The sequence below is a fragment of the Chelmon rostratus genome, chromosome 3 (genome assembly GCF_017976325.1).
Source record: "Chelmon rostratus isolate fCheRos1 chromosome 3, fCheRos1.pri, whole genome shotgun sequence".
Taxonomy (NCBI): domain Eukaryota; kingdom Metazoa; phylum Chordata; class Actinopteri; order Chaetodontiformes; family Chaetodontidae; genus Chelmon; species Chelmon rostratus.
Genome location: NC_055660.1, coordinates 15,831,261 through 15,974,442, shown reverse-complemented (window position 1 = coordinate 15,974,442; position 143,182 = coordinate 15,831,261). Strand labels below are relative to the sequence as shown.

The 143,182-nt window shown below is 40.9% G+C and overlaps 10 protein-coding genes across 18 annotated transcripts; 1 reads left to right on the top strand and 9 right to left on the bottom strand.

Moving 5' to 3' along the window:
• Positions 1-68,207: 68,207 nt before the first annotated feature.
• Positions 68,208-72,590, bottom strand: LOC121604631 (CMRF35-like molecule 1). The gene is made up of 7 exons (XM_041934206.1): positions 72,313-72,590; positions 72,144-72,200; positions 70,195-70,518; positions 69,478-69,552; positions 69,198-69,290; positions 68,811-68,869; positions 68,208-68,730 (listed from the first exon to the last, which is right to left on the bottom strand). The coding sequence occupies exons 1-7, from the start codon at positions 72,350-72,352 to the stop codon at positions 68,425-68,427; spliced, it is 954 nt and encodes a 317-aa protein (XP_041790140.1). The 5' UTR covers positions 72,353-72,590; the 3' UTR covers positions 68,208-68,424.
• A 1,328-nt stretch (positions 72,591-73,918) lies between these two features.
• On the bottom strand, positions 73,919-77,277 carry LOC121604820 (CMRF35-like molecule 9). Of its 3 annotated transcripts, none has more exons than XM_041934437.1 (7): positions 76,556-77,277; positions 76,066-76,398; positions 75,865-75,957; positions 75,692-75,751; positions 74,986-75,099; positions 74,785-74,831; positions 73,919-74,696 (listed from the first exon to the last, which is right to left on the bottom strand). In XM_041934437.1, the coding sequence occupies exons 1-7, from the start codon at positions 76,593-76,595 to the stop codon at positions 74,373-74,375; spliced, it is 1,011 nt and encodes a 336-aa protein (XP_041790371.1). In that variant the 5' UTR covers positions 76,596-77,277; the 3' UTR covers positions 73,919-74,372. The 3 variants fall into 3 exon arrangements, with proteins under 3 accessions (XP_041790371.1, XP_041790373.1, XP_041790372.1); XM_041934439.1 differs by having other exon boundaries at positions 76,066-76,395; XM_041934438.1 differs by having other exon boundaries at positions 73,919-74,693; positions 76,556-77,274.
• Positions 77,278-77,439: 162 nt separating this feature from the next.
• On the bottom strand, positions 77,440-80,459 carry LOC121604822 (CMRF35-like molecule 8). 3 transcript variants are annotated; one of them, XM_041934440.1, is made up of 6 exons: positions 80,331-80,459; positions 79,895-80,224; positions 79,557-79,586; positions 79,418-79,459; positions 79,157-79,284; positions 77,440-78,540 (listed from the first exon to the last, which is right to left on the bottom strand). In XM_041934440.1, exons 1-6 carry the CDS (start codon positions 80,395-80,397, stop codon positions 78,217-78,219), a joined length of 921 nt encoding a protein of 306 aa, XP_041790374.1. In that variant the 5' UTR covers positions 80,398-80,459; the 3' UTR covers positions 77,440-78,216. The 3 variants fall into 3 exon arrangements, with proteins under 3 accessions (XP_041790374.1, XP_041790377.1, XP_041790375.1); XM_041934441.1 differs by lacking the exon at positions 79,557-79,586 and having other exon boundaries at positions 77,441-78,540; XM_041934443.1 differs by lacking the exons at positions 79,418-79,459; positions 79,557-79,586.
• Positions 80,460-81,245: 786 nt separating this feature from the next.
• Positions 81,246-85,415, bottom strand: LOC121604490 (CMRF35-like molecule 5). 4 transcript variants are annotated; one of them, XM_041934016.1, is made up of 6 exons: positions 85,296-85,415; positions 84,888-85,208; positions 83,296-83,382; positions 83,180-83,221; positions 82,919-83,067; positions 81,246-82,238 (listed from the first exon to the last, which is right to left on the bottom strand). In XM_041934016.1, the coding sequence occupies exons 1-6, from the start codon at positions 85,405-85,407 to the stop codon at positions 81,801-81,803; spliced, it is 1,149 nt and encodes a 382-aa protein (XP_041789950.1). In that variant the 5' UTR covers positions 85,408-85,415; the 3' UTR covers positions 81,246-81,800. The 4 variants fall into 4 exon arrangements, with proteins under 4 accessions (XP_041789950.1, XP_041789951.1, XP_041789952.1 ...); XM_041934017.1 differs by having other exon boundaries at positions 82,928-83,067; XM_041934018.1 differs by having other exon boundaries at positions 84,888-85,132; positions 85,296-85,408.
• Positions 85,416-88,532: 3,117 nt separating this feature from the next.
• Positions 88,533-91,688, bottom strand: LOC121604488 (CMRF35-like molecule 5). The gene is made up of 5 exons (XM_041934012.1): positions 91,370-91,688; positions 90,976-91,143; positions 88,942-89,037; positions 88,811-88,836; positions 88,533-88,688 (listed from the first exon to the last, which is right to left on the bottom strand). Exons 1-5 carry the CDS (start codon positions 91,686-91,688, stop codon positions 88,533-88,535), a joined length of 765 nt encoding a protein of 254 aa, XP_041789946.1.
• A 7,633-nt stretch (positions 91,689-99,321) lies between these two features.
• Positions 99,322-101,803, bottom strand: dnajb1b (DnaJ heat shock protein family (Hsp40) member B1b). The gene is made up of 3 exons (XM_041964409.1): positions 101,413-101,803; positions 100,013-100,611; positions 99,322-99,856 (listed from the first exon to the last, which is right to left on the bottom strand). The coding sequence occupies exons 1-3, from the start codon at positions 101,630-101,632 to the stop codon at positions 99,623-99,625; spliced, it is 1,053 nt and encodes a 350-aa protein (XP_041820343.1). The 5' UTR covers positions 101,633-101,803; the 3' UTR covers positions 99,322-99,622.
• A 4,409-nt stretch (positions 101,804-106,212) lies between these two features.
• On the top strand, positions 106,213-117,139 carry tecrb (trans-2,3-enoyl-CoA reductase b). Of its 2 annotated transcripts, XM_041964398.1 has the most exons (12): positions 106,213-106,273; positions 109,242-109,292; positions 113,271-113,322; positions 113,458-113,502; positions 113,612-113,715; positions 113,815-113,930; positions 114,702-114,807; positions 114,923-114,995; positions 115,083-115,126; positions 115,283-115,340; positions 115,590-115,678; positions 115,844-117,138. In XM_041964398.1, the coding sequence occupies exons 1-12, from the start codon at positions 106,259-106,261 to the stop codon at positions 116,015-116,017; spliced, it is 927 nt and encodes a 308-aa protein (XP_041820332.1). In that variant the 5' UTR covers positions 106,213-106,258; the 3' UTR covers positions 116,018-117,138. The 2 variants fall into 2 exon arrangements, with proteins under 2 accessions (XP_041820332.1, XP_041820323.1); XM_041964389.1 differs by lacking the exon at positions 106,213-106,273 and having other exon boundaries at positions 107,028-109,292; positions 115,844-117,139.
• A 376-nt stretch (positions 117,140-117,515) lies between these two features.
• Positions 117,516-121,116, bottom strand: ndufb7 (NADH:ubiquinone oxidoreductase subunit B7). The gene is made up of 4 exons (XM_041964420.1): positions 121,090-121,116; positions 120,867-120,999; positions 119,658-119,826; positions 117,516-117,702 (listed from the first exon to the last, which is right to left on the bottom strand). The coding sequence occupies exons 2-4, from the start codon at positions 120,976-120,978 to the stop codon at positions 117,615-117,617; spliced, it is 369 nt and encodes a 122-aa protein (XP_041820354.1). The 5' UTR covers positions 120,979-120,999; positions 121,090-121,116; the 3' UTR covers positions 117,516-117,614.
• A 730-nt stretch (positions 121,117-121,846) lies between these two features.
• On the bottom strand, positions 121,847-129,711 carry zgc:136908. Its single transcript, XM_041933064.1, has 18 exons — positions 129,403-129,711; positions 128,966-129,077; positions 128,702-128,874; positions 127,825-127,967; positions 127,470-127,600; positions 126,379-126,510; positions 126,159-126,261; positions 125,837-125,970; positions 125,588-125,723; positions 125,391-125,503; positions 124,472-124,636; positions 124,215-124,337; positions 123,910-124,122; positions 123,635-123,813; positions 123,410-123,539; positions 122,848-123,006; positions 122,399-122,550; positions 121,847-122,296 (listed from the first exon to the last, which is right to left on the bottom strand). Exons 1-18 carry the CDS (start codon positions 129,423-129,425, stop codon positions 122,191-122,193), a joined length of 2,427 nt encoding a protein of 808 aa, XP_041788998.1. The 5' UTR covers positions 129,426-129,711; the 3' UTR covers positions 121,847-122,190.
• A 540-nt stretch (positions 129,712-130,251) lies between these two features.
• On the bottom strand, positions 130,252-142,924 carry samd1b (sterile alpha motif domain containing 1b). The gene is made up of 7 exons (XM_041933361.1): positions 141,663-142,924; positions 140,285-140,525; positions 138,909-139,042; positions 135,484-135,532; positions 135,262-135,379; positions 132,963-133,077; positions 130,252-132,856 (listed from the first exon to the last, which is right to left on the bottom strand). The coding sequence occupies exons 1-7, from the start codon at positions 142,827-142,829 to the stop codon at positions 132,713-132,715; spliced, it is 1,968 nt and encodes a 655-aa protein (XP_041789295.1). The 5' UTR covers positions 142,830-142,924; the 3' UTR covers positions 130,252-132,712.
• Between the last annotated feature and the right edge of the window lie 258 nt (positions 142,925-143,182).

Here is a 143,182-nt window from a genome sequence, read left to right as displayed (position 1 = left end):
TACAAATAAAGAAAACATAAAAAGAAATGATACAAATTTTAAAACGATGAGAGAAAATAAAACTACAAAAGCAAAAACAAAAGGAACATTCATAAAAGATAAATGATACAATCATAAAAAGATGAGAGAAAATAAACTACAAAAGCAAAAACAAAAGGAACATTCATAAAATAAATGATACAAATCATAAAAACATGAGAGAAAAAAAAACTACAAAATCAACCATTGAAAATCCCATGTTCGCTAGTAAAGCTCCAGAAGACTGCTGCAACTGCATCCACACGCCAGACCCATCATATTGAATAGCATTAATAGCGGAAAATCTCATGTACGATGCACAGTGACTGGGATCTCATTCAGATTGCTGGTGACTGGGGAAGTCCACCCTGTCCAGGGTGTCAAATTGCAGAAGTCCTTGGGAAAGCATACACAATCCTGACCGTATTCCAAACCTTGCAGGTATATTAACATTAACAAATAAGAAACACAATGATCATTCACAAAACAATGACAGTAGAACAAGTCTGTACATAATTAAGAAAACATAAAAAAGAAATGATACAAATCATAAAATGATGAGTCTTCTGTGTGGATGCAGTTGCAGCAGTCTTCTGGAGCTTTTCTTCAACCCAGGTGCTTTACACACCGTAGAGGGTCATCCGTAGAGGATGCACAGTGACTGGGGATCTTAATCACACTGTAGGTGATTTGGGAGGTCCATTCTGTCAGGGTGTCACATTGCAGAATTCCATTGGAAATCTCATGTACGATGCACGTGACTGGGATCTCATTCAGATTGCCGGTGATTGGGGAAGTCCATCCTGTCCGGGTTGTCAAATTGCTGCATTCCTTGGGAAAATATTCCATGAGTACATGCTATTCAATATGATGGGTGTTGTGTGGAAGCAGTTGCAGCAGTCTTCTGGAGCTTTTCTTCAACCCAGGTGCTTTACACACCGTAGAGGGTCATCACTGTGGAGAGGTTACTAGCACATACGATGCACAGTGACTGGATCTTAATCAGACTGCAGGTGATTTGGGAGGTCCATTCTGTCGGGGTGTCACATTGCTGCATTCCTTCGAAAATATTCCATGAGTACATGCTATTCAAAATGATGGGTGTGTTGTGTGGATGCAGTTGCAGCAGTCTTCTGGAGCTTTTCTTTAACCCAGGTGCTTTACACACCGTAGAGGGTCATCACTGTGGAGAGTTACTAGCACATACTATGCACAGTGACTGGGATCTCATTCAGATTGCTGGTGACTGGGGAAGTCCACCCTGTCCGGGGTGTTAAATTCCAGAAGTCCTTGGGAAAGCATACACAATCCTGACCGTATTCCAAAGCTTGCAGGTATATTAACATTTACAATAAGAAACACAATGATCATTCACAAAACAATGACAGTTAACAAGTCTGTACATAATTAGGAAAACATAAAAAAGAAATGATAAAAATCTTCAAATGATGAGAGAAAAATAAAACTACAAAAGCAAAACAAAAGGAACATTCATAAAAGATAAATGATACAAACCATAAAAAGATGAGAGAAAATAAAACTACAAAAGCAAAAACAAAAGGAACATTCATAAAAGATAGATACAAATCATAAAAACATGAGAGAAAATAAAACTACAAATCAAAAACAAAAGGAACATTCAAAAAAGATAAATGATACAATCATAAAATGATGAGTCTTCTGTGTGGATGCAGTTGCAGCAGTCTTCTGGAGCTTTTCTTCAACCCAGGTGCTTTACACACCGTAGAGGGTCATCACTGTGAAGAGGTTACTAGCACATACGATGCACAGTGATGGGGATCTGAATCAGACTGCAGGTGATTTGGGAGGTCCATTCTGTCGGGGTGTCACATTGCAGAATGTACGATGCACGATGACTGCGATCTCATTCAGATTGCTGGTGATTGGAGAAGTCCATCCTGTCAGGGGTGTCACATTGCAGAAGTCCTTGGGAAAGCATACACAATCCTGACCGTATTCCAATGCTTGCAGGTATATGAACATTAACATTAACAAGAAGAAACACAATGATCATTCACAAAACAATGACAGTAGAGCAAGTCTGTACATAATTAAGAAAACATAAAAAAAAGAAATGATACAAATCATAAAATGATGAGTCTTCTGGAGCTTTTCTTCAACCCAGGTGCGTCACACACCGTAGAGGGTCATCACTGTGGCGAGGTACGAACACATGCGATGCACATTGACTGGGATCTTAACCAGATTGTAGGTAAATGGGGAGGTCCATTCTGTCGGGGTGTCACATTGCAGAATTCCATTGGAAAATCCCATGTTCGCTAGTAAAGCTCCAGAAGACTGCTGCAACTACATCCACACGCCAGACCCATCATATTGAATAGCATTAATAGCGGAACATCTCATGTACGATGCACAGTGACTGGGATCTCATTCAGATTGCTGGTGACTGGGAAGTCCACCCTGTCCGGGGTGTCAAATTGCAGAAGTCCTTGGGAAAGCATACACAATCCTGACCGTATTCCAAAGCTTGCAGGTATATTAACATTAACAATAAGAAACACAATGATCATTCAAAAACAATGACAGTAGAACAAGTCTGTACATAATTAAGAAAACATAAAAAAGAAATGATACAAATCATAAAATGATGAGTCTTCTGTGTGGATGCAGTTGCAGCAGTCTTCTGGAGCTTTTCTTCAACCAGGTGCTTTACACACCGTAGAGGGTCATCACTGTGGAGAGGTTACTAGCACATACGATGCACAGTGACTGGGATCTCATTCAGATTGCTGGTGATTGGGGAAGTCCATCCTGTCCGGGGTGTCAAATTGCTGCATTCCTTGGGAAAATATTCCATGAGTATATGCTATTCAATATGATGGGTGTGTTGTGTGGATGCAGTTGCAGCAGTCTTCTGGAGCTTTTCTTCAACCAGGTGCTTTACACACCGTAGGGTCATCACTGTGGAGAGGTTACTAGCACATACGATGCACAGTGATGGGATCTCATTCAGATTGCTGGTGACTGGGGAAGTCCACCCTGTCCGGGTGTCAAATTGCAGAAGTCCTTGGGAAAGCATACACAATCCTGACTGTATTCCAAAGCTTGCAGGTATATTAACATTAACAATAAGAAACACAATGATCATTCACAAAACAATGACAGTGGAACAAGTCTGTACATAATAAAGAAAACATAAAAAAGAAATGATGCAAATCTTAAAACGATGAGAAAAAAAAACTACAAAAGCAAAAACAAAAGGAACATTCATAAAAGATAAATGATACAAACCATAAAAAGATGAGAGAAAATAAAACTACAAAAGCAAAAACAAAAGGAACATTCATAAAAGATAAATGATACAAATCATAAAACATGAGAGAAAATAAAACTACAAATCAAAAAAAAAGGAACATTCAAAAAAGATAAATGATACAAATCATAAAATGATGAGTCTTCTGTGTGGATGCAGTTGCAGCAGTCTTCTGGAGCTTTTCTTCAACCCAGGTGCTTTACACACGTAGAGGGTCATCACTGTGAAGAGGTTACTAACATACGATGCACAGTGACGGGGATCTGAATCAGATGTAGGTGATTGGGGAGGTCCATTCTGTCGGGGTGTCACATTGCAGAATTCCATTGGAAAATCTCATGTACGATGCACGGTGACTGGGATCTCATTCAGATTGCCGGTGATTGGGGAAGTCAATCCTGTCCGGGTTGTCAAATTGCTGCATTCCTTGGAAAATATTCCATGAGTACATGCTATTCAATATGATGGGTGTTGTGTGGAAGCAGTTGCAGCAGTCTTCTGGAGCTTTTCTTCAACCCAGGTGCTTTACACCGTAGAGGGTCATCACTGTGGAGAGGTTACTAGCACATACGATGCACAGTGACTGGGATCTCATTCAGATTGCTGGTGATTGGGGAAGTCCACCCTGTCCGGGGTGTAAAATTGCAGAAGTCCTTGGGAAAGCATACACAATCCTGACCGTATTCCAATGCTTGCAGGTATATTAACATTAACAATAAGAAACACAATGATCATTCACAAAACAATGACAGTAGAACAAGTCTGTACATAATTAAGAAAACATAAAAAAGAAATGATACAAATCTTAAAATGATGAGAGAAAAATAAAAGTATAAAAGCAACAACAAAAGGAACATAAAAGATAAATGATACAAATCATAAAAAGATCAAATCAAATCAAATCAAAATCAAAAACAAAAGGAACATTCATAAAGATAAATGATACAAATCATAAAAGGATGAGAGAAAAAAAAACTACAAAAGCCAAAAGAAAAGGAACATTCATAAAAAATAATTGATACAAATCATAAAAAGATGAGAGAAAATAAAACTACAAAAGCAAAAGCAAAACAAAACAGAAAGTTTTGACACCTCTCTCAAGTGAGCAAAGAAAAGCTTCCAACAACTGTATCAGGAAAAGTTAGAAAGCTGCTTTGGGAAGATGAGCACAAGAGAGACCTTCTTCCAAGGCCTGCAGGTGTCTTCACAATCACAGGATCAAAAACAATGATGATTCAAAAAACACAGTCGACAGTAAACAGTGAAAAAGAAATTGTAGGTGGATTAAATTGCAGTATACCTTGGGATTGTGAAACACACGATGCACAGTTGCTGGGATCTCATTCGGATTGCCGGTGATTGGGGAAGTCCATCCTGTCTGGGGTGTCAAATTACAGAATTCCTGAGGAAAATATTCCATGAGTACATGCTATTCAATATGATGGGTCTGTTGTGTGGAAGCAGTTGCAGCAGTCTTCTGGAGCTTTTCTTCAACCCAGGTGCTTTACACAGCGTAGAGGGTCATCACTGTGGAGAGGTTACTAGCACATACGATGCACAGTGACTGGCATCTTAATCACACTGTAGGTGATTTGGGAGGTCCATTCTGTCGGGGTGTCACATTGCAGAATTCCATTGGAAAATCTCATGTACGATGCACGGTGACTGGGATCTCATTCAGATTGCCGGTGATTGGGGAAGTGCATCCTGTCCGGGGTGTCAAAATTGCAGAAGTCCTTGGGAAAGCATACACAATCCTGACCGTATTCCAAAGCTTGCAGGTATATTAACATTAGCAAGACGAAACACAATGATCATTCACAAAACAATGACAGTAGAACAAGTCTGTACATAATTAAGAAAACATAAAAAAGAAATGATACAAATCATAAAATGATGAGTCTTCTGTGTGGATGCAGTTGCAGCAGTCTTCTGGAGCTTTTCTTCAACCCAGGTGCTTTACACACCGTAGAGGGTCATCACTGTGGAGATGTTACTAGCACATACGATGCACAGTGACTGGGATCTCATTCAGATTGCTGGTGACTGGGAAGTCCACCCTGTCCGGGGTGTCAAATTGCAGAAGTCCTTGGGAAAGCATACACAATCCTGACCGTATTCCAAAGCTTGCAGGTATATTAACATTAACAATAAGAAACACAATGATCATTCACAAAACAATGACAGTAGAACAAGTCTGTACAAAATAAAGAAAACATAAAAAAGAAATGATACAAATTTTAAAACGATGAGAGAAAATAAAACTACAAAAGCAAAAACAAAAGGAACATTCATAAAAGATAAATGATACAAATCATAAAAAGATGAGAGAAAATAAAACTACAAAAGCAAAAACAAAAGGAACATTCATAAAAGATAAATGATACAAACCATAAAAAGATGAGAGAAAATAAAACTACAAAAGCAAAAACAAAAGGAACATTCATAAAAGATAAATGATACAAATCATAAAAACATGAGAGAAAATAAAACTACAAAATCAAAAACAAAAGGAACATTCAAAAAAGATAAATGATACAAATCATAAAATGATGAGTCTTCTGTGTGGATGCAGTTGCAGCAGTCTTCTGGAGCTTTTCTTCAACCCAGGTGCTTTACACACCGTAGAGGGTCATCACTGTGAAGAGGTTACTAGCACATACGATGCACAGTGATGGGGATCTGAATCAGACTGCAGGTGATTTGGGAGGTCCATTCTGTCGGGGTGTCACATTGCAGAATGTACGATGCACGATGACTTGGATCTCATTCAGATTGCTGGTGATTGGGGAAGTCCATCCTGTCAGGGGTGTCACATTGCAGAAGTCCTTGGGAAAGCATACACAATCCTGACCGTATTCCAATGCTTGCAGGTATATTAACATTAACATTAACAAGAAGAAACACAATGATCATTCACAAAACAATGACAGTAGAGCAAGTCTGTACATAATTAAGAAAACATAAAAAAGAAATGATACAAATCATAAAATGATCAGTCTTCTGGAGCTTTTCTTCAACCCAGGTGCGTCACACACCGTAGAGGGTCATCACTGTGGAGAGGTTACGAACACATACGATGCACATTGACTGGGATCTTAACCAGATTGTAGGTAAATGGGGAGGTCCATTCTGTCGGGGTGTCACATTGCAGAATTCCATTGGAAAATCCCATGTTCGCTAGTAAAGCTCCAGAAGACTGCTGCAACTGCATCCACACGCCAGACCCATCATACTGAATAGCATTAATCGCGGAAAATCTCATGTACGATGCACAGTGACTGGGATCTCATTCAGATTGCTGGTGACTGGGGAAGTCCACCCTGTCCGGGGTGTCAAATTGCAGAAGTCCTTGGGAAAGCATACACAATCCTGACCGTATTCCAAAGCTTGCAGGTATATTAACATTAACAATAAGAAACACAATGATCATTCACAAAACAATGACAGTAGAACAAGTCTGTACATAATTAAGAAAACATAAAAGATAAATGATACAAATCATAAAATGATGAGTCTTCTGTGTGGATGCAGTTGCAGCAGTCTTCTGGAGCTTTTCTTCAACCCAGGTGCTTTACACACCGTAGAGGGTCATCACTGTGGAGAGGTTACTAGCACATAAGATGCACAGTGACTGGTATCTTAATCAGACTGCAGGTGATTTGGGAGGTCCATTCTGTCGGGTGTCACATTGCAGAATTCCTTTGGAAAATCTCATGTACGATACACAGTTGCTGGGATCTCATTTGGATTGTGGTTGATTGGGGATCTCCATCCTGTCCTGGGTGTAAACCCGCAGGATTCCTTGGGAAAATATTCCATGAGTACATGCTATTCAATATGATGGGTGTGTTGTGTGGAAGAAGTTGCAGCAGTCTTCTGGAGCTTTTCTTCAACCCAGGTGCTTTACACACTGTAGAGGGTCATCACTCTGGAGAGGTTACTAGCACATACGATGCACAGTGACTGGGATCTTAATCACACTGTAGGTGATTTGGGAGGTCCATTCTGTCGGGGTGTCACATTGCAGAATTCCATGGGAAAATCTCATGTACGATACACGGTGACTGGGATCTCATTCAGATTGGGGAAGTCCGTCCTGTCCGGGGTGTCAAAATTGCAGAAGTCCTTGGGAAAGCATACACAATCCTGACCGTATTCCAAAGCTTGCAGGTATATTAACATTAACAAGACGAAACACAATGATCATTCACAAAACAATGACAGTAGAACAAGTCTGTACATAATTAAGAAAACATAAAAAAGAAATGATACAAATCATAAAATGATGAGTCTTCCGGAGATATTCTTCAACCCAGGTGCGTCACACACCGTAGAGGGTCATCACTGTGGAGAGGGTACGAACACATACGATGCACATTGACTGGGATCTTAATCAGATTGTAGGTAAATGGGGAGGTCCATTCTGTCGGGGTGTCACATTGCAGAATTCCATTGGAAAATCCCATGTTCGCTAGAAAAGCTCCAGAAGACTGTTGCAACTGCATCCACGGCCAGACCCATCATATTGAATAGCATTAATAGCGGAAAATCTCATGTACGATGCACAGTGACTGGGATCTCATTCAGATTGCTGGTGACTGGGGAAGTCCACCCTGTCCGGGGTGTTAAATTGCAGAAGTCCTTGGGAAAGCATACACAATCCTGACCGTATTCCAAAGCTTGCAGGTATATTAACATTAACAAATAAGAAACACAATGATCATTCACAAAACAATGACAGTAGAACAAGTCTGTACATAATTAAGAAAACATAAAAAAGAAATGATACAAGTCATAAAATGATGAGTCTTCTGGAGCTTCTCTTCACCCAGGTGCTTTACACACCGTAGAGGGTCATCACTGTGGAGAGGTTACTAGCACATACAACGCACAGTGACTGGGATCTTAATCAGACTGCAGGTGATTTGGGAGGTCCATTCTGTCGGGGTGTCACATTGCAGAATTCCTTTGGAAAATCTCATGTACGATACACAGTTGCTGGGATCTCACTTGGATTGTGGTTGATTGGGGAGCTCCATTCTGTCCTGGGTGTAAACCTGCAGGATTCCTTGGAAAAATATTCCATGAGTACATGCTATTCAGTGTGATGGGTCTGTTGTGTGGATGCAGTTGCAGCAGTCTTCTGGAGCTTTTCTTCAACTCAGGTGCTTTACACACCGTAGAGGGTCATCACTGTGGAGAGGTTACTAGCACATACGATGCACAGTGACTGGGATCTCATTCAGATTGCTGGTGATTGGGGAAGTCCACCCTGTCCGGGGTGTAAAATTGCAGAAGTCCTTGGGAAAGCATACACAATCCTGACCGTATTCCAATGCTTGCAGGTATATTAACATTAACAATAAGAAACACAATGATCATTCACAAAACAATGACAGTAGAACAAGTCTGTACATAATTAAGAAAACATAAAAAAGAAATGATACAAATCTTAAAATGATGAGAGAAAAATAAAAGTATAAAAGCAACAACAAAAGGAACATAAAAGATAAATGATACAAATCATAAAAAGATCAAATCAAATCAAATCAAAATCAAAAACAAAAGGAACATTCATAAAAGATAAATGATACAAATCATAAAAGGATGAGAGAAAATAAAACTACAAAAGCCAAAAGAAAAGGAACATTCATAAAAAATAATTGATACAAATCAAAAAGATGAGAGAAAATAAAACTACAAAAGCAAAAGCAAAACAAAACAGAAAGTTTTGACACCTCTCTCAAGTGAGCAAAGAAAAGCTTCCAACAACTGTATCAGGAAAAGTTAGAAAGCTGCTTTGGGAAGATGAGCACAAGAGAGACCTTCTTCCAAGGCCTGCAGGTGTCTTCACAATCACAGGATCAAAAACAATGATGATTCAAAAAACACAGTCGACAGTAAACAGTGAAAAAGAAATTGTAGGTGGATTAAATTGCAGTATACCTTGGGATTGTGAAACACACGATGCACAGTTGCTGGGATCTCATTCGGATTGCCGGTGATTGGGGAAGTCCATCCTGTCTGGGGTGTCAAATTACAGAATTCCTGAGGAAAATATTCCATGAGTACATGCTATTCAATATGATGGGTCTGTTGTGTGGAAGCAGTTGCAGCAGTCTTCTGGAGCTTTTCTTCAACCCAGGTGCTTTACACAGCGTAGAGGGTCATCACTGTGGAGAGGTTACTAGCACATACGATGCACAGTGACTGGCATCTTAATCACACTGTAGGTGATTTGGGAGGTCCATTCTGTCGGGGTGTCACATTGCAGAATTCCATTGGAAAATCTCATGTACGATGCACGGTGACTGGGATCTCATTCAGATTGCCGGTGATTGGGGAAGTGCATCCTGTCCGGGGTGTCAAAATTGCAGAAGTCCTTGGGAAAGCATACACAATCCTGACCGTATTCCAAAGCTTGCAGGTATATTAACATTAGCAAGACGAAACACAATGATCATTCACAAAACAATGACAGTAGAACAAGACTGTACATAAAAAAAAACATAAAAAAGAAATGATACAAATCATAAAATGATGAGTCTTCTGTGTGGATGCAGTTGCAGCAGTCTTCTGGAGCTTTTCTTCAACCCAGGTGCTTTACACACCGTAGAGGGTCATCACTGTGGAGAGGTTACTAGCACATACGATGCACAGTGACTGGGATCTCATTCAGATTGCTGGTGACTGGGGAAGTCCACCCTGTCCGGGGTGTCAAATTGCAGAAGTCCTTGGGAAAGCATACACAATCCTGACCGTATTCCAAAGCTTGCAGGTATATTAACATTAACAATAAGAAACACAATGATCATTCACAAAACAATGACAGTAGAACAAGTCTGTACAATAAAGAAAACATAAAAAGAAATGATGCAAATCTTAAAACGATGAGAAAAAAAAAATACAAAAGCAAAAACAAAAGGAACATTCATAAAAGATAAATGATACAAACCAAAAAGATGAGAGAAAATAAAACTACAAAAGCAAAAACAAAAGGAACATTCATAAAAGATAAATGATACAAATCATAAAAACATGAGAGAAATAAAACTACAAAATCAAAAACAAAAGGAACATTCAAAAAAGATAAATGATACAAATCATAAAATGATGAGTCTTCTGTGTGGATGCAGTTGCAGCAGTCTTCTGGAGCTTTTCTTCAACCCAGGTGCTTTACACACCGTAGAGGGTCATCACTGTGAAGAGGTTACTAGCACATACGATGCACAGTGATGGGGATCTGAATCAGACTGCAGGTGATTTGGGAGGTCCATTCTGTCGGGGTGTCACATTGCAGAATGTACGATGCACGATGACTTGGATCTCATTCAGATTGCTGGTGATTGGGGAAGTCCATCCTGTCAGGGGTGTCACATTGCAGAAGTCCTTGGGAAAGCATACACAATCCTGACCGTATTCCAATGCTTGCAGGTATATTAACATTAACATGAACAAATAAGAAACACAATGATCATTCACAAAACAATGACAGTAGAACAAGTCTGTACATAATTAAGAAAACATAAAAAGAAATGATACAAGTCAAAAAATGATGAGTCTTCTGGAGCTTCTCTTCACCCAGGTGCTTTACACACCGTAGAGGGTCATCACTGTGGAGAGGTTACTAGCACATACAACGCACAGTGACTGGGATCTTAATCAGACTGCAGGTGATTTGGGAGGTCCATTCTGTCGGGGTGTCACATTGCAGAATTCCATTGGAAAATCTCATGTACGATGCACGGTGACTGGGATCTCATTCAGATTGCCGGTGATTGGGGAAGTCCATCCTGTCCGGGTTGTCAAATTGCTGCATTCCTTGGGAAAATATTCCATGAGTACATGCTATTCAATATGATGGGTGTGTTGTGTGGAAGCAGTTGCAGCAGTCTTCTGGAGCTTTCTTCAACCCAGGTGCTTTACACACCGTAGAGGGTCATCACTGTGGAGAGGTTACTAGCACATACGATGCACAGTGACTGGGATCTCATTCAGATTGCTGGTGATTGGGGAAGTCCACCCTGTCCGGGGTGTAAAATTGCAGAAGTCCTTGGGAAGCATACACAATCCTGACCGTATTCCAATGCTTGCAGGTATATTAACATTAACAATAAGAAACACAATGATCATTCACAAAACAATGACAGTAGAACAAGTCTGTACATAATTAAGAAAACATAAAAAAGAAATGATACAAATCTTAAAATGATGAGAGAAAAATAAAAGTATAAAAGCAACAACAAAAGGAACATAAAGATAAATGATACAAATCATAAAAAGATCAAATCAAATCAAATCAAAATCAAAAACAAAAGGAACATTCATAAAAGATAAATGATACAAATCATAAAAGGATGAGAGAAAATAAAACTACAAAAGCCAAAAGAAAAGGAACATTCATAAAAAATAATTGATACAAATCATAAAAAGATGAGAGAAAATAAAACTACAAAAGCAAAAGCAAAACAAAACAGAAAGTTTTGACACCTCTCTCAAGTGAGCAAAGAAAAGCTTCCAACAACTGTATCAGGAAAAGTTAGAAAGCTGCTTTGGGAAGATGAGCACAAGAGAGACCTTCTTCCAAGGCCTGCAGGTGTCTTCACAATCACAGGATCAAAAACAATGATGATTCAAAAAACACAGTCGACAGTAAACAGTGAAAAGAAATTGTAGGTGGATTAAATTGCAGTATACCTTGGGATTGTGAAACACACGATGCACAGTTGCTGGGATCTCATTCGGATTGCCGGTGATTGGGGAAGTCCATCCTGTCTGGGGTGTCAAATTACAGAATTCCTGAGGAAAATATTCCATGAGTACATGCTATTCAATATGATGGGTGTGTTGTGTGGAAGCAGTTGCAGCAGTCTTCTGGAGCTTTTCTTCAACCCAGGTGCTTTACACAGCGTAGAGGGTCATCACTGTGGAGAGGTTACTAGCACATACGATGCACAGTGACTGGCATCTTAATCACACTGTAGGTGATTTGGGAGGTCCATTCTGTCGGGGTGTCACATTGCAGAATTCCATTGGAAAATCTCATGTACGATGCACGGTGACTGGGATCTCATTCAGATTGCCGGTGATTGGGGAAGTGCATCCTGTCCGGGGTGTCAAAATTGCAGAAGTCCTTGGGAAAGCATACACAATCCTGACCGTATTCCAAAGCTTGCAGGTATATTAACATTAGCAAGACGAAACACAATGATCATTCACAAAACAATGACAGTAGAACAAGTCTGTACATAATAAAGAAAACATAAAAAAGAAATGATACAAATCATAAAATGATGAGTCTTCTGTGTGGATGCAGTTGCAGCAGTCTTCTGGAGCTTTTCTTCAACCCAGGTGCTTTACACACCGTAGAGGGTCATCACTGTGGAGAGGTTACTAGCACATACGATGCACAGTGACTGGGATCTCATTCAGATTGCTGGTGACTGGGGAAGTCCACCCTGTCCGGGGTGTCAAATTGCAGAAGTCCTTGGGAAAGCATACACAATCCTGACCGTATTCCAAAGCTTGCAGGTATATTAACATTAACAATAAGAAACACAATGATCATTCACAAAACAATGACAGTAGAACAAGTCTGTACATAATAAAGAAAACATAAAAAGAAATGATGCAAATCTTAAAACGATGAGAAAAAAAAACTACAAAAGCAAAACAAAAGGAACATTCATAAAAGATAAATGATACAAACCATAAAAAGATGAGAGAAAATAAAACTACAAAAGCAAAAACAAAAGGAACATTCATAAAAGATAAATGATACAAATCATAAAAACATGAGAGAAAATAAAACTACAAAATCAAAAACAAAAGGAACATTCAAAAAGATAAATGATACAAATCATAAAATGATGAGTCTTCTGTGTGGATGCAGTTGCAGCAGTCTTCTGGAGCTTTTCTTCAACCCAGGTGCTTTACACACCGTAGAGGGTCATCACTGTGAAGAGGTTACTAGCACATACGATGCACAGTGATGGGGATCTGAATCAGACTGCAGGTGATTTGGGAGGTCCATTCTGTCGGGGTGTCACATTGCAGAATGTACGATGCACGATGACTTGGATCTCATTCAGATTGCTGGTGATTGGGGAAGTCCATCCTGTCAGGGGTGTCACATTGCAGAAGTCCTTGGGAAAGCATACACAATCCTGACCGTATTCCAATGCTTGCAGGTATATTAACATTAACATTAACAAGAAGAAACACAATGATCATTCACAAAACAATGACAGTAGAGCAAGTCTGTACATAATTAAGAAAACATAAAAAAGAAATGATACAAATCATAAAATGATCAGTCTTCTGGAGCTTTTCTTCAACCCAGGTGCGTCACACACCGTAGAGGGTCATCACTGTGGAGAGGTTACGAACACATACGATGCACATTGACTGGGATCTTAACCAGATTGTAGGTAAATGGGGAGGTCCATTCTGTCGGGGTGTCACATTGCAGAATTCCATTGGAAAATCCCATGTTCGCTAGTAAAGCTCCAGAAGACTGCTGCAACTGCATCCACACGCCAGACCCATCATACTGAATAGCATTAATCGCGGAAAATCTCATGTACGATGCACAGTGACTGGGATCTCATTCAGATTGCTGGTGACTGGGGAAGTCCACCCTGTCCGGGGTGTCAAATTGCAGAAGTCCTTGGGAAAGCATACACAATCCTGACCGTATTCCAAAGCTTGCAGGTATATTAACATTAACAATAAGAAACACAATGATCATTCACAAAACAATGACAGTAGAACAAGTCTGTACATAATTAAGAAAACATAAAAGATAAATGATACAAATCATAAAATGATGAGTCTTCTGTGTGGATGCAGTTGCAGCAGTCTTCTGGAGCTTTTCTTCAACCCAGGTGCTTTACACACCGTAGAGGGTCATCACTGTGGAGAGGTTACTAGCACATACAATGCACAGTGACTGGTATCTTAATCAGACTGCAGGTGATTTGGGAGGTCCATTCTGTCGGGGTGTCACATTGCAGAATTCCTTTGGAAAATCTCATGTACGATACACAGTTGCTGGGATCTCATTTGGATTGTGGTTGATTGGGGATCTCCATCCTGTCCTGGGTGTAAACCCGCAGGATTCCTTGGGAAAATATTCCATGAGTACATGCTATTCAATATGATGGGTGTGTTGTGTGGAAGCAGTTGCAGCAGTCTTCTGGAGCTTTTCTTCAACCCAGGTGCTTTACACACCGTAGAGGGTCATCACTCTGGAGAGGTTACTAGCACATACGATGCACAGTGACTGGGATCTTAATCACACTGTAGGTGATTTGGGAGGTCCATTCTGTCGGGGTGTCACATTGCAGAATTCCATGGGAAAATCTCATGTACGATACACGGTGACTGGGATCTCATTCAGATTGGGGAAGTCCGTCCTGTCCGGGGTGTCAAAATTGCAGAAGTCCTTGGGAAAGCATACACAATCCTGACCGTATTCCAATGCTTGCAGGTATATTAACATTAACAATAAGAAACACAATGATCATTCACAAAACAATGACAGTAGAACAAGTCTGTACATAATTAAGAAAACATAAAAAAGAAATGATACAAATCTTAAAATGATGAGAGAAAAATAAAAGTATAAAAGCAACAACAAAAGGAACATAAAAGATAAATGATACAAATCATAAAAAGATCAAATCAAATCAAATCAAAATCAAAAACAAAAGGAACATTCATAAAAGATAAATGATACAAATCATAAAAGGATGAGAGAAAATAAAACTACAAAAGCCAAAAGAAAAGGAACATTCATAAAAAATAATTGATACAAATCATAAAAAGATGAGAGAAAATAAAACTACAAAAGCAAAAGCAAAACAAAACAGAAAGTTTTGACACCTCTCTCAAGTGAGCAAAGAAAAGCTTCCAACAACTGTATCAGGAAAAGTTAGAAAGCTGCTTTGGGAAGATGAGCACAAGAGAGACCTTCTTCCAAGGCCTGCAGGTGTCTTCACAATCACAGGATCAAAAACAATGATGATTCAAAAAACACAGTCGACAGTAAACAGTGAAAAAGAAATTGTAGGTGGATTAAATTGCAGTATACCTTGGGATTGTGAAACACACGATGCACAGTTGCTGGGATCTCATTCGGATTGCCGGTGATTGGGGAAGTCCATCCTGTCTGGGGTGTCAAATTACAGAATTCCTGAGGAAAATATTCCATGAGTACATGCTATTCAATATGATGGGTCTGTTGTGTGGAAGCAGTTGCAGCAGTCTTCTGGAGCTTTTCTTCAACCCAGGTGCTTTACACAGCGTAGAGGGTCATCACTGTGGAGAGGTTACTAGCACATACGATGCACAGTGACTGGCATCTTAATCACACTGTAGGTGATTTGGGAGGTCCATTCTGTCGGGGTGTCACATTGCAGAATTCCATTGGAAAATCTCATGTACGATGCACGGTGACTGGGATCTCATTCAGATTGCCGGTGATTGGGGAAGTGCATCCTGTCCGGGGTGTCAAAATTGCAGAAGTCCTTGGGAAAGCATACACAATCCTGACCGTATTCCAAAGCTTGCAGGTATATTAACATTAGCAAGACGAAACACAATGATCATTCACAAAACAATGACAGTAGAACAAGTCTGTACATAATAAAGAAAACATAAAAAAGAAATGATACAAATCATAAAATGATGAGTCTTCTGTGTGGATGCAGTTGCAGCAGTCTTCTGGAGCTTTTCTTCAACCCAGGTGCTTTACACACCGTAGAGGGTCATCACTGTGGAGAGGTTACTAGCACATACGATGCACAGTGACTGGGATCTCATTCAGATTGCTGGTGACTGGGGAAGTCCACCCTGTCCGGGGTGTCAAATTGCAGAAGTCCTTGGGAAAGCATACACAATCCTGACCGTATTCCAAAGCTTGCAGGTATATTAACATTAACAATAAGAAACACAATGATCATTCACAAAACAATGACAGTAGAACAAGTCTGTACATAATAAAGAAAACATAAAAAAGAAATGATGCAAATCTTAAAACGATGAGAAAAAAAAAACTACAAAAGCAAAACAAAAGGAACATTCATAAAAGATAAATGATACAAACCATAAAAAGATGAGAGAAAATAAAACTACAAAAGCAAAAACAAAAGGAACATTCATAAAAGATAAATGATACAAATCATAAAAACATGAGAGAAAATAAAACTACAAAATCAAAAACAAAAGGAACATTCAAAAAAGATAAATGATACAAATCATAAAATGATGAGTCTTCTGTGTGGATGCAGTTGCAGCAGTCTTCTGGAGCTTTTCTTCAACCCAGGTGCTTTACACACCGTAGAGGGTCATCACTGTGAAGAGGTTACTAGCACATACGATGCACAGTGATGGGGATCTGAATCAGACTGCAGGTGATTTGGGAGGTCCATTCTGTCGGGGTGTCACATTGCAGAATGTACGATGCACGATGACTTGGATCTCATTCAGATTGCTGGTGATTGGGGAAGTCCATCCTGTCAGGGGTGTCACATTGCAGAAGTCCTTGGGAAAGCATACACAATCCTGACCGTATTCCAATGCTTGCAGGTATATTAACATTAACATTAACAAGAAGAAACACAATGATCATTCACAAAACAATGACAGTAGAGCAAGTCTGTACATAATTAAGAAAACATAAAAAAGAAATGATACAAATCATAAAATGATGAGTCTTCTGGAGCTTTTCTTCAACCCAGGTGCGTCACACACCGTAGAGGGTCATCACTGTGGAGAGGTTACGAACACATACGATGCACATTGACTGGGATCTTAACCAGATTGTAGGTAAATGGGGAGGTCCATTCTGTCGGGGTGTCACATTGCAGAATTCCATTGGAAAATCCCATGTTCGCTAGTAAAGCTCCAGAAGACTGCTGCAACTGCATCCACACGCCAGACCCATCATACTGAATAGCATTAATCGCGGAAAATCTCATGTACGATGCACAGTGACTGGGATCTCATTCAGATTGCTGGTGACTGGGGAAGTCCACCCTGTCCGGGGTGTCAAATTGCAGAAGTCCTTGGGAAAGCATACACAATCCTGACCGTATTCCAAAGCTTGCAGGTATATTAACATTAACAATAAGAAACACAATGATCATTCACAAAACAATGACAGTAGAACAAGTCTGTACATAATTAAGAAAACATAAAAGATAAATGATACAAATCATAAAATGATGAGTCTTCTGTGTGGATGCAGTTGCAGCAGTCTTCTGGAGCTTTTCTTCAACCCAGGTGCTTTACACACCGTAGAGGGTCATCACTGTGGAGAGGTTACTAGCACATACGATGCACAGTGACTGGTATCTTAATCAGACTGCAGGTGATTTGGGAGGTCCATTCTGTCGGGGTGTCACATTGCAGAATTCCTTTGGAAAATCTCATGTACGATACACAGTTGCTGGGATCTCATTTGGATTGTGGTTGATTGGGGATCTCCATCCTGTCCTGGGTGTAAACCCGCAGGATTCCTTGGGAAAATATTCCATGAGTACATGCTATTCAATATGATGGGTGTGTTGTGTGGAAGCAGTTGCAGCAGTCTTCTGGAGCTTTTCTTCAACCCAGGTGCTTTACACACTGTAGAGGGTCATCACTCTGGAGAGGTTACTAGCACATACGATGCACAGTGACTGGGATCTTAATCACACTGTAGGTGATTTGGGAGGTCCATTCTGTCGGGGTGTCACATTGCAGAATTCCATGGGAAAATCTCATGTACGATACACGGTGACTGGGATCTCATTCAGATTGGGGAAGTCCGTCCTGTCCGGGGTGTCAAAATTGCAGAAGTCCTTGGGAAAGCATACACAATCCTGACCGTATTCCAAAGCTTGCAGGTATATTAACATTAACAAGACGAAACACAATGATCATTCACAAAACAATGACAGTAGAACAAGTCTGTACATAATTAAGAAAACATAAAAAAGAAATGATACAAATCATAAAATGATGAGTCTTCCGGAGATATTCTTCAACCCAGGTGCGTCACACACCGTAGAGGGTCATCACTGTGGAGAGGGTACGAACACATACGATGCACATTGACTGGGATCTTAATCAGATTGTAGGTAAATGGGGAGGTCCATTCTGTCGGGGTGTCACATTGCAGAATTCCATTGGAAAATCCCATGTTCGCTAGAAAAGCTCCAGAAGACTGTTGCAACTGCATCCACGGCCAGACCCATCATATTGAATAGCATGAATAGCGGAAAATCTCATGTACGATGCACAGTGACTGGGATCTCATTCAGATTGCTGGTGACTGGGGAAGTCCACCCTGTCCGGGGTGTTAAATTGCAGAAGTCCTTGGGAAAGCATACACAATCCTGACCGTATTCCAAAGCTTGCAGGTATATTAACATTAACAAATAAGAAACACAATGATCATTCACAAAACAATGACAGTAGAACAAGTCTGTACATAATTAAGAAAACATAAAAAAGAAATGATACAAGTCATAAAATGATGAGTCTTCTGGAGCTTCTCTTCACCCAGGTGCTTTACACACCGTAGAGGGTCATCACTGTGGAGAGGTTACTAGCACATACAACGCACAGTGACTGGGATCTTAATCAGACTGCAGGTGATTTGGGAGGTCCATTCTGTCGGGGTGTCACATTGCAGAATTCCATGGGAAAATCTCATGTACGATACACAGTTGCTGGGATCTCACTTGGATTGTGGTTGATTGGGGAGCTCCATTCTGTCCTGGGTGTAAACCTGCAGGATTCCTTGGAAAAATATTCCATGAGTACATGCTATTCAGTGTGATGGGTCTGTTGTGTGGATGCAGTTGCAGCAGTCTTCTGGAGCTTTTCTTCAACCCAGGTGCTTTACACACCGTAGAGGGTCATCACTGTGGAGAGGTTACTAGCACATACGATGCACAGTGACGGGGATCTTAATCAGATTGTAGGTGATTGGGGAGGTCCATTCTGTCGGGGTGTCACATTGCAGAATTCCATTGGAAAATCTCATGTACGATGCACGGTGACTGGGATCTCATTCAGATTGCCGGTGATTGGGGAAGTCCATCCTTTCCGGGTTGTCAAATTGCTGCATTCCTTGGGAAAATATTCCATGAGTACATGCTATTCAATATGATGGGTGTGTTGTGTGGAAGCAGTTGCAGCAGTCTTCTGGAGCTTTTCTTCAACCCAGGTGCTTTACACACCGTAGAGGGTCATCACTGTGGAGAGGTTACTAGCACATACGATGCACAGTGACTGGGATCTCATTCAGATTGCTGGTGATTGGGGAAGTCCACCCTGTCCGGGGTGTCAAATTGCAGAAGTCCTTGGGAAAGCATACACAATCCTGACCGTATTCCAATGCTTGCAGGTATATTAACATTAACAATAAGAAACACAATGATCATTCACAAAACAATGACAGTAGAACAAGTCTGTACATAATTAAGAAAACATAAAAAGAAATGATACAAATCTTAAAATGATGAGAGAAAAATAAAAGTATAAAAGCAACAACAAAAGGAACATAAAAGATAAATGATACAAATCATAAAAAGATCAAATCAAATCAAATCAAAAACAAAAACAAAAGGAACATTCATAAAAGATAAATGATACAAATCATAAAAGGATGAGAGAAAATAAAACTACAAAAGCCAAAAGAAAAGGAACATTCATAAAAAATAATTGATACAAATCATAAAAAGATGAGAGAAAATAAAACTACAAAAGCAAAAGCAAAACAAAACAGAAAGTTTTGACACCTCTCTCAAGTGAGCAAAGAAAAGCTTCCAACAACTGTATCAGGAAAAGTTAGAAAGCTGCTTTGGGAAGATGAGCACAAGAGAGACCTTCTTCCAAGGCCTGCAGGTGTCTTCACAATCACAGGATCAAAAACAATGATGATTCAAAAAACACAGTCGACAGTAAACAGTGAAAAAGAAATTGTAGGTGGATTAAATTGCAGTATACCTTGGGATTGTGAAACACACGATGCACAGTTGCTGGGATCTCATTCGGATTGCCGGTGATTGGGGAAGTCCATCCTGTCTGGGGTGTCAAATTACAGAATTCCTGAGGAAAATATTCCATGAGTACATGCTATTCAATATGATGGGTCTGTTGTGTGGAAGCAGTTGCAGCAGTCTTCTGGAGCTTTTCTTCAACCCAGGTGCTTTACACACCGTAGAGGGTCATCACTGTGGAGATGTTACTAGCACATACGATGCACAGTGACTGGGATCTCATTCAGATTGCTGGTGACTGGGGAAGTCCACCCTGTCCGGGGTGTCAAATTCCAGAAGTCCTTGGGAAAGCATACACAATCCTGACCGTATTCCAAAGCTTGCAGGTATATTAACATTAACAATAAGAAACACAATGATCATTCACAAAACAATGACAGTAGAACAAGTCTGTACAAAATAAAGAAAACATAAAAAAGAAATGATACAAATTTTAAAACGATGAGAGAAAATAAAATTACAAAAGCAAAAACAAAAGGAACATTCATAAAAGATAAATGATACAAATCATAAAAAGATGAGAGAAAATAAAACTACAAAAGCAAAAACAAAAGGAACATTCATAAAAGATAAATGATACAAACCATAAAAAGATGAGAGAAAATAAAACTACAAAAGCAAAAACAAAAGGAACATTCATAAAAGATAAATGATACAAATCATAAAAACATGAGAGAAAATAAAACTACAAAATCAAAAACAAAAGGAACATTCAAAAAAGATAAATGATACAAATCATAAAATGATGAGTCTTCTGTGTGGATGCAGTTGCAGCAGTCTTCTGGAGCTTTTCTTCAACCCAGGTGCTTTACACACCGTAGAGAGTCATCACTGTGAAGAGGTTACTAGCACATACGATGCACAGTGATGGGGATCTGAATCAGACTGCAGGTGATTTGGGAGGTCCATTCTGTCGGGGTGTCACATTGCAGAATGTACGATGCACGATGACTTGGATCTCATTCAGATTGCTGGTGATTGGGGAAGTCCATCCTGTCAGGGGTGTCACATTGCAGAAGTCCTTGGGAAAGCATACACAATCCTGACCGTATTCCAATGCTTGCAGGTATATTAACATTAACATTAACAAGAAGAAACACAATGATCATTCACAAAACAATGACAGTAGAGCAAGTCTGTACATAATTAAGAAAACATAAAAAAGAAATGATACAAATCATAAAATGATGAGTCTTCTGGAGCTTTTCTTCAACCCAGGTGCGTCACACACCGTAGAGGGTCATCACTGTGGAGAGGTTACGAACACATACGATGCACATTGACTGGGATCTTAACCAGATTGTAGGTAAATGGGGAGGTCCATTCTGTCGGGGTGTCACATTGCAGAATTCCATTGGAAAATCCCATGTTCGCTAGTAAAGCTCCAGAAGACTGCTGCAACTGCATCCACACGCCAGACCCATCATACTGAATAGCATTAATCGCGGAAAATCTCATGTACGATGCACAGTGACTGGGATCTCATTCAGATTGCTGGTGACTGGGGAAGTCCACCCTGTCCGGGGTGTCAAATTGCAGAAGTCCTTGGGAAAGCATACACAATCCTGACCGTATTCCAAAGCTTGCAGGTATATTAACATTAACAATAAGAAACACAATGATCATTCACAAAACAATGACAGTAGAACAAGTCTGTACATAATTAAGAAAACATAAAAGATAAATGATACAAATCATAAAATGATGAGTCTTCTGTGTGGATGCAGTTGCAGCAGTCTTCTGGAGCTTTTATTCAACCCAGGTGCTTTACACACCGTAGAGGGTCATCACTGTGGAGAGGTTACTAGCACATACGATGCACAGTGACTGGTATCTTAATCAGACTGCAGGTGATTTGGGAGGTCCATTCTGTCGGGGTGTCACATTGCAGAATTCCTTTGGAAAATCTCATGTACGATACACAGTTGCTGGGATCTCATTTGGATTGTGGTTGATTGGGGATCTCCATCCTGTCCGGGGTGTAAACCCGCAGGATTCCTTGGGAAAATATTCCATGAGTACATGCTATTCAATATGATGGGTGTGTTGTGTGGAAGCAGTTGCAGCAGTCTTCTGGAGCTTTTCTTCAACCCAGGTGCTTTACACACCGTAGAGGGTCATCACTCTGGAGAGGTTACTAGCACATACGATGCACAGTGACTGGGATCTTAATCACACTGTAGGTGATTTGGGAGGTCCATTCTGTCGGGGTGTCACATTGCAGAATTCCATGGGAAAATCTCATGTACGATACACGGTGACTGGGATCTCATTCAGATTGGGGAAGTCCGTCCTGTCCGGGGTGTCAAAATTGCAGAAGTCCTTGGGAAAGCATACACAATCCTGACCGTATTCCAAAGCTTGCAGGTATATTAACATTAACAAGACGAAACACAATGATCATTCACAAAACAATGACAGTAGAACAAGTCTGTACATAATTAAGAAAACATAAAAAAGAAATGATACAAATCATAAAATGATGAGTCTTCTGGAGATATTCTTCAACCCAGGTGCGTCACACACCGTAGAGGGTCATCACTGTGGAGAGGGTACGAACACATACGATGCACATTGACTGGGATCTTAATCAGATTGTAGGTAAATGGGGAGGTCCATTCTGTCGGGGTGTCACATTGCAGAATTCCATTGGAAAATCCCATGTTCGCTAGAAAAGCTCCAGAAGACTGTTGCAACTGCATCCACGGCCAGACCCATCATATTGAATAGCATTAATAGCGGAAAATCTCATTTACGATGCACAGTGACTGGGATCTCATTCAGATTGCTGGTGACTGGGGAAGTCCACCCTGTCCGGGGTGTTAAGTTGCAGAAGTCCTTGGGAAAGCATACACAATCCTGACCGTATTCCAAAGCTTGCAGGTATATTAACATTAACAAATAAGAAACACAATGATCATTCACAAAACAATGACAGTAGAACAAGTCTGTACATAATTAAGAAAACATAAAAAAGAAATGATACAAGTCATAAAATGATGAGTCTTCTGGAGCTTCTCTTCACCCAGGTGCTTTACACACCGTAGAGGGTCATCACTGTGGAGAGGTTACTAGCACATACAACGCACAGTGACTGGGATCTTAATCAGACTGCAGGTGATGTGGGAGGTCCATTCTGTCGGGGTGTCACATTGCAGAATTCCTTTGGAAAATCTCATGTACGATACACAGTTGCTGGGATCTCACTTGGATTGTGGTTGATTGGGGAGCTCCATTCTGTCCTGGGTGTAAACCTGCAGGATTCCTTGGAAAAATATTCCATGAGTACATGCTATTCAGTGTGATGGGTCTGTTGTGTGGATGCAGTTGCAGCAGTCTTCTGGAGCTTTTCTTCAACCCAGGTGCTTTACACACCATAGAGGGTCATCACTGTGGAGAGGTTACTAGCACATACGATGCACAGTGACGGGGATCTTAATCAGATTGTAGGTGATTGGGGAGGTCCATTCTGTCGGGGTGTCACATTGCAGAATTCCATTGGAAAATCTCATGTACGATGCACGGTGACTGGGATCTCATTCAGATTGCCGGTGATTGGGGAAGTCCATCCTGTCCGGGTTGTCAAATTGCTGCATTCCTTGGGAAAATATTCCATGAGTACATGCTATTCAATATGATGGGTGTGTTGTGTGGAAGCAGTTGCAGCAGTCTTCTGGAGCTTTTCTTCAACCCAGGTGCTTTACACACCGTAGAGGGTCATCACTGTGGAGAGGTTACTAGCACATACGATGCACAGTGACTGGGATCTCATTCAGATTGCTGGTGATTGGGGAAGTCCACCCTGTCCGGGGTGTAAAATTGCAGAAGTCCTTGGGAAAGCATACACAATCCTGACCGTATTCCAATGCTTGCAGGTATATTAACATTAACAATAAGAAACACAATGATCATTCACAAAACAATGACAGTAGAACAAGTCTGTACATAATTAAGAAAACATAAAAAAGAAATGATACAAATCTTAAAATGATGAGAGAAAAATAAAAGTATAAAAGCAACAACAAAAGGAACATAAAAGATAAATGATACAAATCATAAAAAGATCAAATCAAATCAAATCAAAATCAAAAACAAAAGGAACATTCATAAAAGATAAGTGATACAAATCATAAAAGGATGAGAGAAAATAAAACTACAAAAGCCAAAAGAAAAGGAACATTCATAAAAAATAATTGATACAAATCATAAAAAGATGAGAGAAAATAAAACTACAAAAGCAAAAGCAAAACAAAACAGAAAGTTTTGACACCTCTCTCAAGTGAGCAAAGAAAAGCTTCCAACAACTGTATCAGGAAAAGTTAGAAAGCTGCTTTGGGAAGATGAGCACAAGAGAGACCTTCTTCCAAGGCCTGCAGGTGTCTTCACAATCACAGGATCAAAAACAATGATGATTCAAAAAACACAGTCGACAGTAAACAGTGAAAAAGAAATTGTAGGTGGATTAAATTGCAGTATACCTTGGGATTGTGAAACACACGATGCACAGTTGCTGGGATCTCATTCGGATTGCCGGTGATTGGGGAAGTCCATCCTGTCTGGGGTGTCAAATTACAGAATTCCTGAGGAAAATATTCCATGAGTACATGCTATTCAATATGATGGGTCTGTTGTGTGGAAGCAGTTGCAGCAGTCTTCTGGAGCTTTTCTTCAACCCAGGTGCTTTACACAGCGTAGAGGGTCATCACTGTGGAGAGGTTACTAGCACATACGATGCACAGTGACTGGCATCTTAATCACACTGTAGGTGATTTGGGAGGTCCATTCTGTCGGGGTGTCACATTGCAGAATTCCATTGGAAAATCTCATGTACGATGCACGGTGACTGGGATCTCATTCAGATTGCCGGTGATTGGGGAAGTGCATCCTGTCCGGGGTGTCAAAATTGCAGAAGTCCTTGGGAAAGCATACACAATCCTGACCGTATTCCAAAGCTTGCAGGTATATTAACATTAGCAAGACGAAACACAATGATCATTCACAAAACAATGACAGTAGAACAAGTCTGTACATAATTAAGAAAACATAAAAAAGAAATGATACAAATCATAAAATGATGAGTCTTCTGTGTGGATGCAGTTGCAGCAGTCTTCTGGAGCTTTTCTTCAACCCAGGTGCTTTACACACCGTAGAGGGTCATCACTGTGGAGATGTTACTAGCACATACGATGCACAGTGACTGGGATCTCATTCAGATTGCTGGTGACTGGGGAAGTCCACCCTGTCCGAGGTGTCAAATTGCAGAAGTCCTTGGGAAAGCATACACAATCCTGACCGTATTCCAAAGCTTGCAGGTATATTAACATTAACAATAAGAAACACAATGATCATTCACAAAACAATGACAGTAGAACAAGTCTGTACAAAATAAAGAAAACATAAAAAAGAAATGATACAAATTTTAAAACGATGAGAGAAAATAAAATTACAAAAGCAAAAACAAAAGGAACATTCATAAAAGATAAATGATACAAATCATAAAAAGATGAGAGAAAATAAAACTACAAAAGCAAAAACAAAAGGAACATTCATAAAAGATAAATGATACAAACCATAAAATGATGAGTCTTCTGTGTGGATGCAGTTGCAGCAGTCTTCTGGAGCTTTTCTTCAACCCAGGTGCTTTACACACCGTAGAGGGTCATCACTGTGAAGAGGTTACTAGCACATACAATGCACAGTGATGGGGATCTGAATCAGACTGCAGGTGATTTGGGAGGTCCATTCTGTCGGGGTGTCACATTGCAGAATGTACGATGCACGATGACTTGGATCTCATTCAGATTGCTGGTGATTGGGGAAGTCCATCCTGTCAGGGGTGTCACATTGCAGAAGTCCTTGGGAAAGCATACACAATCCTGACCGTATTCCAATGCTTGCAGGTATATTAACATTAACATTAACAAGAAGAAACACAATGATCATTCACAAAACAATGACAGTAGAGCAAGTCTGTACATAATTAAGAAAACATAAAAAAGAAATGATACAAATCATAAAATGATGAGTCTTCTGTGTGGATGCAGTTGCAGCAGTCTTCTGGAGCTTTTCTTCAACCCAGGTGCTTTACACACCGTAGAGGGTCATCACTGTGGAGATGTTACTAGCACATACGATGCACAGTGACTGGGATCTCATTCAGATTGCTGGTGACTGGGGAAGTCCACCCTGTCCGGGGTGTCAAATTGCAGAAGTCCTTGGGAAAGCATACACAATCCTGACCGTATTCCAATGCTTGTGGGTATATTAACATTAACAATAAGAAACACAATGATCATTCACAAAACAATGACAGTAGAACAAGTCTGTACAAAATAAAGAAAACATAAAAAAGAAATGATACAAATTTTAAAACGATGAGAGAAAATAAAATTACAAAAGCAAAAACAAAAGGAACATTCATAAAAGATAAATGATACAAATCATAAAAAGATGAGAGAAAATAAAACTACAAAAGCAAAAACAAAAGGAACATTCATAAAAGATAAATGATACAAACCATAAAAAGATGAGAGAAAATAAAACTACAAAAGCAAAAACAAAAGGAACATTCATAAAAGATAAATGATACAAATCATAAAAACATGAGAGAAAATAAAACTACAAAATCAAAAACAAAAGGAACATTCAAAAAAGATAAATGATACAAATCATAAAAAGATGAGAGAAAATAAAACTACAAAAGCAAAAACAAAAGGAACATTCATAAAAGATAAATGATACAAACCATAAAAAGATGAGAGAAAATAAAACTACAAAAGCAAAAACAAAAGGAACATTCATAAAAGATAAATGATACAAATCATAAAAACATGAGAGAAAATAAAACTACAAAATCAAAAACAAAAGGAACATTCAAAAAAGATAAATGATACAAATCATAAAATGATGAGTCTTCTGTGTGGATGCAGTTGCAGCAGTCTTCTGGAGCTTTTCTTCAACCCAGGTGCTTTACACACCGTAGAGAGTCATCACTGTGAAGAGGTTACTAGCACATACGATGCACAGTGATGGGGATCTGAATCAGACTGCAGGTGATTTGGGAGGTCCATTCTGTCGGGGTGTCACATTGCAGAATGTACGATGCACGATGACTTGGATCTCATTCAGATTGCTGGTGATTGGGGAAGTCCATCCTGTCAGGGGTGTCACATTGCAGAAGTCCTTGGGAAAGCATACACAATCCTGACCGTATTCCAATGCTTGCAGGTATATTAACATTAACATTAACAAGAAGAAACACAATGATCATTCACAAAACAATGACAGTAGAGCAAGTCTGTACATAATTAAGAAAACATAAAAAAGAAATGATACAAATCATAAAATGATCAGTCTTCTGGAGCTTTTCTTCAACCCAGGTGCGTCACACACCGTAGAGGGTCATCACTGTGGAGAGGTTACGAACACATACGATGCACATTGACTGGGATCTTAACCAGATTGTAGGTAAATGGGGAGGTCCATTCTGTCGGGGTGTCACATTGCAGAATTCCATTGGAAAATCCCATGTTCGCTAGTAAAGCTCCAGAAGACTGCTGCAACTGCATCCACACGCCAGACCCATCATACTGAATAGCATTAATCGCGGAAAATCTCATGTACGATGCACAGTGACTGGGATCTCATTCAGATTGCTGGTGACTGGGGAAGTCCACCCTGTCCGGGGTGTCAAATTGCAGAAGTCCTTGGGAAAGCATACACAATCCTGACCGTATTCCAAAGCTTGCAGGTATATTAACATTAACAATAAGAAACACAATGATCATTCACAAAACAATGACAGTAGAACAAGTCTGTACATAATTAAGAAAACATAAAAGATAAATGATACAAATCATAAAATGATGAGTCTTCTGTGTGGATGCAGTTGCAGCAGTCTTCTGGAGCTTTTATTCAACCCAGGTGCTTTACACACCGTAGAGGGTCATCACTGTGGAGAGGTTACTAGCACATACGATGCACAGTGACTGGTATCTTAATCAGACTGCAGGTGATTTGGGAGGTCCATTCTGTCGGGGTGTCACATTGCAGAATTCCTTTGGAAAATCTCATGTACGATACACAGTTGCTGGGATCTCATTTGGATTGTGGTTGATTGGGGATCTCCATCCTGTCCGGGGTGTAAACCCGCAGGATTCCTTGGGAAAATATTCCATGAGTACATGCTATTCAATATGATGGGTGTGTTGTGTGGAAGCAGTTGCAGCAGTCTTCTGGAGCTTTTCTTCAACCCAGGTGCTTTACACACCGTAGAGGGTCATCACTCTGGAGAGGTTACTAGCACATACGATGCACAGTGACTGGGATCTTAATCACACTGTAGGTGATTTGGGAGGTCCATTCTGTCGGGGTGTCACATTGCAGAATTCCATGGGAAAATCTCATGTACGATACACGGTGACTGGGATCTCATTCAGATTGGGGAAGTCCGTCCTGTCCGGGGTGTCAAAATTGCAGAAGTCCTTGGGAAAGCATACACAATCCTGACCGTATTCCAAAGCTTGCAGGTATATTAACATTAACAAGACGAAACACAATGATCATTCACAAAACAATGACAGTAGAACAAGTCTGTACATAATTAAGAAAACATAAAAAAGAAATGATACAAATCATAAAATGATGAGTCTTCTGGAGATATTCTTCAACCCAGGTGCGTCACACACCGTAGAGGGTCATCACTGTGGAGAGGGTACGAACACATACGATGCACATTGACTGGGATCTTAATCAGATTGTAGGTAAATGGGGAGGTCCATTCTGTCGGGGTGTCACATTGCAGAATTCCATTGGAAAATCCCATGTTCGCTAGAAAAGCTCCAGAAGACTGTTGCAACTGCATCCACGGCCAGACCCATCATATTGAATAGCATTAATAGCGGAAAATCTCATTTACGATGCACAGTGACTGGGATCTCATTCAGATTGCTGGTGACTGGGGAAGTCCACCCTGTCCGGGGTGTTAAGTTGCAGAAGTCCTTGGGAAAGCATACACAATCCTGACCGTATTCCAAAGCTTGCAGGTATATTAACATTAACAAATAAGAAACACAATGATCATTCACAAAACAATGACAGTAGAACAAGTCTGTACATAATTAAGAAAACATAAAAAAGAAATGATACAAGTCATAAAATGATGAGTCTTCTGGAGCTTCTCTTCACCCAGGTGCTTTACACACCGTAGAGGGTCATCACTGTGGAGAGGTTACTAGCACATACAACGCACAGTGACTGGGATCTTAATCAGACTGCAGGTGATTTGGGAGGTCCATTCTGTCGGGGTGTCACATTGCAGAATTCCTTTGGAAAATCTCATGTACGATACACAGTTGCTGGGATCTCACTTGGATTGTGGTTGATTGGGGAGCTCCATTCTGTCCTGGGTGTAAACCTGCAGGATTCCTTGGAAAAATATTCCATGAGTACATGCTATTCAGTGTGATGGGTCTGTTGTGTGGATGCAGTTGCAGCAGTCTTCTGGAGCTTTTCTTCAACCCAGGTGCTTTACACACCATAGAGGGTCATCACTGTGGAGAGGTTACTAGCACATACGATGCACAGTGACGGGGATCTTAATCAGATTGTAGGTGATTGGGGAGGTCCATTCTGTCGGGGTGTCACATTGCAGAATTCCATTGGAAAATCTCATGTACGATGCACGGTGACTGGGATCTCATTCAGATTGCCGGTGATTGGGGAAGTCCATCCTGTCCGGGTTGTCAAATTGCTGCATTCCTTGGGAAAATATTCCATGAGTACATGCTATTCAATATGATGGGTGTGTTGTGTGGAAGCAGTTGCAGCAGTCTTCTGGAGCTTTTCTTCAACCCAGGTGCTTTACACACCGTAGAGGGTCATCACTGTGGAGAGGTTACTAGCACATACGATGCACAGTGACTGGGATCTCATTCAGATTGCTGGTGATTGGGGAAGTCCACCCTGTCCGGGGTGTCAAATTGCAGAAGTCCCTGGGAAAGCATACACAATCCTGACCGTATTCCAATGCTTGCAGGTATATTAACATTAACAATAAGAAACACAATGATCATTCACAAAACAATGACAGTAGAACAAGTCTGTACATAATTAAGAAAACATAAAAAAGAAATGATACAAATCTTAAAATGATGAGAGAAAAATAAAAGTATAAAAGCAACAACAAAAGGAACATAAAAGATAAATGATACAAATCATAAAAAGATCAAATCAAATCAAATCAAAATCAAAAACAAAAGGAACATTCATAAAAGATAAGTGATACAAATCATAAAAGGATGAGAGAAAATAAAACTACAAAAGCCAAAAGAAAAGGAACATTCATAAAAAATAATTGATACAAATCATAAAAAGATGAGAGAAAATAAAACTACAAAAGCAAAAGCAAAACAAAACAGAAAGTTTTGACACCTCTCTCAAGTGAGCAAAGAAAAGCTTCCAACAACTGTATCAGGAAAAGTTAGAAAGCTGCTTTGGGAAGATGAGCACAAGAGAGACCTTCTTCCAAGGCCTGCAGGTGTCTTCACAATCACAGGATCAAAAACAATGATGATTCAAAAAACACAGTCGACAGTAAACAGTGAAAAAGAAATTGTAGGTGGATTAAATTGCAGTATACCTTGGGATTGTGAAACACACGATGCACAGTTGCTGGGATCTCATTCGGATTGCCGGTGATTGGGGAAGTCCATCCTGTCTGGGGTGTCAAATTACAGAATTCCTGAGGAAAATATTCCATGAGTACATGCTATTCAATATGATGGGTCTGTTGTGTGGAAGCAGTTGCAGCAGTCTTCTGGAGCTTTTCTTCAACCCAGGTGCTTTACACAGCGTAGAGGGTCATCACTGTGGAGAGGTTACTAGCACATACGATGCACAGTGACTGGCATCTTAATCACACTGTAGGTGATTTGGGAGGTCCATTCTGTCGGGGTGTCACATTGCAGAATTCCATTGGAAAATCTCATGTACGATGCACGGTGACTGGGATCTCATTCAGATTGCCGGTGATTGGGGAAGTGCATCCTGTCCGGGGTGTCAAAATTGCAGAAGTCCTTGGGAAAGCATACACAATCCTGACCGTATTCCAAAGCTTGCAGGTATATTAACATTAGCAAGACGAAACACAATGATCATTCACAAAACAATGACAGTAGAACAAGTCTGTACATAATAAAGAAAACATAAAAAAGAAATGATACAAATCATAAAATGATGAGTCTTCTGTGTGGATGCAGTTGCAGCAGTCTTCTGGAGCTTTTCTTCAACCCAGGTGCTTTACACACCGTAGAGGGTCATCACTGTGGAGAGGTTACGAGCACATACGATGCACAGTGACTGGGATCTCATTCAGATTGCTGGTGACTGGGGAAGTCCACCCTGTCCGGGGTGTCAAATTGCAGAAGTCCTTGGGAAAGCATACACAATCCTGACCGTATTCCAAAGCTTGCAGGTATATTAACATTAACAATAAGAAACACAATGATCATTCACAAAACAATGACAGTAGAACAAGTCTGTACAAAATAAAGAAAACATAAAAAAGAAATGATACAAATTTTAAAACGATGAGAGAAAATAAAACTACAAAAGCAAAAACAAAAGGAACATTCATAAAAGATAAATGATACAAATCATAAAAAGATGAGAGAAAATAAAACTACAAAAGCAAAAACAAAAGGAACATTCATAAAAGATAAATGATACAAATCATAAAAACATGAGAGAAAAAAAAACTACAAAATCAACCATTGGAAAATCCCATGTTCGCTAGTAAAGCTCCAGAAGACTGCTGCAACTGCATCCACACGCCAGACCCATCATATTGAATAGCATTAATAGCGGAAAATCTCATGTACGATGCACAGTGACTGGGATCTCATTCAGATTGCTGGTGACTGGGGAAGTCCACCCTGTCCAGGGTGTCAAATTGCAGAAGTCCTTGGGAAAGCATACACAATCCTGACCGTATTCCAAACCTTGCAGGTATATTAACATTAACAAATAAGAAACACAATGATCATTCACAAAACAATGACAGTAGAACAAGTCTGTACATAATTAAGAAAACATAAAAAAGAAATGATACAAATCATAAAATGATGAGTCTTCTGTGTGGATGCAGTTGCAGCAGTCTTCTGGAGCTTTTCTTCAACCCAGGTGCTTTACACACCGTAGAGGGTCATCCGTAGAGGATGCACAGTGACTGGGGATCTTAATCACACTGTAGGTGATTTGGGAGGTCCATTCTGTCAGGGTGTCACATTGCAGAATTCCATTGGAAAATCTCATGTACGATGCACGGTGACTGGGATCTCATTCAGATTGCCGGTGATTGGGGAAGTCCATCCTGTCCGGGTTGTCAAATTGCTGCATTCCTTGGGAAAATATTCCATGAGTACATGCTATTCAAAATGATGGGTGTGTTGTGTGGATGCAGTTGCAGCAGTCTTCTGGAGCTTTTCTTTAACCCAGGTGCTTTACACACCGTAGAGGGTCATCACTGTGGAGAGGTTACTAGCACATACTATGCACAGTGACTGGGATCTCATTCAGATTGCTGGTGACTGGGGAAGTCCACCCTGTCCGGGGTGTTAAATTCCAGAAGTCCTTGGGAAAGCATACACAATCCTGACCGTATTCCAAAGCTTGCAGGTATATTAACATTTACAATAAGAAACACAATGATCATTCACAAAACAATGACAGTAGAACAAGTCTGTACATAATTAGGAAAACATAAAAAAGAAATGATAAAAATCTTCAAATGATGAGAGAAAAATAAAACTACAAAAGCAAAAACAAAAGGAACATTCATAAAAGATAAATGATACAAACCATAAAAAGATGAGAGAAAATAAAACTACAAAAGCAAAAACAAAAGGAACATTCATAAAAGATAAATGATACAAATCATAAAAACATGAGAGAAAATAAAACTACAAAATCAAAAACAAAAGGAACATTCAAAAAAGATAAATGATACAAATCATAAAATGATGAGTCTTCTGTGTGGATGCAGTTGCAGCAGTCTTCTGGAGCTTTTCTTCAACCCAGGTGCTTTACACACCGTAGAGGGTCATCACTGTGAAGAGGTTACTAGCACATACGATGCACAGTGATGGGGATCTGAATCAGACTGCAGGTGATTTGGGAGGTCCATTCTGTCGGGGTGTCACATTGCAGAATGTACGATGCACGATGACTGCGATCTCATTCAGATTGCTGGTGATTGGAGAAGTCCATCCTGTCAGGGGTGTCACATTGCAGAAGTCCTTGGGAAAGCATACACAATCCTGACCGTATTCCAATGCTTGCAGGTATATGAACATTAACATTAACAAGAAGAAACACAATGATCATTCACAAAACAATGACAGTAGAGCAAGTCTGTACATAATTAAGAAAACATAAAAAAAAGAAATAATACAAATCATAAAATGATGAGTCTTCTGGAGCTTTTCTTCAACCCAGGTGCGTCACACACCGTAGAGGTTCATCACTGTGGCGAGGTTACGAACACATGCGATGCACATTGACTGGGATCTTAACCAGATTGTAGGTAAATGGGGAGGTCCATTCTGTCGGGGTGTCACATTGCAGAATTCCATTGGAAAATCCCATGTTCGCTAGTAAAGCTCCAGAAGACTGCTGCAACTACATCCACACGCCAGACCCATCATATTGAATAGCATTAATAGCGGAAAATCTCATGTACGATGCACAGTGACTGGGATCTCATTCAGATTGCTGGTGACTGGGGAAGTCCACCCTGTCCGGGGTGTCAAATTGCAGAAGTCCTTGGGAAAGCATACACAATCCTGACCGTATTCCAAACCTTGCAGGTATATTAACATTAACAAATGAGAAACACAATGATCATTCACAAAACAATGACAGTAGAACAAGTCTGTACATAATTAAGAAAACATAAAAAAGAAATGATACAAATCATAAAATGATGAGTCTTCTGTGTGGATGCAGTTGCAGCAGTCTTCTGGAGCTTTTCTTCAACCCAGGTGCTTTACACACCGTAGAGGGTCATCACTGTGGAGAGGTTACTAGCACATACGATGCACAGTGACTGGGATCTCATTCAGATTGCTGGTGATTGGGGAAGTCCATCCTGTCCGGGGTGTCAAATTGCTGCATTCCTTGGGAAAATATTCCATGAGTATATGCTATTCAATATGATGGGTGTGTTGTGTGGATGCAGTTGCAGCAGTCTTCTGGAGCTTTTCTTCAACCCAGGTGCTTTACACACCGTAGAGGGTCATCACTGTGGAGAGGTTACTAGCACATACGATGCACAGTGACTGGGATCTCATTCAGATTGCTGGTGACTGGGGAAGTCCACCCTGTCCGGGGTGTCAAATTGCAGAAGTCCTTGGGAAAGCATACACAATCCTGACTGTATTCCAAAGCTTGCAGGTATATTAACATTAACAATAAGAAACACAATGATCATTCACAAAACAATGACAGTGGAACAAGTCTGTACATAATAAAGAAAACATAAAAAAGAAATGATGCAAATCTTAAAACGATGAGAAAAAAAAACTACAAAAGCAAAAACAAAAGGAACATTCATAAAAGATAAATGATACAAACCATAAAAAGATGAGAGAAAATAAAACTACAAAAGCAAAAACAAAAGGAACATTCATAAAAGATAAATGATACAAATCATAAAAACATGAGAGAAAATAAAACTACAAAATCAAAAACAAAAGGAACATTCAAAAAAGATAAATGATACAAATCATAAAATGATGAGTCTTCTGTGTGGATGCAGTTGCAGCAGTCTTCTGGAGCTTTTCTTCAACCCAGGTGCTTTACACACCGTAGAGGGTCATCACTGTGAAGAGGTTACTAGCACATACGATGCACAGTGACGGGGATCTGAATCAGATTGTAGGTGATTGGGGAGGTCCATTCTGTCGGGGTGTCACATTGCAGAATTCCATTGGAAAATCTCATGTACGATGCACGGTGACTGGGATCTCATTCAGATTGCCGGTGATTGGGGAAGTCAATCCTGTCCGGGTTGTCAAATTGCTGCATTCCTTGGGAAAATATTCCATGAGTACATGCTATTCAATATGATGGGTGTGTTGTGTGGAAGCAGTTGCAGCAGTCTTCTGGAGCTTTTCTTCAACCCAGGTGCTTTACACACCGTAGAGGGTCATCACTGTGGAGAGGTTACTAGCACATACGATGCACAGTGACTGGGATCTCATTCAGATTGCTGGTGATTGGGGAAGTCCACCCTGTCCGGGGTGTAAAATTGCAGAAGTCCTTGGGAAAGCATACACAATCCTGACCGTATTCCAATGCTTGCAGGTATATTAACATTAACAATAAGAAACACAATGATCATTCACAAAACAATGACAGTAGAACAAGTCTGTACATAATTAAGAAAACATAAAAAAGAAATGATACAAATCTTAAAATGATGAGAGAAAAATAAAAGTATAAAAGCAACAACAAAAGGAACATAAAAGATAAATGATACAAATCATAAAAAGATCAAATCAAATCAAATCAAAATCAAAAACAAAAGGAACATTCATAAAAGATAAATGATACAAATCATAAAAGGATGAGAGAAAATAAAACTACAAAAGCCAAAAGAAAAGGAACATTCATAAAAAATAATTGATACAAATCATAAAAAGATGAGAGAAAATAAAACTACAAAAGCAAAAGCAAAACAAAACAGAAAGTTTTGACACCTCTCTCAAGTGAGCAAAGAAAAGCTTCCAACAACTGTATCAGGAAAAGTTAGAAAGCTGCTTTGGGAAGATGAGCACAAGAGAGACCTTCTTCCAAGGCCTGCAGGTGTCTTCACAATCACAGGATCAAAAACAATGATGATTCAAAAAACACAGTCGACAGTAAACAGTGAAAAAGAAATTGTAGGTGGATTAAATTGCAGTATACCTTGGGATTGTGAAACACACGATGCACAGTTGCTGGGATCTCATTCGGATTGCCGGTGATTGGGGAAGTCCATCCTGTCTGGGGTGTCAAATTACAGAATTCCTGAGGAAAATATTCCATGAGTACATGCTATTCAATATGATGGGTCTGTTGTGTGGAAGCAGTTGCAGCAGTCTTCTGGAGCTTTTCTTCAACCCAGGTGCTTTACACAGCGTAGAGGGTCATCACTGTGGAGAGGTTACTAGCACATACGATGCACAGTGACTGGCATCTTAATCACACTGTAGGTGATTTGGGAGGTCCATTCTGTCGGGGTGTCACATTGCAGAATTCCATTGGAAAATCTCATGTACGATGCACGGTGACTGGGATCTCATTCAGATTGCCGGTGATTGGGGAAGTGCATCCTGTCCGGGGTGTCAAAATTGCAGAAGTCCTTGGGAAAGCATACACAATCCTGACCGTATTCCAAAGCTTGCAGGTATATTAACATTAGCAAGACGAAACACAATGATCATTCACAAAACAATGACAGTAGAACAAGTCTGTACATAATTAAGAAAACATAAAAAAGAAATGATACAAATCATAAAATGATGAGTCTTCTGTGTGGATGCAGTTGCAGCAGTCTTCTGGAGCTTTTCTTCAACCCAGGTGCTTTACACACCGTAGAGGGTCATCACTGTGGAGATGTTACTAGCACATACGATGCACAGTGACTGGGATCTCATTCAGATTGCTGGTGACTGGGGAAGTCCACCCTGTCCGAGGTGTCAAATTGCAGAAGTCCTTGGGAAAGCATACACAATCCTGACCGTATTCCAAAGCTTGCAGGTATATTAACATTAACAATAAGAAACACAATGATCATTCACAAAACAATGACAGTAGAACAAGTCTGTACAAAATAAAGAAAACATAAAAAAGAAATGATACAAATTTTAAAACGATGAGAGAAAATAAAATTACAAAAGCAAAAACAAAAGGAACATTCATAAAAGATAAATGATACAAATCATAAAAAGATGAGAGAAAATAAAACTACAAAAGCAAAAACAAAAGGAACATTCATAAAAGATAAATGATACAAACCATAAAAAGATGAGAGAAAATAAAACTACAAAAGCAAAAACAAAAGGAACATTCATAAAAGATAAATGATACAAATCATAAAAACATGAGAGAAAATAAAACTACAAAATCAAAAACAAAAGGAACATTCAAAAAAGATAAATGATACAAATCATAAAATGATGAGTCTTCTGTGTGGATGCAGTTGCAGCAGTCTTCTGGAGCTTTTCTTCAACCCAGGTGCTTTACACACCGTAGAGGGTCATCACTGTGAAGAGGTTACTAGCACATACGATGCACAGTGATGGGGATCTGAATCAGACTGCAGGTGATTTGGGAGGTCCATTCTGTCGGGGTGTCACATTGCAGAATGTACGATGCACGATGACTTGGATCTCATTCAGATTGCTGGTGATTGGGGAAGTCCATCCTGTCAGGGGTGTCACATTGCAGAAGTCCTTGGGAAAGCATACACAATCCTGACCGTATTCCAATGCTTGCAGGTATATGAACATTAACATTAACAAGAAGAAACACAATGATCATTCACAAAACAATGACAGTAGAGCAAGTCTGTACATAATTAAGAAAACATAAAAAAGAAATGATACAAATCATAAAATGATGAGTCTTCTGTGTGGATGCAGTTGCAGCAGTCTTCTGGAGCTTTTCTTCAACCCAGGTGCTTTACACACCGTAGAGGGTCATCACTGTGGAGATGTTACTAGCACATACGATGCACAGTGACTGGGATCTCATTCAGATTGCTGGTGACTGGGGAAGTCCACCCTGTCCGGGGTGTCAAATTGCAGAAGTCCTTGGGAAAGCATACACAATCCTGACCGTATTCCAATGCTTGTGGGTATATTAACATTAACAATAAGAAACACAATGATCATTCACAAAACAATGACAGTAGAACAAGTCTGTACAAAATAAAGAAAACATAAAAAAGAAATGATACAAATTTTAAAACGATGAGAGAAAATAAAATTACAAAAGCAAAAACAAAAGGAACATTCATAAAAGATAAATGATACAAATCATAAAAAGATGAGAGAAAATAAAACTACAAAAGCAAAAACAAAAGGAACATTCATAAAAGATAAATGATACAAACCATAAAAAGATGAGAGAAAATAAAACTACAAAAGCAAAAACAAAAGGAACATTCATAAAAGATAAATGATACAAATCATAAAAACATGAGAGAAAATAAAACTACAAAAGCAAAAACAAAAGGAACATTCAAAAAAGATAAATGATACAAATCATAAAATGATGAGTCTTCTGTGTGGATGCAGTTGCAGCAGTCTTCTGGAGCTTTTCTTCAACCCAGGTGCTTTACACACCGTAGAGGGTCATCACTGTGAAGAGGTTACTAGCACATACGATGCACAGTGATGGGGATCTGAATCAGACTGCAGGTGATTTGGGAGGTCCATTCTGTCGGGGTGTCACATTGCAGAATGTACGATGCACGATGACTTGGATCTCATTCAGATTGCTGGTGATTGGGGAAGTCCATCCTGTCAGGGGTGTCACATTGCAGAAGTCCTTGGGAAAGCATACACAATCCTGACCGTATTCCAATGCTTGCAGGTATATTAACATTAACATTAACAAGAAGAAACACAATGATCATTCACAAAACAATGACAGTAGAGCAAGTCTGTACATAATTAAGAAAACATAAAAAAGAAATGATACAAATCATAAAATGATCAGTCTTCTGGAGCTTTTCTTCAACCCAGGTGCGTCACACACCGTAGAGGGTCATCACTGTGGAGAGGTTACGAACACATACGATGCACATTGACTGGGATCTTAACCAGATTGTAGGTAAATGGGGAGGTCCATTCTGTCGGGGTGTCACATTGCAGAATTCCATTGGAAAATCCCATGTTCGCTAGTAAAGCTCCAGAAGACTGCTGCAACTGCATCCACACGCCAGACCCATCATACTGAATAGCATTAATCGCGGAAAATCTCATGTACGATGCACAGTGACTGGGATCTCATTCAGATTGCTGGTGACTGGGGAAGTCCACCCTGTCCGGGGTGTCAAATTGCAGAAGTCCTTGGGAAAGCATACACAATCCTGACCGTATTCCAAAGCTTGCAGGTATATTAACATTAACAATAAGAAACACAATGATCATTCACAAAACAATGACAGTAGAACAAGTCTGTACATAATTAAGAAAACATAAAAGATAAATGATACAAATCATAAAATGATGAGTCTTCTGTGTGGATGCAGTTGCAGCAGTCTTCTGGAGCTTTTCTTCAACCCAGGTGCTTTACACACCGTAGAGGGTCATCACTGTGGAGAGGTTACTAGCACATACGATGCACAGTGACTGGGATCTTAATCAGACTGCAGGTGATTTGGGAGGTCCATTCTGTCGGGGTGTCACATTGCAGAATTCCTTTGGAAAATCTCATGTACGATACACAGTTGCTGGGATCTCACTTGGATTGTGGTTGATTGGGGAGCTCCATTCTGTCCTGGGTGTAAACCTGCAGGATTCCTTGGAAAAATATTCCATGAGTACATGCTATTCAGTGTGATGGGTCTGTTGTGTGGATGCAGTTGCAGCAGTCTTCTGGAGCTTTTCTTCAACCCAGGTGCTTTACACACCATAGAGGGTCATCACTGTGGAGAGGTTACTAGCACATACGATGCACAGTGACGGGGATCTTAATCAGATTGTAGGTGATTGGGGAGGTCCATTCTGTCGGGGTGTCACATTGCAGAATTCCATTGGAAAATCTCATGTACGATGCACGGTGACTGGGATCTCATTCAGATTGCCGGTGATTGGGGAAGTCCATCCTGTCCGGGTTGTCAAATTGCTGCATTCCTTGGGAAAATATTCCATGAGTACATGCTATTCAATATGATGGGTGTGTTGTGTGGAAGCAGTTGCAGCAGTCTTCTGGAGCTTTTCTTCAACCCAGGTGCTTTACACACCGTAGAGGGTCATCACTGTGGAGAGGTTACTAGCACATACGATGCACAGTGACTGGGATCTCATTCAGATTGCTGGTGATTGGGGAAGTCCACCCTGTCCGGGGTGTCAAATTGCAGAAGTCCCTGGGAAAGCATACACAATCCTGACCGTATTCCAATGCTTGCAGGTATATTAACATTAACAATAAGAAACACAATGATCATTCACAAAACAATGACAGTAGAACAAGTCTGTACATAATTAAGAAAACATAAAAAAGAAATGATACAAATCTTAAAATGATGAGAGAAAAATAAAAGTATAAAAGCAACAACAAAAGGAACATAAAAGATAAATGATACAAATCATAAAAAGATCAAATCAAATCAAATCAAAATCAAAAACAAAAGGAACATTCATAAAAGATAAGTGATACAAATCATAAAAGGATGAGAGAAAATAAAACTACAAAAGCCAAAAGAAAAGGAACATTCATAAAAAATAATTGATACAAATCATAAAAAGATGAGAGAAAATAAAACTACAAAAGCAAAAGCAAAACAAAACAGAAAGTTTTGACACCTCTCTCAAGTGAGCAAAGAAAAGCTTCCAACAACTGTATCAGGAAAAGTTAGAAAGCTGCTTTGGGAAGATGAGCACAAGAGAGACCTTCTTCCAAGGCCTGCAGGTGTCTTCACAATCACAGGATCAAAAACAATGATGATTCAAAAAACACAGTCGACAGTAAACAGTGAAAAAGAAATTGTAGGTGGATTAAATTGCAGTATACCTTGGGATTGTGAAACACACGATGCACAGTTGCTGGGATCTCATTCGGATTGCCGGTGATTGGGGAAGTCCATCCTGTCTGGGGTGTCAAATTACAGAATTCCTGAGGAAAATATTCCATGAGTACATGCTATTCAATATGATGGGTCTGTTGTGTGGAAGCAGTTGCAGCAGTCTTCTGGAGCTTTTCTTCAACCCAGGTGCTTTACACAGCGTAGAGGGTCATCACTGTGGAGAGGTTACTAGCACATACGATGCACAGTGACTGGCATCTTAATCACACTGTAGGTGATTTGGGAGGTCCATTCTGTCGGGGTGTCACATTGCAGAATTCCATTGGAAAATCTCATGTACGATGCACGGTGACTGGGATCTCATTCAGATTGCCGGTGATTGGGGAAGTGCATCCTGTCCGGGGTGTCAAAATTGCAGAAGTCCTTGGGAAAGCATACACAATCCTGACCGTATTCCAAAGCTTGCAGGTATATTAACATTAGCAAGACGAAACACAATGATCATTCACAAAACAATGACAGTAGAACAAGTCTGTACATAATAAAGAAAACATAAAAAAGAAATGATACAAATCATAAAATGATGAGTCTTCTGTGTGGATGCAGTTGCAGCAGTCTTCTGGAGCTTTTCTTCAACCCAGGTGCTTTACACACCGTAGAGGGTCATCACTGTGGAGAGGTTACTAGCACATACGATGCACAGTGACTGGGATCTCATTCAGATTGCTGGTGACTGGGGAAGTCCACCCTGTCCGGGGTGTCAAATTGCAGAAGTCCTTGGGAAAGCATACACAATCCTGACCGTATTCCAAAGCTTGCAGGTATATTAACATTAACAATAAGAAACACAATGATCATTCACAAAACAATGACAGTAGAACAAGTCTGTACAAAATAAAGAAAACATAAAAAAGAAATGATACAAATTTTAAAACGATGAGAGAAAATAAAACTACAAAAGCAAAAACAAAAGGAACATTCATAAAAGATAAATGATACAAATCATAAAAAGATGAGAGAAAATAAAACTACAAAAGCAAAAACAAAAGGAACATTCATAAAAGATAAATGATACAAATCATAAAAACATGAGAGAAAAAAAAACTACAAAATCAACCATTGGAAAATCCCATGTTCGCTAGTAAAGCTCCAGAAGACTGCTGCAACTGCATCCACACGCCAGACCCATCATATTGAATAGCATTAATAGCGGAAAATCTCATGTACGATGCACAGTGACTGGGATCTCATTCAGATTGCTGGTGACTGGGGAAGTCCACCCTGTCCGGGGTGTCAAATTGCAGAAGTCCTTGGGAAAGCATACACAATCCTGACCGTATTCCAAACCTTGCAGGTATATTAACATAAACAAATAAGAAACACAATGATCATTCACAAAACAATGACAGTAGAACAAGTCTGTACATAATTAAGAAAACATAAAAAAGAAATGATACAAATCATAAAATGATGAGTCTTCTGTGTGGATGCAGTTGCAGCAGTCTTCTGGAGCTTTTCTTCAACCCAGGTGCTTTACACACCGTAGAGGGTCATCCGTAGAGGATGCACAGTGACTGGGGATCTTAATCACACTGTAGGTGATTTGGGAGGTCCATTCTGTCGGGGTGTCACATTGCTGCATTCCTTCGGAAAATATTCCATGAGTACATGCTATTCAAAATGATGGGTGTGTTGTGTGGATGCAGTTGCAGCAGTCTTCTGGAGCTTTTCTTTAACCCAGGTGCTTTACACACCGTAGGGGGTCATCACTGTGGAGAGGTTACTAGCACATACGATGCACAGTGACTGGGATCTCATTCAGATTGCTGGTGACTGGGGAAGTCCACCCTGTCCGGGGTGTTAAATTCCAGAAGTCCTTGGGAAAGCATACACAATCCTGACCGTATTCCAAAGCTTGCAGGTATATTAACATTTACAATAAGAAACACAATGATCGTTCACAAAACAATGACAGTAGAACAAGTCTGTACATAGTTAGGAAAACATAAAAAAGAAATGATAAAAATCTTCAAATGATGAGAGAAAAATAAAACTACAAAAGCAAAAACAAAAGGAACATTCATAAAAGATAAATGATACAAACCATAAAAAGATGAGAGAAAATAAAACTACAAAAGCAAAAACAAAAGGAACATTCATAAAAGATAAATGATACAAATCATAAAAACATGAGAGAAAATAAAACTACAAAATCAAAAACAAAAGGAACATTCAAAAAAGATAAATGATACAAATCATAAAATGATGAGTCTTCTGTGTGGATGCAGTTGCAGCAGTCTTCTGGAGCTTTTCTTCAACCCAGGTGCTTTACACACCGTAGAGGGTCATCACTGTGAAGAGGTTACTAGCACATACGATGCACAGTGATGGGGATCTGAATCAGACTGCAGGTGATTTGGGAGGTCCATTCTGTCGGGGTGTCACATTGCAGAATGTACGATGCACGATGACTGCGATCTCATTCAGATTGCTGGTGATTGGAGAAGTCCATCCTGTCAGGGGTGTCACATTGCAGAAGTCCTTGGGAAAGCATACACAATCCTGACCGTATTCCAATGCTTGCAGGTATATGAACATTAACATTAACAAGAAGAAACACAATGATCATTCACAAAACAATGACAGTAGAGCAAGTCTGTACATAATTAAGAAAACATAAAAAAAGAAATGATACAAATCATAAAATGATGAGTCTTCTGGAGCTTTTCTTCAACCCAGGTGCGTCACACACCGTAGAGGGTCATCACTGTGGCGAGGTTACGAACACATGCGATGCACATTGACTGGGATCTTAACCAGATTGTAGGTAAATGGGGAGGTCCATTCTGTCGGGGTGTCACATTGCAGAATTCCATTGGAAAATCCCATGTTCGCTAGTAAAGCTCCAGAAGACTGCTGCAACTGCATCCACACGCCAGACCCATCATACTGAATAGCATTAATCGCGGAAAATCTCATGTACGATGCACAGTGACTGGGATCTCATTCAGATTGCTGGTGACTGGGGAAGTCCACCCTGTCCGGGGTGTCAAATTGCAGAAGTCCTTGGGAAAGCATACACAATCCTGACCATATTCCAAAGCTTGCAGGTATATTAACATTAACAATAAGAAACACAATGATCATTCACAAAACAATGACAGTAGAACAAGTCTGTACATAATTAAGAAAACATAAAAAAGAAATGATACAAATCATAAAATGATGAGTCTTCTGTGTGGATGCAGTTGCAGCAGTCTTCTGGAGCTTTTCTTCAACCCAGGTGCTTTACACACCGTAGAGGGTCATCACTGTGGAGATGTTACTAGCACATACGATGCACAGTGACTGGCATCTTAATCACACTGTAGGTGATTTGGGAGGTCCATTCTGTCGGGGTGTCACATTGCAGAATTCCATTGGAAAATCTCATATACGATGCACGGTGACTGGGATCTCATTCAGATTGCCGGTGATTGGGGAAGTCCATCCTGTCCGGGTTGTCAAATTGCTGCATTCCTTGGGAAAATATTCCATGAGTACATGCTATTCAATATGATGGGTGTGTTGTGTGGAAGCAGTTGCAGCAGTCTTCTGGAGCTTTTCTTCAACCCAGGTGCTTTACACACCGTAGAGGGTCATCACTGTGGAGAGGTTACTAGCACATACGATGCACAGTGACTGGGATCTCATTCAGATTGCTGGTGATTGGGGAAGTCCACCCTGTCCGGGGTGTCAAAATTGCAGAAGTCCTTGGGAAAGCATACACAATCCTGACCGTATTCCAATGCTTACAGGTATATTAACATTAACAAGACGAAACACAATGATCATTCACAAAACAATGACAGTAGAACAAGTCTGTACATAATTAAGAAAACATAAAAAAGAAATGATACAAATCATAAAATGATCAGTCTTCTGGAGCTTTTCTTCAACCCAGGTGCATCACACACCGTAGAGGGTCATCACTGTGGAGAGGGTACGAACACATGCGATGCACACATCTTAATCAGATTGTAGGTAAATGGGGAGGTCCATTCTGTCGGGGTGTCACATTGCAGAATTCCATTGGAAAATCCCATGTTCGCTAGTAAAGCTCCAGAAGACTGCTGCAACTGCATCCACACGCCAGACCCATCATATTGAATAGCATTAATAGCGGAAAATCTCATGTACGATGCACAGTGACTGGGATCTCATTCAGATTGCTGGTGACTGGGGAAGTCCACCCTGTCCGGGGTGTCAAATTGCAGAAGTCCTTGGGAAAGCATACACAATCCTGACCGTATTCCAAACCTTGCAGGTATATTAACATTAACAAATGAGAAACACAATGATCATTCACAAAACAATGACAGTAGAACAAGTCTGTACATAATTAAGAAAACATAAAAAAGAAATGATACAAATCATAAAATGATGAGTCTTCTGTGTGGAAGCAGTTGCAGCAGTCTTCTGGAGCTTTTCTTCAACCCAGGTGCTTTACACACCGTAGAGGGTCATCACTGTGGAGAGGTTACTAGCACATACGATGCACAGTGACTGGGATCTCATTCAGATTGCTGGTGATTGGGGAAGTCCATCCTGTCCGGGGTGTCAAATTGCTGCATTCCTTGGGAAAATATTCCATGAGTATATGCTATTCAATATGATGGGTGTGTTGTGTGGATGCAGTTGCAGCAGTCTTCTGGAGCTTTTCTTCAACCCAGGTGCTTTACACACCGTAGAGGGTCATCACTGTGGAGAGGTTACTAGCACATACGATGCACAGTGACTGGGATCTCATTCAGATTGCTGGTGACTGGGGAAGTCCACCCTGTCCGGGGTGTCAAATTGCAGAAGTCCTTGGGAAAGCATACACAATCCTGACTGTATTCCAAAGCTTGCAGGTATATTAACATTAACAATAAGAAACACAATGATCATTCACAAAACAATGACAGTAGAACAAGTCTGTACATAATAAAGAAAACATAAAAAAGAAATGATGCAAATCTTAAAACGATGAGAAAAAAAAAACTACAAAAGCAAAAACAAAAGGAACATTCATAAAAGATAAATGATACAAACCATAAAAAGATGAGAGAAAATAAAACTACAAAAGCAAAAACAAAAGGAACATTCATAAAAGATAAATGATACAAATCATAAAAACATGAGAGAAAATAAAACTACAAAATCAAAAACAAAAGGAACATTCAAAAAAGATAAATGATACAAATCATAAAATGATGAGTCTTCTGTGTGGATGCAGTTGCAGCAGTCTTCTGGAGCTTTTCTTCAACCCAGGTGCTTTACACACCGTAGAGGGTCATCACTGTGAAGAGGTTACTAGCACATACGATGCACAGTGATGGGGATCTGAATCAGACTGCAGGTGATTTGGGAGGTCCATTCTGTCGGGGTGTCACATTGCAGAATGTACGATGCACGATGACTGCGATCTCATTCAGATTGCTGGTGATTGGGGAAGTCCATCCTGTCAGGGGTGTCACATTGCAGAAGTCCTTGGGAAAGCATACACAATCCTGACCGTATTCCAATGCTTGCAGGTATATTAACATTAATATTAACAAGAAGACATACATACATAATTAAGAAAACATTAAAAAGAAATGATACAAATCATAAAATGATGAGTCTTCTGGAGCTTTTCTTCAACCCAGGTGCGTCACACACCGTAGAGGGTCATCACTGTGGAGAGGTTTCGAACACATACGAAGAAACACAATGATCATTCACAAAACAATGACAGTAGAACAAGTCTGTACGTAATAAAGAAAACATAAAAAAGAAATGATAAAAATCTTAAAATGATGAGAGAAAAATAAAAGTATAAAAGCAACAACAAAAGGAACATAAAAGATAAATGATACAAATCATAATAGGATGAGAGAAAATAAAACTACAAAAGCAAAAACAAAAGGAACATTCATAAAAGATAAATGATAGAAATCATAAAAGGATGAGAGAAAATAAAATTACAAAAGCAAAAACAAAAGGAACATTCATAAAAGACAAATGATACAAATCATAAAAAGATGAGAGAAAATAAAACTACAAAAGCAAAAGCAAAACAAAACAGAAAGTTTTGACACCTCTCTCAAGTGAGCAAAGAAAAGCTTCCAACAACTGTATCAGGAAAAGTTAGAAAGCTGCTTTGGGAAGATGAGCACAAGAGAGACCTTCTTCCAAGGCCTGCAGGTGTCTTCACAATCACAGGATCAAAAACAATGATGATTCAAAAAACACAGTCGACAGTAAACAGTGAAAAAGAAATTGTAGGTGGATTAAATTGCAGTATACCTTGGGATTGTGAAACACACGATGCACAGTTGCTGGGATCTCATTCGGATTGCCGGTGATTGGGGAAGTCCATCCTGTCTGGGGTGTCAAATTACAGAATTCCTGAGGAAAATATTCCATGAGTACATGCTATTCAATATGATGGGTGTGTTGTGTGGAAGCAGTTGCAGCAGTCTTCTGGAGCTTTTCTTCAACCCAGGTGCTTTACACAGCGTAGAGGGTCATCACTGTGGAGAGGTTACTAGCACATACGATGCACAGTGACTGGCATCTTAATCACACTGTAGGTGATTTGGGAGGTCCATTCTGTCGGGGTGTCACATTGCAGAATTCCATTGGAAAATCTCATGTACGATGCACGGTGACTGGGATCTCATTCAGATTGCTGGTGACTGGGGAAGTCCACCCTGTCCGGGGTGTCAAATTGCAGAAGTCCTTGGGAAAGCATACACAATCCTGACCGTATTCCAATGCTTGCATGTATATTAACATTAACAATAAGAAACACAATGATCATTCACAAAACAATGACAGTAGAACAAGTTTGTACGTAATAAAGAAAACATAAAAAAGAAATGATACAAATCTTAAAATGATGAGAGAAAAATAAAAGTATAAAAGCAACAACAAAAGGAACACATAAAAGATAAATGATACAAATCATAAAAGGATGAGAGAAAATAAAACTACAAAAGCAAAAACAAAAGGAACATTCATAAAAGATAAATGATACAAATCACAAAAGGATGAGAGAAAATAAAACTACAAAAGCAAAAACAAAAGGAACATTCATAAAAGATAAATGATACAAATCATAATAGGATGAGACAAAATAAAGCTACAAAAGCAAAAACAAAAGGAACATTCATAAAAGATAAATGATACAAATCATAAAATGATGAGTCTTCTGTGTGGATGCAGTTGCAGCAGTCTTCTGGAGCTTTTCTTCAACCCAGGTGCTTTACACACCGTAGAGGGTCATCACTGTGGAGAGGTTACTAGCACATACGATGCACAGTGACTGGGATCTCATTCAGATTGCTGGTGACTGGGGAAGTCCACCCTGTCCGGGGTGTTAAATTGCAGAAGTCCTTGGAAAAGCATACACAATCCTGACCGTATTCCAAAGCTTGCAGGCATATTAACATTTACAATAAGAAACACAATGACCATTCACAAAACAATGACAGTAGAACAAGTCTGTACATAATTAGGAAAACATAAAAAAGAAATGATAAAAATCTTAAAATGATGAGAGAAAAATAAAAGTATAAAAGCAATAACAAAAGGAACACATAAAAGCTAAATGATACAAATCACAAAAAGATGAGAGAAAATAAAACTACAAAAGCAAAAGCAAAACAAAACAGAAAGTTTTGACACCTCTCTCAAGTGAGCAAAGAAAAGCTTCCAACAACTGTATCAGGAAAAGTTAGAAAGCTGCTTTGGGAAGATGAGCACAAGAGAGACCTTCTTCCAAGGCCTGCAGGTGTCTTGACAATCACAGGATCAAAAACAATGATGATTCAAAAAACACAGTCGACAGTAAACAGTGAAAAAGAAATTGTCGGTGGATTAAATTGCAGAATACCTTGGGATTGTGAAACACACAATGCACAGTTGCTGGGATCTCATTCGGATTGCCGGTGATTGGGGAAGTCCATCCTGTCTGGGGTGTCAAATTACAGAATTCCTGAGGAAAATATTCCATGAGTACATGCTATTCAGAATGTTGGGTCTGTTGTGTGGAAGCAGTTGCAGCAGTCTTCTGGAGCTTTTCTTCAACCCAGGTGCTTTACACACCGCAGAGGGTCATCACTGTGGAGAGGTTACTAGCACATACGATGCACAGTGACTGGCATCTTAATCACACTGTAGGTGATTTGGGAGGTCCATTCTGTCGGGGTGTCACATTGCAGAATTCCATTGGAAAATCTCATGTGCGATGCACGGTGACTGGGATCTCATTCAGATTGCTGGTGATTGGGGAAGTCCATCCTGTCCGGGGTGTCAAATTGCTGCATTCCTTGGGAAAATATTCCATGAGTCCATGCTATTCAATATGATGGGTGTGTTGTGTGGAAGCAGTTGCAGCAGTCTTCTGGAGCTTTTCTTCAACCCAGGTGCTTTGCACACCGTAGAGGGTCATCACTGTGGAGAGGTTACTAGCACATACGATGCACAGTGACTGGGATCTCATTCAGATTGCTGGTGATTGGGGAAGTCCATCCTGTCCGGGGTGTCAAATTGCTGCATTCCTTGGGAAAATATTCCATGAGTCCATGCTATTCAATATGATGGGTGTGTTGTGTGGAAGCAGTTGCAGCAGTCTTCTGGAGCTTTTCTTCAACCCAGGTGCTTTACACACCGTAGAGGGTCATCACTGTGGAGAGGTTACTAGCACATACGATGCACAGTGACTGGGATCTCATTCAGATTGCTGGTGACTGGGGAAGTCCACCCTGTCCGGGGTGTCAAATTGCAGAAGTCCCTGGGAAAGCATACACAATCCTGACCGTATTCCAAAGCTTGCAGGTATATTAACATTAACAATAAGAAACACAATGATCATTCACAAAACAATGACAGTAGAACAAGTTTGTACATAATAAAGAAAACATAAAAAAGAAATGATACAAATCTTAAAATGATGAGAGAAAAATAAAAGTATAAAAGCAACAACAAAAGGAACACATAAAAGATAAATGATACAAATCATAAAAGGATGAGAGAAAATAAAACTACAAAAGCAAAAACAAAAGGAACATTCATAAAAGATAAATGATACAAATCATAATAGGATGAGAGAAAATAAAACTACAAAAGCAAAAACAAAAGGAACATTCATAAAAGATAAATGATACAAATCATAAAAGGATGAGAGAAAATAAAACTACAAAAGCAAAAACAAAAGGAACATTCATAAAAGATAAATGATACAAATCATAATAGGATGAGACAAAATAAAACTACAAAAGCAAAAACAAAAGGAACATTCATAAAAGATAAATGATACAAATCATAAAAACATGAGAGAAAATAAAACTACAAAATCAAAAACAAAAGGAACATTCATAAAAGATAAATGATACAAATCAAAAAAGGATGAGAGAAAATAAAACTACAAAAGCAAAAACAAAAGGAACATTCATAAAAGATAAATGATACAAATCATAAAAAGATGAGAGAAAATAAAACTACAAAAGCAAAAGCAAAACAAAACAGAAAGTTTTGACACCTCTCTCAAGTGAGCAAAGAAAAGCTTCCAACAACTGTATCAGGAAAAGTTAGAAAGCTGCTTTGGGAAGATGAGCACAAGAGAGACCTTCTTCCAAGGCCTGCAGGTGTCTTTACAATCACAGGATCAAAAACAATGATGATTCAAAAAACACAGTCGACAGTAAACAGTGAAAAAGAAATTGTAGGTGGATTAAATTGCAGTATACCTTGGGATTGTGAAACACACGATGCACAGTTGCTGGGATCTCATTCGGATTGCCGGTGATTGGGGAAGTCCATCCTGTCTGGGGTGTCAAATTACAGAATTCCTGAGGAAAATATTCCATGAGTACATGCTATTCAATATGATGGGTGTGTTGTGTGGAAGCAGTTGCAGCAGTCTTCTGGAGCTTTTCTTCAACCCAGGTGCTTTACACAGCGTAGAGGGTCATCACTGTGGAGAGGTTACTAGCACATACGATGCACAGTGACTGGCATCTTAATCACACTGTAGGTGATTTGGGAGGTCCATTCTGTCGGGGTGTCACATTGCAGAATTCCATTGGAAAATCTCATGTACGATGCACGGTGACTGGGATCTCATTCAGATTGCTGGTGACTGGGGAAGTCCACCCTGTCCGGGGTGTCAAATTGCAGAAGTCCTTGGGAAAGCATACACAATCCTGACCGTATTCCAAAGCTTGCATGTATATTAACATTAACAATAAGAAACACAATGATCATTCACAAAACAATGACAGTAGAACAAGTTTGTACGTAATAAAGAAAACATAAAAAAGAAATGATACAAATCTTAAAATGATGAGAGAAAAATAAAAGTATAAAAGCAACAACAAAAGGAACACATAAAAGATAAATGATACAAATCATAAAAGGATGAGAGAAAATAAAACTACAAAAGCAAAAACAAAAGGAACATTCATAAAAGATAAATGATACAAATCACAAAAGGATGAGAGAAAATAAAACTACAAAAGCAAAAACAAAAGGAACATTCATAAAAGATAAATGATACAAATCATAATAGGATGAGACAAAATAAAGCTACAAAAGCAAAAACAAAAGGAACATTCATAAAAGATAAATGATACAAATCATAAAATGATGAGTCTTCTGTGTGGAAGCAGTTGCAGCAGTCTTCTGGAGCTTTTCTTCAACCCAGGTGCTTTACACACCGTAGAGGGTCATCACTGTGGAGAGGTTACTAGCACATACGATGCACAGTGACTGGGATCTCATTCAGATTGCTGGTGACTGGGGAAGTCCACCCTGTCCGGGGTGTTAAATTGCAGAAGTCCTTGGAAAAGCATACACAATCCTGACCGTATTCCAAAGCTTGCAGGCATATTAACATTTACAATAAGAAACACAATGACCATTCACAAAACAATGACAGTAGAACAAGTCTGTACATAATTAGGAAAACATAAAAAAGAAATGATAAAAATCTTAAAATGATGAGAGAAAAATAAAAGTATAAAAGCAATAACAAAAGGAACACATAAAAGCTAAATGATACAAATCACAAAAAGATGAGAGAAAATAAAACTACAAAAGCAAAAGCAAAACAAAACAGAAAGTTTTGACACCTCTCTCAAGTGAGCAAAGAAAAGCTTCCAACAACTGTATCAGGAAAAGTTAGAAAGCTGCTTTGGGAAGATGAGCACAAGAGAGACCTTCTTCCAAGGCCTGCAGGTGTCTTGACAATCACAGGATCAAAAACAATGATGATTCAAAAAACACAGTCGACAGTAAACAGTGAAAAAGAAATTGTCGGTGGATTAAATTGCAGTATACCTTGGGATTGTGAAACACACGATGCACAGTTGCTGGGATCTCATTCGGATTGCCGGTGATTGGGGAAGTCCATCCTGTCTGGGGTGTCAAATTACAGAATTCCTGAGGAAAATATTCCATGAGTACATGCTATTCAGAATGTTGGGTCTGTTGTGTGGAAGCAGTTGCAGCAGTCTTCTGGAGCTTTTCTTCAACCCAGGTGCTTTACACACCGAGAGGGTCATCACTGTGGAGAGGTTACTAGCACATACGATGCACAGTGACTGGCATCTTAATCACACTGTAGGTGATTTGGGAGGTCCATTCTGTCGGGGTGTCACATTGCAGAATTCCATTGGAAAATCTCATGTGCGATGCACGGTGACTGGGATCTCATTCAGATTGCTGGTGATTGGGGAAGTCCATCCTGTCCGGGGTGTCAAATTGCTGCATTCCTTGGGAAAATATTCCATGAGTCCATGCTATTCAATATGATGGGTGTGTTGTGTGGAAGCAGTTGCAGCAGTCTTCTGGAGCTTTTCTTCAACCCAGGTGCTTTACACACCGTAGAGGGTCATCACTGTGGAGAGGTTACTAGCACATACGATGCACAGTGACTGGGATCTCATTCAGATTGCTGGTGATTGGGGAAGTCCATCCTGTCCGGGGTGTCAAATTGCTGCATTCCTTGGGAAAATATTCCATGAGTCCATGCTATTCAATATGATGGGTGTGTTGTGTGGAAGCAGTTGCAGCAGTCTTCTGGAGCTTTTCTTCAACCCAGGTGCTTTACACACCGTAGAGGGTCATCACTGTGGAGAGGTTACTAGCACATACGATGCACAGTGACTGGGATCTCATTCAGATTGCTGGTGACTGGGGAAGTCCACCCTGTCCGGGGTGTCAAATTGCAGAAGTCCCTGGGAAAGCATACACAATCCTGACCGTATTCCAAAGCTTGCAGGTATATTAACATTAACAATAAGAAACACAATGATCATTCACAAAACAATGACAGTAGAACAAGTTTGTACATAATAAAGAAAACATAAAAAAGAAATGATACAAATCTTAAAATGATGAGAGAAAAATAAAAGTATAAAAGCAACAACAAAAGGAACACATAAAAGATAAATGATACAAATCATAAAAGGATGAGAGAAAATAAAACTACAAAAGCAAAAACAAAAGGAACATTCATAAAAGATAAATGATACAAATCATAATAGGATGAGAGAAAATAAAACTACAAAAGCAAAAACAAAAGGAACATTCATAAAAGATAAATGATACAAATCATAAAAGGATGAGAGAAAATAAAACTACAAAAGCAAAAACAAAAGGAACATTCATAAAAGATAAATGATACAAATCATAATAGGATGAGACAAAATAAAACTACAAAAGCAAAAACAAAAGGAACATTCATAAAAGATAAATGATACAAATCATAAAAACATGAGAGAAAATAAAACTACAAAAGCAAAAACAAAAGGAACATTCATAAAAGATAAATGATACAAATCAAAAAAGGATGAGAGAAAATAAAACTACAAAAGCAAAAACAAAAGGAACATTCATAAAAGATAAATGATACAAATCATAAAAAGATGAGAGAAAATAAAACTACAAAAGCAAAAGCAAAACAAAACAGAAAGTTTTGACACCTCTCTCAAGTGAGCAAAGAAAAGCTTCCAACAACTGTATCAGGAAAAGTTAGAAAGCTGCTTTGGGAAGATGAGCACAAGAGAGACCTTCTTCCAAGGCCTGCAGGTGTCTTTACAATCACAGGATCAAAAACAATGATGATTCAAAAAACACAGTCGACAGTAAACAGTGAAAAAGAAATTGTAGGTGGATTAAATTGCAGTATACCTTGGGATTGTGAAACACACGATGCACAGTTGCTGGGATCTCATTCGGATTGCCGGTGATTGGGGAAGTCCATCCTGTCTGGGGTGTCAAATTACAGAATTCCTGAGGAAAATATTCCATGAGTACATGCTATTCAATATGATGGGTGTGTTGTGTGGAAGCAGTTGCAGCAGTCTTCTGGAGCTTTTCTTCAACCCAGGTGCTTTACACACCGTAGAGGGTCATCACTGTGGAGAGGTTACTAGCACATACGATGCACAGTGACTGGCATCTTAATCACACTGTAGGTGATTTGGGAGGTCCATTCTGTCGGGGTGTCACATTGCAGAATTCCATTGGAAAATCTCATGTACGATGCACGGTGACTGGGATCTCATTCAGATTGCCGGTGATTGGGGAAGTCCATCCTGTCCGGGGTGTCAAAATTGCAGAAGTCCTTGGGAAAGCATACACAATCCTGACCGTATTCCAATGCTTGCAGGTATATTAACATTAACAAGACGAAACACAATGATCATTCACAAAACAATGACAGTAGAACAAGTCTGTACATAATAAAGAAAACATAAAAAAGAAATGATACAAATCATAAAATGATCAGTCTTCTGGAGCTTTTCTTCAACCCAGGTGCATCACACACCGTAGAGGGTCATCACTGTGGAGAGGTTACGAACACATATGATGCACATTGACTGGGATCTTAATCAGATTGTAGGTAAATGAGGAGGTCCATTCTGTCGGGGTGTCACATTGCAGAATTCCATTGGAAAATCTCATGTACGATGCACGGTGACTGGGATCTCATTCAGATTCCCGGTGATTGGGGAAGTCCATCCTGTCCGGGGTGTCAAACTTGCAGAAGTCCTTGGGAAAGCATACACAATCCTGACCGTATTCCAAAGCTTGCAGGTATATTAACATTAACAATAAGAAACACAATGATCATTCACAAAACAATGACAGTAGAACAAGTCTGTACATAATTAAGAAAACATAAAAGATAAATGATACAAATCATAAAATGATGAGTCTTCTGTGTGGATGCAGTTGCAGCAGTCTTCTGGAGCTTTTCTTCAACCCAGATGCGTCACACACCGTAGAGGGTCATCACTGTGGAGAGGTTACGAACACATACGATGCACATTGACTGGGATCTTAATCAGATTGTAGGTAAATGGGGAGGTCCATTCTGTCGGGGTGTCACATTGCAGAATTCCATTGGAAAATCCCATGTTCGCTAGTAAAGCTCCAGAAGACTGCTGCAACTGCATCCACGGCCAGACCCATCATATTGAATAGCATTAATAGCGGAAAATCTCATGTACGATGCACAGTGACTGGGATCTCATTCAGATTGCTGGTGACTGGGGAAGTCCACCCTGTCCGGGGTGTTAAATTGCAGAAGTCCTTGGGAAAGCATACACAATCCTGACCGTATTCCAAAGCTTGCAGGTATATTAACATGAACAAATAAGAAACACAATGATCATTCACAAAACAATGACAGTAGAACAAGTCTGTACATAATTAAGAAAACATAAAAAAGAAATGATACAAATCATAAAATGATGAGAGAAAAATAAAAGTATAAAAGCAACAACAAAAGGAACATTCATAAAAGATCAATTATACAAATCATAAAAGGATGAGAAGCAATAACACGTGATATAATAATTGTTATAATATACCTGAAATCTTACTAGTAACAGGTTATATTCCATGTTACAGCAAAAAAAAAGTACTACATTACTGTAACACGTTACATAACTTACTAACTAACCCCCAACATTGCCCAAACCCTTAAGTTCAGTTGCTTCTGCGAGGCCATTTCCTTCCTTCAGTCCACGCACTTTGAGAGACTTTTTACAAGTCATCATGCATGTCTGTAGGCCACAGGTATAAAACAGTTGAGAAAAATCTTCAATGCAAGGAAAAGAGTTGTCTCAGCCAACTGATCAGGTCCACTGTGTGTCTGCCAAGAGGTGAGTCCTACAGGTAAAGTAAAACCATCTAAAGCGATGTCACATGTGACGTCAAAGATCAAAGCAACCTGACACTCACGCATGCGCACACACGCGCGCGCGCGCACACACACACACACACACACACAAAGACCCTTTTAGCGCCACGTTTGCTGAAAGCTGGAGCTTCAGTGATGACTCCCAGTGTGTTGAATATCATTAAAGAATTCACACTGCCAACAGTAGCTGAATGCGTGGATGACATAGTTTATTCATCCTGAAGACACGGCTTACTACTAAACCATTCAATAATGTGACACATAATCGTGATTAAAACATATTTTCCCGATCTAAAATGAGCCTACTCTCGTCTGTCGCCGCTCTCACTGCGCAGCGGCTCTGAAAGTAAACACGTACGTTGCCTAGCAACAGCCCATCACCGTGCGCAGGCCGGCAGGCAGGATAACTTATTTCTTTACAGTCAGTTAGCGTAATCATGTCAAATGTGGAGAAGCGACGGGATGATCCAGACCTGAGAGACACGTAGCTCTCGACAGAGTTTGGTTTACCGCTATTATTTTGTACTAATGGTAAAAGTCCCGAAGCAGCTGATTTCGGCGTTCAGCGTCACACATTAAAAAATCTGTCTCCAGTTTTTTCTTCACTAAGCAGTGTTTTAGCACGTTGATAGCTGATGTTGTGTTTTTCTTGCTGTTTTTTTCGTGTCTGTCCGCTTCAATCTGGTCACTCTGTGTGCTCAAGTCGCTTGTGCCTTGATATCGTTTCTCCAGGCGGTCCAGCCTTGTTCTTTACTTTTAGTGAGTGTTTAAGAGTGCCGTGTTCTAATTCTCCATAGGAACCTGCTCACTATACATTATCCCTTACCTAAATGAGGCAAATAAAGCAAATTTATTCCGAGGTTGCAGTCTTTTCAGCATAAAAATCCTTAAATTGGCCTTAGAAACACCTTTGAGATGTAACTTTAAGAAGACAAAGTTTAGTCTCAACCAGCTGATCAGGTCCACTGTGTGTCTGCCAAGAGGTGAGTCCTACAGGTAAAGTAAAACCTTCTAAAGCGATGTCACATGTGACGTCAAAGATCAAAGCAACCTGATACTCACGCATGCGCACACACGCACGCACACACACGCGCGCGCGCGCACACACACACACACACAAAGACCCTTTTAGCGCCACGTTTGCTGAAAGCTGGAGCTTCAGTGATGACTCCCAGTGTGTTGAATATCATTAAAGAATTCACACTGCCAACAGTAGCTGAATGCGTGGATGACATAGTTTATTCATCCTGAAGACACGGCTTACTACTAAAGCATTCAATAATGTGACACAAAATAGTGATTAAAACATATTTTCCCGATCTAAAATGAGCCTACTCTCGTCTGTCGCCGCTCTCACTGCGCAGCGGCTCTGAAAGTAAACACGTACGTTGCCTAGCAACAGCCCATCACCGTGCGCAGGCCGGCAGGCAGGATAACTTATTTCTTTACAGTCAGTTAGCGTAATCATGTCAAATGTGGAGAAGCGACGGGATGATCCAGACCTGAGAGACACGTAGCTCTCGACAGAGTTTGGTTTACCGCTATTATTTTGTACTAATGGTAAAAGTCCCGAAGCAGCTGATTTCGGCGTTCAGCGTCACACATTAAAAAATCTGTCTCCAGTTTTTTCTTCACTAAGCAGTGTTTTAGCACGTTGATAGCTGATGTTGTGTTTTTCTTGCTGTTTTTTTCGTGTCTGTCCGCTTCAATCTGGTCACTCTGTGTGCTCAAGTCGCTTGTGCCTTGATATCGTTTCTCCAGGCGGTCCAGCCTTGTTCTTTACTTTTAGTGAGTGTTTAAGAGTGCCGTGTTCTAATTCTCCATAGGAACCTGCTCACTATACATTATCCCTTACCTAAATGAGGCAAATAAAGCAAATTTATTCCGAGGTTGCAGTCTTTTCAGCATAAAAATCCTTAAATTGGCCTTAGAAACACCTTTGAGATGTAACTTTAAGAAGACAAAGTTTAGTCTCAACCAGCTGATCAGGTCCACTGTGTGTCTGCCAAGAGGTGAGTCCTACAGGTAAAGTAAAACCTTCTAAAGCGATGTCACATGTGACGTCAAAGATCAAAGCAACCTGATACTCACGCATGCGCACACACGCACGCACACACACGCGCGCGCGCACACACACACACACACAAAGACCCTTTTAGTGCCACGTTTGCTGAAAGCTGGAGCTTCAGTGATGACTCCCAGTGTGTTGAATATCATTAAAGAATTCACACTGCCAACAGTAGCTGAATGCGTGGATGACATAGTTTATTCATCCTGAAGACACGGCTTACTACTAAAGCATTCAATAATGTGACACAAAATAGTGATTAAAACATATTTTCCCGATCTAAAATGAGCCTACTCTCGTCTGTCGCCGCTCTCACTGCGCAGCGGCTCTGAAAGTAAACACGTACGTTGCCTAGCAACAGCCCATCACCGTGCGCAGGCCAGCAGGCAGGATAACTTATTTCTTTACAGTCAGTTAGCGTAATCATGTCAAATGTGGAGAAGCGACGGGATGATCCAGACCTGAGAGACACGTAGCTCTCGACAGAGTTTGGTTTACCGCTATTATTTTGTACTAATGGTAAAAGTCCCGAAGCAGCTGATTTCGGCGTTCAGCGTCACACATTAAAAAATCTGTCTCCAGTTTTTTCTCCACTAAGCAGTGTTTTAGCACGTTGATCGCTGATGCTGTGTTTTTCTTGCTGTTTTTTTCGTGTCTGTCCGCTTCAATCTGGTCACTCTGTGTGCTCAAGTCGCTTGTGCCTTGATATCGCTGCTCCAGGTGGTCCAGCCTTGTTCTTTACTTTTATTGAGTGTTTAAGAGTGCCGTGTTCTAATTCTCCATAGGAACCTGCTCACTATACATTATCCCTTACTTAAATGAGGCAAATAAAGCAAATTTATTCCGAGGTTGCAGTCTTTTCAGCATAAAAATCCTTAAATTGGCCTTAGAAACACCTTTGAGATGTAACTTTAAGAAGACAAAGTTTAGTCTCAACCAGCTGATCAGGTCCACTGTGTGTCTGCCAAGAGGTGAGTCCTACAGGTATAGTAAAACCTTCTAAAGCGATGTCACATGTGACGTCAAAGATCAAAGCAACCTGACACTCACGCATGCGCACACACACGCACGCACGCACACGCACACACAAAGACCCTTTTTGCACCATGTTTGCTGAAAGCTGGAGCTTCAATGATGACTCCCAGTGTGTTGAATATCATTAAAGAGTTCACACTGCCAACAGTAGCTGAATGTGTGAATTGATAGCAAGCAATAACACATTATGTGATATAAAAATTGTTATAATAGGCCTAAAATCTTACTAGCAGGTTCCTATGGAGAAATAAACCCCGACGGGATGACATAGTTTATTCATCCTGAAGACATGGCTTACTACTAAAGCATTCAATAATGTGACACAAAATAGTGATTAAAACATATTTTCCCGATCTAAAATGAGCCTACTCTCGTCTGTCGCCGCTCTCACTGCGCAGCGGCTCTGAAAGTAAACACGTACGTTGCCTAGCAACAGCCCATCACTGTGCGCAGGCCGGCAGGCAGGATAACTTATTTCTTTACAGTCAATTAGCGTAATCAAGTCAAATGTGGAGGAGTGACGGGATGATCCAGACCTGAGAGACACTAGCTGGTGACAGAGTTTGGTTTACCGCTATTATTTTGTACTGATGGATAAAAGTCCCGAACCAGCTGATTTCGGCGTTCAGCGTCATACATTAAAAAATCTGTCTCTAGTTTTGTCTCCACACTGTAAAATATAGTAAGTTGACTTTACTAAAAAAAAATATGCAAACGTGCTGCCTTAAAAAAAGTAATTATATTGACTTAGATGAATTAGATTTGATTAACTTAATTATTGTGAGTGTGCAGTATTCAAATCAACTTAAATAATTGGATTACAGTAACTTGTTTATTTTGATTTGGCACTACTCAAATACACCTGAATAAATTAGATTACAGAAACTTATTTATTGTGAGCTTCCAGTACTCAAGTGATTCTTTTTTTTTTATTTTAATTTTCTCATCATATTCAGGTCAATTTAATATTCCTGACCTACAAGAATTCTACAAGTTACAACTGCACATACTAATTTCATTATAAACACATTATCTAACAGTAATGACCCCCAAACACAATGAATGGAGAACAAAAATTTGAAATTTATTTTAAAATGCTGAACAATGCATTTAACAGCAGACACTGGCTCCTGGCAGGCTGAAGAGTGTTTGGTTAATGCTCAGTTTCAAGTGAAAAATAGTGGATTAATTACAAATCTACTTTTGCGATCATTTTGCACCTCATATTAAGTAAAGGCACCTAACGTAATGCTTTGCTACAGAAATTACTGAATAATACCTGAACTGCATCACTGTCCAATCCTATTCCTGTGAACAGGCGAGATCCTGTTCTCATAATTTCAGGACATTAACTCAGAACTAAAGATATGGTGTCAAACTAGTTGCCCATTACAACATGAGCTTGAGCTCTTGTAAAGCTAACAGGTCTGACTCCTCCAACAATATTGGTGATCAAAACTGGAACTACAATCAACACTGTTTCATGGTCTAAACTGCACAGCAGTGATAAAATAAACCTAAAAAATACTCTTTTTCAAACACACAAGTCAGTTCAAATTCAAATTTCAAAAGTCTCTAACATTGTCCATGACAGTACTTCCCTCAAGTATGATGGCAGTGGAAATGGGCTGGAGGTACACTGCATTTAGACCCTGCTGCTGAGCATCTTCGTTGACAACAGTGAGCACCCCAACTGTCAATGAGGCGAGTACTTCTTCTTTCACTGTATCCTGCAAAAGAAGCACGCACAACTACCTTTTGAATCTCATCTTCTTTTAGGGAAAAAAATCCCCTAATGCAACCCTAAATTCATTCAAGACGTGTGAGATAGGAGAGTTCACATTGTTAATTTAACTACATTATGTACTTTAAACAAATTTACTAGGAATTCTGAATTATGAGTAAGATTAGAAACCACCTGATTCTGATCAGCTGAAAATAATTAGATTTTAAATATCTGACAATGCAATGAAATATATAATATACAGCCTTCCTCAAAATTATTCATACCCTTGCTAATTCTTGTGAGTTTTTAATTTAATGCTGAAATGGGGGGTTCAGGGGTTCAGGTCAGGACTTTGACTTGGCCATTCTAGGACGTTGACAACATTGTCTTTGAACCATTTCTTCACTACCTTGGCAGTGTGTTTAGGATCATTGTCTTGCTGGAACATCCAGTTGTGGCCAAGCTGGAGTTTCTCAGCAAATTCCTTCACATTTTCATCAAGGATCCTAATGTAATCCTCCTTTTTCATGGTTCCTTGGACCTTGACGAGATTCCCTGTTCCACTGGAGGAGAAACATCCCCATAGCATTATGTTCCCACCACCATACTTGACAGTGGGCACAGTGTTCTTCAGTCTGTAGGCTTCTCCTTTCTTTCTCCAGACATACTGAGTATCCATATGGACAAATAACTCCAACTTTGTCTCGTCAGACCACAGGATGGTTGACCAAAAGCTGGGATCTTGCTTCAGATGTGTCTAGAAAAGGCCAGGCGAGCTTCCAGATGTTTCTTCCTGAGCAACGGCGTCTTCAGAGGTGTACGTCCATGGAGACCTCCTCTGTGCAAAACTCACTCGATGGTGGACCGTGACACCTGTGTCCCTGCCTGGTCAAGCATTTCAATTAGGGCCTTGGTTGTGGTCTGTGGGTTGTTGTTGACCTCTTGGCAGATTTTCCTGGCAAGTTTAGAGGACACCTTATGCTTTCTGCCATGCCCACTTAGGTTTCTAACAGTGTTGAACCTCTTGTGCTTGTTGATGATGCTCTGGACGGTTGACACAGGGACATCATACTGCTTGGAAATGGCCTTATAACCCTTTCCTTCACTGTAGGCACATACAAGACGGTGACGTAGGTCCTCGCTGAGCTCCTTCTTCTTGACCATGATGACCAGAAATTGAGAATGACCTGAGCACTTTTCCCCTATTTATACTCTTCTGGAAGGATGGGTTTTTTTTTGTTTTTAAATCAGTGTTTAACATTTGGTCAACAATGTTAAAGGATTTTATTCCATTGAGACACCTTAAAGTAACTACTGGACAAAGATTACCACATTTGGGACATTTTTGTTGAAATATTGTCAGGGGTATGAATAATTTTGAACATGGCATTTTTTGGGAATCCATCAATAAAATAGCCCTAAAATGAATATTTTCTTAAATTTTATATTGTTGTCATTCGTTCAATTGTTGTTCACATATAACTGATACACAAACTTAAAAAAAATTTAATATTTCATCACTAAATTAAAAACTCATAAGAATTAGCAAGGGTATGAATAATTTTGAGGACGGCTGTATATGATTTGTCAGTAAATTGAGATCAGTGTGTTTCTTTCTTCTTTCAATATGTTACTTACAAAGCAAGTCTTCTAAACTTCACTGGAGTTGTCACAAAGTACAATAGGAAGGCTTTTGAGGACAACAGTGGAAGTGCCGTTACATCTGGCGACTAAAAATACAGAGTGAGAAGAGATATATATATATATATATATATATGTTAACACAAAATTAAGGCAACAATTTAAGGCAACAATCAAAATATAGACACATAAATGACCAACCTTTAACACACCAGGTTGTTATATCGAGTGTAATCCCTGCACTCTTGGTATCTGTATTCCTATATTAGGTTTTTAGTTCAGTGATTAACTATATCTAGGGATGGAACCTATCCAATCCAATATCAGTATTGGGTCCAACATTGATGTAAATAATAGATATCCAAGTGATGGTATCAATCCATGTATTTGATGATGTTTTAGCCAGTGAGAAGCAGTGCTCAATGTGACTGGATGTTTGTGAACTCTGCTCATGTCGACACTGTGATGGAGCAGTGAGGAAGAGGTTTGATGTACTGAAGAACATATGATTGAAGGGTAGACCTCATGCCAGACTATGGCCTGGTTCTGAGCAGGCAGAGTTAAAAAGCCAGAACAGAGTTAAGACAGGACTGTTCTCGGATAAACACTGCTCTCTTTTAACACCAAGACCATATATATAGTCTTGGTGTTAGACTGGATATTGGATATCAATGTTTGGCATACATTTTTCATCACTTTCCCCAAATGATTAGAAAAAAGTGGCATGTGCTGGAGGAAGCTCCAGCGCATGAGCGTGGACTCTCAACTGTCAGACCTGTGTTTAAGTGGTGAAATAACAGGGGGAATGTCAGCTACTCCTCTAATATTTGTGATTAATGCATTTTCAAACAAGTTCAAATTATCAGTGCAGGTTGATCAAACATGGAGGCGGAGCATTGTACATGGAGAAAAGCAAATGTCAGGGGAGATGACACACACACACTAAAGCAAAACCGATTACGTCGGCGCACATAATACCCCACAGTGCATTTAGCTCCTACCTGAGCCGAAATCAACAGGCTGAAGCTGATTTAATTCTAGTACTAACTCTGTAAATAAATCACTTTATCGACATTTCAAACATTTTTAAGTTAGAAAGTAGCAGTTTAGATCCACAACGTGTCGTTAATTTGTCCAAATAACAACTGTTAACAGTTTTGTCCGGGCGAATCCGGCCCTACTCAAGCTAGCCGTAGTGAGTAACGCACTTCCTGGTATTTTCACAAAATGAAACACCCATTACAATAGAATTGGTGCTTTTATTTTGAAAACAGGAAGCGAACCTCCCCTTGCGCTAGCTAAGTTTAGAACCGCTCGGTTTTAAATTCTGCTATAACGCCGGTAAATCAAGTTTGAACGTTTTTTCATGCGAGAAAGCCAATTTTTTACTTCCCCGTTGTGCCGCCAGTTTAATCAAACGCGTGTTCACACATGTTCTCTGACGTTTGGGGGGAGAGGAGCAATGGAGCTGCGGTGATCTGCGGGCATACTTTGCCATAATACCACCGGTAATACCACCGGTATTACGGCGAAAAATGCGAGCTGGTCAATTCACCTGCAGCTTTTTGGACATTAACCGCGGGCTGGATAGCATCATTATGGAAGATAAATGTTAGTCTCTGTAATTCAGCAACTGTGGCAGCTACGTTAGCTTGTTTGAATGAAAAGTAAACCTCCCGCTACCTAAAAAAGTTACGGGCCCTGTCTCTCAACTTAATGACTACGAATTCAAAACGCCAAATGTCACCAAAAACATAGTAGTCTACCATAAACTGTAGTCTACATTTGCTTCTAAAATTGCTCAAGTCACTGTCATAGTCAAATAGCATGCTTGCTAGCTAAATATTTGATTTAATTGACACTCCTCCTCCCTGGCAGCACACAGCAGGCTACTACACGACAACAAGACAAATCGAGCAAAAAAACTAGTAAAATATTTACTTACCAAATCAGTGTTCTAAGCACAAGTAATCCCACAACGCCAACAATATTTGAAAAAGGTGCTGGAAAGAGCACTGGTTGACAATCCATTGGTTGAGAGGAGGTGGGCAGACTACTGTTCTGTTTCAGGAAAGCGCGAAGAGGGCGGCAAAGATCTGCGCATGTCTGATTGAACGCCCAAAGGACACTGGGTACAATAAATTATTTTTTTCTAATTTGACTTAGCTGGGATACATCAAGTTAAGCAAGTTCTCCAACCCCAAATTAATATTTGCTTATTTAAAAGTAGTGTTCACAACAGGTTGATGAAAACTGAGTTTAGTTCACTTATAACTTTTAATTAATTTGTATGTTAGCATTTACAGTGCACTAAGCAGTATTTTAGCACGTTGATCGCTGATGCTGTGTTTTTCTTGCTGCTTTTTTTGTGTCTGTCCACTTCATTCTGGCCACTCTGTGTGTCCTCAAGTCGCTTGTGCCTTTGAGACGTGTACATTTTTAGTCAGCACATGCATATTAGCATCCTCTTTGGTGGTGGAAAATTTGAGGAATGTTAGCATCTCCAATCAAAAGATATCTGCAAAAGTCTTTTTACTAAGGTAAGAATTTGACTTTACCGTGTCCCTTCGACAATGAATAGCTTATTGTCCTTTTGTGACCATCAGGCATGACTTAAATAATTGCAAACGTTATTTTGTGACCTAAGATTCCACATACTTCATGCTATCCTAGCATGTTAGCTCACTGCACAATCTAGAGAAATACACAAAGTGGTCAGCAGGTCAGCATGGTAGAGTTCTACTACATCACATGCTGTTAAGTTGTGCAGCGTAACGATAACATGTTATAAGTCATAATAAGACCACAAACAAAGAAAACTAAAGCAAAATTTAACATTTGTGATACTTGAACAGTATTATATTAATGGACAATTTTTGAAAGATAGAAGGATAATTTAGTATGTGGTGTAATAGACAAGGTGGTAGAACGGGAATAGTTGATACAGCCTTAATGGGATGTGTAGCCCAGCCTACTTCAGAGTTAAAAAATAAAAAGGCATGCAGTGTGTGTGTGTTTGTGTGTGTTAGCTATGTAGACAGGACTGTTCTCGGATAAACACTGCACTCTTTTAACACCAAGACCATATATATAGTCTTGGTGTTAGACTGGATATTGGATATCAATGTTTGGCATACATTTTTCATCACTTTCCCCAAATGATTAGAAAAAAGTGGCATGTGCTGGAGGAAGCTCCAGCGCATGAGCGTGGACTCTCAACTATCAGACCTGTGTTTAAGTGGTGAAATAACAGGGGGAATGTCAGCTACTCCTCTAATATTTGTGATTAATGCATTTTCAAACAAGTTCAAATTATCAGTGCAGGTTGATCAAACATGGAGGCGGAGCATTGTACATGGAGAAAAGCAAATGTCAGGGGAGATGACACACACACTAAAGCAAAACCGATTACGTCGGCGCACATAATACCCCACAGTGCATTTAGCTCCTACCTGAGCCGAAATCAACAGGCTGAAGCTGATTTAATTCTAGTACTAACTCTGTAAATAAATCACTTTATCAACATTTCAAACATTTTTAAGTTAGAAAGTAGCAGTTTAGATCCACAACGTGTCGTTAATTTGTCCAAATAACAACTGTTAACAGTGTTGTCCGGGCGATGGGCAGTGTTTGTGTGTTTGTGTGTGTTAGCTATGTTGTGTAGCCTGTATGGACCTTCTGTTTATGCTTGTATTCTTGTGCTCTTCCTATTGCAGGATGCAATAGGAAGCTAGGAGCTAGGAGAGCCAGCGCAGGGCTTAAACAAATAATAAATTATATTCATCAATAATAACTTAGTGTACAAAGTAATTAAACAGCATGTGAAAAATCACTTATTTTCATTGTATAGTTTTTTTTGCAATATCTGTTCAAAAATGGAAAAGCAAAAAGTGTCTCAAACGTACTTGGTCTACCCTATCGCTTCTCCAGGCGGTCCAGCGTTGTTCTTTACTTTTACTGAGTGTTTAAGACTGCCATGTTCTAATTCTAAATAATGAGTCCTACTGGTAGAGTACAACCTTCTAAAGATCAAAGCAACCTGACACATACGTGTGTGCATGTGCACATGCGCGCGGGCGCGCACGGACGCACACACACACACACAAAGACCTTTTTTGCACCATGTTTGCTGAAAGCTGGAGCTTCAGTGATGACTCCCAGTGTGTTGAATATCATTAAAGAGTTCACACTGCCAATAGTAGCTGCACGTGAATTGATAGCAAGCAATAACACATTATGTGATATAATAATTGTTATAATAGGCCTGAAATCTTACTAGCAGGTTCCTATGGAGAAATAAATAAAAGGCAAATAAATCAAATGTATTCCAAGGTTGCAGTCTTTTCACCGTAATAATCCTTAAATTGGCCTCAGAAGCACCCTTGAGATGTAACTTTATGAAGACAAACAGTTTTCTCTGTTTCAGGTGGAGGTCATAGGTGGTGTTTAACATGTTTGTGAGCTGCAGTTATCGTAACAGCTGATCACCTGTTCAACCAGAAGAGGGCGCTGCAGACTAAAACAAGGACAGGAGAAAAGTATGTTTTCTCTAATATACTAGATCAATTGTATTTAATAAACACACTCTGTATACAGGCTGTTTATCACTCATTAATAGAACATATCATGATTACCTGAAAGCGGTGAAATAAGTGAAACATTTTCTGTCTCTATCAGTTGATGGATATCTTCTGTTTAGTCACCGGAGAGCTTGCAAACACTAGCAACTACAATTTTGAATATAACCAAACTGAATAAAAATGGTGTTTGCGTGCCTGTGAAATGAAAGATAGACTCAGTCTATTCTCATTTGCTCTGAAGGAGAAAGTGGCAGACAGCAGACTGATGCTACAGTAAGTATGAGGTATTGAATTTCTGCCTGGTTCACAACCTTTTATTGTTTAATCTAGCTGTGTGATTTAACCTCTCTGGATACTGCAGTATTGAAAAAGTAAAATCTATAGATGAGAGTCAGTAGGAACAAATGATCAAGTTGTTTCAGAATACCTATGAATCAAGGATTACATACCAGTTATTCAAGAACACGCTGCTATGCTAATAAACCTGCCTATCATGTGGATGTCATTCTGCTTTGCTTTACAGGCTCTCCACATTTCCCTCCTGGTCATGTTCATCCCCCTTTGCGTTGGTTGTGCATCCCTCCAGCGGGGGCCAGCACCCTGTCTGAGAGGTCTGAGGTCAAGTGTTTTTTACAGGTAATGTGTACACAGACAAACTGATATAGCCTGTAGCAAGTGAGTTTACTGAGATTGACAGAGCTACACCACAGACAAAAATACTCTCACACAAGATTTTAATCACATTAAGAGCACATTTACACTGATGTTTACATCTATGTCACATTATTCGCTACAAAGCCATAATAGATGCTAACTAGCAAACTCATTGTGCCAAATATTAAGGTCCATCATTCACAAATGTTGCTTAATTACTTCACTATATTCTGGGTGAATGGACTGTATGTACGTGGGACAAAATGCATATCCTTCACAGCATGTCCCCCTCAAGCTGCACAGTTGACATTGGCAGGTGAAAGACTGTCTGCCTCATGGTTCCCCAGGCTTTGTGACTGTGGAATAGAGAGTCTGCTCTGCTGCTGGTGGACGGGTGGCAGCCACAGTCCTACTGACAGAGGAGTAGTCACAGGCCGAGGAGCCATTTTTGTTTGCGTCAGAGAGTGCGTTCCTGTCTGTCGAGACACTGACCGGGTCGCTCTGGAAATTGACGCTGGCGTAGTGGAGCTGATCTGCGGGAGGGTTGACGGTTGCGTAAACGGATGGCAGTGTGTTTCCTGAGCCCGCCCGCTGGCTGCACATCTGAATGTCCTCATAGTGGTGATCTCCATGATTTCCCTGCAGTGGAAGAAGGAGAGCGGTGTGAAGGATGCAGCTGTTGTTCTCATATGCAAACTCACTCAAACACACAAACGCACCTCTGTGTTATGGCCAGCGTTTGTCCTCTGCCGTGTTGATTCCCGGGCAGGACAACACACTGAGAAAAAGAACATTTGAATAGATGGAAACAAGATATTTTTAGCTGTCTGCATTGACTCCTTACAGTAAGTCAGTAATGTGCAAGTAAAGCTATTGAGTTTCAAAAATGTTTGCCTCTTCAGTTTATTTATGTAGCGTTAAACTCACAGGATCTGTTTTCTAAGTGATTATATTAACTTCAAAATGTAGATTAGCAATCATTATTTTGCCAATCAAAGGGGGATTCAAGACGAGAGGAATGCTTATACCAGTACAAATACATGTATAAAAGTATGTATGTGTATGTATGGGGGCTTTGCACGCTTTGCTAAATTTCCATCCCTCACCTTGTGTGCTGGGGAGTTTGTGTCTGAGCAGTACAAATACAACCACAAGAATCACGAGCAATGCCAGACACCCTACCACACCACCGATCACACCTGCAACCAAGAGATGACAGCGGAAACTGCTAAATACATGGTGTCAGCGTAGGTTCAGTGTCCTCAGCAGTCATGCATAAATGAGAGGTTGTATCAGTGTATGTGATAGTGCAGTAGAAGTGTGTGTGTCGTGAGGGAGGTATGAAAAGCAGCTGTTTGTTAACATAAATCAAAGTGATGAGGTCACCTATGTTTGGAGGGTCTTCCCCCGGATCTCTTTCAGGAGGACTGCTTACTGTTTTGCTTTTGCTGTGTCCTTCTTCTGTGCCAGGGTAAAAAGCCAGAAGGTTAGAGATGTGGCAGAAGGCAGAAGTGAAATTACTGCTTCAATACACACACACACACACGCTATTTTTTTTTTTACCACCCTCGCTCTTGGTGCTACCAGATTTTTCAGCATTGTTTTCAACCAAGAGGGGGCGTGTGAGGTGTGGACGTTCTCACAACAGGGAAGTGATGGTCACACACTACTATTTCCTTTAACAAAAGGAAATGAATCAAAATGCCCATCCACTGGTAGCGATCATAACTTGAACACAACTTGATTGAAGTACCTACAAACTGTCAATAAATGGAGTGGAGTGCACAGAAAAAGTAGCAGAAAATTAAAATGTTCAAATAAAGTAAAGTACCTGAAAATTGTACTTTGGTACTGTACTTGACTAAATGTACTTTCCAGCACTGGAAATAGTTGTCAAACTGTTTTCTGTCTCCTTCTCATGCTCTCTCTTGTATTGCTGATACATAAATGAGCAGACCTTTGTACTCGGTGATTAATCATGATAACCTGAAAAGTGTGCATCTAATCATCAACAGCAGCACACACTTTGCACTGCATTTGTTGCATGGGTACAACCAAGGTCTACTTGTATTAGTGTAACAGTAAAGTGCTCAGTGTACGCACCTACAGTCAGGATGATATTCATGTATGTCTGTTGCTGCCTTGTCCAGTCAGAGCCACACCAGAACATTCCAGAGTCGTGTAGGTTCACATTCTTAATGGACACATAGAAGTGCTTCAGTCTTTTGTTATCACTTATATCAAACCTGCCTTCAGCCACATGGCTGTCCTGTTCTGTTGTATGTATTAGCATCTTGCAGGTGAGGGGATCCTTCCCTTTGCACAGGAATTTTTCCCGGCTCTCATGGCTGTGTGGATAGGGACACTTGATCTTTACAGTGTCCCCGGTCACACAATTTTGTTCCTTTGTTGTAATTTCATCCCAGTCTGAAAAAAAAAAGAGATGAATGCTTTTTTGTTGAAATGTGTTTTTCACTTATACAATCTTGTGTTATGTTGATTAGTTTTGAATCAGGATGATTAAAAGCATGTCAACACTCAACTGAAATAAACTGGTTTATTCATATTTGGATCATTATATCATCATTATATGTTGGATTTTTGGATTTTATCAAAGCTGCTGAAAAATTCAGTATTTCTCTATAACACTGAATATCAATGACTAAATAAACAACAAAGTTAAAAAAACAAAAACATCTTAAGATTTAACAGTTGAAACTTTAGTTACTCTGCTTCATCACGTCTGTGTGGATGTGGTCAAAAGGTTTCTAAGTTTTGAAGAAAAGTGTATATACATAGTGTATATACAGTAAAGCACCTCGTCGCTCACAGTGAGAAGCTGGTTGAGAAAAAATATACTGTCAGGGCCTTTAATGATGCATTAATATGCATTAATAAATATTATGACACAATGAAGATAATTTTAACCACTATACAGTCTGTGCAGTTTGATCTATAACTATGCATCATATTTTAGATTCTAACAAAAATGAGCTTCTAAAATATTGAAGCTGATTTATTTTATTTTTTTATTTTTTTTAATTGATGTACTGCAAAGTAACTATAGTTTGCCAGGCAGCTGGATTCACAAGATCATGAGGTCACATGAGCTGGGCCATCCATCTTGCCAGACTTCAAATTATACACTTGTGGCTAAACCACAATCCACAACCACAATGAGCGTCATATGAGGAACTACTATGCAGCTATGGGCGGACGTTGTTTTTGTTCGAAATCAACAATGGCGGCTCCTAAAGACGTTAGCTGCTGCTATAGCATCAGTTATATCAGAGGTGGAGAGTATTTCTTCACTGAAAGAAGAGCTAAGAATGGCACTGAAGGCTTTTCTCCATGGAAAAGATGCTTTCACTCTTCTCTCTGCTGGCTTCTCCAAGAGTCCTGTTGCAGCATGTGGTTTACCAGGTCAAAAAGTAGAAGACTTTAGTGTGTTAGGAATATAATTTAAGTATAGAAAAGTCATTCCAAGTACACTTTTACCTCTTGTGCTTAATTTAAAGTATGTTTGTGTGCTTCAAAATAGTCATTAAGTTAAGTTAGTTGTTGAAAAAATGAATATACTAATTTGGCAATAATGAAAGTGGTATTTCAAAGTACTCATAAAAAGTGTGGTTTACTATTATTATAAAGTATTACAAATTGTACTTAAGTGTTCTTTTATAATGTTACTATATTACACATTTTTAATAGTAACAAATTGTACTTTTGAAAAGTATGCTTATTGTAAAGTGCTTTGTATGCACTATTCGAAGTGTACTTTAATTTTGCTTCATTTTGAATAGATTTAAGAGTATATCCAACACATTATATTACAATTATAATAAATTGTGTTTTGTAATAATTGTGATTGACAGATGGTTCATCCAATCACAAGTATTTCTTTTGAAAGCGCCTAACCCTAACCCTTCTTAGATGGTTCTGTGTAACAAACCATCCGCCGCGTCAGGTTAAAAGTAACTAGCTGTCAGATAAATGTTGTGGAGGAAAAGGTATGAAATATTTTTCATGATGCTTTACAGCTTCATCGTACTCACTGATATTGCCGACGCCTCCTCCTTTGTATCCTGTGACAGACAATAAACTCACACGAGCTGGCATAAGAAAAAGCAAGAACAACAAAAGTTCACTACACTGTCAGCAGGTTTTTACCAAAATATGTTTGACAGTCATCAAAGAAGAACACCAAGAAAATAATATTATTACCTGTCATTAAGTAGATGATGACTTTTAGTGATGTTCCCATTGTCTCAGCCCTGCTTTCACCAGTTTGGAGCTTAAGTCCGATCTGATCTTTCTTCGTTACTCCCTTTGTCACACCTTCTGTCCTTCTGCAGACAGGACACCTTGTCAGCTTCTACTTTCTAGCACACAAGCTTTTGCATCTCAGAATGAGGATGTAGGTTTTTCATGCATTGAAGGGGAAACTGTGGGATGAAGGCAAATGAGACAGAGAGATAGAGTGAAATGCAGAGGCTGCTGTATCTCATGATCTCTTCATCTGTTTATGCATTTAGCCAAACGTACTTCACAAAACAATGGCCACAATGTCCCTCTTATCTTTGCATCAAAATAATTATAATACCAGCTATTTATATTTAGACTGCAGGTTTCATAGTGATGTAGTCATGGATTCTTTCCAGATAGAAGAATATCAGTACAATGGAAAATTCAAATTGTGCTTTAATGGACAATTTAGCACCTGTGTGAACATGTGACTCTTGCATCATGTGTGTACCTGAAAGAAACAAAGCAAACCAATTGAAATAATATTCTATTCACAAACTATTTTTACAGTGAGCCTACCGTCTTTATGTCCCGCTGCTTCATTTCCAGCAAACCAAATGCAGTTTACTGTATCTATTACTACAAAACTCACATGAAATAAATTTAGAAATGAAATAAAAATTACCAGGTGACAGAGTGAGACACGAAAGAAGATTAGCAAGACAGAAAGACAAAACAGGGATCTCTTTCACCTTTTAGTATCTTATCTTTAAGATCTGTATTCCTTAATTAGAGCATGTAATTTCTTTGAATGAGTATTAATATAATATATCTAATATATAATTTCTCAGTAGGGAACAGTGGATGTTCTTCGTAATTAAATGTTTCCACCTTGTGGAAATCAAGGCTAAGGTGACGTAAAAAGCTGCATGACAACAACATTAATTTGATGATTTAGAACCTAAGTAGAGTAACTAAAGCATCAAGTTGACAAAAATTACAGAAATTTTCATTTTTTCCTCATGAGCCCTGTGTTTTGTTTGGCCCACATTTGTTTCCATTCTGGGACCATTAAAAGCATGCCAAATTAGCCATAAGCAGTTTTGCAATGTATCCATGGCTACGCAGACAACTTTCATTATTTGATAAAGAAGAAAACTTAAAAATGTGATGATTTTCAGGCAAGTTCTGGAGCCAAAAGGAGCATAAGCAGATGATGATGGGAATTATAGGCAATGGAACAAGCACTGCTCTGTGACGTGGTGTCAGAAAATACAGCTATTAGCATGTCGGCAGGCTCCTTTCATCTGTGCTTTTATTATGTTCTCAAAATTAATTTTCATGCCACTTAAAATTTATGGTGAAGCAGACAAGATTTAGATCTATTTCCAGAAAAGTGGCAGCAGTGTAGAAGCTAGTGGAGATGAGTGCCATCATGAGTGTAAACTAACCATAACAGCAAAATAATTGATATTTAAAACTGAATAATTGTTCTTACTCTAATATAAAGTCAGTAGTTATGAAAATGCAGAAAATTATAATTTTCTCTTTTTTTCCTGGGGGAAGGACCCTCATGCGCCCTAATGGTGCCTCCTGAGAATTTTGGCATGTATCAACACCCCAGGCCTTATGGGCCAAGACAAGCTTAAGTTGGAGGCTGAATAACACCTGCTGGGAGACTTTCTAACCAGGGTGTAAAGATTTAGAAAGCTTATTCGGTGTACTGGCAGAGCAACATGTAACAAAGTGGAAGAATTTTAACATAAAATGCTCTTTAATTCCACACATAAAAACAATATAAAATATAAAAATAATACAGTGAATGGATTAAAGAACAGACTGTGACCATTTTTCTCTAACCTACCATTAAATCACATGGACAAATGATTGACAAACTCTTAAACACAAATAAATGAGTATATAAAAGAACAATAACACCAGCAGGGACCATGTTTCTGGGATTTTAGTTGTAGTGCCTACACCTCAGGGGGTCCAGCAGCTGATTTGATCTGGCCCCTGGGCTGGGTGGCTGTCTCTGTTTAGAAGCAGACTGTGGAGTAGAGCACACAGTCCTCACTGATGTGTTGGTCTCCAGCGTCGGTGGAGGGGCTGCTGGCGCTGCAGGAGTTCGCCTCGCACTGCATGATTTTCCGTGCTGAGGCATCATCCTGCAGACAGGATCTCATTGCGCTGGGATTAGCCGTCCAAGTCCGGACTGATACTGGATGACAAACTGATGTGTGGGGACCTGGACCTCTGCGACCTGTCACTGCTGCATAGAGGTTGCCAGGTGAACTAATGTTGACTGATGGGTCCACCTCTCTTGGCTGACCCCGGCTGTGGTTCTCAACACATATAAACTGCTGGAGGACACGTAGTTTTGAATAAAGGCCTTGTAAACTCAAACATAATCATAATCATAATCACACAACACACAGAAGGACTTCTCACCGTACTGCATGTGTTGATCCTTGGGTCTGCCTCGTGTTCCAATGTGGCTGGGATTAATGCACAATGAGAATCTTAAACCGCAACCAGGATACATGATTACAGCCAAGGACTGAATATTAACGGTTCAGATCCCTGGATCTGCAGTCAGAGACTCATTGGGTCATGCTGCAGAGGCATACAAGGTAAATTCAGATCACTTACCTCTTGTGGTGTCATGTCTGTGTTTCCTCAGTCTAAAGTACAAAACCAGACTCAGCAGCAGGACAGCAGCAGCAGCAGCAGCAGCAGCAGCAGCAGCCAAGTACTGCTCCTTTCCTGCCAGTGGTGGTAACAACGGAGGGAAGGGTACGAAACAAAAAAGCCAAAGCACTCTTTCATTCATCATGCCTGCTAATTCTTACTTGTCTTAATTCAGTATAAATATAAACACATGTTATATGTTAAATATTTGAATAACAAATGTTCAGCTTCCATTTCCTCTTTTTAAAACATGTCAAACCCCTAAAAAGGTGATGTAACAGCTGGAAATGCATTTAGCCACTATGCTGCACACAGACCACACACATACTTGGCCAATAAAGCCGCTTCTGATTCTGATTTAAAACCTGCCTTAGCTGATATTTATTCATTAATATGCTTCATTCACATATTTTAATTAGTTTCATTTCCTTGTTATTTTAATGCATTTCCTGCTTTTGCCGAAAGGTGGTGTACACATAAACTTGCCTCGCGGATCACAAAGGCTGACCACCAGATGGCATCATCGCCAGGTGTTGTTTGTTATTTTTAAGGTGAGCAAAGACTCAAATGACACCCCAAACAGAGAACATATCCTTGCCATCTTTTTATAACTAGCATGCACCTCAGATGTTTTCCTGAATCAGCTGCTGTGTGTGTGATGTGCTACCTGTGAGCGTATCTTCAGATGGAGCGAAACACAGTGCTGTGCGACAGGCGCTCTCTGACACTGAGTGAAAGAAGCCACCAGAAAACAGATTGGAAATCAGCTCACATTATTAGCTCTGAAAGATGTATATTCCTGAACACACAACACAATTTATGACACACGGTTTAAATAACCTGTAGTTCCTGCTGATTCCTGGCGTGGGCTTGAACTGTGGTTGAAAGTAAGAGGATTTGAGGTGACCAGTGGAGGTTTGAGAGGTGCAGGAGCTGTCAGAGAACCAAAGTAGTTGTTCAGGGAGAAAGAATGAAAGCAAATACAGTGATAAGTCAGAAAAATAGCTTGAGACAGAAAGAGAGAGACTCATTTTAACATACCTTTGTAGACTCTGAGCTTGATTTCTGTTATGGGATCATACATGTATGCATCTATTTCACACCAATACGTCCCACCATCATTCAGGCTCAGGTCATGGATGGTCACATGCAGGATTCTTTGTTTGGTATCATCATAGAGATAATATTTCCCTTTTTGTTTGCTCTCTTTGAACTTTGTACCAAGGGTTTCCGCTAGTTTCCGCCTTTTACCATAATCACCCTTACAGAAGTATTTCGGATATGTTTCATACCCAGAGTCGTATCGGCAGGAGATCTTAACCAGGCCTCCCTCCTGGGCTGATAGCTGAATCTTTGATTGCTGGCCTCTGACTGCTTTCAAAGAGAAATAAACACAGAAGATCGTTTTTGACTTGATTCAGTATTTTCAAAACTACTCAAGAAGACAAATATTCTCAGTAATATAATAAAGTGTATGAACAGTGTAGGGAGATCATTTTGAACTTGCTACTGGAATGTGTTCAGCACTCACCAGAGGACAGCCAGATGCCAAGAAGAAGCATTTTCCTCATTGTGAGCTCTGTTTGTAAGTCTTATGTCTTTTTCAAGAGACGCTACTGGAGCCCCACAGTGAACCACGTTAGGCAAGTTACTGCTATGAGTGTGAGGCTCAAAGCTTCTTCCTTATAACACTTCTCCAGTTTCCGTCTTATTCAGCTCTTTTTTTGTGTGTGTGTGTCTGCTCTTTCATTGTGGGTGGTGTGTGTGAACACATGCCACTTCTTTACCATAGTCAACCACAAACAGACACACACACACACAGAAAGTCTCAAGTTTTCAAAGTCTCTCTTCTGGGTACGAAGTTTAAAATAATTTAAAGAAATGAATATATTCAGAATTATTAGATTAATTAATTCAAGTCAACCTGCAAATTTAGGATAAGGCCAGAAATCTGTCTGTGTGGTGGGTATTTGCTGCAGCATACCTTGAACTCTCACAACAGAGAAAGATCAGCACTGGGTTCAGACATTGCAATGCTGATTCATCTGTTGATATGCAGTTAGGCTCAAGAGGTAAAGCTATGCTTTATTTCACAAGCAAAACAAAAAAGATAATACGTCTGAATTTAACCAGAATTTTGTCTGGTGCATTTTGCGTTTTTTAACTCCAGACCAGCTCACTCAAGGTGTCTTAGAAATCAACAGTTTACGATGTCTGCTCAAAAACAACAACAAGCCGATAAGAATTGATGGGAGGCAGGACCCTGTTACAAAAATCAGGAAGGGGGAATTTGAAAAAAAAACAAAAAAAACAACACACATCCACCTGAGAAAACTCACAACCACATTTAGATAGAGGAAGAGAAACAGAGGGACAAAAGAATTCATCTCAGTCAACGTGCCTCAGACAGGCCACCATTAGGAAAATCCTCTCCACGTTATACTCACAGGAGGCGTACACCTTTGTCCGCTTTACTCTTTTCTCATCTCGCCTTGACTTCATGTTAAACGAATGAAAACTGTGCACACTGTGCTTCCTCTGTCTGAATCTCCCCACAAAACCCCTCAGCCGTGTCAAAGGCGTCAAAACATCCCTCCCACGTCTTACCTGTCACACAGTGAATGTTTAAGGGCAGTAGATAATGGATACAAGGACATCTTCAGATATTACCACTTGATTTATTTTGGTGAAATATATGATAAAGCAGAGAGAGAGAGAGAGAGTCTGCTCCTCTTGGTGGATTTTGTTAACCCTGACAGTTTGAGTGGAGAGTCCGGCTCAGACTGTGGTATCTCGTTTCAGTCTTTTCTTTTGTTTGCGCCGTCCAAAGTGGTACATTTTCCTCCACAGCACACAAAAAATCAACAGTACAACTCCTTGATTTACTAAATATCCTGAATTGTTAACTTTTGAACTGGCCAGCATCTGTTCAACTCTCTTTCATCCATACACAGGAAGAATAATGTTGGTTTGTTACATGTTGGATCTTATTGTTGCAGTTTTGGCCATCATTCCTACCTATAACGATAACCATACATTAACAATAACATGGCAGAGGAAAATAAGGGTTAACGATAAAGTTACAGACTTTCTATAAGACTTAGTTAATTATAATAACTGACAGAAATTATGGCCAAATCTTCAAACTCTAGACCCAAGTTGTAATTAACTTGGAACAATCCTTTAACAGCATCAACAGTCAATCTGCTCTCTGACTCCCGGAGGTCCGTCTTTAGGCCCCCTGTTTCCATTAAGGCTGTGATAGATGTGCTCCTCTAAACGGCTGAAATCCAGATGTTGATACTGGCAGATGTGCCTTGGTACATCCACATCAACATATTCACCATGGGCGGGAGTGTCCTCAGACACCCAGTGCTTTGACGTGTAGTGGGACCAGGGGTCAGGCGGTGGAGCTGGTAAAGATGAGAGATCAGCGCAGTCTGAACAGCTGCAGCTGCAGCGGAGCTCGGGTTCAGTTCTTACACCAGGCGTCATTGTCTCGTAGTCAGATGATGTCTGTGGGGTGAGCACAAACCTGCTGACAGTGAACTGCTTCTTGCATGAGATTATTCTCTATATGCATATTTTTAGTGTTTACTAAGAGTCTACAGCCGTGCTAGCAGCTCTGTGAGGCCGTACTTGGCAAAGTGTTGCTTTGAGCTAAATGCCAACATCAGCATGCTCGCAGAGACAATACTAACACGCAAATGTTCAGCTGGTATCATGCTGACCATGTTTACTTTCTTAGTTCAGTGTGTTAGTGTGCTAAAGCTGGATTTATACTTATGCATCAAGAGGCTACAGCATACATACTGCAGCTATGTGCGCAGGCTGCTACACCATAGGCTACAACATAGATGATTTGCTCCTCCTAAAAAATGTAACCACCTATAAATCCAGCTTGACATTTTTCTAATTACCACTGAACACAAAGTACAGCTGAGGCTGATGGGAATGCCAGAGGATAACCACAGTAGCATCCTGAGGGGGGTATACATGTCTGCACCAAATTTCATGCCAATCCATCCACCAATTACAGAGATATTTCAGCCTGGACAAAAGTGGCGAATCAACCAGCACTGCCGTCCCACTAGCCATGCTGCTAGTGATGCCAAATGTTTTATGGACAAACCTCTCTGTTCTGACGTGTGCCTGATCTTCTGTGTTTAACAGCCAGCAGAAGACACAGTGTAAAGAAACACACACTCAGTATCGCTGCCACACACATCGCTGCAGTCAGGTACAGCGGCAGGTTGAGCTCTGCAGGAGGGAACGACAACTGATGTTTACCTGCCATGAGGTTCACTCACACACACATACAATTATGAACACTATGAATGCAGATAAACACACATACACACACATACACACACACACACACACACACACTCACTGTCCACTGTGAGGTCCTTTTGAAAGATGGTCGATGCAGTTGCTGGAAAGGGCAAATGCAACTAAGTATTTATATGCAAAAACGAAACACACACATAGAGCTACAGTACCAGGTATGCAGTAATACAGAGCTTACTTACTGTAATGAGTATGGTTTTCTGAAGGTTTGGCTGTTGTGGATGGGCAGCAAATCATGCGTTTAGAAAAACTTACAAATGTAGTCGTAATAATACGATAATTGCGATAAAGTGTAGTAATATTTGTTAATCTATTTATTTGTGTATGTAACAGAAATTGAAGGTTCAGAAAAGAGGAGCATGTACGGGAAAAGCAACACTTGTCATTTACAGTACAAGCAGCTGTTATTTTTAGATCTCAGTCACTATGTGAACAGAAACTATGCATACGGAAGTATTGTGCACAGCAGAAGCAGTCACAGTATCATAGTGACCCTGGGCTGTGGCATGACATACTGTACCTCGGGACACATTCAGCTGTATGGCCCTGATATCATCAACTTGCAAGCTGATGTCCACCCCACACCAGTACGTCCCCCTGTCCTCTGAGATGAGTTTGTCCACCCTGACAACGAAGAAGGCTCCGGTGGTGTTGTCGTAAAGAGAGAAACGTCCATTTCTCACCCACTGGTTGTGTTTCTCTGTCCGTATCAGGTGACCGGAGGACACATTTTCATCAACATGGCAGAAGTACTTGGCATTGCTCTGCTGGCCGTCCTGATAGTCACATCTGAAGTCAAACATCTGTCCTTCCACACCGGTAACAGCTTTGGTTTTGACACTGATCAGCGCTGTCAGTCAGAATAAGCTGTGTTAGTTGCCTAATCATGTAATCATGTGTTTTAATAAACTGACTAAGTCTCCTACATCCCCTTTGAAAGTCTAAATACAACCCACCTTGGATTTGTAGTATAGTAATGATGACAGTTGTCGTTGTTCTCCATGAGATCCAGGTGGCTCCCATCACTCCCAGTTTACCTGCAGTCCACACACTCCGATTCTCCCCCAGCTGCACAACAAGACAGCCACCGGACTAAAGAATGAATCTGTGAGTTCAATCAGGTGTTTTCACATCTGTGTGTTTGAACCTCTTCCTCTTTCATGTACAAACCACTCTACAACATTCAGCCAATGAAAGTGAAATCACAATGGCCTGCACGACTCCATAGGTGATCTTTTTGTGTCTACATGACCTGTTTGTCATCCTGGTGTATCTGAAAGTCCCTGCTTTTAACTTCAGTTTTTAAAAAAGCAATGCAGGTTTAATTCATTTCATCCTGAGGGGCGATACCGTCCTCGTTTGTAACTCACTTCAGTCATAGACTGTACTGTAGGAGGCGTGAGGAAGATCAACACGAGCCAGTTTTCACAGTGTGTGAACCCAGGTGTTTTTATTACTGATGCATAAAGCATTAATAAGTTACTATTAACAAATAAAGCTGCACCAGTTCATATTTTTATTAACAATGGATCAAATGACTGTGAACGGTTTCACTTGACCAGACTCAACAAACTCTGCATTCAACAGCTCTATGCAGCATTTAAGCCTCTTTTAGCTGATTGTTATGGTTTCCTGCCCACAGCTTTACTGTTTTCAGTAGCAATTAGCTTAGCAAGTGGAGCAGCTGACCACTCATTCTGTTACCCTCAAGTGGCTAATAAACAAAGCCAATGCTTAAGTGCAGTGTTCAGAATTTCGTGCTGTGCCCCTGTCCAGTGCTGTCTGCCACAGTGTCTTTATTGATATGGCCACTAGGAGTCGCCAAAGACAGAACTTTGAATATACAACACAAGGAGACATCAGAGTGAGAATCATTTTTATTACCAGGTAGGATTTTTCACATACAGGCAAAGTGCCTTGGTGTTTTGGTGCATAACAACAGAAATATCAGTAGAAAAATACAAAGAGTTATTATCAGCTTAAAAGTGCTGACGTGTATTTCAAGGTACAGACAAATCTTATTACTGTCACGGATGTACTGAAGATGAATGTTCCCTCTCCAGACTCACGCGCTTTTACACACGTTAAACACACACATTCAAATACGTGTGCATCCTGACATGATCAACCACATCCAAACACACACCACCTAGCCTAGCTTAGCAAAGTAGCGTGTTTTTTATTTTTAAGTCTGTGTCTGTATGTTACACAGTTTTGCTAAGAGCCTTCCAACGTTTGACCTTTTCTTATCAGCTTCATAGTTTCTGTAGTTACTGCTTGTAAAATGCAAATGAAAATGAAAATGGAGGAAAAAATCTGTGAAAAATAAATGTTGTGTATCCTTGGAAAAGCAGAATAGGACATACAGTTCAGTCAGCCATCAATGTCCATAAATATTGTATCAACCCCACCTTTGAGGGTATAGCTCAGAATGCACCTGATAAATCCAAACCAAACCAAAGTGATCTGGGTCTCACTTCTGTGTAATCACTGCCAGATCTGGTGTGATGAGCTGATGCGTCGTTTGTGCAGATCTCTCTAGGCCTGCTTGACACTTTTCTGGTTGGTGTAGGTTTATCTGGGTGCTTTCCAAGATAACCATCACCAGTTCTTTCAGACACTGCCTGTGGCAAAGGTTCGATGTAGATCCCGGAGGCGATGTGAAGCTCGTCTTGGAAGTGTGCAGCTGAACACTTTGAATCTGCCAAGCTTTTGGAGCAGCAGATGTTTTCATAGATATGATGAGGGTCGTCACATTCTGCTGCTGCTGACGCAGAAGGTGCTGAGCCCTGTTTTAGGTGCATAGCACAAGATAATTTTTGTACAGACCGCACTTCCTCGACGAACTCATATTCATAGTCAGCCTGTTGAAAAAAGTCAGCAGGTATTAGTTGTAGCATGTTCTACATCTTACTGGGCTGAATTTAACTGTGTCTCTGTGTTGAATCTACTCTACTGAATAAAACATACATAGATATAATATGTTTACTGATGTTGTGCATGACCAGCCCCATTAACATTTGAACTGTAAATATGATGTACTACAAACATGAACATCAGAAAACATTATGATGATAATGAAATTGGTAAGGGGGGCGGATAGCTTAGCTTAGCATGTATGCTAAGAAGCCTGACTCAGGTTAAAAGTAACAAAATGCAGTACCTCTAAAGCTCACCAAAACTATCCCAATTTAATTTTAGCAATTTAATTCAATTTAAGCCCTTCAAAAACCACAGTGCAAAAATGAAAAGTTATGGTTTTATGAGGGAGGTTGTGCCTCCTCCTCGAATGCAGCACTCCTGTGTTCCTGACAGCACTGATTAGCTGTGGTTTTAGAACCTTGTTGTGCAAAACTCCACAGCTTCAAAAGAAATGTGGACTGATGGACTTCTGGAAATCCCCCTGTTTACACACTGACCTCTGCAACCAGGAATGGAAACTTGACTGTCATCAGCTTTATTTAATTGGCTGTCACGACACTCATCATGTTTCTCTAGGAAGATGACTGTGCTGTGAAGAGACACCGTTTTTATCATACTGTACCTGTCTTACATGTGCACTGGCGCGGCCTGTGCTGTTGGAGCAAACTTGTGGTCGAGGTTTTGAGTTTTTTTTGCATTTCCTGAAGCATGCTGCGAGCGCCAAGACAGTAAGTGTGGTAACACCCCCGATAGTGGCGTACAACATCGTGCCTGACCAAAAGCAGAGAAGATCGCTCAGCAACTTTACATATCCACAAGTGTCAGTCGCCAGCTGATATTCATGCAATACCTGTAGATGTCAAATGATAAGTTAGAAAGTCACCTGTGCTGATGTTCTGTTCTCCTCCACTGGTGCAGTTTGAGGCTGGAAGGTTAGATGGAATATTACTTTCTGTAAGGTTATCTATCAGTGATTCAAATTTGATGTTTCCTTCCTACCTGTTGAAAGGTTTGTTGCAGATGTTAACTGTGCTGAGGTGGAAACAGAAAGTTCTGGTGTGGCAGTTGTTGTCTCTTGTGCGACAGCTGTGTGGGAGACAGTGAAGGAAGCAATCAGAAGCTTTACTCCATTTAAAATCCTACTTAAGTAAATACATTGTTGGGTAGCTGAGCCCACTGGTCCCCAGCCCAGGGGTCGGGCCCCTCATGAGGGTCACAAGAAGTTATTTAAATGGTGGAAATTATTTGTGAAACATGGGCCAGAACTACAACCCTGCTCCCAAAAAAGTTGGGACACTGTAAAATCTAAATAGAAACAGAATGCAATGATTTGCAAAACACTGAAAGTCCACATTTAATTGGAAAATAGCACAAAGACAACATACTAAATGTTGAAACGGAGAAATTTCATTGTTTTGTAAAAATTATGTCCTCATTTAGAATTTGATACCGGCAACACATTTCAAAAAAGCTGTGACAGGGTCATGTTTACTGCTGTGCTGCATCAGCTCTTCTTTAAACACTCCGTGAGTGTTTAGAAAGTGGAATGTTTTCCTATTTTTACTTGATGATGATGATTTCCAAAAAGAAAACTTGAAATTTTGACTCATCAGACCAAAGGACAGACAGTTTTCCACTTTGCCTCAGTGCATCTTAAACAAGCTTGGGACCAGAGAAGGCAGTGGTGTTTCTGGATCTGGTTTATATATATGGCTTCCTCTTTGCATGGTAGACTTTCAACTTTCAGCAATGACCTGTGTTGACAGACGATGGTTTGTGGAAGTGTTCCTAAGCTCATGAAGTGACGTCCACTGCAGAAGTGTGTCTTTTCTTGTGTGTGGAATTTCTCGGTTTCAACATTTGATGTCGTCTTTTATCTTCAGTTTAATATGGGCGTTCAGTGGTTTGCAAATCATCACATTCTGTTTAAATTTACATTTTACACACGGTCCCAGCTTTTTCAGAAACTGGGTTGTTAACAGGGGAGATTTTCTAAGGTTTCATGACAGTTTTTTTTTTAATTACAATCCTGATTCCAAAACAATTGGGACGCTGTGCAAAACATGAATTAAACAGAATGTGCTCATTTGCTGATACTTTCTGACAATATACTCAACTGAAAACAGTACAGAGACAGTATATTTAATGTTTGATCTAAAAACTTTGTTGACTTTTGTAAATATTTGCTTATTCTGAATTTGATGCAGCAACACGTTTCAAACAAGTTGGGACAGGAGCAACAAAAGACTGGAAAAGATGTGAAATGCTCCAAAAACACCTGTTTGGATCATTCCACAGGTAAACAGGTTGATTGGTAGCAGGTGATTGGGTAAGAAAGAAGCATCCTGGAAAGGCTCAGTCATGGATGGAATGAGGTTCACCACATTGTGAACATGATTGTATAAAGGATGTTGCTACACGGGCTCAGGAACACTTTTGTTAAACTGTTGTAAGTAAACACAGATTGTTTGCAAATTAGGTTAAACACAACGTCCCAACTGTTCTGGAATCTGGGTAGCCATGGGCTCAGCTCCACCCCCTAACTCTTAAACAAATCTTCATTCACGGTCAGAGTGATAAGATGCACGTACCTGTCTTTACAGTTAGGTATACTGCGGTGAATGTGTCAAACCCAGGCCTGTCCACTGCACACCAGTATTTGCCCGAGTCTGACAGCTGGAGCTGACTGAAGGTCACCGTGAAGACTCCGTTCCCCAAATCCACCAGAGTTATCCTCCCTGACTCCACTCTTCTACCAGATTTTACAGTAGCCAGCATATCTGTGTCTTGTTTACATGGATCCTTGCAGAGGTATTTAAAGTTTCTCCACGCAAGTCTGTGTGAACACTGGAATGAGACTTTTCCTCTCTCGAATCCCATCACATTGATACTTGTTCCCTCTGTCCACATAGCTGCCACAATTAAATCATGTTTTAAGAGTTTAGGCATCTTTGAGTTGTTTAAATAAATTGATTGATGTATTTCAGGAATACACTTACCATACAGAAGACAGAAGAAGACAGAAATGGACTTCATTCTGACCGATAGATTACCAGTTCTCTGGTTTTTATTCTGGATTGTCCCTCCAGGATTTGTACACTGATCCAACATCTGTCTGTTAAAAAAAAAGAAAAAAAAGAAGAAGAAGCAGTGCTCCTGAAGTCGAGTTAACACCTAAAGAGTGGTTAAATGTTTCAACACTGCACACCCCAGTGTAAATGAAACAGCATCGAGATAAACTCTCTTCTCCTTCCTGTGGTTTCACTGTATTGACTTACACCCTCAGAGGCCGTGGGCGTCAAGCCAAGACTAGAGAAATGTGCATGGAGAAAAGTGAGAGGGCCAGCGTCTCTGATGCTCTCCCACAATTACTTTCAGTGCCTTCAAATTCTTGTGGCGTTGTGTGTATTTTGCATTGCAGGTGAATGTCAAGCATCACCTACAATACCAAATTACGCTTCTAGTACTGTTTCTTATCACATCTACTGCTGACATGTTGAGGAACAATTCAAATTAAAGGATAAGTGTCGGACTTAGTGGCATCTAGTGGTGATGAATACCCCTCACCTCACCCTCCCTTTCCAAGCAGACTGACAGCGGCAATGACACTGAACAATGTGTGTTTGATCTGTCCATTCTGGGCTACGGTAGGAACATGGCGGTGCAACGTGGCAAAACTGCATGCCCGAATCCTACACACTAGTGCTAGTGAGTTCAGTTTGGTACTGAAAATGAAAAGTTGCAGCTGCACAGCTGTTTTAAAGGGGATATCTTCAGTGAATTTAAAATAGCAATGTATTAGATTTATCAACTGACTCTATAATAATCTATAACAGTTCCAGCCCATTGTTTAGCTGTCCGGCCTGCAACTTTACTGCCTTAGTTCACTCACAGTGGGTGAAAAACTCGCTGTACTACCTGCTCAGAACCAAACAGCACACAGACACAGTGAGCGACCAGCTGGTGAACGTAGTGGAGCGTTTAGGAGCTGAATAAGTTATTGACCTCAGGAGTAGTTAGAGACCAAAAACAGAGCTAAAACAGAGAGTGAATGTTTGACTGACATTCATCAGGTGGAGCTAAACACAACTCTAAATATGTTAATGTTGCTCCATAACTTCTGCATGTAAATAAGCAAGTCTTTGCCAACAACAATGCGGTGTTCCCAGCTTGTTGTTGTCTGCTGCTCCCAAGTTGCCCACTAATTGCAAATTTAAACATGTAAAAGCAAACACTTGTAACTGTAACTAACAGAAATGGCACGTTGTTTTGACAGGGTTTTGTACATTTTATTGTGCTTAAAGGAACTGCAGACTGATTTCTTGCTGACAGTTTGACAAGAATGTTTGTCCAATGGAAAGGAATGGAAATGGAAAGCATGGTCCTGTCCAATGGTAATTGTAGTTTTTATACCTCATTTTTGTAAGCAAATGAGATATAACATATTTATTAGTGAGCTTTAGAAGGGCTGGCAGGTGGATATTGTTACCACTGGACAGAGTCGGCAAAGTGTTGCTCCCTGTTTACAGTCTTTATGATAAGCGACCAGGCTGCTGTCTGTTGCCTTATATTACCTCTCTGCCAGAAAGCGGATTTCCCACAATGTTGTACTAATGCTTTGGACAATTACAGCCACCTACAAGAAATTATGAGCACAAGTCTTGATCCAAATGCAAACAAGAGGACAAGACAACATTGTAATGTTGTTTTCAGTGCTAACATTAAAAGGCATCTAAAAGTGAATCATTAATGTTGTCTGATTCTGTCAAAACTTTGAATAGTGACTTACAATTTGGGCCTTTGGTTGCACTGTATGTGAATGTAAAAGGTTGGATATTACTCTTCTGTCATGTAAAAAACAGGAAACCTCTCAGACGTGAGGTTTCACAAAGGTTTCACAAAGATTGTGGCTGTGAGACTTGAGTGAAAATGTCTCTGGGTGGGTTCTCCACTTGTGGGCAGAGGAGTTGAAGCAATGACTGTCTACTTTTTGACTCTGACCTCCTCACATCCTCCCTGGAAAGTTACTGACACAGACCACTACTGAGCAATCAGCACAATTCAGCAGACACATACGCATCATTATCTGTATATTTAACTCATTATATGTTCATGTCACCAATGAATGCTTATATATTTATGTTTGCTATTCGCTACTTCATAACAAGTCCAATTCCAAAATGAGTGAATAAATGTAGTTTTTAAAAAGAATTGCTAATCTTAATCATGCTTAATCAACAACAAAAACACGTAAAGAATCATATTGTACTATTTATGGTATATGGTACCGGCGCTGTTATTGTTTCTTTTGCGTGTGCATGCAGCTGTCTATAAACAATCATGTGTAAAGGTCACTCGGCCCTCTATTGCATTTGCTTTCTTTAGATGCAGATTAGAATAAAAGGTAGACAAGTGGAAACTGAATGGGTGACAACAAGCCTTGCAAGTGTTTGAAATGTCATCTTTAAGACCATATATTACTATGTAAAGCAATGAGAGTCATTGAGCTAACCCATGAGCGTATTTGTCATTACAGCCTTACCTGTTTTGTATGTCAGCAAGTCCTTGCATGGAAGATTTAAAATGCCTAAATTAAAAGTAATTAAATAAAGAAATTAAGTGCAATGCAATGTAAATTGTTGTATGTATTTCCTTTTTATGTATGCACTGAAATGTAATACAACTCTTCACTTCTCTGTGTTGATAATAATTTTAATGCAGCGTGGAGAGTTCATGTCACAAAGAAAAACAGTTTATTCAGTTACTAGAGACAAAAGGCTGAATCACTTTCATTAAATGTGTTTTTATTTAATTACAGCAAAGTATATACGCACATAAAAAGGAAATACATATTACGTGTATTGTATTTCATTTATTTTCTTTGATTGATTTGCTTTAATTTAGCCATTTTAACCCTTGCATACCTGTGTGCACCACATAATCACCTCCTCCTGCAAATCTACTGGCCCCCATTAACAACACCTTCTTCTCTGTCATCAGGCAGCACCAGATGTGTCTCAGTCGAGCTTATTTAATATGTTAAAATCTTACTGACTTTATTCCTATTCTGGACAGCAAGGATGTCATTCTTGATTATAATATCATAAGAATGAACTCTCTTACAAATATAAGAAATGTAAAGGAACAATATGTACTCAAGCAGAAATACATTCTAATATTTTTCTTTTAATTGATTCAAGGAGTCTGAGTCAACTCAGAAACAGAATGAACCCTGTTCAGTCCAGGCATTTGGGATCGAGTGCCTGGTAGGTGGAAGCATACATAGAGTCATCCTGAGCACTAGACTCTGGACCTTCATCTGGAGCTAAAGACTGCAGCTTCACTGCAGTCTGAGTGGAGGCAACACCTGCATTTTCCTCACAGCAATCAGCCTGTAAACCAATAAGAATCATCACTAAGCCTCATTTCATCTGAACCGTAAACTTTTATGATTAAAACAGTCATTAGAGATGAATCGAAATGAAAATTACTAAATGACGAAACGGACGCTCACCTCACCCTCAGGTCTGTTCTGACCTTCTGAAACAAAGAAAGAGGATTCTTTAAAACTTTCGTGTCTCCATGCACATTTTACTGGTCAGTCTAGGTTTGTGCATGCATGTCTGTGTGCACGTGTCACCTCACCCGGGTCGCTGCGGCAGTGTTTGTAGAATATGAGAGGTATGACGGCACAAACCAGAAGAGCCAGGCTCACGGAAACAATGATGACCACTGTGGTATCTGCAAACAACAGACCCAGACATGCATGTGTGCTGATGACTGTGTACTTTAACCAAAGGTCCTGCAAACACAATGGCTGAATTGTCCCCATTCAGAGCAGTTTTAACTGTTTTTCTGTTGATTTCCTGCAAAAAAAAACCAACAATAATTATGAACGTGATTGCTCAACACAATGTGATTATTCAACACCTGATCTCAGGTTCAGCTCCTGTCTTAAAAATAGCACAATTTAGTAATAGTAATATAAAAGTAGAATATCAGTAATTATCTCTGGATTCTGTGAGTTTCTGTGATAGTGACATGTTTTAATTTACTTTGTAGTGTGACCTTTCCCTCAGCATGCCTTATTCCATGCTTTAGTTGGTGATTTCCTTCGGTGCACTCAGACATTCAAGTGTGAACATGTTGCATTCAGCTGTGGCTTATGGTAAGACAAAGACGGCAACACATTTTTTTCCGGTCGTGTTTTCCCCCTCACTCAAAAACCAACATGTCTCTCCACTTTTTGCACTCTGTGGAAACTCCCCCTCCTGTCCAAGTGGAAACACAGCATATCATGACAATGGTACACAATTAACATTAACGCATTAAAGGTCCAGTGTGTCGGATTTAGGGGGATGCATTGGCAGAAACTGAATACAATATTCCTAATTATGTTTTCTTTAATTGCCTGAAGATAATAACTGTTGCACCTTTGAACGTGCGCTTTATATCTACAGTAGCCCAGAAAAGACAAACCAACACTGACTCTAAAGAAGGAGTTAAATGTTTTTTGTGGTTTTCAAAGTCACAGTAAGTTCTCCTACATGCTTGGAAGGGGAGGGTGAGGTTAGGGGTGTTCAGCTGATTGTAATCTGTAACCTCACTGCTAGATGCCACTGAATCATACACTGGACCTTTAAACAAAGTTCTGTATGTTTTCATGAGTTTACTTATCGGAAGAAGCAAATTATAATAGAAAATGCCTTTTTAATCCATTGTAATGCTGTTTAATGCACACGTTTAACTACTAGAAAACTATGGTAGTGAGCCACCTTCTGGCAGAAAGGTGAAATACCTTTGTTGTGATGTCTCATGAGATTTCTGTTGGACTGTAAATGTCTATGTTTCAGACTGATTTAAGATCTAACTCAGACCAGCCAGGTCTTGGCTAGATGGTCAAGGTATAACAAACTCTTTACTTGCCGGCTAATAACTGTTGAACCATAAGGCCAGTGGGGTCTTTTTGATCCTTAGATTCGATTACTCAGGTTTAATCCACTCTGCATACAGTACTTGTTTCCTAAAACTAAGAGGAACTTAAGTAAAACCAAAACTGATATAAATATTTGTCAACAAACTAATCCAGATGATGTTCCTCAGAAATGTTGGCTAGATAGAAAATAATAATACTAAAACATCTTGTTTTAACACATAGGCTATAAAAATTATTCTGCTTTGAATACAGTGTCTGAGATTTTTCATGCAAAAAATTAAATTAACTGGTTAAAAATTTAAAATAAATCTTAAAAAACACACATCTATTCCTTCTCAGTCACTGAAAAATCGAAAATTTATGAATGTGCAAATATTTTTCATTTCAAAATTTAACTGCTGGACAAAAGGTGCCTCCTTCACTGAGACGCTTCTCAGTTTATGTGCACGTGCACTTGTTTAAGTCGCATATTGAACCACGAATGGTTTCCAGATTGATTGTGATGTCACAAAATCATCTTGTACACATGTTAAACGAAGGTTTAAGGTGAGCACACAGAAACTTTCCCCCTTTAGCAGATTCATATGAAAACAGCTTTCAAGTGTCAAGTGCTCGTCATCCTGCAAAGTGAAGCTCAAACATCCATGAGAAGTACCTGGAAGAAGCATGTTTTTGAGCAGAGGGGGAGAAAAACCATCATTATTAGGCTGATTTATGAGAACAGCTGCTAAACTGTGAAATACCTCTGAGTTTGGTTGCTGCACGCTGGTTGGTTTTCTCCTCTGCAGCAGGCAGGGTCGTTAGTGACGGTATAGTCCTGGATGGCAAGCTGCCTTGGGGCAGAGTTTCTGCTTCGGTCTGCAGGGTGGTGGTGGTGGTGGAGGGAGGGGATCCAGGAGGAACAGTGGAAGCTTTAAGAAGACAGAGCAGGGGATGACTGCCAAGGAAAACTGTGAATGTCTATGTCTTTGAGTTTGTGTGTGTGCTCTTGTGATATTATTACTGCATTAGTGTTTAAAAGAGGTATACAGTCCATATAAGTCTCCAGTCGCACAGTCCAGACATCTTCAGTAATCTTACAGTAACCTACAGCTAAGAGAGTTTTGTTTCATTCAGTGCATCAAACAAAAAACGTACCATTTAAGACTATGAGATTGACCTCCTGAAACAACACGGTAAAGGTTTTCCCCACGCCACAGTGATATCTCCCTGCGTCCGTCCTCTTCAGCCTCGTTATGGTCACATTGAAAGCTCCATCTCCTCCCCTGACCTCCATGCTGTATCTCCCTCGCCGTGCGATGGCCAGCGGCCTCCTCTCAGTCTCAATGAGAGTGTTTTCTCTGGAGCACACTCCTTTGCAGAAGTACATGTTGTAGTGTTCAGTGTTGTCTGTGGTCCAGCTACCAGTGCAGTCGATGGAAACCTCTCCTCCAACATGGCCGATCACCTCCAGCATCGCTGAGGCCTCCACACACACAACTGCCGTATAAAACAAAGTTGAATACAATTTTTACTATGCTATGGTTGGATGGATTGACGTCAATCAAATGTGGATGAGTTTTTTAACATGGAGGCTTATTAAAACATATGAACTCACTACAGCACATCTGCTTGAAAGTTAATTATGTTACAGTTTCTGTGAGAGCAACCACCTGGCAAATATCAGTCCAATAGTCATTCATTCTTGCTCTGTTTTTGGTCTCCACCAACACCTCAGTGTCCCATTGTGATCACCAGCGTGCTAACTGTGTCTGTCTGCTGTCTGTACTGAGCAGTGAGTGTTTCTTTACTGCACTTCTGAGTGCAACAAGATAAGATAAGATAAGTTAAGATTCAGAGCGAGAAATTTATGAAAAATTCTGGAATATTTCTGGGAAATTCAGAAAAAAAAGAGGAGCATAGCAGTAAAGACAGCTAAACAATGAACTTCCACTGTTTCCACTGCTAGCTTTACTTCACTTTATCAATTCCATGATACGACAGAAATGATGCTGCTTTTTTCCTACATATTTTCAAGATTCAGGATTGTCTTTATTGTCATTGAGCATGGACACGTTAACGAAATTTGCACTGCAAGCCTCGTGTTACAAACAAGATAATAGGAAAGATAAAAAAAAGATAATAAAATAAAATAAAGATAAAAGAATAAAATAAACAAAAATGCAGTAAAAATATGCGTAAATGCAATAAAAATATACCAGAAATAAACTAAACTAATTTGAAAATTCAAGCAAGTTCGATCTCAGTTTGGTTTAAATTGTAGCTTTACATCTCTTCACCTAATATTCTTTACCAATGGAAGTCATCAAAGTTCATATAAAAAACATAATATATATATTAAATTAATAAATAGTCTTATTTATTTGCACTGGGCTGTTCATTCAACTGCATGTGAGTACCCTCATAATTATGTACCTAGGTTTGTTGTGTTTGTTTCCATATTTGTGTGGAAATAGTGGAGATATGGAGTGACATGGTTACATGGTGTGTGTCTTCCATTCAGTGACCGGATGCATCTCGTTTCAATGTTTTTGTTGCAAGTCTCAGTGAACTACAAAATTTAAAAACAAAAAGGTCACTACTACTATATTACAAAAAGCAACAATATTACAAAAAAACAACAATATTTTAGTAGTTAAATTCAGTAGAATTGCCCTCCTGGTTGTTGTCTTTTTGTCAGTAAAACAGTCATGAGAAAATTGATTCAACTCACATTCCATAAAAGATCATTATTTTAAATGGAACCGTTGGAAACAACCACCACCAGTTCAAAGTTACAGTAATTTTCACCAAAGAAAACATCAGTGCATTTACATTTTTCTTGATTTCTTCCCTTTCACATGCATCTTAATGATAACTTCAGAATGCAACTTTTACAAATAAAAGATGCATTAAAACCCACCTGAGAAGCAGCAAAACATGAAGATATGATGTATCTTCATTCTTTATCCAGGTAAAAAAAAAAACAAGTAGAATAGAAATTTAGTCCAGAGCAGTCAGAAAAAATGCAGCGCTCCGCTTCAAATGAGTCATCTGATTCAGTAGATAAAACATGAGTGTCTTAAATATCCAGAAAAGCTACAAAGATGTGATTGTTCAGAAAATGATTGCAGCGGCTCTTTTGAGTGAATGGGCATGGTTCTGTTTAACAGTGCCTCTTTTTTTTTTCCACTATGCTCATACATGTTTTTGAACAGAGAATGTTCTGTGCAGCGCACCGTCAGTCTCCAGCCCCCTTCACCATGTCACTCTTCGCTCTCAAGAATCAGTTTATGTGATACAGCATGAACTCCTCAGCGCTTCCGTGCGTGTGTTCGCGCTCTTGCAGCTTGCTCTGGTGATGCCTCTGTGCATTAACAGTTCATGAAGCTGGAGGGCATCAAACTCAACAGGCCGTCTGCTGACAGTGTCACGGGTATCAGGGGGCAGTCTGAGGTTTGTTTCCTGAGGCAAGATGCACAAAACAAACCCCACTTGCTTCAGCAGGCTTATTTTCACCAAATTGGCTTAATAAAGCAGGTTTTAGTTAGTTCACTTGGGTGTTTGACCTTCACTGTGCAGAATGACACAAAAAGGCTTCACATTTATATATGCAGGAAATGCTTCTCCTCTCTTGTATCTGAGTCCAATGCAATAGTTCAGCATTTTGTGGAAATATAAGCATTCGCTTTCTGGCAGAGAGGTATATAAGAAAATTCATACCACTCTCATCTGTCTGTTCCGTACAAAGCTGGAGCTAGCTGCCAGTTAGCTTGGTTTAGCATAAAAAGAGTGAAAACAGGGGAAACAGCTAGTCTCACATTGTCAAACGGTAAAAAAATAAAAAGAAACACGCCTGTGAGCATCTTTAAAACTCACAATTAACATATATATATATAAAAAGAATGATTTTCCATGTTATGGGTGGTTAGCCAGATGAGCAGTTTCCCTCTGTTTCCTGTCTTTGTGCTACAAGCTGTAATAAACAGCTGCTGGCTCTAGATTCATGATGAATAGACGGATATGAGTTTTTTTTTTTCATCCAACGCAAGAAAGGAAATAAGTGTATTTTAAAGAAAACTATTCCTTGAGGACCTGTACTCATGAGCATGATTTTGTAACATATGAAACCTACAGTCTCATATGGAGAGATCCATTGGAAATATCTAAACTCTTTATTGAGTTTAGCAACAGGGAAAGCAGACCCTGACATTTGGCCAAATACAGTGACACTAGAATTTGTGAATGTAAAGGAATTTGATCATTTGGAACAAAGTAAGTGATGGAGAAAATTGGCGTGAAAAAAATAGCAGCCATAAAGAACAGAGACAAAACACAAGCGAAAACATCTTCCATATTAAAACTTTTGCCAGGGCTTCTTTGTGTGCTTCTAAATCCACTCAAAAGATGCTTTTCTGTGGAACAAGGTTGCTTTCTGGAGCCATTTATCCTTTGGATTTAGAGCCTCGCTGACTCTCAGGTGCCAGCACACATATAAAATCTTTCTACACATCCAAGAAGTGATGGCCTCTCCATCCAGAAATCTTTTTCTCCATCTATACACTCTATTAGCATTTCATCGTACCTCTGTTGAGTGCATATATTTGATTTGCTATTGCATATAAAAAGAAAACATCTTTCTTCATCTTAACAATAGCTAAAGCTGTGAGAGAATGATACTATCTTAGCAGCTAGTATTGGTAGCTAGCAATTAACATTAACAGTACAGGTGAATCTAGCTTTATTGTCTTCTTCTGTTCCTCTTAGCAGGTAGCGGTTAGCGCGTAACATTAGCTAAATGGTAGCATCAGAACTGTATTGTCGGGGGGCGCTAGTGAGCACCAAATGGAGTAGACGTATTTCTCCTGAGCTCCTCTCTACCGTTTGATTATTTCGGTCATTAATGTAATATTTGTCAGTACAGTCGACGATTTTTCATTGTAATTGCCTTTTGAAAGATTCGAGATGCCAAAACCACCAAAACCTCCCAAGCCAGATCGTGGAAGACCGCTAGATAAGGATCAGGAGGGGGCTGAAGCACTAGCCGAGCTAACCGAGCACGAGGCATCTCCAGACCCAGTCAATGATGCTGCTGAACCAGCAAATATCCTTTTGGCCATACAAAATATGAGTAAGAAAATGACTGATCGATTTGATAATTTAGAGGCGACTTTGACATCCACCCAGGCGTCTCTGCTGAGTCTGGGGACCCGTGTTAAAGAAGTTGAAGATGCTACCTCTAGCTTTGATAGCCGCCTCTCTAATCTTGAACAGACATGTACTAAAATGGGTGCGGAAAATGAAGCACTCCGCTCTAAAGTGATTGACCTAGAGGCTCGCTCAAGGCGACAAAATATCAAAATTATCGGTTTAGCCGAGAAGATCGAGAATGGACGTCCGACAGAGTTTTTGACAGAGTTTTTGCCTGAGCTGTTGGGTGCCAGCAATTTTTCCAAGCCAATTGTGGTGGACCGAGCACACCGTCTGGGGAGGCTGCCCTCTGATGGGAATGATCGACCGCGCATCATGATTGCCCGGATTCATCACTACCAAATAAAAGAAAAGATTCTGCAACTGGCTCGTCGACAGTCTCCACTGAACTACAGAGGCAAAGCGATTCACATCTTTCCCGACTTTCCAGCGGAGATTATGAAGCAAAGGCAAGCGTTTGAGGAGGTTCGAAAGAAGCTCAAGGATGCGGGCGCAAGGATTGGCTTCATCTACCCGGCGCGGCTCCGGGTCACCGTGAACCAAGTAGGCGATCAGCTGTTGAAATTAAGACAAAAACATTTTGAATTTGGAGATAAGCCCCAGAAATTACTTGCCAGACAGCTGAGAGGTCTGCATGCCAATAGGGCCATACATCAAATCAGATCAAAGACGGGGGAGATGATCACTGATCCTAAGGGTATAAATGAGCGATTTAGGGAATATTATCAACAATTATATACATCAAAAGCTAAGGGCAACATCTCTGACTGGATGGCTCATTTAGAAATTCCAAAATTGAGTAATATAGCTAAGGAGGCGATTGATGCCGACATTACCATTCAGGAGGTTATAGATGCTATAAAATCATTCCCAAATGGTAAGAGTGCTGGCCCAGACGGCTATGGTATAGAGCTGTATAAGAAATATTCTGCACAGTTTGCCCCCTTCTTGCTGAGAATGTTTAATCACTCATTTGAAACCCAGACATTTCCAGATTCTCTATATGAGGCCAATATTTCACTGATATTAAAAGAGGGCAGGGATGAAACAGATCCTTCATCTTTTCGTCCCATTGCCTTGTTGAACACAGATTTGAAGATTTTTACTAAATTGCTAGCAAATAGGTTAAATAAGTACATTGCCACCATTATTCATGCTGATCAGACTGGATTTATTCCTGGTAGATTTTCTTTTTTTAATGTAAGAAGGTTAATGAACATACTGTATCATAAATACGAAAAGGGCCAGGAAGTAGCTACACTCTGTTTAGATGCAGAAAAAGCATTTGATCAGGTGGAGTGGCAGTATATGTGGAGAGTTTTAGAGGAATTTGGATTTGGCTCCAAGTTTATTTCATGGATTGAAATACTGTATGCCAGCCCCACCTCTTGCATCATAACTAATCAGGACAGATCAGCTCCTTTCTCATTACATAGAGGAACACGCCAGGGCTGCCCTCTTAGCCCTTTACTGTTTGCAATTGCAATCGAGCCCCTTGCCATCAGTATCAGGCAACATTCTGCTTTCAAACCTGTTTGTTTAGGGAATGTTAAACACCATCTCTCACTGTATGCTGATGATGTGGTAATTTTCATGTCTCAACCTGTACAGTCTGTCCCCATTTTGCTGGACCTTGTTAAATCTTTTGGTGAAATCTCTGGTTATACAATTAATTGGCAGAAGAGTGAATTCATGCCTCTGAGCAAGGACCTGGATGATAATTTTCTCCCGTTCAAAATTACAGATAAATTGAAGTATCTAGGAGTAGTTCTACCAAAAGATCCTAAATTGATTTTCAAATTGAATTTCCTTGTCAAGCTAGAAAAGCTGAAGGAGGATATAGATAGGTGGCGCACCCTTCCCATCTCTATGATAGGTCGAGTCAACGCTATCAAAATGGTCACATTGCCGAGATTCTTATATCTTTTTCAAAATCTCCCCATTTTTTTAACAAAGTCTTTTTTCAAAACTTTAGAATCTATAATCATTCCTTTTATTTGGAATTTCAAAGCTCATAGAATATCAAAAACTCACTTATATAAATCCAGAGAGGGGGGAGGACTAGGTTTACCATGTTTTTTGCACTACTATTGGGCTGCAAATTTAAGGGCATTGGTCTATTGGCAGGATGATTATACAATGGAGGTCTCAAAAGACACTCCTGCTTGGGTTGCAATTGAAAAGAAAAGTGTCATTAATAGCTCTCTTCCAGCTCTCCTTTTTTCAGCTCCTGGTCTGCCTGCAAACACAAAACCGCATAACAAAATTATCCTGAACAGCCTGAAAATTTGGCAGCAAATTAGGAAGAACTGTAGATTTCCAAACACCATCATGCATGCCCCAGTTCACCGTAACCATGACTTTCTTCCATCTCTCTCTGATGCAGCTTTTGGCTTTTGGAAGCAAAAAGGCATTGTCACTATAAAAGATCTATATATTAATAAACAGTTTATGACCTTCTCCCAACTAAAAGAAACGTTTTCTATTCCATCAACACATTTCTTTAGGTATTTACAAATTAGGAATTATGTCCGTCAGAATATATCTAACTTCGAACATATCCCTGAAGAAAGCAAATGTCATACACTTTTGCTGGGCCGACCTGATGCCAAAAACCTGGTTTCTGATTTTGTTAAGATAATGTCTGAACAGGTTAATTTTGACACAGAATCTATTAAAACAGCTTGGGAGGAGGAACTGGGAATACAGATTGATGATATTGTTTGGGGGGAGGGCCTCAGCAGAATCAGATCATGCTCTGTTAATGTTAGACACCAGCTAATCCAATTTAAGGTATTACACAGGCTTCACTATTCAAAAACTAAGTTACACAGAATTTATCCTTCCATCTCTCCTTTATGTGATCGATGTAAGTCTGCTGAGGGCTCTCTTGCCCATCTGTTTTGGACTTGTCCAAACCTGTATAATTTTTGGAGTGAAATATTCAAATGGTTTTCTGAAATGTATAATAGTGAATTTAAGCCTGATCCCAACATTGCACTGTTTGGATATTCTCTGTCCCTGTTGACTCAAAGCCACTCTGTACAAAATACTCTCATGTATGGAGTGATAATTGCTAAGAGATTGATCTTAAGGATGTGGAAATCAGAAACTGTGCCCACTTTTAAGGATTGGCTGACAGAACTGACAGGTGTGCTACACCTAGAGAGACTCAGATATGGCTTGCTAAATAGACTGAAGGCATTTTATAAGATTTGGCAGCCTTTTCTAGATCATCTTGCGCAACACGATGGAGACTGACCAGCACTCAAGCCTAATGTGCCACTCACCTTGATTGTATACATCCATGCAGGGACTTGTAGTAGTGATGCACAACAATACTGTTATAGTAATTTACATGTACACCCAGCTTTGTCCTTGTTGTTTTTGTTTGTTTTCTTGTTTTGTTTATATGAATGGTGTGATTTCCTTTTTGCAAAACTGAATAAATATATAAGTGGAACTGTATTGTCTTCTTCTATTCTTCTTAGCGGTTAGCATTAGCATTAGCAATAGTTAAATGGTAGCATCGGTACTGGCCACTACCTGGAGCATCTCTGGGTCAGTTGAACATGGCGGTGCTGTTTGGATTGTGTAGGAGCAGTGTGAACTGGCACTAGGGGGGGTGACTCTGGGACGCCGGAGTTCACTGCCTAACCTCCTGGAGGTGTAGTGGGACTAAGTAGGCGAAACACTGTTGAAGGGAGGTATCCATCTGATGACCCCCAGAGACGTGTTAGGAATCACTGCTCTTTGGCATGTATAGAGGCAGATTAGAGCTCCAAGGTTCTTCACTGAGAATGAATCCTCTTTTTGAGCACAAGTATCTTGTGTTTAAATTAACTCAGAGAGAACCTTTATTACCAACAAAAGTTCCCACAAAGGAGTGCACATGTATTTCATACATATTATTTATTTTCATTAAAATATAATCTTATTCAGTAAACCAAACCCCAAACAATGTTGTTCATATTTACATTCTAGCCTGTTAAAAGCTGCAGTCGTTCATGACAAGCATTTTCCCAAGGTGGTTTTTACATTGTGGTCACAATCCCATCCCATCCAATGAATCTGTCCTTTATCGTCTGTTGTGATTTATAACTCCACATGAATGTCAATGTCATGATTGATTAAAAAAAAACAAAAAACTTGGCAGCTTGGTGGGACAACTGTGAAGTCCAAGAGGTCTCTTGATCTTGTTTAAGATCGCGGAAGGACCTGAGCGATAGTGTCCCGGGCGCTCTGGCTGAGCCTTTCTGGGAACTTGACCTCAAACTCCACAATCAGGTCACCTCGACGATCAGGACGTTTTGGATAAGGCAGTCCCTCGCCGCTAATACGTCGCTTCATCCCTGGCTGCACGATATCTGTTGTTGAGACAGTCACTGTTTTGCCTTCCAGGGTGGGTGTGTTGACTGTGCAGCCACACAAGGCCTGGTGGGACAGAAGATAAAATAAATTAAGATCATGAATAGGCAATAATAGGAACCTCGTTCTACTCATGACTTTCAGCTGATAACAATTTGGATTTGTCTCCAAGCACTTTAGAGTGACAAAAAAAATTCTAAGTTGTGTGTAATCTTTACTTACATCTCTGAGTGAGATCTTGGCTGGGTAAACGATGTCAGAGCCCGCACGTTTGAATATCGGGTGTGGCTTGTCCTTCAACACAAAGACTATGTCGGCTGGAATGTTTGTGGGAGTCTGGTCCCCCTCTTTGGGAAACGTGATTTTCGTGCCCTCTTTCCACCCCTTCTTTATCTGCACCTCCAAAATTTTATCTTCTATGTGCACTGTTTGTCTGTCGGGGTTCAGTCTTTTACGAGAGATCTTCATTTTCTTTGTGCAACCCAACAGAACGTCCTCCAGGGTCACCTGGAGATCGTGAACCACAGGGGGGTCCTGCTGCTTCTTTACAACGCTACTGTGACTGCCCATTCCTCCCATACCAGAGCTGAAAGAGCGAGGGAACCCGCCCATTCCACTGCCCCCCATCCCAAAGCGAGCAAAAGGGTCGTCAGTGTCCATGTCCTCATCCATGCCTCCATTGCGGGCACCAAAGAACTGTCCAAAGGGGTTACGTCCACCGAAAAACTCTTCAAAGATGGCATGAGGGTCACCCTGAAAAGTGTAGCTGAAGGTGCCAGGACCACCACCACCACCACCAGAGGGGCCTCCGCCTTTCAGACCTGAGTGAGAGAAACAATCGGTTAATACATTTATCTGTAAAACGAACTCAATCTTTGTGTGGTACTTAGCTTTATCCTGCCATTTTATCGTTATAGAGAGATAAGTGTGAAAATCTGTGGAATGTTGATCAAAATGATGTTATTGCCGTGGTAGCACATCAGGAGCCATATTGGAGAGACTTCTCATCTACAGTCATAAGTTAAAAACTCAGGTGTAATTAATTTCTTACATTCATCCACATGTCTATTTTGAATCATTGTGTCATCCCTTTAGTTACCACGGTTATCAAACAGCGAAGAATAATCAGGATAAAGTATTTCAGTGCATGTCTGTAGCACTGGCCCACCTGTCAGGTTTCCATGCACCACAGTCAACAGACTCTGTGACAACACCATTAAAACATCCCAGTGCAAGCACGTTGTACGCTAATCCCCGCCCCCTCCTGACGTCAAAAACAAAAACTCCCAGCTCCTCAACTCTCAATGTTTTACCGATTTTCAAATGGGGTTAGTCTTTGACTTCTTGTAGAAACATGTAATGGGAGTTTTCCTGTGAGCGGAGCCTCGCCTCTCCTGGCTCAGAAACAAGCGGCGAGTGAAGGACAGAGTAGAGGGGAGCTGGGAGCGCCATGACACAGTTTAACATTAACGTCCATTTCGTTTGCATGCATGATAAGGTTACCTTTTTAGTTAGTTTACGTTATTGACATCCATAGAATCGCGGCGTGAAGCTAAAACTGTCTAGTCTCACTCTTCGTGCAATGGATGGCACTGTTTACTGTTTCATAAGTTAAATCTTACCTTCTTCACCGTAACGATCGTATATGTCCTTTTTCTTTGGGTCGCTCAAAACGTCGTAAGCTTCAGCGATTTCTTTGAATTTGTCTTCGGCTCCCGGTGACTTGTTTTTGTCGGGATGATAGCGCAGAGCCTGCTTACGATAAGCTTTCTTTATATCGTCCTCCGACGCTCCTCTCTTAATTCCCAAAATGTCGTAATAGTCTTTACCCATTTCGACCATTCAGTTGCCTCTTCAGTTGATGTTAAAACTGTTCGGAAATGGCTGTTAATGAACTTCGGTGGCACGTCCTCAATTCGTCGTCTGTCCCAACTTAGAGCGTTGCGCCCTCGAGATTTTCTTTATAAACCGCGCAGAAACTTCCAGAGTTTTCCATAACCTGCCTGAACCATCTCAACTGTCAGGGCTGAGCTAAGACACGCCCAACGGGAAGTCCGTCATGCTGCATTCAATGACTGTCGGAAATATTTTCAGCACAGGAACATACCATGCCTTATCAGTCGCCCAAAACTAAGTATGGCTCAACAACAACGTGTAGAACATAGGCATATGTTAAATTTCATTTATAAAGTAAGAAAAAAAAAAAGCGGTTCCATGCCTACATGTACATGTCCCTATGGACATTACTGAATACTGACATGGCAGACCAGATCACAAGCAGTCACAGCTAATGTCAAGAACAATGAATAAACCACAATAATAGCCGAGAAACACAGTGTAAATATTGTGCAAACTTGTGTTTTGTCTTTGTGCAAAAAGACAGACTCCCCTCACTGTAGCCTATCATACCAAACTGGAATGGTATATAGATTACCAGCAGGAGCTTTTTTATGCTTTGGTGTGGCCCAGATTTAAGACTGCTAAATCCCTTTCGCACTGGCTGGTAGGTAGGTAGGTAGGTAGGTAGGTAGGTAGGTAGATAGATAGATAGATAGACAGACAGACAGACAGACAGACTTTATTTATCCCAAGCTGGGAAATTGCAGTGCAGCAGCAGCATTACACACAGTGAAATAAGTGAAAATAAGACCATAAAGAACAAACTATACATAATAAAAATATAAAAATAGCGAGCAGTAAAAAGATTATATACATAACAAAATAATAAAATAGCCAAATAGTAAACAGTAGTAAAAAGTATTGCACAAAAGGAATATCAAATGTAAATGGAAGTGAAAATTAAGTGTACCGTGACTGTAAGAACAAACTATATATAATAAAATATCGAAATAGCAAGCAGTAAAAAATTATATACATAATAATAAAATATCAAAAGCAAACAGTAGTGGTAAGAAGTATTGTATTATTATTATTATCTTCAGCTGTTATTGTACAGTGTAATGGCATGTGGCAGGAAAGATTTCCTGTATCTGTCCCTTCGACAGCGGAGCTGTAGCAGCCTGTGGGAGAAGGTGCTCCGCTGTCTGTCCACTGTGGGATGGAGAGGGTGCTGATCATTGTCCATGATGGATAGCAGTTTATTCAGCGTCCTCCTCTCCACCACAGTCTCAAAAGACTCAAGTCTGAGTCCAAGTACAGAGCCAGCCTTCTTGATGATCTTATCAAGTCTGTTGGTGTCGCTGGCTCTGATGCTGCTGCCCCAACAAACGACAGCAAAGAAGATGGCGCTGGCAACCACAGACTGGTAGAAGATCTCCAACATTTTGCTGCACACGTTGAAGGATCTTAGTTTCCTCAGGAAGTAGAGTCTGCTCATCCCCTTCTTGTACACAGTCTCTGTGTTGGATTTCCAGTCCAGTCTGTTGTCGATCACCACACCAAGGTATTTGTAGTCCTCCACCTCCTCCACCACCTCCCCTTTGATCCGTAGTGGCTGTGAAGGCGTCTTCTTCCTCCTGAAGTCGATCACCATCTCTCTGGTCTTGCTGATGTTCAGCCTCAGGTGGTTCTGTTCGGACCACTCGACAAAGTTGTCTATCAGTGTCCTGTACTCCCCCTCCTCTCCCTCTCTTATACACCCGACAACAGCTGAGTCATCAGAGAACTTCTGCAGGTGACATGACTCAGAGTTGTACTTAAAGTCAGTGGTGTATAAGGTGAAGAGGAAGGGAGAAAGCACAGTCCCCTGCGGAGCTCCTGTATCACTGACCACCACATCAGACAGCCCGCTGCCCAGACGGACAAACTGTGGCCGGCCTGTCAAGTAGTCAGTAATCCAGGAGATCACTGCGTCGTTAACACCCATCCCCTGCAGCTTCTCACCCAATAGCAGAGGTTGAATGGTGTTGAAGGCTCTGGAGAAATCAAAGAATGCGATTCTTACAGTGCCTCCTCCACCATCAATATGCATATGGGCTCGTTGCAGCAGGTAAATGACAGCGTCATCGACTCCTAAATGGGGCTGATAGGCAAACTGCAGGGGTCAAGGAATGTCTTCACCTGTAGACTCAGCTGGGCTAGGACCAATCTCTCCAGGACTTTCATCACATGGGATGTGAGGGCGACTGGTCTGTAGTCAGCTGGGTCAGATGGCCTCGGCTTCTTGGGGACTGGAACCAAGCAGGACGTCTTCCACAGCCTCGGGACTTTCTCCTGACTCAGGCTCAGATTGAACAGATGTTCAAGTACAGGAGACAGCTGGCTAGCACAGGTCTTCAGGATCCTGGGTGTGATGCCATCAGGGCCTGCTGCCTTTCGCTGGTTGAGTCTTTTCAACTGCCTCTTTACCTGGCCTGAAGTCACCATTGGGTGGTTAATGCTGGTGTCCTCAGTGGGGGAAGGGGAGGAGAAGGGGGGGGGGGGCTCATAAGAGGAATATGTATGGCATAATGCTGTGGCACTTCATCATCAGGGGGCACGGTCCTCCAAAATAGATGTTTCTAATCTGATCACCATTCTTGGGCCTGTTATTTGAGGTTAAATATAAAATGTGCATGGAAACAATATTATACCAGGATAAACAGTTTGATCCATATAATCAAGGCATATTTAAAGCTGCAACCGCTCAGCTGCTGCTGACTCAGTCAAAGCTGCAAAACTGTAAAGAAAAAATCTTAAATCTTAACCATACAGACTTAACATGTATGCGCTGATTACCACTTACTTTGCATGTATGTTAACATGTTATCAATGATCTGTGATGTTTCTGATAAATGTCCATCCTGTCTGTCCTCAGAATAAGCAGCTTTTGGTACTTTCTCCAATTTTTTACATGGTTTTGGACTATTTAGGCATGCAAATGGCAGCCACAGTTGCAGACTGTCTCTGATCTTAATGCTTTTAAATGTCCTCTTAAAACACACTTGTCCCGCCTGGCATTTAATGCTTAGTCTCCCTCTGACTGTGTGTTTTTTTAAATTCTTTTTACTTGTTTTAATTTATTTTACTTAGTTGTTGTTTTTATTCCTTTTTGTTAAGTGCCTTGTGCTCCTTTTGGATGTTGGAAGGCGCTATAGAAATAAAGTTTGATTGATTGAGTTTGATAGGCTGCAGCAACCCCTTCCCATGCTAATAAATATAACCAAAAATGTCAGATGAATTAAATTGGGCAGCATTTCCGTTTTGTTTCATGTTCTATAATATGGCCCTTGCATGGCTTTTTAAAACAAAAACATGTAGACAAGTGTACGAGTGGCACTTTAAGGCAGCATTTCAGATTCAGTGTAGGCCTACAAACACTGCTGCTCTTATACATTAATATTCATAGGTTTGTTGGGACAGGTAGCACTGCACTGTCAGTGTCATTGTTCACACTGAAAAGTGTCCAATTAGTTACTGAAGCAGAACCAGTTTTTCAGGTATAAGACATCTGAATATCACTGCAGGTTTTAGTAGCTCTACAGACCCACCCAAATCACATTAGGATTTTTTAAGGTGGAACTCAGAACAGTATTCTTTTACAAAGGGCATAGGCCTAATTCCCAGTTACGTTCCTTGTTTTTGTACGTCAGTTCACACTATCTATGTACACGTAGCCCTGTGTATTTAAGTACATGTATTGGAGTGACAGTTATGGCACCTTTGGAGATATATGACCAGCAGACCAGGCTTATCTATACAGCCTGTATGGGAATACATTAAAGTATGCTTGGACATGTCAAAATTGTCCCGTAAATGTATTGTCACATTTCACATTTATGTGTCCTCATTTTACTCAGACCATAGTGTTTTACTGCTGCAAGTTTTGGTAAATGCACCTGACTTGTATGAGCAATTCATAGCCTGGCAATTTCCCTTAGAGTCAGTATTGTCTTTGGTTTGAGATGATACAGTAACAGCATACCATGCAAATGGCAAACTTTATTTATGTTAGACAGTTTATACAAAAAGAAATCACAATTGTACACAGAAATGCATTTGTACAACAGAAAGTAAATATTGAAAAATTATATCCCATATGTGCACTTGCGAAAAAAATACAATAAAATAATGCAGTAGCCTAAATGTCTTGGTAAGAACTGAACAAATACAAACTCGAGAGTTGGAGGATGATAAATATTTTTTCTTACAGTCCACGGCATTTATCCGGAAATTTCAATTGGAAAAAGTCACCAGGTAGACAGATTGTTCCTCAGTCTGTCGTTGCGAGTTGGACCAGTGAGCATGCGTAGAAACAGACAGAGCTGCTGTTCAACGTGCAAATACACCATAACGTATGGATAAATCTAATTATGTTAGCATAGCCGTGACCTTTGCGTCTACTCGCATCTTATTGGCTACGTTGCAGATAGCGTGGGCATGAGCGTCCTAATGACGCCGTTTTTGATTGGCGTCGGCACGGACGTAGTTCCCGCCTACAGTGGTCTCAGCCGTCACTTATTACACCGCTGATTGGGGGCGACTCTGTCAGTCATCTGGGATATTAAGGAAGGGGTTCCAACTGCCAAGATGAAGCACTACGAGGTAGGTGGTGTCTATGAAACTCTAAACCGTGAATGGTGCACTTTATGGTGACAGAATTTGATTAAGCAGGCAATTCGTAATTTACCCGTGATTTCCATTCGAGTAAATCCACGCGAACAGTCAAATGTAGAGCTTTAAAGACGAGCAGTGACGATCGCACGCTGCTGCAGAAGTGCCTGTCTTGGGGTGGTTGTTCTGACCGGGGATTTGTAGGGTCTTGCTTAGGGAAATAAATGGTTGTATTGGCTAATATCATACCTGAAAGTCAAAACTGCACCCACAGGCCTAACGAATTATACTTGCATTTTACATTTGTTAGGTCATTGATACAATTTGAACGTCTCTGTAAGCTAAACACGAAGCACTCTGTGTAGGCTAACGCTCTGCTTCATCGCCATCTCTGGCTCGAATGACTCATGGCGTTTCTTATCTTATTACCCAATAATGCGGTTGAACCGTCAAGTGCGCAATCTCAGACCTATTAAATTAACCCTCGTGGCTTGGATGTGAAGTCAAAAGTTGATGAGAGAGACTACTCTACCTACAAGCAAAATACAGTAAAAAAAAAATGTTGTGGTTGCCTATCTCAGAAACATCCAGGCTTCACTCTTCACAGAGGCCCATTTAATCGTAAATGTGATAAGAGTCCTGTACCGTTTTTTTTTTTTTTTTTGCTGCCATTGCCACTCCTGCAAGCGCTGACAGCTTTTCTAAATGTTAGGAGTTTCATGAGCACCAACCCAAACCCATCAGACAAGATCTGAAGTAGTCTGACAGAAACTAACCCAACCAGTGGCTGCTCCAGTTCCCCTTCTGTCACTCAACAGATGTGGCTTTCACAACCTAAGAGACAAAACAACATTGAAGTCATGAAAAATGGCTGGACTATGACCGTAGCAGTGCGCATGTTAAGAGATAAATGCTTACACAAGTTCAAACCCATGCTCTTTGAGTTCTTTTTTTTCTGTGCCACCTTCAGTGTTTTCATCAAATCAACTTGAGATGTCCATTTCATGGATTTGAGTCATAATGGTTTTTATTCTTTACTTTTTGGAAATTGCATCCTTTCTAGGGCACAACATAGAAATCTAACACCAAACAGAAATACTTAAGCAAATTAGTGTGCAGGCCTAATTGTTATATTTTTTCGTAACAGTGTTCACAGTATCTTGTAACAAACTGTAAATGTTTTCCATTTGGGTGGTTAGACCAGTTTATTCAGAGTTTCATTGCGTTTACACCAGATAGCACCAGAGAGCTGCATTACTTTCACAGTGATCTGTCTTGCTTATGCACCAATCAGTGTCTAGCATTGTGCACAAAAACACTTGAAGGAGCAACAAAACATTTCCAGATTATCTTTTAATCTGTCTAATCAGGCAATCTTTCCAGATTTAAAAATGACCTCTTACCTTGAGATAGGAGGTCCAGGCAAAACCAGCAAAAAATACAGGCAAAGTCCACTCACAAGCAATTAAAGCTTCCCTTTCTTTGCTTCACCCTCAGCCCAGAGTGCGTTACCAGGACAGAATGTCACTGCCAGACAGAGGCTTTATATAGATGAGGTGGGGGCGGTACAGTGGCACTGGGCATGCCTGGCACACAGACAAGTGAGATGTGGTTGTAAGTCTCAACCACAGTGTCAGTTGTCTTGCTTTATTTGAGCATATGGGAATTTGCATTGGTATAGTAATAATGCAGCTTAATGAATTCATAAAAAAACTCAGTTTGATAGAGAGACAAGTTGCCTTGTTCAAATTAGGCAAAAAAAAAAAAAAAAAGTAAATCAAAGCTTTGTGAACGTGCCAATGGGCATAATTTACTGGCTCTTAATCATTTTCAGTCACCAGGTGTGTCTACACATGGTCCTGGCTCCTGTGTAAGTCTGATGTTTGGGCAAAGTTGATGCAAGCAAGGGTGACCTTTTACATAACAGAAATTTAATACTAATTATTAATTATACTGTATGCATTCAAGTCCATGTTACCACTTGTGACTATCAGTCATATAATGTTCATTCATTATGGAAATTGTATCCTGACTGTTCGTCATTAGAGAGTGGTGGAGTAGGGGTAGGCTTCACCAAGGGGAATGCCCCAACTAATCCCTCACAGTCTGGAGTATTATCACCCCTTGGCAGGAGAGGGAGACTCCCCATATGAGTGACTGAGAGATCTGGCTGTTCAGTTTGGTTGGGTGGTCTTCAGGGAGTGGGCTTGTTGTGCAGAGTTAGCAATAGACATTTATATTTAGCTTGGGAGAGGAAGAGAGGGGGTCAAACTAGGAAATGGGGGATACTGTTGGTCATAATACCTCTCCTCCATCCTCCCACTTATCCAGGGGTTGAGAGGTGTTCTGGGTCATCAGGTGTCCCTTTTTAGGGAGGAGTTATGTTTCAAAACCAAGTCACTGCAGCTCCTGAAATGTAGCTTCTGCTCTCTGTTCTGAAAGTTTCCCTCATGAGATATACATGATATACTGTTGACAGTCTGCCAGGGAGATACCGGGCATTTCTGTGTATGCAACTGTGCACACACATGTGGCATATGTCTGCACTCCAGGGGTCGGCTGGTAGTTAAATAAAGCAGTACACCAGAAGTGAAGGAATGAGAGAGGGGCGAAGTGGGAGGGAGAGTGAGAGGATGACAGAGAGGAAGAAGAGGGAGGAGCAGGGGCGAGACAGATTTATTTCCACAGCTGAGTGCTGCCCCTCTCCTCTATGGTTTGGCGTGGATCTTGGATAGGCCGTTGAGAAGAGTGACAAGCACCAGGGGCAAGAGTGAGGGGAAGAAGGGAATAAACCGAGTGCAGGAGGAGGACTGTGGACATGGATACGCTAGCACTAGAGGCCACAGGCGGTAAAAAGACGGCTAATGGGGCGGTGGCAGCGGCCGCCCCAGTGCCGGCCCAAGCCCCGGTCAAACGCAAACCTGCTAAAAAAGCTAAAAAGGCTGTTGTTTTCTTTGAGGTGGAGATACTGGATGCCAAGACCAAGGACAAGCTCTGCTTCCTGGACAAGGTGAGAACATATTTCTGCATGGATTTTTTAATATGTTTTATCACTGTTTAAGTTTAAGTATGCTTCAAACCTCAGCTCTGCAAATAGTCTTTTTAAATACTGTATGTGCACATTTAATTGTATTTGTGCTTGTCTTGTGTGTCTGTTTACTAAATGCAACAGGTGCAGTATGTCTGGCCATTACAGTTAAATAGCTTTGTGTATGTGAGTCACAGCATTTTATAGAACATCTGAGCTGGTGTAGTAACTGTAACTGGTGCTCTAAACGAGACACACACTGCAGCCCCTTTTATACATGCGACACAACAGTGCTGGATGCAGTTGTCTGGGGTGGGAAAGGAAGGGGCTTTTGGCAGGCACACATGCAGGAGAACAAATATCACAAACAACTGTGCAAACCAATATGACCACTCCTTCATCAAATCCAACCTTTGTGAAGTGAACTTTTCATTGTGATTCTGTTGGTGGGCTGCTGATTCTGTGGTTAGTGTGGGTAAACACAACACGTGGTGCAATTCATTGTACATTATAAGGCATTGCAATACCACCACAGCCTATGGCCTCAAAATGCAGATGTGTTTATGAGCGGTGTCCACACCCCTGACAGCTCCCTTAGAAAAGAAGACTGTATGAAATGTGATCCTACAGAAGGTTCATGATTTGGTTCATTTGTGTTATTATATCATCCATAATATATTATTTGTGATATGCATGATGCATGTGTGAAAAGATAAAAGGTTGAAAGTGCACTGCTTTATGATATTATGGTGCCTGGTGTTTACCGTTTTCATTATGGCCCTCAGAAGTCAGTGGAACTAAGTGTGGTACAGAAGCGGTATAAGTCCCAGGATATCCCTCTCCCTGCATTGTGAGCCACAATCCCAGAGTCTTAAAAAGGTTTATACTTTCAAAATGTGGTGAAGGGACCCCTGCTGGAGCCAGGTGCATTACAAAAGCAGCAAACATGGGAAAAAGTAGAAGACATTTGCACACAGAGTATTGTTAGCTCCCAAAGTTTCATCAGGTGATGTTTTGACCAGCAAGGTCTCTGACAGGCAGACAAGCTGTGTTTCTTTTACAGATGTAATACAACACCAAGGTTTGCAATAGAGTCCGATTTGGCAAGTGGCAAGAGTGGTATTAAGCGATGCACTCAAGCTGTGTGTACAGTCGGGACTTAAGAGTTTCACTGTTGTATTAGCCACATTTATTTTGGTAGGATGTCTAAGCTTATTGTTTACCAGGTACATTTACAGTCATTTTCACTTGGCCTGTACTTTATTATTGTTGTGGTAGATGGTTTTAATTTGTTACATTAGGAGGGTTTAGTGTGTTATTGGCATGAGGCCTGTAGACGTATAGGGTTGCATTAGCCAAGTTTTCAGTGGTGTTAGTCTGTCAGCTGAAGTAGGCTCATCTCATCAAAGGCTCCTCAAGATCACCAAGTATGTTCTATCCTTGCTGGATTATACCCTATTGTCGCATTATCAGCATTTCCATGGTGATAGCATGTGCAGTCTTAACACGTTTTGGAGAGGAAGTTTCACAGAAATGACAAATGTGGATCTGGATCTGGACAGAGGGCCGTTTGGAAGACAGGCTTCCTCAAGAAGGCAAACAGCGTAAAACTAACAGATGAGTTAGAAATAAAACTCCAGTGCCTCATCATGTCTGGCTCAGGGTCTATAGGATAGACTCAGTGATGGCAATGCTGAATGAAGCCTCTGGAAAGAAAGGGGGGCTGCAGGGGTCACAGAGAGGTGGTTTCTCAGTGATGTCATCCTGCTGAAAATGGCCCGTGGTGCTCAGGGTGACGTGAACAGAAGCCAAGTCGGATACAGCAGCAGACCTTTACAGCTGACTGTGGGTGGGTCTGTCGTGATCTCTGAGGAGCTTCAGTAGGAAAATGATCACAGAATGTAAATCTGTTAATTACATTACCTCTTTAATCTGTGAGAGCTGCTGTTGTGAGTGCAACCATCAAGAAAATGCTAGTTCTTTAAGTTCCAGTCTTCCTAAAATACCAGAAAAAGGAAACAGTTTTAAGATAATCTGGCACTATACTGTTTATATAGAACAGTGCTGGTCTGAGTATGTCTGAACCTTGAACTGTTGGTACAGCCAGACTGTGTCTCTAAAATGTACTTTAACCTTGAAGTTGATCCTTGTGAGACTTTGTCCTGGTTTATTGTTTAATGGCCTGGAAGAAATTTGCAATGTTGAAGACATGAACTTGCGTATGTGCTGCATCTGTTCAGGGCTATCAGGGTGTTGGCTTAAGTTTGAGTTTAGCCACAGAGCACCACATTTATACAGAAAAATATGCGTTTTCTTGCAGTAGTCTCCAATGACTCACCTTCTCTAAAAAATTGTTATCGCATACAGGAATACGTTTCGCCAAAGCATCTCGGTTCTCCTAGTCCAGGCCAGCAGGGAAATATCAGCCTACTGCTTAAATGTTTTGAGAAACCTGTCACTGAAGTCATAACTGCTAAAGGCTTCAGAGAAATTTGACGCTGGTGTCTGAGGTGCTATAATGATGGAATGTGCAGATAGTGTTGCAGAATTTGTTTTTATGCTAGTAAGGAATTTTCTGATTCATTATTGGAACTTGTAAAAGACAGTGTGTCACTTACATGGTAATGTTAAGTATGGGATGATATTCACCTCTCTTAAGCATGTTTGAAATTTCTGTTTATTTCTAAGTTTATTTTCAGAACCTTCTGAAAGAAATGGATGTCAATGGCCCCCTAAAGTGTTGGTTATAGGTATTTACAGATTTTAACATAAATGGAAAATTTGGAAACTGAGCCATCAGTCAGTCTTTATGGTTTATGGAGCATATTTCAAACAGGTCGGGGAACATAATTGGTGAAACTGCCAAATACTGAAATGAATTTTAAACAAGTAATGAAAGCATAGAGGCGGGCAGAACTAGTCAGAAACAGCAGTAATGTAAAGTATACTGGTACCATGTGTAGTAAATCGGCACTACAAACTGAGCCTGATGCCAGCTATGATTTAATGAATTTAACTGATGGTGTTTACACCAAATTTCATAATGATCCCATGACCTAATCATAGTCACTGAGCTGAATCCTGATTCCTCCTGTGGCAGCCTTCTCAAAAAAACGGAACAGTGTTTCAGTATTTTATGAAAACATAATCTCAAATGGTCAAATAATATTCCTAATAAATCATGTCATAATCAACATGAATTCAGTTAAGAAGTTAGTTAAGATGTTGCATTATAGACTAACTAATTGGTTAGTTAGCCCATGATAGATGTTGATAGACAGATGGTTCATCCAGTTACCTGCAAAGTATTTTTGAAAGTGCCTGCCATCTTCCAAACAGTTTGCAAGGGCGACTCCCCAGACGGCTCTGTGTAACAAACCATCTGACCTGTCAGGTTGGGAAATCCTACATCAGACTGCAAACAACAAGGCGGCCAATCAACAGACTGCAGCACTTGTAGCCACACCTTAAAGACAAAATGGAGTGGTTGTTTAGGTACTATACACAACTTGACCATGGAGATGCAAAAACAACTGTTCATATATACATATATATATATACATATATATATATATATATATAAGGAACTGAACTGAACCAGACTGCCAATGTGGTTTATTATCCCACCCTCAACAGCTGTGTGTGTCCAGACTCCCCTGTGTGCTCTTCATGTTTCTGTATTGTTGTCATTGTGTTTATATTTGGGGTAGTTGGGCCATAGCTGGCAGCCTGGCACAAGGTCGTATGCTTTGGCTGTTTGTGTGTGTGCGCGCGCCTAGGCTCTTTGAAATCCTAATACCAGCTGTTGAATATTACACCTCCATGGGGTGTGTGGGCACAGCCAGGGCTAAATTTACCACTAATCATCATCATGAATGGAAAACAGGGTTATTATGTGTTCCTTTGTGTGTGTGTGCGCGTACATGTCCCTCCATTTATTTAATGTGGTGTTATTTGTAGGTCGAGCCAAATGCCACTATTGGGGAGATCAAGTCTATGTTCCACAAGAGCCGTGAGTGCCATCTCTCTGCAGGCGACTAAAGCCTCATAAATCTGATTTAAGATCAAACAAATCTTCAGGCTGCTCACAGAAATACTTTATGTCCTGCTTTAAAATGTGTGTGAAGTTTTTATCCGTCTGTTTCAGATCCTCAGTGGTACCCAGCCAGACAGTCCATTCGCCTCGACCCCAGTAAGTCAGTCACAGTGTGGTCTGTCAGTGTACTTAAAGTTGATGCACTACTCATCTCCTCAACCAACTCATAACTGACTCACTAAGCAAATGTTTGTGCATGTTTTAGAGGGGAAGTCTCTGAAGGATGAGGATGTTCTGCAGCATCTCCCTGTGGGAACCACGGCAACCTTCTACTTCAGAGACCTGGGAGCCCAGATCAGCTGGGTCACAGTGAGTACAACGCGGGGCAGACTCAAAACTGGAGCGCATTGTGCTGTCACATTCAGGGCCAACAGTCAAAGGCTCTGACTAATCCGGTCCTCCTTTCAGGTCTTTCTGACAGAGTACACCGGCCCTCTGGTCATCTATCTGATGTTCTACTTCAGGGTTCCCTTCATCTACGCACCCAAATATGACTTCACCACCAGTAAACACTGGGTCGTTCAGTGAGTGTCTCCAACACACCTTCACAAATACTTCTGTAGAGCCTTCTTGTCCCCCAGCATTATGATTCTACTGTTCAAACCCAGTGGAGACCCCACTGACTGATCCAGTTTCTGTCCCCTGTCACTACGATTAGCAAGGCTCCGGTTACCAGGCTTAAAATGGTTATTCCATTCTTGATACATTCCTTTTATTAAAGGAAGGCATTAATTCACCAACACTTCAATTTAACTTAACACAGTGTTCAACCAACAGAACATTTGACACTGATATTAGCACTTGATACAGCTCTTCAGAAAACTTGGAATTTTGGAGCACAATGGTCACAATAAACATAATAAGATAAACGAACAAAAGTACTGCAGAAGTCAAGAATCCTAAATATAGAATATAAATTTACGTTAAAAAGAATGTCAAATATATCTGTAGGTATGGCCGATATGTTAAGTATCACAGGTGTGTCTTAAGCTTGAATTGGGAGAGAATGAGGCAGGTCGCTGCTCTAGAATTCTGAAAAATGAAACTTAATCTTTGAAAATATTTGAAACAAGTGGATTTGCCTTGGAAATAAGTTGGAATATTCTCACTTTGAAGAAGTTTTCAGTGTAACAATAACTTCCATTTCACCAAATAATACACGTAGTACATTTTATTAAATTGCTTTAAAGTCCTCACTACATATGTGAGTCTGGACAGACATGAATGTAAACTGCAACTTGACTGATTGGTGGAGGAGTAACTCGACCTGAGACAAGTCTCTGTGCTTTTTCCAGTCTCGCCTGTATGTGTCACTCTTTCCACTACATTAAGAGGCTTCTGGAGACGCTGTTTGTCCATCGCTTCTCTCATGGAACAATGCCGTTACGCAACATCTTTAAGGTGAGACACATTCTGCCACTCAAACTCTGTCATATCTTGACTTACATTAATATGTGTAAATGGTCTGGTGTTGGTTGCATAGAGTAAAATGTACCTGTCACATTCTCAATCTCAGAACTGTAGCTACTACTGGGGCTTTGCAGCATGGATGGCCTATTACATCAACCACCCGCTGTACACTCCCCCCAGTGAGTGCACCTACACATCCACACACTCAGAACTCACAAATACCAGTTGCAACTCCTTTTCATCATGCTAACTGTGTCTTGTTGCAGTCTACGGGGAGCAACAAATCAGACTGTCCCTCATCATATTCTTGGTAAGACACTTTCTGTCCTTCTGTAATTCGTTGTGCATTTAATTTGTCCATAAGTTTTTACCATGCTTAGAAATGTACCATAAATTGTTTTGTTTTCCCCCAGAGACACTCACTTAAAATCTTCAGTATTAATCACTTGTGTTACTGTTTTCTTAGTTCTGTCAGATCGGCAACTTTTCCATCCATGTAGCTCTTCGGAACCTCCGTCCACCAGGTACATCTTACACCTCTCTCTCTCTCTCTCTCTCTCTCTATTGTACAATTCAGGCCACAGTGAATGTTAAGCTCATCATTTTCTAGGATGAAAATTGAGTTTCGGGGCATTTACAGTCACTGTAGAATATCACTGTTTGTCAGTATGTTTGCTTTTGATGTCAGATCAAAATGTAAACATAGGAACCAGTAAATTGATTAAACAAAAAAAAATCTTTGACATTACCTTTCATTTGTTATCTAAATCCAGGCTCTAAGACCAGGAAGATTCCCTATCCAACAAAGAACCCCTTCACCTGGATCTTCCTGCTGGTCTCCTGCCCCAACTACACCTATGAGGTATTTTGTTTTAATCATCAAGTGATGGCTGATAAGTTTTCTGTGTGGAGAGGTCAAGCATAAAAAGGATGGAAGTTTTAACCTCTGCTTTGTTAGTTAAACTTGCGACTGCTGCCCTCTTGTGGTTTTAGTCCGTGTGTAACAGCTTTCCTCTTCCTCCTGCAGTTGGGCTCCTGGCTTGGCTTCACCCTGATGACCCAGTGCCTGCCGGTGGCCTTCTTCACCTTGGTGGGTTTCATCCAGATGACTGTGTGGGCCAAGGGGAAGCACCGCAGCTACCTGAAGGAGTTCCGTGACTACCCTCCTCTCCGCTCACCCATCCTGCCCTTCATCCTGTAGAGGACCACTTCCCCGCTTGTAGGAGTCAAGTAGACCACCCCACCTCTCCACCCCAGCCCTAACTGAGAGCCTGTTTACACCTGACATTAAACTGCGTCTTGGGTGATCCAATCACAAGTGGACCGGCGAGACACATCGCCGCTCACATCTGTGTCTGTCATGCATCTCCAAGGTGTCCAGCTGACTGCTTGTGTTTAGATTTCATGTCACTTCTGTTAGAAGGTCAAAGGGCCTTGTGCACAGTTATTACATGTCTGCAATTTGTTTCACACAGGCTAACAGCTAGCCAAGAACACAAAAATGTTTCAAGAACTAATACACATGTACGGCTATTCCAACTGTTCAGACTGGCAGGACAAAGTCATTTGTGACTTGCACACAAGCACAGGACAAGACAGAAAAAGGGAACTTGTACTCCACATACATCAGTGCGCCTTTTTTTTTTTCAAGCATTGATGCACTGTCAGATAAAACAACCACAACATCCTGCATGCAAAAATATTTGGTCGCCTGCATCCCACTTCGGCAAGTGGTTTGAGTGATCGGACCATAATGTGTCTTGGTGGTCGTTCATACCTGTATTTACTGCTGCCCACTTGTGATCGGCTCATCCAGCATGCATGTTAATACCAGGTGTAAACAAGGTGTGAGAGGGTACCCTCCCTTTTTCAATCCTCCGGAATCTACACCGAACTTAGTAGACTGAAGGAATGTAACCCTGTCCCCTTTTCCTTCTCCCCCCTCAACCAAATTGTCTCTTTACCTTCCTGCTTGCAATCTATCATGTTGAGTGAAAAACACTACACTTGCTCTATTTTTTTATTGCCCACAAACAAACCAATTCTGATTGGTTAATTGACTTACATGCATAGAGTTACAGTATAGTGGTCTTCACCTTCCAACAACCCAGCGCATGCTGAATGATGCACTAGATGCCTAACCATGCTTATGTCATCTAATACTGTTGTTTAGGTGCTGTATCTGCATCTGGTATTATTCAGCAAAACTTCAACTGTTTAGTTTTGATATCATCTAAATTTGAAACCATAACAGCATTTAATTTTGTTGATGTTTGAAGTAATTTATTAAAAAACAGTAAACCAAAATGTTGTTGCCTTGTTATGTGTTACTCCTCATGTCTGGGAATATTGGAGCTGAAGACAAAGCAGTTAAATTTTACAGAATCAGTTGGGGTTTGGTCGCAACAACACATGTTCAAAATATGTAGCAGTTTACATCAGACAGGCCTCTCTCAAGAGTTTGGTCACCAAACTCAACTGTAGAAAAACTCTAATGACTTTTTCAGACTCATCCAAATACTGTAAAATGTAAAAAAAAATGGTGACCAAGGACAAAATTTATAGCAGGAGCAAGGAAAAATACCTTCAACCATTTAAAATCGTAGATAATCGATTTTGAAGGAAATGGTATATACAGATAATCAACCAAATATCACACTAATGGTTTTGGTCATTCAGAGGATTATTGTTAGACGTGAAAAAAAAACAAGGTTGTAGAGCTTGAACAATATTGTTTATTGTGAACAGCGTATGCAGCGTACGTATATACAGAGAAGACTTATCGGAGGATGTACTGATCATGCAGCTTCAGCCTGAGCCTCGATTCTTTTCTTCCTCAGCTGGAGCCTCCTCTCTCTCTCGTACTCCTTCATACGCATCACATAGCTGAGACAGAAAAACAGTGTACACTGTTAATGTTATGTTGGATGTTCTGTATATTATCACATTTTCATAAGATTAAAGTTTAATTGTTAAATTTGACATTCCTGAGGGTCTTGGATAAGGGATTCAATTTGTGAGATACAATACATTATTAGAAGACATGGTTAAGATTGTGTTTTGTGGAGAAGGAAAACTCACTTCTCACAATCTTTATCTTTTCAAACTATTGTGGATGAGAAGGCCTTAAAGGATAACTTTCGTTTTTTACAACCTGGACCTTATTTGTAGCATTAAATACGCCCATTTACTCACCCAGACAACTTTGGTGGCATTTGGAGTTGTTTTGAAGAAATTAGCCCCAGAGGAGCGGCGCGTATATCCGTATAATGCGAGTACTCGGGGCATCCATGCGCAGCCTTTATATAAGGCATAATCTACGGCGAAACTCGTTCATATTCCAATATTTTGATATGATATGCTGGTGCTATTCCCCTCTGAGCCCGTGGTGGCACGTTATTAACATCCAGTGTCTCTAGACAACTACCTCTGACGGGGATGATTTCATTTCTGAACGCCGCGCGCTGCAAGCAGCCAGCCACAACACGGCTAACTCTGCGGCAGTCGGCTACACATATGCAATAACGAACCATAGCTGTGCCAAACTACAGCTAAACTAGCCGACCGCCGGCTCAGAGGGGAATAGCACCAGCATATCATAATAAATATTGGAATATGAACAAGTTTCGCAGCAGATTATGCGTTATATAGAGGCTGCGCATGGATGCCCCGAGTACTCGCATTATACGGATATATGCGCCGCTCCTCTGGGGCTAATTTCTTCAAAACGACTCCAAATGCCACCAAAGATGTCTGGGTGAGTAAATGGGCGTATTTAATGCTACAAATAAGGTCCAGGTTGTAAAAAACGAAAGTTATCCTTTAACATGCACACAGAAAGGGAAATCTGAACATCTACAATTTCACAACTGGGCAACTCCATCTGCTGAGGAACACTGTGAGATACAATCAAAAGCTCCAGAACAGCGACTAAGTGGACCTCGTGGTAAGACAGTTTTGTCAATCATGAAGACATATACCAATCAACTGACGGCCTGTGGCCCACATCAAGCCAGCCAAAGCTTCCCATCCGTCCCACAGAATATTAATGAATTCAGAAAATACGTACATCTAATGTTACTCACCAGTGGCCCAGAGTAATTGTCAATTAGCTTGCAACAAGTTGAGAAATTTGTAATTCAAAGTTTACCCATTCTACAGAATGGGGTTATTGTTCAACTCCATTCTCTCTACTCTGTGGACCAACCATCGAACCACTCAGCTCCCAGGCTCGACATTCCCAGCAGCTGACAGCAGTGCACTGGCCGGACTACAGGAGGTTACTCTGGAGTTGTCAGAGAATCGCTTGGCTTGTCTAATCAGTTTCTAAGAAAGTGCAAATATTAAACTATAATAGGCCAATTAGGCCTAAATAAACACTAAATATAAATTTAAGTATTTGGCTCTCATAGTTTCTGCTTAGAAAAATTCTGGCCATTGAACAAAGGCAGTTGAGCACCCTTGACGTATACTAAGCTCATAAGAGGCCAGCCAGTTTAGTTATTACATTGAGGTTTACTGAGTTTCTGTTAACGCTGCTAGATTTCAACTTTATTTTTTATAGTTAGAATGACAAGCGTGAACTAGATATAAACAATGTGTCTTTAGACCTACTTAAAGTACATATTGATAGTCTCATAGTACTGTAGATCACCCAGTGGTTTTACAGGTGAATAATGCATCAGCGACTGCTGACTGTAGGAAATTTACACCTCAGTTTTCCCTTCTAACAAATGGCTTTGCATGCAGTGAAACACATTAAGGTTTATGTTAGGGGATACAATCCTGCAACACATCTAAATCCAGCCTTTCTCAGCTTTTACTTTACTGTAAACACTTACTCCTGGTGTTCGCAGTAGTCCCAGTCATGTCTCTCATGCTTGCAGGCCAGGAAGTTGGGCCAGTTGTCCCTCTTGCACTTCATCAGTTTCATGAGGTAATGGGCACAGTAGTCCCTCTGTTCCAAGGGCAGCTGGGCCAAGTTCATCTGGTCCTGGCTTGATACCATCTCTGGAAAAGAGATACAAATTTTCAGACTCCTCTTTCAAGAACCTGATGGTTGCTGGCGTCTTAAGTAGTCGCAGAATACAGTGTCTGTTATACAAGTCCTGTCCAGGGTAGAAGCTCTGTATATCCTTCATGATCCATACCAACCTAAGACTACTGTAGATTTTCTAACTCTTCTATACAAATATTTTTATTGTGTTTTACATAGCACAGTACTATCTAGATCAGCTTTACTAACCAACCGAAATGTCTTTACATGCAACACACTCAAGCCAGCCAGGTTGCAAATGGTCTATTCTTTGATTTGAAAAGGTGAGATTTTTGAAGTGGGATCCACTGACACTGACCACATCACAATGTCTCCATGCTGGTCAGACTTGATTAAATTCGCCAAATAAAAAAACAGCTCTCCAGCAGACATGCATGTGAATTGCATTATTTGACTTTCACATGTACCTACAAAACAACCTACCTTCAGTATGATGTAGTGTGTTTCTGAACAACCAGGCAGATCTGGTAGTGCTAGGGAGCATCTCTTTAATTTCTTATCAAGTATACACACAGTAACGTTACGGGATGTTGGTCTCTGACTGTAAGCTGTGCTGTGAAATACGTTGATAAAAGCAACACTTCAAAACTGTTATTACTGAATAATTAGCCCCTGTCTCTCTCTATGACACGAGAAAAATATGAATAACTAACCATGGACGTTGTAATTCGATGTTACAATTTCAATTATTTTTTATCCATAGGAACAGGCTGGAGCCATTGTTCCAAATAAGCAAGTAGCAGTAAATACATGTACCAAGTTGGCCACAGACTAGAAAAAGGCACCAGCTCACTTTACACGTAACTCCTCAAACACCCGTTAGCTGGTAAGCTAACTTGCGTATCATTACTGCCATTAGCGCAAAGCTAGCTCAAATAACGTTTGACGAGCTGAAATAGCATGGGTGATTAGGAAATAAATTTCAAACCAGAAGATTATAAACACATTTTAAATGAAGTTATGAGCTTTTCTGAGCTGGTAACTGCTGACAAACCTCTCTCTTTCCTCTCTGGAAAGCCAGTCTGGGGGTCGAACTCAAATTTCCTCGCTGGGTCCGGCTCGGTTTCTGTCTCGGTGACATACCGTCTGACCAGGTGAGCTCCCATGGCACCGACGATGTTTATGCACTGTTAGATAAAATTAATATATTTTGTTAGCTTCTGTTCCGCGCTAATCAAATATTGCCAATATGCTTCTGCTGTCTTCCATTCGGTCACCTCCACAAGCGCCCTGCTTCGACTTCCGCCTCTCACCGGAAATAAACAGCCGACCGGTACTTCAGGGAAACACCGTCCCTCTGACCAGATAACAAAGGTTCCGTGGGCAGGTGACTCATGTTGTTTCCAATAACTTGTGTTTACTAATATTAGGAACAACAAAGTTACTGATGCAGTCAATATTTCATGATGTTAACCAAGCAAACATTACAGTTTAGCTAAGGATTCAATGTTTTCTGGCTGGTGGGTAACTGCACCAGGGCCCCAGACCCTCAGGGCCATGGTGGTCTCAGATTAACTGTGTCAATTGGCTTTTCTTATATATAAGGTAAAAATAAAAAGTGAAGTCTGTCCACAGTTAGAAAGCAAAAACGGCCCTGGACATTTATATTGGTGAATGGAACTGAAACTATGGGAACTAGGAGCTACAACAGTAGAAATAGATTTTTTTTGTGATTTGTGTGAATGAACTCTTTCATGTGGAATATGATGCTCTACTTTGTAAAGCAGCCTCTGTCAAAATATATGGTGCCTACATGACATTTGTGTTCAATCAAATCATCCTTTTTCACAGCACATATTTTGACTTAAGAAACTTTGACGTAAGAAATGCACAGGTGCGATTAATAACATTAACAGCCCTGTTCTATTCAAGAGTACCATAAACTGTACTCTTAAATGCTACATGTACAAAAATACAGCATGCAGTAGTCCAAGATAAACCTTGTCAGAGTGATGATAGAAGCATACAAATAAATTTATTTATCACATTTAAAAGTCACGCATACACACAACTTACATTATTTTCATACTGCAAACAGATGGTAGATGGTTTTATGGTTGACAAATTTCTCTTACAATGTATTGGGGTTTTTTTTACATTGAAACAATTCAATATCAGAACATAAATTATAGATGTCCTGTGTGTTCAAAAAGTCTTTAAAAGATTCCTTATTATTATTAGTTCAATTTTGTTTATCTCCATGTTTTGTAATTTGCCATTTCCACTCCCGTTATTCTCCTGTCTCCATTCCTCCAAGGAAGCCAAGCACAACAGTGGAAGAGGAAAGCATTGCAGCTGTTCAACTATATGAGTTTCTGTCACTGATAAAGGTCATCATTGCCTTCCGCTCTGTACAGGCCTGGCCTCCCTGATCCAGAGCCTGACCCCTGACCTCCAGACCGGGCCCCCGTAGCAGAAGGAAACCTGGGTGGAGAGACGGAAAAAAGAAAGGAGCCTTGAATATGTCTTGAAGAAATGAAGACTACATTTTCTGTAGTGGCACGTGTTGTTTTTGAATATGTGTACCTGAAGTTTCCGAAACCTCGGCTCTGCTGCAGAGTTTGAGCAAACATTTCATATTTGCGTATGTCATTGTCACTGACAGAGCGACGAGCAAATCGCATCGCCTCTTCGAAGTGGTCCTTCCTGATCTCTGGCACTGGATCAAAGTCCTCATCCTGCAGATAGAGAGAGGCATTATGAGGACTTCACATGGAGACAATACACACTCTATGTGTGTGTCTGTATGTATGTGTGTGTTCCCAGTCCAAAGGCTGAAAGTTACAAAACGCACAGCCGCCCTTTAGGGAACTTTTTTATCTTCCACAGGCTCTGTCTGTACCATGCACATGCAGCCTGGTACTGCTTTGAGCAGTGGAGTATACAGTGGGTGTGTGTGTGTGTGTGTGTGTGCGTGCGTGCGTGCGTGCGTGCGTGCGTGCGTGCGTGTGTGTGTGTAGCAGTAGCAGTCTGACCATGGGGATGCCTGGTCTGTTTTTCCTCTGACGCTCAGCCTTGATCTCAGCCTCGATGGCCTCACGGATGGCCAGCTTGCAAGCCCGCTGGCAGATCTCTGTCAGGTCAGCTCCGGAGAAACCGTCTGTGATGCCAGACAGGTATTCCAGGTCTACATCCTACAGGGAGAAGAGAAGGGAGGTACAAAAGGAAAAGAGAAAGGGACAGACAGTAAGGCAAGATGAAAATGTTCAACCTAGAGAACCACATTATTTTGTCAATATTATTCTTTGAGAACTGGGGTTACCAACATTTTACAGTTTTTAGGTAAAGGCATTCGAGTGAGATTTCATGGTTTTGCTCTACTACATTTATCTGTAGTAGTTCAATCATCTACATGCGACTGTAATTTAGCATTTTGAACATGCAATGGTAACAGTGAGCACTTGTACATTTATCTACTGCCATCTACAGTTCATAAAGGCACAAACCAACTTAAGATATTCTGTTATCTCTCTTGTGCACATGAGCAAGATACTGTACAGAAAAATGAATCTCTATGTGCGTGTGTGCATCACTAACTCGTGCGACAGGGGACTTGCGTAGGTTGGCGTTTAGGATCGCTGTGCGAGATGGTCTGTCTGGGAGCGGGATGTAGATGAGCTGGTCCAAACGGCCCGGTCGCAGGATGGCAGCGTCTATGATATCGGGTCTGGAGCGGCGAGGTAAAGAAAGAGAGATGAACGGAGAGAAACAGGGTACTGTCCCCTCAAACCACAATCATAATACTAATTCCTACATGTGCACCTGTTTGTGGCGCCAATGATGAAAACGTTCTTTTTGTCGGACATGCCGTCCATCTCTGTGAGTATCTGGTTGATGACTCTGTCAGCCGCACCACCTGCATCCCCAGCTCCACCTCCTCTGGATTTTGCGATGGAGTCTAGCTCGTCGAAAAACAAGATGCAGGGTGCCGCCTGTCTGGCCTGTAGGCAGAGAACAGGGCAGGAGGTCAGCAAGCTTACACTGTGAAACATCAGAGACACAAATGTCAATCCTGTCTATCCTTCCACTGCCCTCACCTTATCAAACACGTCTCTGACATTGGCCTCTGATTCTCCGAACCACATGGTGAGCATCTCGGGCCCTTTGATGGAGACAAAGTTTGCTTGGCACTCGTTGGCGATGGCCTTAGCCAATAGGGTTTTCCCACAGCCTGGAGGGCCGTAGAACAACACGCCACGAGATGGAGTCATACCAAACTTCAGGAACTTGTCTGGATACTCGACAGGGTACTGAGGAGAGAGAGGTGAAGATAGACGTATGGTTGACAGGACTTCTGTATGCAGGTATGTGCAGAGTGTGGTGGTATGAGTGATTCTTTCACCTGGACCAGCTCTTGCAGCTCTCTCTTCACCTCGTCCAGTCCTCCGATGTCCTGCCAGTTCACCTGAGGGACCTCTGCAACGGTCTCTCTCAGAGCTGATGGGTTGCTCTGACTCAGTGCCCACTGACGGAGGACACAATGGTGTCAGGGAAAGGAGACAGTTAATGTTTGAGGGAGGAATACACCCACATCCAGTACAGCCTGGAAGAGCTAAAGTCTGTCTGTATCTATTTGTATGCACATGTGTGTGTGAGTACTTGGAAGTCATCCATGGTGACGGCCAGTGAGTTTAGCAGATCAGCGTCGATGGATTCGTCCTCCAGGTCTATGAGGGTCATCTTCTTGCGGATGGCTTGCAGAGCAGCTTCTGAGCACAAAGCAGCCAGGTCGGCGCCTACGTGACCGTGGGTCTCCGTGGCGATCTGACATAGTAGTACACAGCACACATGCACATCAAATCAGAATGGCATCAGAATTACGTTTTAGCTTAAAACTTTTTTCAACAACAACACTGACACTGGCACAAGTCCATGCAATGGGAGAGCAGCAGGAGAGTGAACTCAACTCAACTCTACTGAATCTGTTACGTCTTTATGTCTTTATGATTTATTGATCACCTCATCATTTTTATACTATGAATACTGTAAGTCACATTTTTACTGTCTATTAAATTTAATCAGTCTAATTATATAATGTCAAAGTTGTGTAAGTGTAAATTTTGTACTCTTATATTAAGAGAGCTTGAGGGGATCACCTGCAAAATAAAGAACCATTTTACTTTAATTCAGTTCATCATTAAAAAAAAAATCCCAATTTTAATTGACCCTCCGTACTTTTATCTCATCGGATGAGAGTTTGTATCTCACTGTACAGTTTCCATCAGAGCTGCATGTAACGACTCTTTTCATTATTGGTTAATCGATTCATTGTTTGGTGTACAGAAAATGTACATCGCAATTCCAAAACCCAAGAAGACGTCTTGAATATTTTTGTTTTGAGCAACCGACCTCATAAAATCCAGAGATGTTCAATTTACTATCCCAGGAGACAAAGAAAAGCAGCAACTCCTCAGAATTAAAATGCTGTAAAGTACATAATGTTTGGCAGTTTGGCACAATTGTTTCAGCTTTCATCACTATATATTTTCGTTTTTGTTTGGCTGCTGCACTTCCTCACCCTCTCCAGGTCAACGTCGTCCGCCAGCTTCATGTTTTTGGTGTGAATCTGCAGGATTTCCAGTCTGCCGGTCGAATCGGGGATTCCAATGTCAATCTCCCGGTCAAACCTGCCTGGAGAGACAGAGACATCACCACACTTGTAAATGTGTGTGCGTGTGTGTGGGTGTGTGTGTGTGTGTGTGTGTCTGTCCTGACCAAAGCGTCTCAGAGCAGAGTCCACGCTGTTTGGACGGTTTGTGGCTGCCATGACAACCACATGAGCTCTCTGCTTCAGGCCATCCATCAGGGTCAGGAGCTGGGAGACTATACGCCTCTCTACTTCACCATGGGTCTATACACACACACACACACACACACACACACACGCACGCACACACACACGCACAGTTACACTGACCCTATACAGCAGAAACAGACATTTTGCACTTGTTCTCCATTCTTCACCTTCTCTCTCTTGGGAGCGATGGCATCCAGCTCATCAATAAAGATGATGGCCGGAGCGTTTTTCTCCGCCTCCTCAAACGCCTTTCTTAGGTTGCTTTCTGACTCTCCTGCCAGCTTGCTCATGATCTCAGGACCTTCACAGAATAATGCAGAGCATGTAAAACCCATTTTCTCCTACACAGATCTCGGAATAAGAAAAACAGTGAGTAAATAAGAATTTACAGCCCGGTTCTGGTAACTCTGTATACTTTATATTCAGAGAGAAGGATTAGTGGTAATCTACCTCTCCTCCTCAACTCTATGTCACCATGTTAAGCCTCACCATTGATGAGGAAGAAGAAGGCTCCAGTCTCGTTGGCTACAGCCCGGGCCACCAGGGTCTTCCCTGTGCCTGCAGGACCATACAGCAGAATCCCTCTGGGGGGCTGAGAGAGAGGAGGGGACAACACACTGGGTCATGAGAACAGAAATGCCTGATGTTATAATGGAGGGAAGCAGTGATATGATTGGATGTGATCAGGGTCTGCGTGTCTGTACGACACCTTGACTCCTATAGCCTTGAAAAGACCAGGGTGTCTGAGAGGAAGCTCCACCATCTCTTTGATCTGGGCCAGCTGCTTCCGACAGCCTCCGATGTCGTCGTAGCCGATGTCATTAAGGCTCTCCTCCTCGTCCTGTCATGGAGGTATATGCAAGAGTCACATCGGTTGAGTCATGGATGTGGTGCACCTGGTTCCTGATGCTTGGGTAGCATTGTAAACAGCAGGAATCCATGGATCAGTTTGAACAGCACAGGCCTGAACTCCTGCGCATGTTTTTCTTGCACCATTCATATGCTTATTAAAAATTCACACTATTCTGGCCTAGCGTTGAATATTAATAACCATCATGGCGAAAAGGAAAAGACAGAAATCAGCACATTTTTGAGTATGTTCCAAAGTTTCAGCCTGACCGGTGTCGTGAGTGCCTCGGACCATTTCCTGTTGGTGCAAACAGCGCAAACATCTCTTCCACACTAACCACCAAAATGGTACACTTGGAAAAGCACATTTTGTGTATTATGGAAAAGTGGAATTATAGTATCAGTGATGGAGGAAGTACTCAGATTCTTTATTTATATGAAAGCGCTGATAGCACACTGCAAAATATTCTCTTACAAGTAAACATCCTCCATTGAAAATGCAACTTAAGTAAAAGAAAAATCAGGAAAATGTCCTTAAAGAATTAAACGCAAAAGTACTCAATGCAGACAAACGTCCCCATTGACTGTTATACTATTAAATATTATATCATGGGATTATTATTACCCATGCATTAAGGTCAAAGCAGGATTTTACTGTTACAGTAGAGCTGGAGCTCATTTTGAACTGTTCTGTATGTGACTGCAACCACTGATTATTTTCATTGTGCATTAATCTGCTGATTATTTTCTCCATAAATCAATTGATTGTCTGGTGGTTTGGAAAAAAATCTGAAAATGACAAATGCTGTCACAATTAGCCAGAGCCCAAAGTTTTGTGAAAACAACAGCTCACACCTCAATAATTATTAAAAATACATTAAAATATTTAAAAACGTCAAGAGGAAAAGCAGAAAATCTTCACATTTGAGAAGCTGAAAACTTCTCACACACCTCTCTCTTGATTGGTTCTCCCTCACAGTAGATGACCGTGTCTGGAGCAACGATGCAATGAGGGCTGGGCTCAGTCTCCATCACCTTGAACTCCACCGCCCGCATGCTCCCCCTCACCAAGAACACGTCATCTGGCCACACAGATAACATAAAGTTACCACACACAGGAGCACCTGAGTGTGTTCTCTGTGCTGTTCAGGTGACATTGTGAACTATTGTCTTATGCTGAAGAACAAACAAGCTGATGCGAGCCAAAAATAAGCGGTCACGCCTGGTAGTAACATCTTTGGAGAGATCCTGTGATGATGAGAGCTGCTTCATTGTGGTGTGATCAGTGGCAGAGGAGTTGCGGTACCTTTATGAATGGGCCGGTAAGCCTCCAGAAAATATGGTTTCAGGAAAACCTCAAAGAGGTTTCCTGTCAGGCCTTCAATGGTTTCATCTATCGGGAGGACGTGGATCTTTTTCCCATACTTGATATCCGGGCAGGCATGAATACTGGGATGAAACACGCACCAGCAGAAGTTAATGGATTATTCCTGATCCTCAAACCTCACATGTGACACAAACACACAGGCAGTGGTAGAATGTAACTAAGTATATTTACTGAAATACTGTAGTGAAGTACACGTTCCAAGTACTTCAGTATTGAGTATTTCCATACTACGAAACTTTATACTTCTACTCCACTACATTAGTCTGACAGCTTTAGTTACATTTCAGATTAAACATTTCACACCATTCTTGTCCAGTGGAAAACCACGTATCTCCAAATTTGGTGATTTAGAATTTGAACGTGTCTGATAAAAAATGGTCCTTTATGGGTTGAGAAAATTCTGCTACTTCTTAAATGAAATAAACAATTTAAAACCTCTGTTGGATTAGCTGAGAGAATATGATGCATTGCTGCTAATTGAACCCAACAGTATACAAAGTAGTTAAGGAGCTCAACCTTAAACATCTACAGCAGCAAAATGCAACATGCACATAAATGCAGCAGTAATATTAATTGAAAAACATTTGATATAACAGTGAAACACTGACTGGGACCATTTTAATTCACTTTAAGTACATTTTGCTGTTAATACAATACAATCCTTTTTCTTAAGTAAGGTTTTGAATGGAGGGACTTTACTTGCAGTGGAGTATTTTGCATTTGTATTTTTTTTTTTTTTACCAAAGCAAAGGATCTGAATACTTCTGCCACCACTGGACACAGGTGTAAGACCTACCTGATGACATCACCAAGACGGACGCGCAGGTTGTTGCGCGTCACACGATTCATGCGGATTCGCTCCTCCCCGCAGGTGTCATCGGTCAGGACGATACACACCGTCTGGCGACGCTTCCTCCCTCTCAGCACCACCGTGTCCCCCCGGAAGAGCTGCAGCTCCTCTGTCTTATTCTAGTGAAAACACACACAAGCACTCACAAATCTGGAAACGCACACGACTAGGACATATGTTTACACCTTGCACAGACCCACACACACAGACCTGTGACAGGCAGACAATGCTGCTGTCTTCATTGAGAGCTTCGTCCACAATGAGTCTGTTAGGCCTGTGTTTCTGCTTCAGGATGGCAGTGGAGAAATCTTCTCCCTTCGGACTTCCAAACAAGAGACACATTATGACTCTCTCACACGCAGGCTGTGCACTTGTAGCTCTAATTTCCTCATGTGACACTGAGCTGTATTTAGACTCTCTTTGGCTCTGCACGTAGCAACTACACGAGTCTGTAAACATTTAAAAGATCTTATTGATAGTTAAGTTAGTTAAATATGAATACAGCACCAGTTTTATGAGAGAAATACAGATATAATATGTCAACAAACTATTGTGGAGTAGATTCAAATATGCATGAGCAAGCATACACACACACACACACACACACACACACACACATGCTGTACACACACAGCTGTTTCACTCACTCTGCTCCTCCTGAACCTGGCATGACTGCTCTCCTTTGTCTCGTCAGATTTCAGATATCCTCAGTTTTTCACACTGGGTCTGGTCCCTCACTGGCGTCTGCAGTTGTTTACTGTGGTGTAAGCAGGGGCTGAGCTTGTATGGTCTTTTATTTCTGCTGTCGACGGTGCCAAAGGTTTCAGGTTCTGCCTGGTGTGGCTTCGGTCTTCCTGGAGCCCAGAAGTTGCCAGCAGAGAGTCTCAGTCTTTTCTTTTTCCTCTGTTGCCTTGAACCACCATGTTTGTGGGAGCTGCACCCTGTCTGTTAATCAGTAGAGGTGTAAATATGCCCGTCTGATTCGCTGTCTTACTTGTAACCCCATCATGCACACACATACACAAACACACACACACACACACAGATAGAGAGAGAGATCCCAGGCACTTACCTTGGAGAGTGTCCCAGGACAGATATAGCGTGATATTCCCTCCTCCCCCTGCTTCAAAGCAGCAGATGCTGGGACAAATGCCTGGCTGGTCATGGAGAACACTTCCAGACTTACTGTGAAATATTTATGGGTCAAAATAAATTCTGCATAGAGCTTATTTTCCAAAAAGAAAGAGACTTATGCGGTCGTCTGTCTCGTCCAGATAAGTCTGTCCTAAAACGCAGCATGGTCTCTCCTCCTTCGACTCCTTGTCGCTGTGACTGACGGGAGCTGCTGGCGTGACCCAGCTGCTCTAAACCTTTGCTGGATTCTCCCTCGCACACGCTACATATGCACGTTTGTGTCACACACACACAAACACAAACATGCACAAGCACCCGCACATGTTCACACACACGCAGAATGGACGCATAGTGGTGTTTTAATTGAAACTTTTATTACTAAAATCGTCCTTTAACAAATAAGTTGAGACAAGCAACAAGGGCATAGACGCACTGTACATTCCCCTGGTGAGAAGCTGGACGCAAACACTGTCCTCCCCTACAGATGTACCTAATGAGAATGAAACAGTGGCAACAAACACCATAATGTACACCTTCAACAAACTGTAATGACCTGAAAATGGGTTCCTGGCAGTTGCAAACAAAGCGAAAGTGAAGGGAATGATGAGGGGAGAGAGGTAGAGGAGGTCTAAATGCACAACGAAAGAACATTGGTGTGTGGACTGAAAACATTCACAAAATGAAACCAGTATGCTGAAAACAGAAGTATAAAAGCTTTTTTTGTTTTTGTTTTTGTTTTACAGTTCATGCACGGAGGAGACGCCAAACCTGGAATGACAAGGTGGGAATGAGATGTGAGATCATTTGACAGCATTTGGTTTCTAAGGTTTGACCGGTACAAACAGTTAAAAAATGCTGGTGGTATGAGATTAGTTTTGATTGATTGATTGACTCAGCTTTACCCTGCGATAACATCTTTCAATTAGATCATCAGTTCTTCTGTCATTTACAAACGGAGGCTGATGTATCAAATGGATTTATTTTCTATTAATTTACAAATTCACTCTGTTACAACATCCAGTTGAGAATTGATTGTTCTGCTGATTTCAGTTCAGTCAGCCGGAGCGTTTGTTCAACACTCACACGGCCGACTCTGAGGCCAGTTTCACAAAGATAGGTCAGACTGGTCTGTGCGGCAAACACAAGTTAGACTGACCTATTCTACCGCTGGGCTGAATTAAGAGCCATGTTTGCAAGGTAACAATACTGACACCTGCTGACGAGCGGCACCAAATACCTAAAAACAGGAAAACATGGCTCTTAATTGTGGAACGAGTAATAAGAAGAGAAAGAGTTTCTGGTAAATCTACAGCAGTGAGGGCGTGGTCAGTTGTCTTCATTAGTCCTGAGAAACTCTCCTGAGCCTGTAACAGGGCTGAACTGTGATGAGAAAAAATGATGCAGTTGCTCGGTCAGCCATTTTGAATTTGAAGAGTCCAAATCACATACTTATTCTCTTTCAGTGTGTACTGCAGCTGCCCTCATAGAGTACGACGGTTGCATGCAGTATGCATACAATGGGACATAGTGATTTGTCATAACGCCTTGAACTTTGACCCTCTTGTTTATACATCTGTCGCAGCGAAATTTGAAAGTAAAAACAAAAAGTTTGCTATTTGCAATGCCTGCCAACACTTTGCATGCACCTCTGCTCTCAGCAGTTTAGTCGATGTGATGTATCGTCTGCTGTGCAGGGGATTGTGGGTCAGAATAACTACAAAAGCATGCTTGTTCGAACAAAGCCAAATGTGACTGGATGCAGAATGACATCCTGGTACTTTGGCATCCTGCATCTGATTGGGATGTACTAAAACTTTTTCTGGCGTACAAAATAGTATTTACCCACAGTTCATTGCAAATTAGTCCCACTTAAGAAGTCAAGACCTGGACAGCTTTGTGCGATGGATGAATTTTGACATCTGTCTTAAGTCTGAACAGTTTGATCGAAGCCATTCAAAGTCTATCTTTGTGAAACTGGCACCTGATGTGGTAATCCAAAGGCCAGAACAGATCATGGCTAGCTCTGTTAAAAAACATTATCAATGTGTTTATTTCATATATTTTCATCCGAAACATAAAAAATGAACCACTTGCCTATCTACAAGCCTACAGAGAATGATCATCTTATTGCTTTAACCTATAACAGTTTGCAGAAGGTCTTGAACCCTGCGCCGGATTTTATCTCGACACTCCAGTTTCTGGGAATGTATCTAATCTGTCGAACTTCTAATTTGTTTCTATTCAATCCAACATCCTCTGTCAAGCCTCCACACACATACAGTATGTGTACAATGACAAACAAACACCCACAACCAAGAAACTTTAGCATCACAACCTGAACAAATTTAACACACAGAATAACCACGACCTCTTTCAAAAAGTGCATAAAGGTCAGCACAAAGTAACAGTTGAAAAACAAACCATCTTGCACAGTTTAATCGAGAAATTGCAAAGTGCTTGATCGCTGTAAATAAAAAAAGAGAAAAATTGCATGACTTTTCTTTTCAACCTCTGTATCTTAAAATTTTGTGAGTCTGCTTTCTCCTTCCAACATTTGTGCTCTGTTTGATAGAAAATCCTTGTTGTCCAGGAAATCCAGTCTCATTTCTGGACCAGAGCAGGTGTAGAGGGACAGGAGGAAGAGAAACAGAGGTGTGTGTGTGTGTGTGTGTGTGTGTGTGTGTGTGTGTGTGTGTGTGTGCTGTTTTGAAATGAGATGAAAAGTGACGTGTATTATATATCATGCATGCATTTTATATGATTACTTGAGCTATATGTGGATACAGACATAAGAGTCTCTGTGTCTTCTTCATGTGTATGTTGTTAGCAGTCGTCTTCCTCAAAGTGTGTTTTCTGCAGAACCTTTACATGTCTCTCATAGATCTTGAGGGCGGGGCCAAGTCTGATCGACAGGCCAGTCAAAACATCGTTACGTTGCATGAGGAGAAGAGACTTGCCATCGATTTCCTAATGAAGAGAGCAAAGCAATGTGGGTAGGTGGAAGTGGGTTACAGAGCCAATAATCTAGTCTCTGGTGGCCTCTAGTGGCTATTAATGGAGATTGCAGGCTCACCTGGGTCCTGAAGGCAGCAGCCTGCTCAGGGAAACCTGCTGCTGTGAAATAACTGACCACATCAGACACTGTCCAGTCCACCGGGCTCCCACTGGCCCCCTCAGACTTTATTAATCTAAAGAGATGAGAGAGGGCGGTTGGCCCATTGGCCCATTACAAAACCTGCAGTATTCTTAAAGTTATGTCAGAGCTACCAGAGCAAATAACGGAAAGGAAATGTAGTTTTGTGTTCTTTGAATCTATGATTAAATGGGAGCACTGTGTTTTCCATGTTCTTATGCATGACGAAATTGAAGCCTGAGATTACACTGAGTCATTGTTTGTGTAAACAGGTATCAGTATCAGACATTACCTTCTGATTAATATTGAATGGCCAGACTTTGTTTCACTTCATTTGACAATGGTTCTAATCAATATTTTTTAATAATAATGTATCAAATGTGAAAACAATGTGACAATGTAAAAGGGTTTGCTAGTAGTGATGAACGTACAAAGAATCATCACCCGAATCTGCAGCTCCCCTGAGCGAGTTTCAGCTCATTGTTTAGCCGTCCGGCCCACAACTCTACTGCTGCGGTTCACTCTCTCCGCTGTCAAAAAAGCCACTGCACACTACCTGCTCACCACTAGACAGCAGACAGGCGGCGTTAGCAACTAACAAGTAAGTAAGTGGAGACGGTGGAGAATTTAGCAGCTAAACAGCCATATATTAATATATAAAATCAGTTATTATAGGTTTAAATGAATGAATACCTGCCACCAGCCAAATGGTGGTTGAGTGGTTGAGTTTGTGACGTGTCTGGCAAATTTGATCAACCTACAAGCCACAGTGGGGGGCAAACGCAGGGGGCATTTGGCCGCAATTGTCAGGCGCGTAGTCGGACAGGCCATCGGAAGCACCGGGAGAAATGCCGATCAAATCACTTTTCCCCCTGTTACCAGTCAATTATGTGGGCATGGTGACCCTGAAGGCACCGGCAGTTGAGACAGCACCTCATTGAGCCCAGTGACACCAGTTCAACTGTTTGTCAGGCTTTTGCAGCTGCAGCAGTGAGACAGAGGACAATAAGGGTAAGATAAGCAAGGTTTGGGTTTGGCAGTTTGGCTGTTAGGCTATATGGGAGGCCTTTTGTTGAAACATGTTCAGCTTTCCATGTGCTAGTCAGTGTTACCTTTCAAGAACCGACCAATCACAGCCTGGATGGTGGGAGGTGGCACATAAAAAAAAACTCTCGAAATGTTGAACATATTCTTACGCATGAATGGTTATGATTACTGACAAGTTAGTACTTAGCATTAATGACAGAGAGACTGTGTGGCTCTCTCTCTCTCTCTGTGTGTGTGTGTGTGTGTGTGTGTGTGTGTGTAAAACTGTGATCACAATACGGTGGCTGGTGAAAAATATGAGTGCCTGGTAGCATTTAGAATCCACTCAGCCACTTTAGCTGGTGGAAGAAAAAATATTATTTCCAACACCGAAACATGCAATGCCTGAGGGTGATTTACTGAGATGGAAATTAACCTCACAGAGACGGGCTACAGTATTCTGAGTACTACATTAAGTGAACAGTAAATCCCTTTTTATCCATAGTTCGCACAATTTAAGGCAATACGGCAGGATGGATTTTTTAGGGCTAAACGGTGGGATGCAACACTCAGGTGTCCTCAATTTCTATTTACTGTACACCAGGCTGTAAACATGTTTATCTCTGCTGTTAAATTTGGCATTTCAATACGAGGGTCAATGGGGATTGACACCCTTTTGGAGCCTGCCTCAAGTGGTAGTTTGAGGAACTGCAGTTTCTTCCACCTTTTCAGCTCTGGAGGCTGCTGCTTGGGCTATAAGCACTGAGCCCCGGCCCCCTATTGATTTTGTTTATTTGTAATCAAACATAATCATTAATAAAGAGCTGTAAAGGGGATATTTATTGCGTCTGTTATTCCTGTTGTTATCCTGCAGAGTTGCAGAGTATTGACCATAAACCAGGCTGTGCAATGACAGTGGAGTCAACACATTCAAAGATAGACAAACAGGAGGCTACGCAGCCTCTGGACAATATAACGAACATGCGCTAATGCAAAGGACCATGACCAAAAAGCACAGAAAAGTTATTGTTCATTATCTAGCACTAGTTAGCACTCCCAGCTGACCCGAACACCTGTGTGCAAAGATAGCACAGCATCTGCTTCACATTACCAACCATCCAGAGGTACTTCATGGCTTGTCTTCAGTAACACAGCTGATAAAACCAGAGCCAATGAATCTGTTTGGCATCTTCAGTGTCTCTGCTGTACTCACCCTCCACTGCTAACTCCTCCGTTCATCCCTCGCTCCTCAGACATGCCGGAGTCTCTCGGGGAGGCAGTGGGTGTGAGCAGGCAGGACGACACGCCGACCTCTGCCTTAGACTCCAAGCCTAGGGAAAAATTAAGAACAGTCTGATTACCTGTCAACATCGCTAACCACCAAAGACAAACATACACAAATACATACAGGGATTATCTGTAAAGCAGAACTCACTGCTAACGCCTGAGGAGCTGTGGTTGATTCTGTCACGCTGCATCTGACCCTGCGTGTGGCGAGAAGAGAGAGGGTCAAACAAGGATGGAAAATAAATGAGCACGACAAAAAGATGATATCTACTCACTGGAACAGGTCAGAGTCACACCGTGCCAGAGGAAAAAAACATGTTGAAAGCATCTGAGTGACCTCAGACTAAACTCAAGGATTAAAGGAGCTGGCTGTGTCAAGATGCATCATGACAAAACTGCAACATGACCATCTGCTGCGGAAGTGTAAATGATGGTGTGCAAGACGGGAAGTGGCCGCGATCCAAGAATGTATAATGGAAGTACCAAATGTAGCACGAGAAAAACATATGCAAACAAGGGCAACAAATTCAAAATATATTTTAAAAAAATCTCTAAAAATGTATTTAAAACAGGTAAAATTCACAGCAGGAATTCCGAACCTAAAATAAAATGGCGGAAAGAAATTATAGTGCACCAGGTAGAAAACAGGGGCCGAGTCTTCCTGATTATGTTGTCATTATTTTGTTTATTTTCTATTGACTCAAAGGGCTTAAGGGTTACTCATGCCCTGTAGTTGTAAAATCATCCATATATGCACAAAAATACCCGAAATACATTTGCAAATTTTTTTCAGCAATTCTGGAGAAAGACGGCTATTTGAACTCAGCAGCCAAACAAATACGGCTCTCCTGTCAGCGCTCCTTCAGAAGCTACACCCCTTCAAATTCATGGACGCACATCGCCAAGGCAACGACACTATCAACTGGGCTAGCTGACCAAAAGAGAAATATAGTGGAATCCAGAGCATCTGCTGCCTGAGGGAAAGTTAGCCACAACACGTAATGCTACATTTAAATTCCAATAGAAATGTGAGGCCTGCTGTAGCTGCTAAAACATTTTTACACCATGTTGGCAAGGCGATATCTCCAATGTCCATTTCACAGTGTCACTCCTTTTGTAGACGTGGAGGAGGAGCAGAAGGAAGAGGCAGAGGTCAGAGTGCAGCTGGCTGTCTCGTTGCTGATTGGCTGGGATAGTGCGGATCAGTTCAAGCCACTTTGCTTGTTTCCTATTCGCTGAGCCAGGGCTGCATACGAGCACAGAACACAGCTAGCGGCCTGGCTTTCGTGAGCTGGGCATCAAACTATATCCAACACACGCAGAAAATTGCATTTACTGTTCAGCATTTTGTTTTCATTCAAAGGTACCCTGTGGAGTTTTTAATGACTGGTAGTGCTACAGATGTTCTTAAGTGTGGGTCCCTGTTTCGTTTGTATGATGTACAATGACGCCCACGTGGGTGACACAATTCACTTTGGGTTTTTATCCACTAGCTGCTATTTTTCACATTCTTCCACTGACGGACAGTTGGTGGCAGTAATGTGGCAAGAAATTTAGCGATGCACCAACAAAGGCAAGGAAGAAAAAGACAATGTAGGATTCATATTTTCCAAAAAATAACAGGCTTGACATTCAAATTCAAGTGAATTCAAGTAGTTTGTTATTTTTATCAAAAAACTCAGCGTTTCTGTCCACACGTGTAAATAAGCTACACACCTGTGTGGGCAGAATGATGCAGTGATGGTATTCTTATGTACACCTCGTCACGCTTCTGTGACTGTTGATCGGCTGACAATTGGAACAGTGACATACGAAGTTGCACTACTTCCTAAGTTCTCACCTCCAGTAAAATGCTGGTGTGTGAGGTATGCTGTGGTCAGTTTGGTGACTGGAGGACAGTGCCACATCCACACACGCCACCACCTAACATCCATCAACACACTCACACTGTTCTTATGAACGCTGTGACCACCAGCTCTCACACAACGTGTTGAACTACAGTTTTTCACCTCAGGCATTTTGACTTATCATGCCAGAGAAATCACAGGTTTTTCTAATAACATGGCTCTGTTGTGTTCAGGTGTCAGTAAGCCATGACAGTGTGACTGTGAGCACAAACAATACCTGGATCCCGAAGCTGGAGCAGCTAAGTGGAATTCAGCCGTCATGGTATTGTTTACACCTGTGCTTTTCCTGCTGTCACACATCCAAATGTCTTCAAAGGGCCTATTGCATGTACAGGTACGTGGTATGCAGGGACAAAAAGGAAAAACCAGCTCACAATTCACAGAGCAGAGATGCGCGACATCCCACTGCACATAAATGAGTTGACAGTTTCCTCCCCATCAAAAAGCACTACGCCATGAAAATCAGTTTTGTATATAATTGTTTTTTCATGTCAGCTTGTACATAAAAATGACATGAAAATGGATTTCATCCCAAATATTTCAAATGAATGTGCTAAAGACATATTAATCATAAATATTCCATACCACACTGATTTACCTCATGTCAAGGCTATATATATATATGTTTTCTGTCTCTCTCTCTCTATATATATATATATATACACACACACGTACACACATATATATATTACAATATTCAATTGACAACAATTTATATGAACTCTTGACATGTACAATCTGACAATCTTGACAATCTTTCATGTTCTTTTCGTGTATTTTTATTTTCTCTGCATAAAGTATACGTTTTGCACCTTGTCTTTGTCTGTTGAGCTGTTATACCTGCATATTGCTTCTTATTGATTCTCCAATTTAGTCCAAGCAGTGACTGTTGCTGCTGCTGCCAGAGATGTAAAAGACATCAGTCTGTGCATGATACAAGCCCTCTGGGGTTCAGAACAGCAAAAAAAAATCTTTCTTGAACTGTGTGTGGAATGAATCACGGAGACAATTTGGCTGAAGAAAACAGCTGCATTATCATGACCCAGCAGTATATCCACCAAATCTGGAAAAAATGTCTCTTAAATAAATTCTGTGCACGGTGGAAAATAGAGAGAAAGCAGTATGTCAAGAGCACTTTTTGACCGATCTCACTGAAATGCAGTTCAGCTATTCAGAAACAGTTCTGGACCGAGTGATTTGGTTTAAAAGTTTGCAGGTGAGTGTGTGAGTGCCCTCACCACAGAGTGAACCTTACAACCACTGCCAGTTCATGGCAAATACTGACTGAAAATGTAACAACGTGCTAAAAACCTTTAATAGTAGACCCATTTGAAAAATCAGGACATTTACACTGAATGCATCTCACCAGGTTCACGTTTCAGTCACATTTTAATCAGAATTTGAAATGTTACTATAGAACAGCAGTGGAAAATAATAAGTATTTTGACTGAAGTTTTAGACTTCAGTAGTTCTTTTTTTCATCCTACTTTAGATTTCGACTTCACTACATTTCAGTGCAAATATGAAAAAAAAAATCATGCAAGTTGCATCGCTATATATTAATTCCATCTTTGCCCACTCATTTTGACTTCTTTTGTTAATGCATGAGGAATAATATCGTCCAACAATAAAAACCAACAGGACAGACGTAAATGCTCGCTCTTACTTGTATCTCTGTACGTAGCTGATCAGGGACGGCAGCTCTCTCCTCCTCCAAGTGTGGACTGTTACATTGTGACGGAGAAGCTCCCTGAACAGGTGGACACGACGTCACGGTGAGGAGATCATGACCGGACGTCCCTGAGGGACCAGCAGCCAGAGAAGAGGCAGGAGAAACCATGAAAAACCAAAAAACCTTTATTATTATTACCAATATTGTTATTATTATCACTATTGTTATTAGTGTCGTAGAACAGTACAAGTACAACCCTGATTCCCAAAAAGTTTGGACACTCTGTAAAAAATAAATAAAAACAGAATTCAGGTATTTGCAAACAATATGTGTGTCCTGACAGCGGTTTAACAAAGTGCTCCTGAGCCCTTGTAGTAACATCCTTCATACAATCATGTGTTCACAAAGTGGTGAACCTCACTCCATCCTCACATGTGATCGACTGAGCCTTTCCAGGATGCTCTTTTCATACCCAATCATGATAATATCGCCTGCTACCAATCAACCTGTTTACCTGTGGAATGATCCCAACAGGTGTTTTTGGAGCGTTCCACAACTTTCCCAGTCTTTTGTTGCTCTTTGTTCTGTTTTCTATTGAGTATATGTCAAAACGTATTTTAGCAAATTATCACTGTTTTATGTTTTACAGTGTCCCAACTTTTTGGAATCAGGGTTGTGTGTGTGTGTGTGTGTGTGTGTGTAAATAATTTACATTTCTGTTCCTGTTGATCGACGAGAGCATTGTCCCTGTTATATATACAGTAAATTGTATATATACACATGTCCCAGTCACACACACACATCAATTAACCAATTTTTGGAGCGTTCCACAACTTTCCCAGTCTTTTGTCACTCCTGTCCCAACGTTCTGCTGCATCAGATTCAGAGTAAGCAGATATTTACAAAAATGAGTGAAGTTGATGAATTAAAACATTAAGCATATTGTCTGTGTACTGTTTTTAATTGAGTGTGTGTCAAAAAAGAGTAACAAATGATCACATTTTTTATTTATATTTTACTGTGTCCCAGCTTTTTGGAATCAGGGTTGTTGTTGTTTTTGTTGTTGTTAACAGCAGTTTCATTAGTAACTGCATATCGATGTAGAAATTCTCAGTATTATGATTTCATTAATAGAGAAATTTTAAAAAACGTAGTCTTAGTTCAAACTTAGTATTGTTTAGATTACCATAAATAAAGTTGGACACAATATAGAGTGAAGGTTTATGCTAAGATTTAAAATATTGGTTTAATTCGTAGCATTAAGTCAGAATTCCCTTTCAAAGATGAAACACTTGTGAAACAGCGGTGGAGGAAGTGATACTGCTGGAGATAATTAGAGTCGACGCACGCACACGTTCGCGCGCACACACCTTTGCCATCGTGCTGCTGCTGGGGGGGGCTCTCCTGCTTTGATGCTGTCTGGATCTCTGCATCTTCTGTGGTTTTCTCAATGAGCTCCGGTTCGGTTGTCATGGCTACCGGGGATAGTCCTCCTTCCTCATCAGAACTCCGGGGATCCTCCTCCTCCTCCTCTTCTCCATTCTCTTCCCGTTCCTCTTCTTCGCTGGCTGTTTCCATCGGCTCGCTCTCCCGGGGAGAGGGGAACGGTGGCTGCAATGACACAGAAAGTTAAAATAAAATGTCTCCGTTAAAAAGGGGGGGCGAAGTGGAGATGGACGGACGAGACCTGAGTTAGATCTAAGTTCTCGCTCAGGTTTGGCTCGTTGTGGCCAATTTGAGCTTTAAACAGCATAACAGACCCGCTGCGCTTCTCCGGGGCGGAAAGAGTAGATGAAAAACACCTCCCACTTGGAGAAACACACAGATATGAGAAATAACGACAGCCGCCTACTGTAGCCTACTCAAGTCTGCACCCACAAGGGAGGAGGAGAGGGTGGAGAGGAGAGTGCTGTCAGGGATGATACAAAGGATTTAATGAGGCACGCAAAGCGGGAGATGTGGGGATAGCGAGGGGCGAGGAAAGCAAAACTGGGGGGTTAGAATCACGCCAGAAAATACGCAAAATGTAGAGTACGTGAACCAACATGATGCTCGACTGAGTCGTCGGCCGGCCTGCGCGACACAGGGGCGCTCAGGAGAGAGCGGCCGCGGCAGCGGCGGCGGCACATCGGCGGCAGCGGCAGCGGCACGTCTCAAGTTTAGACAGACAGCGTCTCCTGCGCGGCAGGCCCAGACTCCGTACGCGCTCTGTTCCGCACCGCTAAAGTTCCTGAGAGCCAAATCGAAAGGTTTATTGACCCCAAACAGCGATGTGGCAACGGAAGCGGAAAGTGCTCGTGCTCGCGCCATGCAGAGACGCTCTTTGTGGAGCGCGCGGGGGAAGCCGCTGTGTGCTCCTGTATGTAACCCGCACCTTTTGTGCAGGAAGCGACACACACACACACACACACACACACACACACACACACACACACACACACACACACATATTACATGCCACAGTGGACAAACGCAGTACGGGCACGGCGGCATCCCGCTGACAATTAGAGAATTATCATCATCCTCCTAAATGTGGGAAACCTCCCCCCCAAACACTTATGCGTTTAAACGCATCGAGACTGAACACGAAACAAACATGTTTGGCGAGGGAAGCCGAGCGCGTCCCGGTGCCGTGTGTGCGGTTTTAACCAGTGATCATTAATTTATCAGCAAGCCATCAAGCCAGCGCTGCTCAGCGCGCCCTGTACAACCGGGACGTGTTGGAAATATTAAGTTCGCGGTGCCCACCTTTTTCTCGGTGTGCTTGTCCTGCAGTGCGCTCTTAACAAGTCTGTCAGCGGACGCGTTCTTCAGAGCGGGCTCCTCCACCACCATCCCCCTCAGAGGAAGAGTAATGTTCCCGCAGCGGGTCCTGCGCAGCCGGCCCCTCGCCACCTCTCTCTCCATGACCACTTTGACTTTGCCTCGGGTCAGCTTCTCCTCCGACAGCCGCTCTTGGCTGCTCAGATAGCCCAAAATCTCCTTCAGCCCGAGCGGCTTCATGTGGCCTCTGGTCGCGGCGGCGGAGCCCCCCCGGAGGCTCCTCTCGGACAGGCTGCGAACAGAAGCCACCAGTCTGTCGCCCAGGTCGGAGTTGGCGTGGTTCCCCGCTGTTTTTGTGCCCCCTCCTGCGACTCGAAGTTTGGGCTTGAGGGGCTCTGCCTGCTTCTGTTTCTGCTGCTGAGGGAGGCTACCGACGCTTCCCGAGCAAGTTTTGCTCTGGGTGTCAGCCCCAGACAAACCCGGCTCTTTTCCGTCGCGAACTGCATCGGCTTTGCTCGGCGTTGTCCTGCCGGCATCCCCGCCGTCGTGTGCGCTTGTTCTGTGGCCGGGCGACGGGCAGCCCCCCGCTCCCTGCTGCTCTAATCCCTTGTCTCTCGGTGCACTTGCTTTCTCCTCTTTACAGCCGCTCCCGACATCGCAGCCCGTTGTTGCGCCACAACTGAGGCACCCGTTTCCGCTACTGGGGCTGGAGGCAGGCTTGAGCTTCTTGCCGGCGGCGCTGGCTGATGTGTGAGTGTGGGGATCTGGGCTGGGCTCGGAGTCCTCCTCTCCCTCCTCCTGGTCGGTGAAGCTGTGCGCACTGTCGCCGTTGTTGTTCAGATGGTCGTGTTTGGTCCGCTCCCTCGCTGCCTCCGCGCCGCTGCTGCCAGCGGCCGTAAACTCACTCTTCTTTCGGCTTTTCCTCTGCACCTTCGCAGCGTTTCGGTACGATATGGAGCCCTTGTAGCTAACTTTGAGCACCGTCTGCTCTTGAATCAGTTTTTCCAGTTCTGTCCTGGTTCGGTCCGGGTCTGACCCGTGTCGTCTCCGCACCATTCGACAAATCCTCTCCAGATCCGGACGGGCTTTCCTCGAGCGGAGAGAGTCGATTGTTTCCAGGATCCACTCTCGGTACTTATTGGGCTCGGACATCTTCTCCTGCTGGTGCGGACGGGGTTTGGCCCGAGTGCGTCTTTCTTCCCCTCTGTTGTTTCACAAGTGACGCTGTGTCAAAGCTGGGAAGCCAGAGTGCGAACCCCGGCTGGAGAACGAGGACGGAAGCCTGGCTGGTACGCTTGCGTTCGCTGGCCACATTGTGCGCTTAAGGTGGACCGAAGATGGCGCCTAGGTCTCCACCACAGACGCAAATGACATTTAAGGTGGAATTGGCAGGCTTTTAGCGCATCGGAGCGACGTTCTTTGTTCGCAGTCTCGTCCTGATCAAGCCGCAGTTTGTAATGTCGGCTTTTTGAACACAAAGACCAGCGCACAGCCCAAACAGCGGG

Bases quoted from the DNA above. Each gene is read 5' to 3' on its own strand.
- LOC121604820 (XM_041934437.1), bottom strand. From the start codon at position 76,595: ATGAGGAAAATGCTTCTTCTTGGCATCTGGCTGTCCTCTG. The intron at 75,958-76,065 runs GTATGTTAAAAT...GTTCTCTGACAG, and splicing joins CAAGCTCAGAGTCTACAAAG to CTCCTGCACCTCTCAAACCT. The intron at 74,832-74,985 runs GTAAGTGATCTG...CATTAATCCCAG, and splicing joins CAGACATGACACCACAAGAG to CCACATTGGAACACGAGGCA.
- samd1b (XM_041933361.1), bottom strand. From the start codon at position 142,829: ATGTCCGAGCCCAATAAGTACCGAGAGTGGATCCTGGAAACAATCGAC. The intron at 133,078-135,261 runs GTGAGTACAGCA...TCATCTCTTTAG, and splicing joins GGAGGAGTTAGCAGTGGAGG to ATTAATAAAGTCTGAGGGGG. The intron at 132,857-132,962 runs GTGAGCCTGCAA...TCTCTTCATTAG, and splicing joins CTGCTGCCTTCAGGACCCAG to GAAATCGATGGCAAGTCTCT.
- tecrb (XM_041964389.1), top strand. From the start codon at position 109,101: ATGGATACGCTAGCACTAGAGGCCACAGGCGGTAAAAAGACGGCTAAT. The intron at 113,716-113,814 runs GTGAGTACAACG...TCCTCCTTTCAG, and splicing joins CCCAGATCAGCTGGGTCACA to GTCTTTCTGACAGAGTACAC. The intron at 115,679-115,843 runs GTATTTTGTTTT...TTCCTCCTGCAG, and splicing joins GCCCCAACTACACCTATGAG to TTGGGCTCCTGGCTTGGCTT.
- LOC121604488 (XM_041934012.1), bottom strand. From the start codon at position 91,688: ATGCTGGAGGTGATCGGCCATGTTGGAGGAGAGGTTTCCATCGACTGC. The intron at 88,837-88,941 runs GTGAGGTGACAC...TCTTTGTTTCAG, and splicing joins ACACTGCCGCAGCGACCCGG to AAGGTCAGAACAGACCTGAG. The intron at 88,689-88,810 runs GTGAGCGTCCGT...ATTGGTTTACAG, and splicing joins AGAACAGACCTGAGGGTGAG to GCTGATTGCTGTGAGGAAAA.
- ndufb7 (XM_041964420.1), bottom strand. From the start codon at position 120,978: ATGGGAGCTCACCTGGTCAGACGGTATGTCACCGAGACAGAAACCGAG. The intron at 119,827-120,866 runs GTTTGTCAGCAG...TCTCTTTTCCAG, and splicing joins TCCAGAGAGGAAAGAGAGAG to AGATGGTATCAAGCCAGGAC. The intron at 117,703-119,657 runs GTAAGTGTTTAC...TTTCTGTCTCAG, and splicing joins GACTACTGCGAACACCAGGA to CTATGTGATGCGTATGAAGG.
- LOC121604490 (XM_041934016.1), bottom strand. From the start codon at position 85,407: ATGTTGGATCAGTGTACAAATCCTGGAGGGACAATCCAGAATAAAAAC. The intron at 83,383-84,887 runs GTACGTGCATCT...TCTCCCACACAG, and splicing joins ATACCTAACTGTAAAGACAG to CTGTCGCACAAGAGACAACA. The intron at 82,239-82,918 runs GTACAGTATGAT...TTTTTTCAACAG, and splicing joins CCAGTGCACATGTAAGACAG to GCTGACTATGAATATGAGTT.
- dnajb1b (XM_041964409.1), bottom strand. From the start codon at position 101,632: ATGGTCGAAATGGGTAAAGACTATTACGACATTTTGGGAATTAAGAGA. The intron at 100,612-101,412 runs GTAAGATTTAAC...TCTCTCACTCAG, and splicing joins CGATCGTTACGGTGAAGAAG to GTCTGAAAGGCGGAGGCCCC. The intron at 99,857-100,012 runs GTAAGTAAAGAT...CTGTCCCACCAG, and splicing joins CCAAGATCTCACTCAGAGAT to GCCTTGTGTGGCTGCACAGT.
- LOC121604631 (XM_041934206.1), bottom strand. From the start codon at position 72,352: ATGGGAACATCACTAAAAGTCATCATCTACTTAATGACAG. The intron at 69,291-69,477 runs GTGACCTCATCA...TCTTGGTTGCAG, and splicing joins GGAAGACCCTCCAAACATAG to GTGTGATCGGTGGTGTGGTA. The intron at 68,731-68,810 runs GTGCGTTTGTGT...CTTCCACTGCAG, and splicing joins ACGCTGGCCATAACACAGAG to GGAAATCATGGAGATCACCA.
- zgc:136908 (XM_041933064.1), bottom strand. From the start codon at position 129,425: ATGCCAGGTTCAGGAGGAGCAGA. The intron at 128,875-128,965 runs GTCTGTGTGTGT...TGTTTTCACTAG, and splicing joins GCATTGTCTGCCTGTCACAG to AATAAGACAGAGGAGCTGCA. The intron at 125,971-126,158 runs GTGAGGCTTAAC...TATTCTGTGAAG, and splicing joins CTTCTTCTTCCTCATCAATG to GTCCTGAGATCATGAGCAAG.
- LOC121604822 (XM_041934440.1), bottom strand. From the start codon at position 80,397: ATGGGAGCCACCTGGATCTCATGGAGAACAACGACAACTGTCATCATT. The intron at 80,225-80,330 runs GTGGGTTGTATT...TCTGACTGACAG, and splicing joins TACTATACTACAAATCCAAG to CGCTGATCAGTGTCAAAACC. The intron at 78,541-79,156 runs GTTTGTCCATAA...CTCACCCCACAG, and splicing joins GCACACGTCAGAACAGAGAG to ACATCATCTGACTACGAGAC.